Genomic DNA, 115,024 nt, shown 5'->3' on the forward strand with positions numbered 1-115,024 from the left:
TGTGAAATATACAGGGGGCTGTCCAGAGAATGTCTAAAAGAAGTTCCGCTGCTAAAAGGTGATGCCCATACGCACACAATTTAAGAATTCTAAATTTTTTTTTTCTTTAAAGTCTAGGCACCATTTGATTACTATTCGAATCTGTACAAGTGACCCTCTTCCCTTATTTTATTTACTGTGTAATATCCAGAGCAGCGGGACAAATTTTTAAGAGCCTTGTCAAGACAGACGCTGTAGTCTTTCAAAATGTAATTCAATTTCTTTCTAACAAAATCCTGGTAGGGATAAATCTCTTCATCAGCCAAGGCAGGTTTTTTCAACACATTCCTCCTGAGGAATGTGAAGCCCTAAGACAGCAGAGCTGCCAAATGTTTTACATTCAGCCCTCTCCCGCTGCCGCTGTACAAGCTTGAGACTTTCCGTCCTGTTGTTGTAGAGCAAAAACTTTCTTCCTCAGAACTAGCCTTAACTTTTTTCCTTTTTAAAGATTAAGGGCCTACATAAGCTCAACTATTGCCAATTATTTTAACATTATCCGAGTTGGCCAAAATTCCCAGCTGGAGACACAGCTCAAAACTAGCATGGCAAAGTCTCTCTCCCACAGGGAGTGCATTTTATCTCTGGTGGAGCAAAGAAATTACACCAGTTCATGCATTTAAATAGAACAGCGTTAGAGCATGTAAGTGCCATTTCACATTAAACGTGCAAATGCCAGAGAAGCCACTCCAGTGTTAATCTCTAGGACTCAGAACAGATTCTCACAAGTCCTAATACACTCTCAAGTACTCTAAACCACTTCTGTTCAACCTAGATCCATTTGCAGACCTCTTAGGGACAGCTACTCAGCTGTCACCTCCTTACCTCGTATTTTTTTTCATATATATTCAGAGCGAACCACTACGGCAAGCACGTTATGGTGTAAAGCAGCATGGCAGCAGCTGGGAGATAATCCCCTTTTCTTCATCAGTCTCATGTGCTTGGAGTTACAACAGAGGCCAGAGCCCAGGCAGTGCACACCTTGTGGGTGAACTCAGTGAGGCAAATCCATTGCCAGATATGAGAAACTGGAAATGGTGTTTAGTCTATGGTCACAGGATTATTTTTAAAAGGTAGTATAGTCAGGAAAGGCAAGGCAGAGCTAAAGAAGTTTGCTTTCCTTTCAGTCTGTTCTAGCTAGCAACAAAAAGAGCCAGCCCTTGTATATGAACTTTGGAAGATCCCTGAAAACCCCTACTCCCTGTAGAAAGCCAATACTGTTACACAAACTTAAGTGGCATGCCCAGGACCACCAACAATTTGGTGGTGCATTCAGACTTGGAAAGGAGGGACCTGGTCTTTCTTAGCTGGGGCTGTTGAAAGAGCTACAGTAGTGCTAATTGTTGGTCCGCAATAGCAATGACAGCCGGCATCACCTGTCTTTGAAAGCGAACCCAGTAATTCTCCAAGGGTTGTGGCTCAGGTTGGATCAAGAACTCCGTGGACCAACAAGCTGTTTAAAATTGCAAGCTGCGTAAGCCATGACCTCTTTCAGATGATAGAGAAGACAGAAAATATGACTTGCAGGTACTGGCTAATCAGTCCACCCAGATAGATAATTACAAGTGATCTGAGACTTTCCTAAGCAGTTATTCTACCTGGCTAAAGGAATGCACTGGTGTTAGAGAAGAAATTTGTACTTGCCATCCAAGCATTCAAGCAGCATCCTAGGATGACTAACATAGTGCTATATGTTTAGTGATATTACTACTGAAACCTTAAGCTACATGAAAACCTTAGTCACATCAAAACCACGGCACAGTGTTAGAGCACAGCTGGCTACCCGCAGTTAGAAGTGAGAGAGGTTGGTACTCACCCTGGAGAGCACACAGAAAGTGTCACGACGCCGTCTGGTCCACACTTTATATGTCCCTATCTCAAGGTCACTGGTGATAAGTGTTCAAAGGCACGGGCAGTTTTCCTCCATGCCTATATTTGTCCGCCGAATCCGGGATGAGGAGACAATGGCTGAGGAGGGGACACATGTGGCTGCGCCCTGGCGAAGGGGGGGCAGGAATGTCAGCAGGGAGCGGTGCACTCCTCTCCCGCCGCCCCTCGCCACACCATTCTTGCTCCATGACTTCATGGAAGAAGCTTTTCCTGCCTCTGTGTTTTCACAGGGGCAAGTATTGCTTTTCCAAGTGCCTCAGAACTTAATTACCATGGCCTTGTGGGAGGGTGGGGAGGAGTGGTGGAAATTAGGTCTGTTGAGATGTAAGACCCCTGGAAAATAAAAATCAAACCTATTGCATGAGGTGCATGTGATTTTAAAGGGAATTTGGTTATGTGAACCAAACTGCCTTCAAGGAACAAAGCAAGGATGAGAGTTCTCACATCCCAGTCAAGTACCTTAAATCCCTTTCTTGGGCCACAGAGTATAAAAGCCAAGCCTACAAGCCTATAGGCTTAGGTTTGGGATACACAGGTATTCCCCAGTTTACGAGCAAGGCAAGGCAGTAAAGAAACTTAAGAATATATTGACTCTGTCTGGAAAGTGAATCACAGATAACGAACAAAGTAGGCATCAATTCTAGTGAGTATTTTGCTTCAGGAAACTCATTTATAAGACTGAGCTTAGGCAATGCCTGGTCTTCTTATTGTAAACTAATTTTTCCTATAAAACAAGCACCGTAAGTAACTCAGGTCTCATTTCACTTCAGTCCATAAATAGCAAAACAACTGACACATCCAGATTGATTTGCTTTTACCAGCATGGGTTGATATATATAAGTTTCCTTTGCTTTTAGCACAAACTGAATATAAAAGTACAAAGTAAAATAAATATTGTGGATAATGCCTGTTGGCCACAAGGGAAGACAATATATTACGGCTTTAGAGAACTCAGTTCCAAGGAAACAAGGGGGAGCCAGGAGGGAGCTTATCCACAGCTTCATCAAATTCTTAGATAGCCGCAGGAGCAAGTGGTTTGGTTTATGACCAGGCAAAAAGAAAAATATATACTGCATCTGCTATTTTTAAAGCTGTTGTGCTGATGACTGGACAGTGACAGGTTGCACAGACATAGTAGGTTTTTAAGAAACAGAGGGCTTTATGGAAGCTCAAAGACGGGAGATTGATGTGGCAGGTCTGACGATCCAAGTGCTTTAGTGACCTGGTATTTTTAGCTTTTGGGAAATGCAACCAAGAGACAGAGAATCACTGCTGCTTTGCTAAGAGATATGCCCATCTCCAGACAGGCTTAAGGAGAGGGCCCTCTGCTAAATCTAAGGGTGAGGATTTGAGTCCTAGTCTGGATACATCTCTGAAAGAAACCTGCTCTCCAGCTGAAAACCAGTGGTGCGTGTCATGCTCCAGTGCTCAGCTGACTGTCTTGCTCTTCTCATTCATTTCCTTAAACCAGAATCGCTTCCCACCCACCCCAGCCTGCTGCTTTGGAGGTGCTCAGTGCCCCACAGCATGGACATATGCTGACGTCTGATCTAACTCATCATCTTTTTGCTTTCCATCTGACTAAAAAGAAAATAGAGCTAGTGATCTCAGCTGCTTAGATGAACAGTGAGTGAGTGTGTAAAGCTCCAGCAGATGCTCCGGATCACATAATTTGAAAGAAGGTAAATTACATCCATCACCCAGATTTATGGATGCTGTTAATCTGCTGTGAAGACCGAGAATGTGATTATTTAATCCCATGAGGGTATAATGCACTGATACTCTCTCCCTCCTGCTCTTTGCCTACATTGCCAGTAGCTTTACTTCTAAACACAATATTTCTATTACCACCTACTTTGCTTAGAAGGCATCTTTTTACAAATATTCTGTTTTCACTTACATTTTTTTTTCTGCTCTGCAAATATTCAGCTTTCATCAGTCCTACAGGAACACTACAATCTCACTCCCACACCTCCCTTTTCTTTTTTAGGGGCTGTAAACAACCATTTCCATAGCTGATACCAATGCAATTTCACCACTTGTGTCCCTTAGAAAGGGACACAGCCAGCACTGCTTCTAACATCATTTTTTTTTGCTTGCTAGCCTGATGTGAATTGGTATTGCACATGTTATTCTTGCCTTTCTAGAGTTTACTTGCTTAGTCTTGATATGAACTAGGGTTTGCAGCACATTTCCCCCAGATTAAACTTGTAACAGTGACAACCAAAGACATTTGTCTCTTCCAGGGGCTACTTTTAGAAAGGTTAATGCTGGTCACTGTTTCTAGGGAAACAAGGGACTTTGATAAGAAGCCCTTGTGACTAAGCTATTTTTAACAACATTACACTTTGGAAAGGAATGCAATAACATTTATCAGTTCTAGACACAGATAGTGTCAATATTGTAGTCTTATATAGAAAAGTTGGCATCTGGGATATCTAAAAACCCTGTTATGAACCCTCTCTATTTTCTTAGAAAAAAGGTCAGCCAGCTGTGTTTTGACAAAAGCTGGCCTTTAAACTTAATAAAATATGCACCGTAATAACCTGGCACTCCTGAAAAGTAAGATCAATGAGATAGGATGCTAGTCCAAATTATAGATGCTTGTAGCAAGCATCTTCTGAGTAGGGATCCTCTGAACTGCTCCATAAGCAAGCAGAAGGACTATCCTGCCAGATGCATATGACTGTATCTAAAGAGATTGAGAACCTATTATTTACCTCGGGGGTTTTTTTGGTCACTGGTCCCTGCTGCTATTGCAGTCTCCGTTTAAAGGACAAATGGGAAAGAGCCAAAATTATCTAGTTGGATGGTCTTTGAAATAAAAAGGTCACCCACATGGGAATAGTTTCAGCAGGAGAAAAATGTGGATGTTGTACCCAGCAGCAAATGCTGGACCATTCTGTACCAGTGGATGTATTTTCTCTTGTGAGGAATTATGGTTTAATTCTTCAAGTCGCTGATGCCCCAAAGAGAAATTGGAGGAGGAGAGAAGCTCAGCTTTAAAAAGAGTTGCACTGTGCTACATCTCTAAAGGATAAGAAAATCTGCACTGAACAGTACATTTAAATTGTGTTTGTGACAGCTGATTTGCATTATTAGAACTAGAGATTTTGGGGTTTCTGCAAGCCTTTGCACTCCCCTTGCTGCAGTTTACATGCCAGGCAGTGGACACGAGCGTCTGCAGCCTGAGGAGGTATCAGGAGTTTGTTCGTGCTCCTTTAAAAATCATCATTTTAAATAGTTTCTTCCACTTAAGTCTTTGCTGATAGCTGCTGTGTGGTGTGATAGCATGGAGGAAATTTAAATTTCTCTATGGAAAGCATCTGCCTTCATGCAAACGTGCCTGGGGAAGTAATTTCTAAGCCACCAAAAATGTTTCAAGTGCCTTTTAAGCCACCGAAATCCATGATCTATTGCCATCAGTATGCAGACCCTTGAAACAGAAACACCTCTTCCCGCTTCGAACAGCTCAAAATCGCCAGTGACCGCGGAGAATTAAGGCAGGAAACCGCAAGAGGAGACCAGCCCCGTGTGATGAGGCACCGGCACCCTCCCCTCCCCTCCTCACCCGGGCTGGGATAATGAACATTTCAGAGCTGTCACTGCTGCCTCTCCCTTGCTGACATTCGATCATTATGGTATCTTAAGAACGCTCGAATAGGTCGGGGTTTTAATGGGAGGGCTCGGCTTCTGGGAGCGAAGACTGACAGCGCTTTGAGAGGAGATTAACAGCGCTGATAAATCAATCGCAAACTGACTCACAGCCCTCAGGAAAATAGGAAGGTGAAAGCGGTATAAAGTGGGCGCCTAATTAAATACATAGTCTCAGCTCTTTGGCTTTGTGGATGTACCCGGGAAGGGAAAGAAGGTTTTTTGTCATGTGCCTTCTCACTCTTGTCTCTCTTTTCTCTCCAAAAACTGACATTCCCCTATCCCCTTTGTGAAAAGTTTTCAGTCTCCAATAATCTTGAGTATCCCACCCTGCCTGTCAGATCAGAGGGTATGTAATGGCATGTTTCCAAAATTGCTGCACATCCTCGTTGCCATTGCAAGTTTTGGGTTCCCCTCCCACCCCCCCATTAAACTGCTCCGCATTATCCATAAGCACTGGGCGAAGGCAGGGAGTTAAAAGCCCTAATAATGCATGTAAGTAGTTCAGGTTAATCTTTTCACTATTCATCAACTAAGCATTTATTTGCACGGCACGTCATTAGAAGTACATAGCCCATTCACCAATTCGACTATGCCCTTCTGAAGCTAATCGTCAGAAGTATTTTAGCCTTGATCAATGCAGAAAAGAAAAAGCCATAAACATCTCTCTAGGGTTCCTATTACACAATCTGGCTTCAAAGACAGAGTACTTCATTACCCCTACTTCAGTCTGTGGCTGTAATGCACTCCCTCTGCCCAAGCAGCCTGAAAACCACATTTCCATTTCAATAAGCAGCACTGCCCTAAAATACTCCTCGGCCTTCAGACACAACATATTCTAGCTCCCAGTGCAAGGTAATTTGCCTTTCTTTGCATCTTTTGCATTTCAGCTTCGAGGATTCAGAGCCTACCTTTCAGGTGTGGGCAGAGGTGGGTACAGCCCACGCTGATCACCTGGTTTTACTGCTGTAGAGGTTCCTTTTTCCGAGGAAATGGGGCAGGGGGAAGGAAAATATTTACACCTTTTTAAACCAAGAAATTTTTCAAGTTTTTGCTTCTGTAACTCTCTAAGTTGTAACTCAACTTTCTGTCAAGGATTGTTTGCTGTCTTGTGTTTACCTTATGCCAAATGCAAACTATGCTAAAAATGCAGCGACGGTTTAACTGGTGAAATAATTTCCACATGGGGATACTATATTAACATTGCAAGCACCAACAGAATAAACTCGATGTGATTGGCACGACACTAAATAGCAAGAAGGCACTGCAAGAACCAAACTCTGTGAGTTTTTCAGCATTTATGTTCTGTAGGCAAAACCAAGACACTTTCTTTGCAAGCACAATACTATGAGCTGGTCACCTCTGCCAGGAGACTCAGTCAGCAAAGCTCCTTGAAAAAATAATCCCAGGGCTTTTTTGTTTTGTTTGGGTTGTTTGTTTTAATTTTGGTTTGGTCTTGTTTTTAAATCTGTTTCCAGAGGTATTACTTTCTACTATGAGCCTGAAAAAGCTTATTTTTTCTCACATGTTCTAATGATTTGATGCTTCTTCTCAGTCAAATTTAGACATCTCCAAAAATGGACATGGCATCCTTCTCTCTAGCAGAAGTGTTCTGGAGCAACTGGCTGGTGTGTATATTTAAGTGTGTATATATATACATATATAAAACACACACACATACATTTACATGTCTGAGTGCACATCTAAACATATATAGATACATACAAATATATAGATTTATATATGTGAAAACAAGTTTATTTTCTAACCTCTCCCCTCCGCTGTGATCTTCCATGCTTACAGCTTCGCACTAGGTAAAATACACTTTTTCCCTTGGAGACCTCCTGAAGTGATCGTGTGAACAGGCACTGTACCGCAGCCGAACCGTGGTGGACTCCACCACCACTGCTGCACTCCCCCACTTCCCTACACCCAGCTCCTGCTCCCCAGGCTCAGCAGCAGCGAGACACAGAGGCTGATGGCAGCCTCACATTTTGGCAGCCGAAATCCTGCCACCAGCAAAATCCCTGCAGCACTTCAGGATCAGCCGCTTTTCTGCACAGGGTATTTCTGTTTTGCTGGATGAGCTCATCATGTCTAACCCCAAATTAGTTTCTGATAAGGCATGGCAGGGTGATATTAGAAAGGGGCGAGCTGCAGCATGCCAGGCTGCTGCAGAGTCCCTCTGCTTCAGCGTTGTTTGGGGAGAGGTACAGGAGAGAGGGTTGGGGAGACCACGGTGAGTAACAGCCATGCTAGACCAACCGGAGGAACTCACAGAGCTCTTTGAAGAAAGGCTGTCCACTGAGAGAACATTGCCGAGATTGGCCAGGCATTGCTGTTGCAGAGGAGGCCGCCTTTGCCACAACAACCAGCAGCAGCTGAGATTTCCAGTGAGGTTACAGGCACAACTCCCTTTAGAGTCACACTAACTCATCCAGCAGCAGCTAATCCTGTTGTAAAAAAAAGAGATTCTTAAATTTTTTGGTAATTGAAATACCTATTGTCTTTACAGGTAAAAAAAAAAATGAAGGAGATGGGGAGGGGGAAAAAAAAAAAAATCAGATTATATGCCTGAAGCTTATTGCGCAAAGCCAAAGTATCTGCCACATACACAGTTTTAGGCACTTGCAAAGCTATGCTGCTGCAAAAACACTGAACAAGAATGGGAAATCTACCCTGCCTTAGTGGGGGCCTCTGAAGCTTCACTTTAAATACTGGTAGCTCAACAGCATGGAAACACCAAATAATTCATTTGACAGGACCACCGGCCCAGTTGAGTAACTTGTTAAATTTTCATCAAAACTCACTCAACAGAAAACCTTAGGTTTTGATCTATCCAGCCTGGCCCACAGAAACTTCTCACCCGCAGCTCCATTTATTCAAACCTATTCAGCAAAAGAACATTTGGGAACAGCCTCAATTGAAGAGCTGTTGCTGTGCTGCCCTGTGCATGCAGGTGGTTATTCATCTCACCTCTCTAGATGCTGTTCTGCAGGTCTGGTGCCTCTGCCTTGCTGCTGCGAAGGGAGAGAATGGAATCCTAACAATAACTCCTGCAGGGCTACAAAACAACGTTTTTATTTACATAGCTATAGAAAGATATATATAATATTTTTTAAAGTCATCACTGATGTTTTTCAGAGGACCCAAATTTATAGCAGAAGGCTTAGGGGCAAAATTTAATGCAGAACTTTGACAAAATCATGGGTTATTTGGGGGTATGAAAATATGCTATGGAAAAAAAGAAAAATAAGCTTTATTTCTAAAGTTGGATTATGATGCCTGTTGGCTTTCAGGATATCCTGGTCCTGGCGGAAACTCTGGCCCTCCTTGTTGTACTGCAGTTTACGAATAGGGATTTTCCAGAGCAGAAGAATCTCTCCGCCCATCCTCACCCAAATGTGCACTAGAACCGCAGAGAAAGAGCTGCAGAGATTAAGTGCAGATGGTTTCCCTTGCAGTGCCAGCATGGTCTGGATACCTACATTTACCATTACTGACACATCTTCCTACTTCAAGATCTGCAATGTACACATACTCAGGGGAAAGGAGAAGAAAAAAAAAAAGAAAATAATAATAAAAAAATCACTGATACAGAAATTACTGGCACCTTTCTAGGAAAGGGAAGCTGATTGAGGCGAAGGTAGGGGCTACATCCATATAAACAATGAGGCTTTTAATTCCCACTGCTTTCTCTGCGTGGACTTACAGAGCTGATTACCTTCAAAGAGGGTCTAAGCAGTCTGTTCATGACCACGCTGTTGGACCAGGAAAAACCACCAGGCAATAGGGCTGTAATAATTTGACAGCAATCTGGGAGTCAGAATCCTGCTCTTCTCCACAGGGAGAGGGGCTTCTCACCAGATGAGTTGTCTCTTTCACACTTACTTGGTTTAAAAAGTAGGAAGTTTACCTGCGTAAAAACTAGTGGCAAGTTGTTCTTGCCCGACCAGTTTCTGAATCAAGAACGAGAGGGGCAGATTTTAGATACTGAAAGTATAACGAGCAATAGCATTAAGAGGTACTATTGTTCAAAACAGAACAGGTAGATACATTCAGAGATAATAGCAATGCCCATTATGTTTCAAGTTATATCTCATGGAAATTTGGCTCACTCTTCATTGGACATTTTAGCTCCTTGCAGCAATCAGAAAACTATCCTGAATATACCTGAACTACTTGCAGTTTTCTGTTGCTGCACAGCGTGCCTGTGCTTTGGCATGAAAAAAAGCATGTGAACTGGAGTACAAGACCAATCAGTAGAATTTATCTCAATGAGGAAGAGAATCAGAAACCAGACATATAGATCCAATCCCCAGAAATAATAAACCAAACACTGTTTAAGACTGAATCCAACAGCAGTCACCAATTCTGTCCCATATCCATGCAATGCAGACAGGTCTTACTGATTTGATCAGAGTATATGCATAAAGCTCAAAGAAAAAAACCAACCAACCAACCCGAAATACTCCCTCTTAACCAGAAAGGACATAGACTTTCAAGATTACAGCTTCAAGATATGTTTTAGCAAGCATTGAAAAAAACAAGTATGAATGAGCACTTTTGTACAGCTTATGGAAAGGAGGTTGCAAAAGGACTGAAATGAAATCTTCCATTCTTTTTCTATTCCTTGTTCCACAGCCTGTTTATTAGCAGTAACAACATGTGACATGTCACACAGGGCTCTGCTGAGCTCCAGACCTCTGACACTAAATCACTGATAAAGCCGTAACATGGAAAAAAGGCCTGTCCAAGTCCCTTCACCACAGCCAAGCTCTGGGAGTCAGCAATGCCTGCCATAATCCAGCTATCTCCATTAAGTGTCTCCTACCACTGTTATCAGAACCAGAAGTGAAAAGGTACCAAGCAAAGGGAAGATATTTTTGCACAGGGCTCTTTGACTGGACAGGGTTCGTGTCTGCCTTCCACTGTCCCGCTCAGCAGTGATGGGCTGGGCGAGGACATGGAGGCTGCTCACAAGGGTGTGCAAAGAGCAAGCCAAATGACAGTCATTCAACCATGCCTTAACATATTGATGCCATTTAGTTTTCCTTAGCACCACCTCCTTTCTCTCCCCGCCCTCAAATAAGGACAAGATGACTCTAGGAGCCAGCCTGTAATCTTGCACCACACCATTCTTTTTTTGGACTTGGGGGAAGCGCACGGCAGAAGGAGAGCACCAGGAAAGCTCGCCACTTGTGGCTGTGCATTTGCAAAACAAAATACAACCCTACATGGACAAGAAAGAATAATTAGCCGATACTGTTTCAATCTTACTCCCCCTTTATTCATTGCTGTCTTCAAAGACACCACCTTCCTCTCCCAAAATAAACCCCCCTATTGAAACAACAGGATGGACACATCACCTTGGATGTTTTAACAACCTGACAAAATGTATTAAGCACTGACATCCAATTCATCATTCTCCAGATTCAGCACTTGTCACATCTATCAGAATTTCTTTATAGACACCTGAAATACCAAAAAACAGAATCCAGCACTTGCTAAGAGAGTATTTTCCTAGCCATAAAGGATTAGGGCTCTCAAACGAAAGCAAAGCTGAAAATTCTGCCTGAACTAACGATAGGAACAGATCATTAGTATTAAAAAAGTAAATACACAGAGGATATACTATCCTCCCACACCAATGGCATTTCCCATCAGCCAGTCTAAGTAAATCCAGCCCTGTATTTACACGTGCAACTTGAAGACAAATACTTACTAAGGACAGAATTACAGTTAGGAATATGATAACCGTGTCATTAGCCTCAAACTAAGTATCACTGATCCAGGAGAGTAAGAGATTACACAAAAAGAAAATCAACTAAATTGAAATACGAAACAGTTAAGGAGTTCAAAAAGTCTTAATGTTGCTGTATAGGGAGGACAGACTGTGACTAAGGCATCCGAGTGTTTGTATTCCTAAGAGCTTTTTAAAAGCTGATTCCACCTTTCTGAAGTCATTGAATGAGTAATCACTAGCATCCATTCATTTTAACAGGCTTTTTTTTTTTTTCTTTTTTCTCTTCTCACCTTCAGGAAGTTCTCATTTCCAAATTAGTACATGGAGACCGAGGGAGAAGCACCAGCTGGGGCTCCTGCACAAGATTTCTGGTCTTCTGTAGGAGCAAGGGGCTAAACAGCAGAGCACCAGTTGAAAGGCAGAGCTACCGGAGAAGCACAAGACAAGCAGTAGTTGCCAGTGCTCGAGAGGCTTGCACCTATTTTGCATGACTGCAGCCTCACAAAGCAGCCCATTCCTCTCACGGGTTTGCCTTTAATCTGCTGTAGAAAAGATGTATTAGGGCTTTATTCATTATTTTTAAACATCCAAAGGAATGGCGTGAAGATCCTACTTTCTGAATCCTGCCAGCTCCAGACTTCTGGTGTTCTCTGTGGTTCTGCCTCAGCCCCACCAGCCGGCAAGGTTTCAGTGTTATGAGGGACATTTCAAGCAGAAACATGCAATCCACTCAACCACTAAGCCATTTAAAGTTTAAAGCCTAGAGCTAAGTGACACAGTTAATCCACCAATGAAAGTCTATGTGTGCCCTGTCTCCTCCATAAGATTGGCATTTCAGCCATGGCAGAAGACTGGTAATGAGTTGCATTATCTCTGGTATCATGGTGGACTTATTTAAGAATTTTTAGCCTGGCTGTACTCTGTATGTAAAACTAAATACAGCCATTGCTAATAACTTGGATAATTATCAGCTGATTTCTTCGTATACATGTGGACAGAAGATTTCCATTATTTTTAATTATATGGAAAGTTCCAAGTGTCTGTTTTATTCCATTAAGATTGTTCAGAGCTCAGTAAAACCCACAAAAGCTTAATTATTTAAATGACAGCTTTTAATTACTTCAAACTCAGGCTAATTAAAAGATCTGCAGATTGCAACAATCTAGTCCATTTTCACAAAAATCAAGCCTTCTGCAGCAAATACGCTCCATTTTCCGAATAAAGGACTGAATAAAGATTCAGTCCTACTTCAAGAGCAAAAAACTCTTCAGCCTTAACAGCAGAATTACAGCTGACAGCAGGTAAAAGAAGTTCTCCATCAGTTTGGGCTCTAAGCTACAAACAGTCTGTCGAGAATACCCGAGGCCAGTGCTCCGACTTGCATGAAAATCTGGGCCCTGGTGACAGGAACAAGAACTTCAGCTGGAGCCTTTGGTGGTAACAAACAGCCTTGGCATAATCCCTGTCACCTGCCACGTGTTTACCTGTTTGTTCAGCGCTGTGTAAGGGGGGAAGCCGACACCCAGCTCTGACAGCCCCCCTGCAACAAAATAAGGGAAACTATTTGCTGGGTACCCCACAGAAATGCCAGCTTCCGTGGATAACTTCAAAAAGGGAAGATAAAATATTTTACTTTAAGATTGTAGCCAATGAAAACAAGGCTTGTGGTTTTGCTATAGCTCTCCCCCCACCCACAGCTACTTCTATTCTCACCCATCAATTCCAATGACATTTGATAGAGGGAAAGTGACTCTGGTGACAGTCCTACAAGTCAGTATCTGGCTAGAAGCTGGACTCTGACACCAACATGGGCAGAAGTTGTTTCTCTCATATTCTGTACACCAGAGCCAGGGCAAACAAGCACCTCCATAATTTCTGAGGCAGCATCACGATGTGCTGGTTCCACTCCAGTGGAACAATCTCCCCAGGGACAGGGTAGAGCACCCATCAGTGCACATTTTAAAAATGTGATTGAACAGGATGCTAGATAGCCTCATCTAGGCTCCCTCACTCATGAAAGGTTGGACCAGGTGATCTTTCAAGGTCCCTTCCAACCCGGGCCATTCTACCATTACTAGGGGCACAGAGGTGAGGAAAACTGAGGGCATCTTTGCATAAACAAAGCAAGGGCTTAAGCGGGACGAAAGATCCAATCCCACAGTGCATAAGCTTTGCTGCTTTCAGTACGCACTGCTTTAAGTACACGAAAATCACCAAGTCTTTGACTGGCAAGAACGAAGTTGGATTTTCAGCACCACACCTTCACACAGCTGCTGGCAATGAGCTTCCTTCATATACAAATACAGTTAATGTATACAGCGATTGTTGGCTTGATTTCTCCATTTAGAGTGAGTCATGCATATAGCCATAGTAACCAGCTTCTGTTACTGAGTCTTCCTTCTCTTCTGAAGTAAACTTATTTATGCAGGGATCTGGGAAGAGGCATTTACATTTCTCCTGGTTGGAAGAGTGAGGGAGACCTGGCTCCGCAGTTCTGCAACACACCGCAGAAATGACATGGAGTGACCTTGGCTATTGTTCTGTCAGTGGTTTTCCAGCACGTCACATGCATCTGTTACCCACTTATCGACCCACTTGAGTCTATATAAACCAGGCAATATTCTCTTTGCTAAACAGGGTTATTAAAAATGCAACATTGCATGCAGTAATAACTCCAAACAAATTTAGCAGTCAAGGTATTAATAGTTTTAGGGTGCTGGAAAACCATTTTCAATGAGTTCACGGAGTTTCACAGCAAAACAGGTTTGTAGCTAGCATTCACATTAGTATTTTGCCTGCCTAAAGGAGCTTGAATGTGAGGACATTCAGCTTTTGATGTTTTAAAGATACAAACACATCAGAGCCTTTAACACAAGATAACAAAATCCAATTTCACTGCCTAGATCAGGCTTTTTAAGTGCTGCTACCCAAGTGCTCAACACAAGTCCTAGATCTGATTTAAGCTTTATCCCTTTCTAGCTGGGTAAAAATAAACACATCCTTTCTTACCCTTTATGGAGACAAAAACATTGCAAAGAAGGAAGTACATGTGTACTGTGAAGAAGAGAGCCAAGCAGCAAAGATTACCCCAAAAGGACACGCAGCAAGTACTACTTTAGTTGTTGAGCTGTTTATAGTAAATAGTGGTGTTTATATATAAAATGAATGATTCAGGTGGTAGCTTGGACTACAGACCTGTGCCTGGAAGAAGGAGCAATCCTGTCTCCTTCCCCAGAAAGGAGATTGCAGAGACCTTGGCATAGAAGAATATGTAGAGATTAAGAAGAAGCACAAAGCTATTGTGATTTTTTTCTTCTACTGTTACACAGTGCCTTACTGAAGGAAAGTGAAGATAGCCATGTGCATGAACTGTGGAAAGCAACTTATTTTAGGCAGCAGTAAAACAGGTTTGACCTAAATTGCTGAGCTTAACTTTACCTTGGGCTATGCACGAGTGCGAAAGTTACCAGAGCCCAGCTGGCATCACGTAACCCACTGAATCCCTTACCTTATGCCTAAACTGTGAGGCATCATCGTAATTATCTAACAAAAAACACCCCCAGTTCTTATCAGTAGCATGAATGGACAACGTTTAATATTTCAGTCCAACAAAGTTGTCATCCAAGCACACATCCTTGTTAGATTTGCCTAGGACTGGCCATGTTTAATGAGTCTGGGAGAAATCCAGGAAAATGTTATCACTGGACAACAGACAGAAACTAATGCTAGACCTCAGCTACCTGATTTAAAATTTTTATCACGCTTCAACACTGCAGTGAATGGAAAATACTTCTCAAAGATTATCACCACTCCTCCTATCTCTCCTCTAATCACTTTCTACCTTAAGTTCTGAGAAATTGAAGAATTTTGGAGAGGTGATGTTGGAGGGGACACTCCAGTTTCTGTAACACATGCCATCCCAGGCTTACTAGCATGTGGGGCAGAAGACACTACTATGTTCTACTTATCCTTGGCTGTAGTGTAGTAGTTTTTTTAAAATTGCACATATCACACATGATGGTAACATTCTTACCGAATTTAAACACATATTTTAAACACTTTCCCTTCTAACCTGAGACTTATTGACATAAAACGTCAGTCTTATCTCAACAGGATAGTAAGAAAGGATAGAGGAGACTTAACAGGTATCACCCTCCTATCAAACAGTGAAGTCATCTCCTGGAGAACCTCTGTACCTCAGAACTTGCACTTGCTTGGCATCAGCCAAAAGGCTTTTCGTCCTCCAGCGATGGTTGTTTGCAATCCTCCTTGTGTGCAGATGTGGTAAGCTAATAAAATTGTATCTGCGGTTTAGGTCTAGCTTCTCTCCTTTCTTCTCACCAGCTCATGAATAAACATGACAGTTTATCATCAGGCCTTGAGTAGCTAGATTTATAATAAACATGACTGGGGAGCAGGAGGGAAAGGGGGAAGCAAGAAGTGTCACTTGAGTACTCCAGGCTTCAGAAATAGAACTAAAATTGGAGGCTGTGTGACCTCGCTCCAGCACCTGTGTGCCTAAGCGCTCTGCTTCCAGTGAATGTGATTAGATGCTATTTTATCCCCGGGGGCTCTGCCTCATTCTGCATATGAGATAGGCGTGCGTGGGGGGAAGGCAAAGTCAGGTGGTGAAGACACTGCAGTCTGCATGTCCCTTTTCACTCTGCAGAAGCTGCCTTCTGGGAGTCAGAACTGGGAAAAGAAAGATGAGTTTAAGATTCGAGTAATTGCTTGCTGCATTAGTATGCCAGGAAGCTTCATCACAAAGTACCTGGTAAGCAAAGTAAACGGTAACCAAGCCAATTACATCAACCTTTAGACTGGAAACCACTACAACTGGGGGGTTTTTTGTGTGGTGGTTTTTTTTTTTTTTTTTTCTCCTGTGCAACTGGGTTGAAATCCTCCGATTTGTACAGAAATGCTGAGTGGAAGCACACGAAAGTACTGACTGCCAGGGCTGCAGCCAAAGCCACCAAAAATCATTCTTTGGAGCTATAGAATACAGGTATGTTCAGGTGTGCATACAGTGTTATGGAGTAATGTCCTGGTTTTGTTAAAACCAAGTTTCTCTTTTAGTGAATTTTCCCTGTCAGCTAAAGTCTTCTTACTAACTGCAGTTTTCCTGAAAGTTAGATACATGTTTTGGTAGACATAGCAATGGAATGCAAGGTCATTGACAATGATGCATCCCACGAGATGTCCAGGCAGGAGGTGAACTGAAAATTACCAACTAAAGTATTCCATCCCATTCACGTGATACTTCATATAAAAGTGGGAGATCACGAGGATCTTGTCCATTTTTCCTTATGGCTGACATTGGGAGAGGACCTTGCGAGTTGTCCCTGCAAACTGAGGCCCAGTGACAGACTGAATCCAGCTCCAGTTGGCTGCAGAATCCAGTCCAGGACTTCGGGTGCCAGCCCTACATCTGCTGGAGCAGTTGCCGGGACTTTCAAGACTGGTTTTGTATATTTTGTATTATTTTCTCTATTTTTATTAGTAGCATTAGTAAAACATTTTTAATTTTTTCCAACTCTCTTCTCTCTGTCCTTCTTTCCCTCTCAATCGCCTGTCCTTAGTGGGAAGGGGGGAGAGGGAGGGGCTGAAGGGGAAAGGGGGGTGAGAAGAGGTTAACAATACATCTGCCACGGTTTTATTGTCACCCCGCAATCAAACCACAGCAAGTAACAAAGAGGCTTTCAAGTTTTCACATAAGGACCCCCAAAATTAGCAGTTGACCCCAATTTGCATCTTGATTCTGTGTTGGTAACATAGAATCATAGAATCCTTTTGGTTAGAAAAGACCTTTAAGATAATCGAGTCCAACCGTTAACCTGGCACTGCCAAGTCCACCTTTAAACTGTCCCTAAGAACCTCATCTTCGCTAATACACCTCCAGGGATGGTGACTCCACCACTTCCCTGGGCAGCCTGTTCCAATGCCTGACAACCCTTTCCATGAAGAAGCTTTTCCTAATATCAAATCTATTCTTATTTGAATAATAAATACTGTAGAATTTGGATATGCACGGTAATCGTACGTAGATACCATAATGATAAGTACCACACAGAAGTGAATGGGTGAGAAAGGGCCTAAATGTTAGATATTTTGCCTTCATCTGTTTCATATCTACATATTGGCAAAGGTGCTTCCCACGTACAGAAGCGTTCGAGCACAGTCTGAGCAGCAACACGTGTCTGAGCAGTCACGAGCTGCAGCCGTGTTCTGCTCAGGCAGGGAGAGGCAGGACAACCTCTGTCCTGGCACCCACAGAGCTGAGTAGCCTGTTCCCTCTCGGAGGGAAAAACAGCCACCTTGCAGGGCGGCGTGCCACGGCCAGCCCAAAGACTGTGCTCTCTAAGCGCACCGTGCTTAAAATATGCAGCACTTTAGCCACAGACGGTGAACAGGTAAAGGAATGACAACGGCCTCACGCAGACACGATGGTGCTGTTCCCCAGCGTATTAACACCCCCACGCCCCCAATAGAAACAAATTCTGCTCTTGCCAGTGAAAGGCGTTAAAGGTATTTACTCAGTCTTTGCAGAACACAAGCAAGGCAACAGCACAATACCTTGAAGCATAATCTAGAGAGCTTTTCAGTGTTGAAGCAAACCATAAAACTGATACTGAAACAAACACAATAGCTCTCCAAGATTTCCCTTTGCCTTAGAAAGCCGCAACAAAAGAAGTTGTATTGATTCACTTCATCCTGAATATAAGCAAGAAAAATCAAAGCTTCTTTTAAAACCTAGATTCACTTGCAATTGCTAGATACATGATAAAAATAACCCAAAGATATTTTTCTATGCTTTACCCTCAAGAGATAAAAAGAGAAACAATTAAGGTACTTGATATGACACATAAGCAAGCAGAAATGGCTCCTGATCGTGGCCCCCACTCTCCAACCAAGATTAAACAAAATATATTGTAACTGAGCAGCACTGGATTTTTTTTCCCCTGAGGCTTATCATAAGCCTCTGGATTTTTAAATTACAATAGCCTTATATTTTCTTCAAAGGTCATAGGACTTTTTGGCAGTACTGAAAAAACACAACTGAAATGCAACACTTGAGTATCGATATAAACAAATAATATACCCAGATAGTTTATTCTGAAGTAAAACTGAGCCAGAACGACAACTGCTTGCTTAGAAAATTAATTTTTAATAACTTAATACAGTGCAAAACCCTAAAACACATTGATAGCTCAGTTACTTCACTATTACAGTATTCGCTCTCTCATGTAAAGGCTTAGCTATGTATGGGTAAATCAAGGACTAGCTGTCTCCACTGCGTGGGAGATCCCAGCAGAATGAGGCGCTTGTTCTCCATGCAGAGATAACCTTTTCAAAGATGTACTTTAACCTAAAGGAACAGGATCCTACAGGATTTAATCAGTGCCTATTAAGTGACAACCCACAGGCTGGAGTTAGAACAGACTCCGTATCTCAAGCCAGTCACATTAAAAGAATACCACAGTTAGCTATTACACTACAGTAGCTTAGCCAAGGAAATCTGGGATTTTTCCACTCCTACCAACTTCTTTAGGATCTGGTGACACAATCCTCCCCTTTCCCTGCATTCTCCTTTCCTTATCCCAGAGCATAAGGAGTGCTTGGAACTTCCCACAAGAGAAAAAAAAAAAATTGCACTACCCATCTCCCTAGGCTCCCCATGTTGGAATGAGGAATGCGTAAGCCACATTCATCACACTTCTCAGACACCGAAGAGTTCATTTCTGATGCAGAGCTTTTGAAAGACATGACTTCTTAAAGCCCTGCAAGCAAGCAGCACTTTCAGAATCCATCTCAGCAACAAGAGGTACAGTGCCCACTCCCAAGTAATATATGTCACCCTAGGTTTTGTCTCTCCTCTAAGAGCCCCAGAAGTTTGCATCACACACACGTAGTGTGTTGTATTCAGGACTGGGATTGCATGCTGCCTGAAAAGATACTTCATATCATTCCCAAATATACTTCGAGGTCTTTTGTGCCTTCTTCCTTCCTGACCCCATACACTAAAGGTCTTTCATCACCTGCTTTCCCCAAGACTGGGCAAAGGCTCAGCTATCAGTATAACAATTTCAGATTCAGTTTTACAAGTGTAACACTACGTGTGTTTGATACAACCAAGCTGAACGCTTCCTATTGCCATTAAAACTCCTTGCCTAGCCTGTGGTAAATTTTGCCCATGCAGTCCATCTTTCAAGCAGGGCCAGAGCCTGCACTGCAAGATAGAAGTTCTGCAGCAGGTGAACCCAGATTTCATTCACCCCAGTTGGGTGCCTTACCCCCAAACACTATCTTCTTTGTTTGTTTCCCCAGTCAACATGAAGAATACACAAGGCTAAAGGAGAAAGTTGCTGCCCCACCAGCCTTGTTACATTGTTTTTTTCCCTTTTTGGTGGTTTTTTCTTCCCTTCTAAACAGAAGGCTTGGATACTGGCAGAAGGAAAACACAGCATGCAGTGATGCCCTTACGCATTCCTCCTGGAAAGATGGGGTAGCGGGGCAAACGCCACAGAAGTTTTAATAGAGATACCCCAGTAGAGTCGTGTATTTCCATTTCCAAAGACATCCTCAGTTAAAAAAAAAAAAGAACAAAAAACCCCACTATTGTTATGAGCAAAACGGCTGCAACGTTTGCTTGAAACCCAACATAGCCCAACAATAATGGGTTTGAAAAACAGACTGTAAACACATCAATGGTATCAACATATCATGTAAGGGCTCCCATAATTTCCAATCTTCCATTTTCAGACAAAAGCTAAAAGCCATTAGAAAATCCCAACCAAAAAAAAGTAATCCAACCCAATCCAAACCCCACTTTCTAGATTCAAATGTGCACTGATAGTTCAGGTGGAAAGCCACACAGGCATAAAAGGAGACATGGAGAGTTTCTAATCCCATGCACATGACACTAATGCCGAGTGTGAAACGCAAGCATGGCTCTAGCTGGCTGCTCCTCCTGCTTCCCCTCTACAAGAATCATCATCTTAAGACAGGATATTCCAGCTGACCACTGGCTCTTCAGCCAAGACCATCACTTAACCCCTGGTGAAAGTGCAACACGTCAGAAGGGACACACATTGCAGCTATGAGAACCTCAGGCATAGCAGATTCAAACAGAAGCTGGACATAAAAACAAGGATCATATTATTTCTGTTCTGAAATGGTGCTTTGGCAGAGGTACCTAATTTTTCCAGTAGTGACAAGAACAATCCAGACTGCCATTCAGGAGATGGGGAAGCACGTCACCCTGGTTGTCAGGCACAGTCTGGGACTCCCAGGATATTTACATCAACAGCTATACGGTTTTCATTGTGGCATAACTCAGCCTTAACTAGTTCTCTCTCATTTCTGTGTACTCCTAGGAAAGCAGCCAATTTAGATTGGGCTGGGGTAGAGAGATACGAGTGTGTCACTGGGGATATAACGCTAGCAGACTGTTCCCAATTTCATCACGCTGCAGAAGGGAAATTGGTGAGAAGGAGCTGGGAAGAAGGCCTGTTTCAGACAGTGAACAAATCTGAAGATTTCAAAAGTAACCAGATGGGAATGCATGGAGAAGTTTATTTATATATAAACCAACTTTGCAAGGTTGAAAGCATTTTTTGTGAAATAAGTACTTGCTTAAAAATACTTGATCTCTGGCTGCTAACAATAAACTAAAAAAAAGCAGCAGAAAATTTCTCGCATCTTCACAAGAACACTTAAACTGAACCTACAAGGCTGGGTGTCACAGGTTCAGTGGAGTTTGTCCCATTTTTGACCTGCCCTTATTCCAGAAAATTGCACTGCTAGAGCATTCCTGAAGAACTAGATACCTCTGAATCAAGAAAATTGTAAGCATAAATAGGACATAAATCCTTGCAAGCAGTTAACACTTTTGGCACTGCAGAATCTATAGCATAAGTGGGTTTTAGACTTATTTACTCAGAAATTTATATTTTGTTTATGCCATCTCTAAATAAATCCTATTACACACAATCAGTATTAAATGCTTCCTGAAAAATCTATCAACAATCGTATCAGCTGTTTGTTATATTGCCTGTTTTAAACAGGCTTACTTACCAGCACTTACATTTAGCATCATTTCCTCCAGCAGGGCCATGCTTTGAGTTTGTAAAGCTCACAAGTCCTAGAACTTGTGCAGAGTGTTAAATTCATCCTGAAATTAAGAAAATTCCAGCCAAAGTTTCATAAGCCTGGGAGGAAAGGGATTTTTGCCTACATTAAGTTGCACATGCTAGCACAAGTACCACAGCATAGATATTTTAGCCGTACCAGTAAAAAACAAAGAAAACCCAAAAATAACAACAACAACAAAAGTTGTGTCTTGTTTATAACACGGATAAGCATAGGGGGAAGACAATGACAGCATGGGAATTGGTTCAGGAAAAGCTTCGTTTTCCGTCTTCTGTGTAGGCAAAGATGATAAATTGCACCTAATTCAAAAGTTAGAGTTCAGTTCCAGAGACTGTTTTACCCAGGGGTGGGAAAGACTCCACTACTAGACCCAAAGAGCATACAAGAAAAGCTTCCTAATTTGACTTTGACAGAGACTCCACCAGGCAAGAACAAGCACTAGGCACTGTCACTTGGAATCAGTAGTGAAAGAGAGGTGGAGAGATGCAGAAGTAGGGGAAAATGAAAGCCTAAAATAAACCACTAGCAGGGAAGTAGAAAAAAAAAAAAATTAAAGAACACAGAACTGAGACCAAAGAGACAGGGAGTGGTAAAATGAAGACAATATACAATAGATGATGAATTGAAGAGTATTAACTCCAAACTGTTTACCATCTCATTATTGCCCCAAAAATACACAAAAATTAACTAGAGAGCACAGAAAACACACACTACAGAAAAAGAAACACTGTTTTTACAGCATGATTTAAATAACGTACAAAGCTATGTAGAACCACATGCTGAATGGAAAACTTTCTCCAGATTATGCAGAATAAAAGGCAGCTACTTTCAGATAAGAAGGACTGGAGTACCCAATATCAAGACACGAGGTTGCTCTGAACTGACAGCTCAAGAGGATCTGCAGTTGTAAAACAGGCCATTAACAACCTGACATAATACACAGATAATTAAAAATCGACTCTATTGAAGAGCAATTGGTTGTGCTGGTGCCAGCTACTCTCTGCACTAAATGAGGGAGCCTGTAGGGAAAGAAAAAAAGTCCAATATCATATTGGATACAGTGTGTAGCAAGAATATTAAAACTGCACAGGGAACCTTTTTACAGGACTATTTTCAACACTGATAACATCAAGACACCTAAAAGCAAAACCCCAGAACACAGTTATTTCTCTGCATGAAGTAAGTGTAAAAGTCCACAGGGTTTTCCACAGTGAAAAGAGCTATATGTTTTGAACAAAATTTAAACAGACATCAATTTATTTGCTAGTTCCATTAGCCGCTATTCATTACCAACTGGAAAAGCACGCAGAAATGCTGTCAAAGTAGCTTGATGTGTCCATGCATTCATTTGCTGTGCAACCCAGCAGAGTTCAGCAGCTCTTGGCTTAGAACACCATACTGAAGCAGCACATTTTTCCAGGAAAGAAAAAACAACCAACCAACCAACATTTATACACCATGCTTATTACTGTGGATTTTCTCACATAAACTCCAAAGATTTGTTTACCATTTTCTGGTGACATGAACCTTATTACTGCATAACCTTACTCTGGCGAGCAACTTGATGTTTTTACCCTCATTTCACCATTTGGAAACAAAGTCAGACCAGCCATTAACAGTTTAATTAGTAACATGCTTGACATTTCATACTTGGATTTCTTTACATGAGCAGTTTCTGGCAGAAAGGGAGTAAACCACATTTACTTACCCTTTCCTCATGACAAGGAGACTTGAACAGAAATCAAGCCACACCTGCAAATTTACTTTGACACTAAAATTTCTTAACCCCTTAGACTGAAGTAAAAAAAGTCTATGGTTAATGAAGCTTTCTTTCCCACTGAGTTTGCAAAACGCTAACAAAACCCCTCACCATGGCACTTCTGATAAAACTTTTTTACCCTCCTAAACAGTGACTGTATTTTATGCCAAAAGACAACCAAACCGCATGTATTTTGCGCAAAGTTGGCAGTCATCCCTATAATTTACCTCACCTAAGAGAATACATAAACCACCAGAAACAGAGCAATTATTATGGGTTTTTTTTATTGCCCCTATCTTCAGAGACCAGAACAATGTCTATAAATCTTACCTATGATTAACTTATAAAAAATATCTCTCAGGAACAGGTTAAAATAGATACAATTCATCTGATGTTGTATAATTGCAATAGAATGTACGAGCTGTACTTAGACACAAGTTGAACAGATTCGGTAAGAAACATCTATTACACGACTGAAAAAACAAAGAATCTCAGTATTTAAAATCTAGCCATTATGAATTATATACAAATAAAGGCAGTAATGCTCCAGAAAAAGATATTAGATCACTCAGAACTCTGGTAGTCCTATCAAAATACAGGTAGTAATGAAATAATTCTGCCAACTGCTGGAAGACACGTTATTCATGTTCCCTGTAAATTAAGGACAGTGTTCTGCCACTCAAAAACATGCATCAAATTCTAGTACTAATCTTTCAAATGAAAGTACTTTTTTTTTTTTTAAACAAACCAAAATTATCTAAGTAGTTATACTATGAACAATATTTGTTATCCTGTTCATGTACAGCAGAAAATGACAATGCTGACAACAGCTAGCATGCACCAGATAGGACTGTGGAAAAAAAGTGCAGATATTTTTCAAAGAATGAAAGGAAGTGTTGTAGGATTAGGAAAGTATTATCTAGTTTTTAAGAAATATTTGTACATTCATGTATTTCATTTTAGCGCACTTTCCCCAATTGATGCTATTTGCTGAGAAGTCATTCAGTTGTGGTGTTCTACTTGCTCAGATTCACATATCCTCATAATTAGAAACACCTCCACATATTTACTACATGAAGTGCTTGCACCAATACACAGATAAATACAGCTTTCAATATAACGTGTTCTAATTGATATAATCCATTTTATTTTGATGTTTGTACCTTAGACATCAGGAAGTAAGACTACGCAAATAATAACGGTATTCAGAAGAGTCAAAATTAACAAGATTAAACTATAAAAGTGCTTAACCTATTAAGCACACTGCTTGCCAGACAGCCAATAGAAGAATACACAGACAGGAAAGTTGACAGTGCTATTTTGCTTTGTTTCCCTACATATACACTTAGAAAGGTTAGACACCAAAAAAGTTGCATTTAGCTCCCAATACAGATGATAATAGTTCTACCAAGACCATCAGAAGATCTATTTGTTATACAGCAGTGTTTTTTTAGACCAAATCTCCCACAATTACTACTTCTTCTTCTCAATTGATAGTTAAGCTACTTTAATTTTCTTTTTTTTTAAGCCAGATAATATGCTAGCTTCAAGTTTAAAAATCTTTAAATATATTCATATACACATATAAAATACTAAAACCTCAACAACAGAGCCCTATAAGGAGAGGTTCACTGTTTCTGTGCTTAACTTGCCACCACTTAGACTGTGAATCATTGCAATCATATTGGCATGTCTGTTCAGTTCTTCCTTCTGTAGTTTTACAAGCGCTTCTTTTTCTTCCAAGCGTCCTTCTAACTGGGATTTTTGAACTTCCAGAGAAGACGCCTGCAGAAACACACCAAATGTTATCATTTCTTTCATTATCAACTGAAAAACATATACAATACAGTGAAAGCTGAGTGGCCTGTTGGTGAATTTAAGGAAGAAATTAAACAGCACAGTTTCAAAATTAAAAGCTTGTTTCAGAAATATCTTTCTCAGCTATACATTTGTTGCAAATGAATGATTAAAGCTACTGTCACATTTCAAAACGTTAGATACCATGGGAAAGCACCAACTCCCATGTTACCATTGTCCTACTTAAACAGAAGTGTTCACAGTTAAGCCATCCACATTTCATTTCAAGCCCCACACTGGTAAATATTTACCGAGAACAAGGGAAATATTTGCTATATGGCAGATAATATTGCCTGGAGAGATTAGCCTTTGCTTCCAGGGAATGGAAATACAGCAAGTGCTTTGCCAGTCTGCACAGTTTGTGACTGCTGATCAGTTTGCATGTACAATGAATTTCTCCCTTGGGACTTTACCAGCAAGGACATACAGGCTGCACTGAAGTTTTCAGGATTTTGTTTTGGTTTTTTTTTTTTAGACATTGCCTGGTTAACTCTGTTTTGAAAAAAGACACCATTCTTCTTAGAGATAGAAATAGATATTTTATTAGAATTTCTAAGATCAAAAAGAAAATCAGATGCATTTTGGTACGTACATATGTAGCATTGGCACCTTAATTCAGGACGCAAGAAAGGGGAGAAAGTAAGCCAATCCACATCTTACAGTAGTCAAAGCTACTGAAAAGGGGTGTACTATGTTCTCTTATTTAATATTGCACTACAATTGTGTTCTGGCTTTTTGTTGTTGTTGTTTTTCCCCCAAACATTATGTACTCACTCATATGCCTCATGTAGCCTCATTAGAGCCTGACTCTGACTTCTTTTCTCCAAAATCCAAGCTCAGCTACTCAAAACTCAAAAGGTATACAATTAAGGCTGAGAGAATTTGTTCTTGTTTACTGCATAGACTGCTCTAGTTTCTTTAGCCACTTTATTACTGAAATATTGATTTACTAGCTTGAGCAGTTCTATAGATATCTACAATTCTGGTCTCTAGAATGCAGGTGCAAATAATATCTTACCTTGATACTCAGTTCTTTCCTTGCTTGTTCTGTTTTACTTAATTCCTTTCTAAGAATATCTATTGTTTGTTCCATATCTGTTTTTTCTTTCTGTTGAGTTTTCAGTTTTTCTTCCAGAACTTTTATTTTCTGTTGCAAGGCTTAAGAAAACAAATACATCGAAAGATGGGTTGCCAAACTTAGAAAAGAGATACTGCATTGCCTAAGAAACAAGCGGTTTTTTTAGACTCTGCATGGCTGCTCATAATTGAATTACTGAGTAGTGCCACCTAGTGCTAAATTTTAGTGGTTGCATCCAGTAATTTGCAGAAGAGTTAAACTCTTAATTTGCAGTTCCGACAGAAAATAGTTCTAACGGGCATGCTGACTAACACATGATGCTGTGCAGAGATTAAGTGGAGTCCATATAGTTTGGGAAATCACGTTTATGTATCCTTTCAAAAAAAAAAAATCTATATTTGTTTCGTTCAGCTGTTAAATTATGTATCCCTGGCTAACTTTAAGATTTACAAGTTACTTAGTAAGATATAGCTGCTTATCCAGAGCACATAACAACATCTAGTTGATCCAGTTAGTTCTCTACGTTCAGTGATCTTTAGGTAAGTGACTTACTTGCTATTTTGTCATCTCTCTCCTGTAGCTGTTGCTGTAATTCTTTTACGTGATCTTCAGCTTCTGCCAACTGTGCAGCAGTCCTAAAATTACAGAGAAATAAATTTTAATTATCAAAGTGAGATATGCCACCGTTTTTTTGTCCTAAGAAACTAGCATGATTTTTGTATCATTTCCAATTGCTGTCAGGAGCTTCATATCAACAGACTTACGAATTTGTGGGCTGTGAGTACAGACAGATTTTTTCCCCGTTTTCCTCCCATGAAACAGTAATTTCCATTCTCTGATCACAGACATACAGTAAAAAGGTCCATACGTGGAGATTAGACACCAGAAACTGTTGCTTTTGATTACAGCCACAAAGCATTCAGAATACCACGATAGAACTTGAAATTGTCATTCAACCCAAGTCAAAATTCACTGTCATTAGTGACTGAGAAGGCTGAGGTTTTAACTTTTAGTATGCTCCTGAAGTGACAATACCATTAGGAAAACCTGTTTAGGTTATCGTCCATGCAAGCACATCTATGCATAAAGGTTTTCCAAATACCATTCTGAACATCTTCCGGATTGTCACACAACACTCAGAGGAAAAAAACCAAACAAACCAACCCAAAACATCAACCAACCAACAACCACCACCACCACATTTTATAAGATATTGCCATAGCTCATAATAGGTCTGCCACAATCCTCACTAATTAGGATAATATTTAGTTTCCAGCATCATTTAATATGTAGGTACTGTCACCTACTAGTATTACAGCTGTAACCTGAGCACTTCATACTCCGTGAAGCTAATTTACTTTTTCTATTACTAGTTAGCCTAATTTCTAAGGCATATTCTCTCTGCCACTTGCCTTAAGTAGTGGCATCTACTGTCACTCTTGTTTACCTGTTTATCCACTCAGTATCTACCAGTTTCTAAGCTGCAGCCTCTAGCAAGAGATGAGGGGAGTATATTTGCGTGGTCTCCATTTTATTCATGGCAGTTCAAGAATATCTATATAATAACTGCTCCTCTGACCTGCCTTTAAAAAGGGGCAGCTTTCATCAGAATACCTCCCCAATTACACCGAGCTGCATGTTGCACCATTGCAAGGAAGTGTCTGAATTTATTCAGTAGCAAACTAATGTATTGGTAGGAAAATTTTTCCAGTTGAATCAAAACTCAAGGCAGTGACTTGGATTGCTCTGATTACTGACAAGGCAAGAGCCTGGAAGGATGAAGTGAACTTTGCAAGTAAAACCAAGAATAGCATTTTATTTCTAAACTGAATACAAGGGCTGGCTATGAGAATATTTTAAAGATATCTTCTGCAAAATTAGGTATTAAATAACATTTTTCAAATAGGAACTCTATTCCCTTAGTTATATTGGTGAAAAGTACATTGGACCTCTATTTCAATCCATCAAAAAGGAAAAAAATATAGTTGGTCCTCAAGAAGACGTAAGTAATAATAGTTTTATGGTTGAGAAATGACGTTTTATACCACAGACTGAATAGCAACTATCACTATTTCTAATATAATTTTAAAACATATTAATTCAGTGGGGTTGTTTGTTTTTTCTTTTTTTCCTTTTCTGATCTGACAACATTACAAGGAAACCTTGCAGGTTAAAAGGAAATATGTGAAAATACTTGGGTGAAAACAGCATTTAAGAACTGAACAATGTAACAGGCACCTCCCTCCTCCCCCACATACACCCAAGAACTGGGTCACCTTCATGACTTTAATTCCTACTGTCATTGAAGTCTGTGGGTATTCCTCCCCACCCCCAATCAATACAGGAGCAAACCACTGAAGTCACTACCATGAATTTTAGTCTAACATACACATATAAAGCAACCCTGAAGCATCTTTTGTTTCCTCTAATTCCATTTCTTAGATGTTACTTAAAGCACAATTGAAAATTTGAGACTGAAGTGTTATTTAGGCTTACTGTTCATCTTTAATTTGTTTAAAAAGACTGAATTGAACTTACCTGTCATTCTGCTGCTTGAGTGATTCATTTAGTTTCTTCATTGCTTCCATTTGTTTATTTAGTGAATTGTATGTAATCTGTAGATCTTTATATTGTCTTTCAGTTGTTTCATACCTACAAATGAATTAGGGGGTTATGGTTGAAGAGTATAAGTGCTTTTGAGAAGCTTTTACTTTAACAGTTTGTCAAATAAACATACTTGGCTTTATCGGTGCAATCATCCCACTCCAGCTAAAACATGCTTTGGAGGGGAAGACAGAGGGAGTTGGTTAAGGATTTTTTGGTGGTAGTTTGTTTGGGTACTTTGTTTTAAATGAACATGCCTGGGGGGAGGGAGAACACCAATACACAACCAAAATCAAACCAAGCTTTGGTGGATCCCTTACATATCCTTATTTATTACCAGTCAGAAGCAACCTTCCTCCACTAGAAATCTCTTATGAACTGCTAAAACATATACATGCCTTTAGAAATTTGACATATACGAACTGTTATAAATTAGCTATTTACAGTCATCTTTTAAGAGACCCTTTGAGTCAGTCTATGACCTCCAGTTGTCTGGTGAAACTAAAAACTGAACATACTGAAGGCAATGCAATGTGCAATTAATACAAGTTTATGAGGTACATCTCATGCTCTAAGAAAATGTTTTCCTACCAAAAGGAAAATTCTCTCCCCTGCTGTCAGTTATATGATTGTTTTTTAAGAAACCCTATATTTAAAGCATGCACATTGTTTAGAAAGCAAATTTTTGCTTTATAAAGGCATTGTAAGAATCAGACAGCTATTTTATTCCTACTTTGGAGAATTTATAACCGTTATATACTAGATTGAAGCTGGTTTGTTGCACATAAATTAGTCAAGTACATGTTCAGAGTGTATGGCTGCATACAATTCAAGCAAAAAAGGAGGCACTTCCACAGTGACCATACTAGCTACTTATTCAAGAAATTTGATAATGGACAAAAGTCTTAAATGTTTTTCCTCCCTCAATGAATCCCTTATTGGCAGCAGTATGCCTTAATTGTCTAATATAATGCCTGCTCCCATTACTAAGCAAGAAAGCTGCTCTCAAGTTTTATCAGCTGCTTTGCCTTGCTGACACCTAGTGACGAGACCAATCCATGTGAGTGGAAAAGCCAAAGCTGTTTTAAGCCTTTATTCTTGCAAAGCATATTCTATTTCCATAGTTTCAATCCTTATGTACTTTTTAAGTCTCACATGTCCTTTTTAAGCTTAAGATCCCAAAGAAATAATGCTTATAAATAAATCAGGACACACAGTCCCTACTTACTTTTACCTAGTTGCAGTCAAATTTGCTACAGAAGTTACCAAAGATGGAAGCTCCTACCTTATACAGACATACTGTACTGACTGTTTCTCCAGACTATTTATAGCATGTTGTCAAGACAGCACATAAGATCAAAGAAAAAAAGCCAAGAGTATGGTATAATACTAATAGAAACTAAGTGTTGTTGTTTCCTTTTCTTAGAGAACAATGTTAGCATGAACTTTGTAGAAAAGGTATTTCCTGAACTGGATCTTCAACACCTAGAAGTTTATAGTTTTCACTCCATTTAACATATTAACTTCTAGAATGGCTTAAGTTAATTTCACTGACAAGTATATAGCAAAAAAAAAAAAATTTCACTTAAAAACATTAAGTAGCATGTAATGTTGCCCTTATAATGTGTTTAGGCCAGGAAAGGGCTTTATCACGCTTTGAATATGAAGTATTTTGCTTAGAGATCTTACCTCTGAAGAAGATCAACAGAGGATTTTTTCAGTATTTCATGTTCTTCAGCAACTGTTTGCAGTTTCCTGTTGTGTTGAAAGAGCTGTTCAATATCAGTCTGTGCTCTTTCAGATTCTACCTGCTGAGCTTTCAGCAAATCATTAAGTTCTTCATTTCTTCGTTCTGCATCCTTCAACATTGCAGCAAGAGTTCTTGCCTTTGAGTGGAAAGATACACCCCATTAAAAAAAAAATTTCACAATTACAAGCAATTCTGTTTCGCAAGTCACTTTGAAATAGGCATATTTGAAGCCATAGATCTAAGAGTAAAATGCCATCAGCTACATTAAGAAATTGATTTCTCTCACCTAATATTAACTACAAATTAATTTGTTTACTCTAAATTCCTTTAGCTGCCTTTATAGACAGTGTGATGGTGAAGGGAAGAAAAAAGTAAAAGATGATGCATTTTAGCTATGGATTTAGTAATCTGCAGCCCAGTCTTCATTACAGCCTTAGAACGCAAAGTAAAATAGGTGATTTACGATGAAAATCAAGACCGCTTTAAAGTGCAAGCATAGCTTACAGCTAAGCAGTATGAAGTTTCCACACATGCAATCACAGTTGAATCTCCCCAGACAATTTTTTACTCAGCCCCACCCCAAGTCCCAGAACGAAGCTTCTGCTACTTACCTCAGACTCAGCCTGGGCTCTCTGACATCGGTACTGAGCCATCAGCCTGTCAGCCTGGGCCAGAGCCAGCGTCTTTGCTTCCAAAAGGTCTTGCAGCCTGGTTTCTTTAGACTGTACATAAGAAGTACATTCAGAAAATGTTAATGAAAAATGTTCAGGCAACAACGTACCCATTCACATTAGGTCATACTCACTGCTAATGCCGACAGCTTCTGCTCATAGACATCCATTATGTCAGATATCCTCATATCAGTGATTGGCTCCTTCATCTGTGGAAATATTTTCCAATTACTGCTACTGTAAATTGGTATTTACTTAAGTAACATGTGCCTAAAGAGCTCAGTAGTTTTGTGAACTCCACCTGTCTACTAGCTTTTCAAGTTCTTATTTTTATATCTGAGATTATCTGCTCAAAGGCATCCACCTGACTCTTGCAGAAAGTTTGCAAATAATTGAACCATTTAGGCTGAATAGGATTCAACTGCATAAGCACTATGAAAAGATAACATCACCACTCTAAAGTGGTTCCCCTTGGTCTCATCTTTGCTGGAGAATTAGCAATCCCCTCACAGGACACCTAAAGTAATTTGCCCTAATATTAACAGCATGAAAAACACATAGCTAAAAATTATTCTTCATACTCTGTGGCCTTCTCACGACACACAGATTATGAGAAAAGGCCCAGGAAAGTTGTTCTGAAAGGGTACTATCCAGAATAGAACTTGCTATGTTAAGCCACTGACTTAGCAGAGGAAATTTATTTACCATATATGGCACAACAAGTCCTAGGTGTTTATTTGCAGATGACACCAAGCTGCGTGGTACAGCTGACAGACCTGATGGACAGGATGTCATCCAGAAGGACCTGGACAAGCTCAAGAAGTAGGCCCATGTGAACCTCATGAGGTTCAAAGCCAAGTGCAAGGTCCTCACCCGGGTCAGGGCAACCTCCAATATCAATACAGGCTGGGAGACGAAGGGATTGAGAGCAGCCCTGCAGACAAGGACTTGGGGGTGCTGGTGGATGAAAAGCTGGACATGAGCCAGCAATGTGCACTTGCAGTCCAGAAAACCAACTGTATCCTGAGCTGCATCAAAAGGAGTGTGGCCAGCAGGTCAAGGGAGGTGATTCTGCCCCTCTGCTCTGCTCAGACCCCACGCGGAGTCCTGTGTCCAGCTCTGGAGCCCTCAGCACAGGAAAGACACGGAGCTGTTGGAGAGGGGCCAGAGGAGGCCACAAAAATGATCAGAGGGCTGGAACAGCTCTGCTGTGAGGACAGGCTGACAGAGTTGGGGTTGTTCAGCCTGGAGAAAAGAAGGCTCCAGGGAGACCTTGTTGCAACCTTTCAATAAGTGAAGGGGGCTTCTAAGAAAGATGGAGACAGACATTTTAGCAGGGCCTGTTATGATAGGACAAGGGGTAATAGTTTTAAACTTAAAAGAGGGGAGATGTAGACCAGCTGTAAGGAAGAACCTTCTTACAATGGTGGTGAAACACCAGCACTGGCACAGGTTGCCCAGGGAGGTGGTCGATGCCCCGTCCCTGGAGACATTCCAGGCCAGGTTGGACGGGGCTCTGAGCAACCTGATCTAGTTGCAGATGTCGCTGCTCATTGCAAGGGGGTTGGACTAGATGGCCTTTGAAGGTCCCTTCCAACCCAAACTATTCTATGATTAAAACATATGCCCAAGTGACAGAGCTACTTGGTGATTTCAGGATATTTTTTCTTAGGCAATGTTACTGTAATACCTGTTTTGAGCAGCTGTTCACATATGCTGATGTGCAACCAAGTAATTGCTATCCCAGCTGTTGATACAATGAACACCTACTGAAAAGCTACCATCTCTGCATCATTTTGAACCATCATGTAAGTTCTGGGTTTTTTTTGCGTATTAACAGTAGCCCCCACATAGCTCCAGTTTATTTTCCTGTCTGCAAACACTTCAACTCTACATTCTTTTTAGATATTAGTACTACAGGAAAAGCTGCTACAAGTTCCCTTCACTCTCTCTGCACAGTAATACTGCTAGAAGCATTTTCTCAATTACGTTTTTACACACATTTGAGCTTCACACAACATAAGGAACACACATAGAGATGAAGTACTGGACTTTAAGTGAATGTGAATATTGATTTTTAAAGGAAAGTTCTACTAATTAGAAGGTCTAAGAAAAGATTCAGTCAACAATTCATCAACAACTTTCTCCCCTCAAAAATCAAAGCAGCTTTACAATCTGTCACATTACTGGAAGCTGCTGCACCAGTGCTGTTGGGCACCTGCCTACATTAATACATACACAGCAGTGCACCTACAGATTCTCACATGCAGTCCTGAAAAGGATGATCAGTAGGACCATCCAGTAGCAGAGCACAAAGTAAGACAATGAGGATTCATTTGACCTTTTTTCAGTATTATTCTAGCAGCTGACTGGAACTGGTAGCTCACTGAGATTCATTCTTATCATTTACAACAAAGAGAGGAGGGTTGCTGTAAGAGTCGGTCTGAAGAACAGTATTTGCCCAAACATCGCCATCAGGGACTTGGAGAACAGATGGCCTGATAGAAAGAATTGGACAATGACTTGGAGAGAGGCCTGAGGAAAAGAACTGTGTTGTACAGGTCTCTCCGACCCAGGGGCTACAAGTAACAATGGCTGCTGTATGGACTCCACCTGCTGCCTCAGCCAAACTTGCCCCCACCTCCCCCCTGCTACTAAGGCCAACGAAGAAAAGCACGCGCAGAGGCTTGCCAAAAGTCTTGAGGTCACCCAACGGACCAGAAAGGGACCCCTGAACTGAGGCGATGCAGGCGCAGACAGGTTCTGGCAAGCGAAGTGGGGACTCTTCAGGCCTGTGTAGTTAAGCCTGGATTGCGAAAAAAGGCCTCAATCTATGGGAGTGAGGAAGGGTGAAGAAGCATAAAAGACGATTCCCGACTGGACATCGTTGAGATCTCCCCACTAAAGGATCCCGGATCATGACGGAGGACTGGCAGGAATGTAAACTGAATTCAACTGATCCATGTGCTATAGCCTGACACTTTGATTTTAATTTCCACACCCCTCCCCAGTAACAAAATGTCAAATATTTAGTAACAGTATATAAATTCTACTAACCTCTAGTCCAGAATGAAGTTTTTGTATTAATTCCTGAATATTCGAAGTTGTGGATGCATCACTTGAAGGACAGGATGAAGAGCATCTCACTGAAGTAACATTGGTCACAGTTGATTGCATTTGGATTCTTTTTGATGCATGCTCCATTTCTTGTTGTCTGTAAGCATTATTTGCTGCAATGCTTTCACCAAGCCTGCATAAAACATAAAGGCTGTTAAGGAAACCATCTGCTACAAACATTCTTGCAAGGACTGAGGATGAGAATAATTTCATAACACTAATTTCTCTTTTGTTGAAAACAGACTACTGGGAACAGTCACATTCACATTATCACATAACGTTAAGACATAGTATCAGATATGCCCAAACTGTCCAGAGATATAGGAAGCAGAAAAAAAAAATTAAAGGCTGTCATGGCTGCCATGGTTAGCCTTGAGAAACAAATGCTTTACCTCACCAGAAAGGGCATGGTGTTCAGCTCTTCTTGAGCAGAAGAGATCACATCTGTCTCTTGTTAGCTGGAGAAACAGGTTATTTCACTTGTCATTACTCAATTTAATTAGGCCACTGTTTATAAGTAGGAAGACTCAGAAGGTATTTAGAAAGGATTATAATTAGGCATAAAAATAAGATTGAATCATGAAAAGGCAGAGTGCTACCAATAAACCTTTGTTTTCCTTGTCTGCAGGGCTGTTTTACAATACTATGTTGAGTACAGGACGTTTAACTTTGTAAGTTTTAACTGAATTTTAAGTATATGGATAAAAGTGCAATTGGTTAAAATTTGTATAGAGAAGAAAACACAAAAGCTTAGACATAAGTAATTACAGCACCTATATTCCAGTGTCTGTATGTAACTTGTGGTTGGTATTTTCAAGTCAGCTACTAATGACATGCTCCAAATCAGAGAGAATGAGGTCAAGAGCTGATTTTTGAGGCACCAGCCAAAAAATCATTTCCTCTCAATGAATTCCTTAATTACTAATTTATCCCAACCATTTCACTGAAGTGCTGTCTCAATTGCTTCCTAAGTGAACAGAGTATTTTTAACTTGCATTTATAGACATGTTATTTGGCTATTCCATTGCACAATTCCAGACATATTAGATTATACAGATCCTTCATTCTTCCAGCCTGAGTATTTGTTACTGGCCATTATAAAAGCATTTCCTATATCCACAAAATCATGTGATCATAGAATAGCCAAGGTTGAAAGAAGCCTCTAAACATCATCCAGTTCAACTCTCCTGCTCTAAGCATGTTGCCCAGCACTACATCCAGTAGTTTTGACTGTCTCAAAGGATGAAGACTCCACAGCTTCCCTAGGCAGCCTTTTCCAGCATTTGACTTCCCTTACAGTAAAAAGTTTTTCTCTCTCTCTCTATTTTTTTCTCTCTCTATTTTTATATATATATAAAGAAATTAAAAAGGTATTTTTCTTATAGTTCAAGTTTGTGCCTACCTCTTGTCCTGTCAATGGATACCACTGAGAAGATTCTGGCTCCATCTTCTTTGTTCCTTTCCATCACACATTTATACAGATTGATAAGATCCCTCCCAGGTCTTCTCAAGACTACACAATCCCACCTCTCCGAGTCTTACCTTGTATGACACACGCTTGTCCCTCAAACATCTCAATGCCCCTTCACTAGACTCACTCTAGTATGTATGTATCTCTTGTATTGGGGAGCCCAGACCTGTACACACCACTCCAGATGTGGTCTCACCAGGGCTGAGCAGTGAGGAATGGTCACCTCCTTCAACCTGCCAGCAATACTCTTCCTAATGCAATCCAGGGTGCTATTTATCATCTTTGCGATTCTTGAGAATAGAAGTTACATTTGCTTTCTTCTAGTCCTCAGGAACTCCTCCCAGTCACCATTATTGTCAAAGATAATCTGGGGTGGCCTTGCAATGACATCAAACTCCCTAAACACTCATAGATGCATCTGTCAGATCTCATGGACTTTTGCATGTGTTCAGTTTGCTTAAGTGTTCCACACCCTGATCCTCTGCTACCCTTCCTTCCTCTAGACTTTCCCATTGCTCTCAGGGACCTATGATTCCCAAAGGCAAATCATACCAGTGAAGGCCAAGGTGAAAAGGCATTGAGTACATCAAGCTTTTTCATGTCTTTTGTCATCAGGTCCCCTGGCCCATTCAGCAGAGAGGCAAACGTTTTTCATAGTCTATTTTTTGCTGCTGATGTACTGCTAGAAGTCTTCCTTTTTGACCTTCACACGTGTCAGCAGGTTCAACTCCAAGTGAGTTCTGGCTTTTCTAACCTCATTCCTGTGTACTTGGACACACTCTCTCTCTCTCTCAATTTCTTCCAGCTAATCTGTCTCTGCTTCTGCCTCTTGCATGCTTCCTTTTTATATCTGAATTTTGTCAGGAGCTCCTTCCAGGTCTCCTGCCGCATTTGATGGATTTTCTGCTCATTGGGATGGGATGGACAATTAAGGCCTTGAAGAAAATGATCCTTTGGAGAGGAGGGGTGAATAGGGTGGGACAGGAGGGGAAAAAAAAACAAAACAAAGAAACAACAAAACCACAAAACAAACAAAACAACACAAAACACACCAAAAAAATAACAGCCCTCCTTGACTCATCTCCCCAGGGCTGTATCCCATGGGATTCTTCCAAGCCAACCACGAAAAAGAGGTCAAGATCTACTCTCCTGAAGTCCAGGGTTCTGATTCTACTTTTTTCCCTGTTCTCTCCTCTCAGGAACTTCAGCATCACCATCTCATGGTCACTGCAACCAAGGATGTCAGTGACCTTCACAACCCCAAACAGTCCTTTCTGGTTTGTGAGAAATCAGGTCCAGTAGAATGTCTCCTGTCATCAGCTCCTCAATTCTCTCTATTAGGAACTGGTCAATGGTGTGCTCCAGAAACCTCATGGATTGCTTGTGCCCTACTGTTATCTCTCCAGCAGATATCAATCAAGGTTGTTAAAGTCTCCTACAAAGACCAGAGCCTGTGAACGTGAGGCTTCTTCCAGTTGTCCGAAAGGCTTCATCTACAACTTTTTTCTGATCTTGCAATCTGCAGCAGAAAACCACAACATTGTCCGTTTTGGTCTGCCCCTAGTCCTAATCAAACTCTCAGCTGGCTTATCTGTCCCAAGACAGAGTTCCATGCATTCCCTCTGCTCTCTCATAAAAAGGGCAACTCTCCTTTCTGGCCCATTCTTCCTAAAGATCCTGTAACCATCCATTGTAGTGCTCCAGTCATGTGAGCCATCCCACCACAAGTTTGTGATTCCATAGCCCTATAACAGCATGCAGACTTCCTTCCAGTTCCTCCTGTTTCTTCCCAATGCTGTGTGTATTATTTTGCAGGCATTTCAGAGAGGCACGCCACCTCAGTGATTTCCAAGGAAGAGTACGAGGGCTTTTCCCCCATAATATCGTCCTGTAGGCAATCTCTTATTTATGAGCATATTGGAGTCACCCAGTTTTAACCCTACTGTGATGATTGCAACATTCCTCCTGTTCACATAAACCCAAACCCTTTGTTTTCCAACCCAGTTTACTACTTGCTCACTTGATTGTTGGTCATCTTTTCCCCTCCCTTGTTGCTTTTAGTTTAAAGGTCTCCTCATCAGGTTGGCCAGTCCTTGATCCTCAGTCTCATGGTCATAGAAACCAAACAAAAACTGTTTCTGACACTTGTTGCACAACCAATTGTTGGCCTACAGAATCTGTCCACTCCTCCTCAAAAACTTGCCCCCTTCCTGGCAGAATCACGGGAAACATCATCTGTACCCCTATGACTTCCAGCCATTGCTATCATGAGTCTCCGTTTCCCACCCCAACCGGCATGAACTCTGACTGCCCTGCCTTTAGCACATCTGGGGTCTCAGGCACTTGAAACTGCAAGGTCTTGAAGAAAGATGTGGTTAATCTCTTCCTCATCATCTCTGATACTGACAGGCTGCTGACCTCCTGCAGCTCCTTCACTTGACACCACAGATCCTCAGCAACTCTACACCTCCTGCAGGCTAGAAGACCATCTCCTACTGCTCCAGCCCTAGTAAGAAGTTCTAAACAGTCCCTGCAGCCCAAGACTTCTGGAGCTGCATACCTCTTCTGAAACTCTATTTGGGTTGGGGCTTCAGCTTGCAAGATTTATTTTATACCTGTTTTGGTGGTTTTACAGACATTCCTCTACTTAAACAACATGCTCCCCTGCCCTGCACCCATATTTCTCTCCTGAAGTTTACAGCTAAGTAGTTATACTGACATTGTTGATACACAGTACTACTTGGTAATCATAAATCCAGCATTGATGTTTCCAAGATGAACACAGGTTTAGACTTATGACTGTGTTCTTATCACTGGCCTGGTTTTGGGTTATGATCAAAAGGAGTACGATTCCCTAAGGTGTAGAGGATTTTTTGTTTTTTAAAGTTCTTGTATGTGCCAATATGTTCAACAACCAAAGAACCACTATGAGGCAAATTACCATGATTCGGTTAATGTCATCTTCCTTTACTTTTTCGTCCCATATAATTAGTAATTCAGTCACTGTTCCCAGATAAGCTAGTTATGTCACAAGCCTTTCACTTGAGAAAACCAGCTCAAATGCCAAAAAGACATCCGATCTGAAAGTCCTTTTAAACAATTCCCATTTTTGTTTTTAAAAAGCTCTGCTAGCAAAATGGGAAGAAGTTTCAAATTGGTTTTCTAGGTTGCAAACACTGTCATACAATTTAAGATAGTCTTGCCTGTTCTATTACATCTACAGCATAAGGACCCCATCAAACAGAGCTTCTCAATATTTTTCCCCTACCTAGACCACCTGAAATATTATACTACCTGAATTGCCATCTGCCTGTGTCTTATCCTATTCTGTTCTTTCTTGGAAGTTACTGCAAAAGGGTAAGAAAGAATTTAGGAACTGTGTGACAATTCCTAAGAATTTAGGAGTGACATGTGTGACAAAATTCAGTAGAGAGAGAAATCTGACAGTATTAGACATACTCCATGTAGGAATTTTCAAGAACAGACTTCAGACAAATGAACGCTGAGGGACAGAAGTCAATCATCACTATGTTCTCTGGGATCCAATGTTAATTGAATACCATCAGCATTTGAACTACTTCCTCTGGCCTCCAAATCACTACTGTCTGTTAACTGCAGATAAAGAAGAACATGGCAATTTTTCTGAAGCTTCTGTCTCTGATGAACTGAAAGGAATACATCAAGAAACATCAATATCACTAAGTCCATAAAAATGTCAAATCCTACCAGACTACCACGAAAATAAACTTACACTATGGCAGGAAAATCCGGTAAGGGTGCAGCCTCAAACAGTATTCCAAGCCCCGCTCGGACTTGCTCTCTATGGTCTGATGTTAAAGCAAATGCCAAAGGTGTGATCAAGCGTTGATCCTAAAAGAGAAACTACTTCAGTCAAAACAAGATATAACAGTCAACAATAAAAAAACCCCACCCAGATATCACAATATCAAAGTCTATGAGCAGAGCTTAAGTTTTGAATAAAACACTTCTACCTTCTTAAAGTTTGCCCTTCTAAGTTTCTCAGCCTGAAGTCAAGGGAAGAGAAGTGATTTTAAAAATAGTTTACACTTCAGAGTATTTAGAAACATGTTCTCCTATTAAAGCCAAATGCAACAGGTAAAAAAAACTACTTTAATTCCTTCAAGTTTTCAATTGCTTGATTTCCATTATCAAGAGTCATAAGCTTAAGTCTTATAAAGATTTTCTGAGGACCACTAAACTCTCATTGCTACCCATTAAATTACACAATTCCCATTCTTGAAAGAAAACCTTCCAAAGGAGCATGAAGTGTTTGACTATCTGGATTAATTTTCCAGCCACAAAGAAAATTGTTAAGGTATCAACTGACTGATTACACAAAGTCACAAATTAGATGTATATATTTAATAGTAACCAACTCCACAAATAATTATACGGTTGTGACAACTTTTTCTGTTTTGCTACATTTAAACTGCAGTCCTAATAGAGTCTTAAAAGGACAATTGTTACCAGGCAGCTGAAATATGATTTCACATGCATTACTGAAATAAATGGACTAAAAGCAACTTGCTTTTATTTTAGAATTAACAATGAAATAACCTTTAAGAAGTGTGCCCAGGGGACTATATTGTCATAGAAGTTTTACCACTTCAGAGATAAGCACATAAAACCTTCAGAACTAAAATTACTGTAGTGCAATGACACCTTCCTCACAGGTATGCTTCATAAGACATTTTAAAAATCATACCTGTAAAATTTTGTAGAAGCTGACCTCCATACCAGGTACATCCTGCTTCAGTCTGCTCATCAGATCAAGTGTTTTCAAAATAATATCAGCAGCAAGTTTGCTTTTAAACATACAAATAGAAAAGCCAAGTGGAAGACAAAAAAGGCAGAACAAGATTTGTCAGACCAGCACTGATAAATAAATTCAATCGATTTAAAAAAAAAATTTAATAAATACCTTCACAACGAAGTTAAATATGTCTAGCAAGGCAACAATGCCAACACAGAGAGATCACCAAATTCCTTGGACATGCTGATGAGCTTCTCCAGCATGCCAAAGATGGCAACAGTGAAGATTAAAAAAACAAACAAACAAACAAAGGCACTTTCAAGTTGAAAGTGAGGAGGGTTTAATCATAGGTCCAATTATATTTCCCTGGGTTCTGGCCATATAACTCTTAGTTATATCAACATTCAAGTTAATGACAGCGAGTTGAAAGAATGTGTATTCCATTTGTAGTGCAATAATTCCCTCTTCCTCCCAATATGTGATATTTTTGAACTCTGGTTGCATAAAATCAAAATGAAAAAGTAGGTGCCATGAGCGGTTCTGGGAAGCTTCAACTTGGATAAGCTTGAGCTATGGCATGAGGTTTAAGTGCATTGTTCCACATAAGTGGATTTCCAGCTTATGCCAAAACCAATATTCAAATGGTTAACCTAGGTTTTACTTACTAAGTTTGTTTTAAAAACAGTATTGATTTACATGCATTTAAATGGCACTTTCAACTACAATTTACTTTCCATTGAAACAACATCACAATGGTCATACAGGTCTCACAAAATTGGATTTTAGATAAATTTGTGTGCTTACCACATTTTAGAGTCCACTACTTTTGTCCCAAAACCAGTATCAATCCCACTACAGGTAAATTGGTGTTCTATTAGAGACACGCACTGGCTGGCAGTCAGGACCTTCGAGGCACGCATTTTCAGTATGTCATCTCTACAGAGCAGTAGACCGAGTTAAGAATAAACTTCATATACCTATGCTTAGGTACTGGCACCAAAAGGCAATGTCTGCTAATACTAAGAGACACAAAAGTTAGTATACCAAAGGACAAGAGCTTCCAAAAATGCTCTTAAAACACAACTACATAAACCACTGAAGTCATGCTTAACTCACAAGCCAAGTAACCCTCACTTTTTAATTAAAACTCACACTTACGCAGAAACCAAGAGCTAAGGGAAATCACAATAAAATGAGTGGCATAAAGAAAGGTGATGAACAAAAGGCAGTGAGCAATCACTTCCTCATACAAGAACTAGTTCTCTAGGAGTGAATTAGTAAAGAGACTTTTTCCAGAGAAATCAGCTTAGATGCAGGACTATGTCCTGCAGTCATGTCCTTCTTACTACGTGACACTGTGGACAACAGGAATCCAAAAGGAGTGCAAAACCCTATCATTCCACGTTATTTTTCCGTGTTTCACTGATGTAAGTTTATATCATATTTGGCTGGGAGCTGCATGTGACTTAGCTAGATGAAAATATTATACTGATCAAGAAGATGACCACCCAAACTCTCCTTGCAAATACAAAAGAAAGCACTCATCTTCATTTTTGATCTGCAAAGTATTTCTACACTGTTGAATAGCCACCACATTTTATCCTGCACCACTGTATTACACAATAATTTCAAAGCAATTAGAAAGCTACTTAGGTCTGTCATCTTCAAAGACCTTAAGTAAAATAAGGGCAGCTATTGTCATTAAAAGCTACCAAAGTGACCCAAGATGGATATTTCTTTTAACATCTTACAGCAGATCATGTTGGAGGAATAATAAATTGCCAATAGGCACACGAAAAGGATATTTGTCAGGACGTTAATAGCCTTGACCATTCTTTCACACTTTTTCTTCACTAATAGCTCATCCACAATCTGTTCTGGCATCTGAAGATGATCAATAAGAACAGGCAGCAGAAGATCCACAAAGTGTTCAGCTGAGGTGCTGTTCCCAGTATTAATAACATCCTGTAATAAACACATTTTCATTTATGTCAATATTTAAAACTAAAGAACAAAGAAGCCAAGCCTACTCTACCCCTTCCTCCACCAGCCTGTCGTCTAACTTTCCCAGCCTCTTGCTATTTCAGGTTTAAGACCGCTGATGAGTATCATACTGAATGAGGAAGTTTAACAAAGAGCACAGAAACAACAGAAACTTCCTCACTTCTACAAGTCCTAGAAAGCAATTCTTTGATAGCTTTGTATCTGCCTCATGACTTCATGAACTGCCATATCTTCCACTTAGCTTTCAAGGCAGACTTGTTTCTAAAATGCAGCGTGACTTTAAAAGAAACATTTGTTTACAAAGTATGGAATTCTAGAACAGGGAGAATTTTATTTCTGGTATATTTCTACATGAATTTTTCAAGGCAAATGCTAACAGTTGTTTGAAAATCAATTAAAAATATCTAGCTGCTAAGAAGCTCTTTAAATTCAATTATCAGTCTTGGTACCTCAAAAATCTCTTTGAATAATTGCAATGCTAGAACTGAACAGTCTTCAGAGCCTTCCAATGGTTGGTTTGACAAGTGCACCAATGCAACAGATGGTTCAAAAGTCTTTGAGCGAGTCGTAAGTCTGGTATTTCCAGAGACCGGCAAGCCAGATGGTTCCAGTATTGCCTGCCGCAGGGTATGACGCAGTTCTATCACAGAACAGAAGGCAAGCAGCAGTTCTAAGATCTGTGTGAAGTGAATGAGAGTTCAAACGCTTTTAAATCAAGTACTTGTACAGAAATTGCAACTCCCATAGTACAAGTCTAAAAAGATACGTAAGTTCTATGCAACTCCTTTTAGCACTTTAAAGGTTTCTGAAGAATAGTTTTCTTTCCTTAAAGCCAAGTCAGCAGCAGAAAGATGGTTCATTAGAGTGGTGAAGGCTTGGGACAGCTGGCATTCAGTGTATTGCTCTCCTTTATTTAAAACAAAACAAAACCAACAATAACAACAAAAAAAACCCCACACATGACTGCTGGTTAGCAATCTAATAAGCAGTAGAAATGCACATACACTCAGAAAGAAGAAAGCTATAGAAGGGAAAATATTCTGACACACCAATGAATGCAGATGTGCAAACTCGGAGACAAAGGAAAGCACCCTGGAAAGCTCCTTGTCAATATGTATTTCTAAATAAAACCAACAAACAACAACATCATCACATACACAGAAACATCAGCATTTATCACTTACTATTATGTGAAATGCATCCATAAAAAAAAAAGCTTAAGATTCTTTTCACAGATGTGTTTAGCCCAAATATTTTCACAACATTTCATATTTTAGCCTCTAGCAACAGAGAGCCCACGTTTCATTTATTTAAGGCAGCAGTGAGACAAAGCTGAATGCGACAGTTAACTGCTTAACTGAACATGGCATTAAGTTGTTTGACTAATATAAAGAACTTCTTCCTAAATCTTTGAAATTAGCATCATCATTCCCTGATCATCATTTCAAAGTCTGAGTATTATTTCAAGTTTTAGCCAACGAAGTGGAACACACACTGCATTTTTGGTAGATCCCCAAATTTCTTATTAGCTAAAGCACAAAAAGTGTTTATGTTGGCTTTTTGCCTTTATGTCTTGTTGCCTGAAAGCAGACACACATAATCTGGAAAAAAACCAAAACAAACCAAAAAAACACCCCCAAAAAAACCCCACCAGCTATTACAAATTCAACCTGTCAGCCATTTGAAGAACTAGAAAATACAAACTTGGTGAACACCGTAGGTCACTTAAGAGTCATGAAGTATGTATTTCATTATTAACCCTCGTATACAAGGAACCTACTTATGACTACAGAAGTGGAACTAGATTAGTAGTTGTATGCTCTTACACTTAAACTGAAAAAGTATAAATACCTTAGACGACGAATCAGGATCCCTTCCATGAAGAAGATCCAACACTTGACCAAGGCATGAGGTAAAGTGTTCATATCTGCAGCATACATAGAGGAGGAAAAAAAAAAAAAAAAAAAAAAAGAGACAAAAAAAAAAGGAATTTCAACACTCAAACATTTATATGGAGTGATGAATGCAAGTGTCCTATTCTCCTCCTTACCCCCAAACACTTCAAGTATAGTGATAGTTTTGATGTCATTCCTATTTAACACAGACCAAACTTTAAAAATGTTATAAGAATTAAAGCAAATTCATTAACATAAGCTAAGATTTACCAGCTGTTTTTACTGCTAGATTTAGATTCCAATTCTGCAACTAAATTCTGCTCACTCAATTTGCAGAATGACTAGTTAAGCCCTCCACAGAACTACTCTGTAATGGCCTCCAGTGAAATTACTACAACTTCAACCATACTATTCCACTAGAAGAACATATAGGCCTGTAAAAGGCAAGATAGCTATTGCTCATGTTTTCTGACCACTGATACTTGTCCAGACAAAGAATTACTGAACATAACTATTCAATATTGCTTGAGTGACAATGAAAAAACAGATTTTGATCCACACTTCTGTGTGACACTAGTAACGCAAGAATCCTTTAGTTTTAAGTACAGCAGTTGTAATCAACTAGTTACATTCAAAAAGCATCTAGGGAATTTTTTCCAATGTTTGGTTCAGAATACAAAGAGCATACAGCAAAGGAACTGAACAAGAGCTTAGGAAAAACTCCCTGCACTTTTAGGAAGTGAAGCCATACCTGGTAAGATAATCTGCAACTTTGGGGTTCTTCAGAAGGTCCATGAGTAGATCAACAGAGTATTTTCTTGTTAGAGTACCGTCTCCATTTACAACAATATTGAATATTAACTGAAATGTCTGATGGATATTTCGAGCATGAAAGAGCTGAAAGGAAGAAGAAAGTTACGTACAGGCACGCACATACTTTGCTGGGTCTCTTACTTTGCTTATTAAAACTATCTGGCATTAGAATTTTATTTGGCAGTGTGACTATCAGTTTTATCTACAACTTAAGAATAGAACAGACTTCAAAATATCACTTACTTTTTCTCCTACTTCTTCATTTAAAGTGAGGCTTGATAAAACTGAAAGCGCAAACACAACCATAGTCAAACTACTATGGGCCAGGAAATTTATTAAGGTGCGATAGAAACTCTTCACATTATTCTAAAGCAAAAAGGAGAAACATAGGCATTACAAATTTTATTCTGTTCTATAAAAACATAAACCTTACATATTTTAGATATGTATAAATAAGCCATACAACTCATGAATAACAATATTAGAAACAGATTAGAATTGTAACTGTTCTCTAGGAAATCTATTTGGATCTATTTGGTTATCAGTCCCGCAAAAAAGACCATAAGAAATACAAAGGTGATTCACTAGAGTCCAGTAACTCTGTTTTGTCCTCAAGCCAGAGAATTGTGTCAAAAACAAAACTCTTACCAAAGATTTTATCTTAGTTTGAACAGGTAAGTTGTGACGACAGAGATTTGCCAGGAGTCCTAAACACGGTATTGTTACCTCATCTTCTGTGGATTGACTTAAAAGAAAAGTCCAGAAAGTCAAACAAAGACTTTTTATTAAAGCATCCAAAATTAGTTACAAGTATTTGGGGGCTGGAGGTGGGGTGGTTGGGGGACCCTCTATTTTGTTTTTGTGGGGGGGGGTTGTTTTGTTTTTTAACTAGACACCATTCTGCCAAGCCAAGCAAAATTCAGATTGCAATCCCCATAGTGTGGGCAGTTTTTAACTGAGCACATCTGTAAAAAAAACAGTATCAGAGACCAGTACTATCAAAGGTCCTTTATTGCAGGTGCTTTTAATAGTCACTAGATCTCTTAAAAGGACACTTGCACAAAATTCATTTAAGTCTAACATAAGTCTGTTCCTAATGACAAGCATGAATTTTACCCTGGTTCTTCTCTATGACAGCTCCCTGGGGTATGGGGATGGGCTAAGAGACAATTAATATCCAGTCACTGAAAGTACCACAACCACTGCATTTGACAGGCTGTAACATGGTTTTCAAAGAAAAAGAATCGGTTTACTTCAGAGCAAAAATGCCACAGCTCACTTTGGAGACCAGGTTAGTGCAACACGCGAATGGCCTTCAGAAAGTTTAGAAACTTAGCAGGTATTTCCCATAAGACAAGACAACTGAGTACACACTTACACATGATGCATTAGAAATGAAATTAATTCGTCGATGTTGGAACCAGCACAAAAGACAGGAACATTGTAGGTTAGCCTCTGCAGCAGCTGAATACTCTGAGGAAATAAAAAGCTGTTCACATGTGTCTTTCCTATAGCATCTCACTGAAGAATGTTACAAATTACAAAAGCTGGAACTGAAAGGACAAATAAGGCACCACAACTGAATTCACTGTCAGACGCTGTGGTGTTAACATAACAATTACACAAGCTGCTGCAAGCACATTGGGTCATGTCCTGCCACACTGATGTACTTATTAAAAGCCCAAAAGGATGAATAAGGTTTTATTTTGACAGAGGCATTACCTTTTTAGCCCATGCAATTCCCCCTTTGCCTCATCAGCACGTCCTCCATTCTGTCAGGGAGGAAGGGGCTTTGTCCTACTGAAAGATCTACAAGTTTCACTAAAATGCAAAAAGCGCTTTGCAACCTCTTGCAGAAATCATGCTTAGAGCAGGGGTATCAAACTCATTTTCACCAGGGGCCACATCAGCCTCACAGTTGCCTTCAAAGGGCCAAACGTAATTTTAGGACTGTATAAATCTGACTACTCCTACATTTATACAGTCCTAAAATTACATTCGGTCCTTTGAAGGCAACCATGAGGCTGATGGGGTCGACAGTGAAAACGGGTTTGACACCCCTGGCTTAGAGGAAAACAAGTTTGCTGTGAAGACTGCCAGCAGATCTAATTGTAGTTAAGTCCTTCATACAGCACCCTTTCAGTACATAACTGAATTAATATGAAGTTGATGTACACGAATATGACAAAAATCACAGCATAGGATAGCAGCTGAAACAAAATCTCATCATATAACTTACAGGTCTTATAATTGGGTCTACTTGGTGACTACAAAAATCTCTCCCACTGACTGGCTAGCCACCTGAATCCCTTTATCTTCTCCTACTCCAAGTGCTTTGACAAATAGACAAACTGTAAGAAAAGTGTCCTTTACTGGATGCTTGACTCATTTTGCACAGATCAAGGGCAACAGAACTGCTGGCAAATTCATCTTCTGTTTTCCCTCTCAGAAAAGAGGTGTGACCACAGGTAGCCAGCAAGTACTTGCTGAAAGCTCAGAGCCTCATGTGAGAAAACCTGTGCGTATTAAAAAAAAACCAACAAGTTTTGCCTAACCTTACTGTTCAATGCACAGAAAGGACATGTTAACATTGGTGAAGTCAGGCTGTGAGATATTAAGTGTTCACAAAGAATAATTTAAACCCACAACAATAATGTCTGCACTGGGCTCCTACAAGTCAGCTTCCACTGGCACAGCCCCTTGCACTCACTGGCAGACAACACCGAGCAGAGGGCAGGAGGCGCACGTGCCCTGCAGACCTTCCGTGAGAACTGGCAGCCACAGCTCTCATTTCACTCCTTCACAACGGTCCGTCAAAGAATTGATTAGACAAAACCATCTCCAAGCTTTTATGATGAACAGCAGGAGAAATAGCAAAATACCTCAGCTGGAAAATAACTTTACAAGGTCTAAAGCAGCGGTTTCTTGAAGTAACTTCAAAACGAGGGGGTTTTGTTTGTTTGGGGTTTTTGTTTGGTTGGTTTTGTTACATTCAGTTTTTTGCTTTGTTTCAATTAGAGCAGGCAAGAAGCACAAGCAAGATTAAAGAGAGAATACAAAGAACTCTATGCAGGTTAAAATCCTGTCATACAAGCCTCATACAGCAAACAACGTACACAGATAAGACCAACACCTCATATCAGATCAAGCTTTAAAAGAATTACATGCATGCACAGAATCACAGAATGTTAGGGATTGGAAGGGACCTCAAAAGATCATCTAGTCCAATCCCCCTGCCAGAGCAGGAACACCTAAGTGAGGTTACACAGGAAGGCGTCCAGGCGGGTTTTGAATGTCTCCAGAGAAGGAGAATCCACAACCTCCCTGGGCAGCCTGTTCCAGTGTTCCGTCACCCTCACTGAGAAGAAGTTTCTTCTCAAATTTAAGTGGAACCTCTTGTGTTCCAGCTTGAACCCATTACCCCTTGTCTTACTGTTGGTTGTCACCGAGAAGAGCCTGGCTCCATCCTCCTGACACCCACCCTTTATATATTTATAAACATTTATGAGGTCACCCCTCAGTCTCCTCTTCTCCAAGCTAAAGAGACCCAGCTCCCTCAGCCTTTCCTCATAAGGGAGATGCTCCACTCCCTTAATCATCGTTGTGGCCCTGCGCTGGACTCTCTCCAGCAGTTCCCTGTCCTTCCTGAACTGAGGGGCCCAGAACTGGACACAATATTCCAGATGAGGTCTCACCAGGGCAGAGTAGAGGGGCAGGAGAACCTCTCTTGACCTACTAACCACCCCCCTTCTAATACACCCCAGGATGCCATTGGCCTTCTTGGCCACAAGGGCACAGTGCTGGCTCATGGTCATCCTGCTGTCCACCAGGAGCCCCAGGTCCCTTTCCCCTACACTGCTCTCTAATAGGTCATTCCCCAACCTGTACTGGAACCTGGGGTTGTTCCTGCCCAGATGCAAGACTCTACATTTTCCCTTGTTATATTTCATTAAATTTTTCCCCACCCAACTCTCTAGCCTGTCCAGATCTCACTGGATGCAGTATAATAGATACTATATAAGAGCAGACAAATATAATTGTTAGCTCCTCTTACCTGTAATACGACTGGGTCACTGGGATTAGTAGAGCTTCGATGAACCACTCCTGCCAACACGCTGGTCAAATTGTAGGTATCCTGAAGAGCTTCTCTAGTCTCACTGTCTAAAGCTGGCATTTAAGAATTATTAACAAAATAACCTTATCTAATAGCGACCAATCTAAGCAGAAGCCAAAATCTTTGAGCAGCTTTTCATGTATATTTTAAGGTTTAAAAGCTTAAAATCAATTATCTCCATTTCTTGCTTCACACTGTGGTGGGCAAGTAGACTAAAACTGATACCTCAAGAGGGCTACTTAACAAGAGTTAAATTAAAAAGCCAGTTCTGCTTAGGCAGTCCTGGAAAAAATGTAGCAAACAAGGATGACAGGTAAAGCAACAGATCAATTGGAGAGGGAGTAATTCTTAAAATTTTCCAGACCCAACAGGTTGGAAAAGGTAGTTACAAACCCCAGCAACCAATATAATTTTACAGCAACTGTTTCAAAAACCTAAAAGGAAGCTCAAAGAGGCTAAAAACTCCAGGAACCAGAGGAGATAAACATGAGATCATCATGAAGGACTCAAATCTTGAATAATTACACATACATGACAAGAAACTAAGTAGGGAAGGGATAAGTTTTTTCCTTGTATAGGTAACCTACATACCTAGGTTATGGTGAGCACAGAGCTCCCTGAACAATGAAGTCCCAATTCTGTGAAAAGCGGAAATAATGCATCTCAAGAAACAAGTTAGAAGCAGTAGAACATATTTTGTAGTTGGGAAACTTGATGCACACAGGACCAGGCCACTGGAGAGCCCAAACTGCCACCCAGCAAACACTCCAATGGGAGAGGTAACTGAAGTGATGACAGTTGTTGATGTGACGTGGCTTCTCCCTCTCTTTGCATCCCCTATGCAGGTTTATCCACTTCATTAAAAAAGGTCGCCCCTTCAAGCTCCAAAAATCAAGGAAAAGAGAATAATTCCTCACCCTACCCAGCAAGGAAGCAAATTCTGACAAGCATGATCATCGCCATTTCACAGAGATGACTTCAAATCTGCTTCTCACGGTGACTCAACATCTTATCTGGCCTTGTACGTACTGCCAGTTGGCTCAGAACAAGCATTCCACTACCAACACTTCCTCTGTCTCGCCTTGTGCTTTTTCCGAGAGGTTCATCACCCATGCCACAGAATCAGCATCTGTCTCGTCTTCCCCTTCCCAGACCAAAGATAAAAAGTTCAGATGCAAACCTTACCCAGCTGCGATAGCAAAGTAACCACAGACAAGGTGAGAGATGGGTTTGTATTGGCATCCTCAAGGAGTTCTACCAGGCAACTGAGACATTCACTTGGTAGAATCTGGTTTGAAGCAAATAGTCGTGTAAGCTTCAGTCCAGAGATAACCTGGAGATGAAGGGAGAAAAATAACCTTAATTACTCAACTGCAACAAAGCATTTAACAAAAACATCAAAGCACAGATTTTGCCCTATTTGACAAATTGAAGATGTTAAGTGCCACTCTAAAAGGACATTCACTGGAAAAAAAAAAAAAAAAGAAAAAATCTGGTTTTAATTTCCCTTTCTCTTGGAGAGTACTAAGTTTACACTGTGATAATTTATAACATATTGGAGCTGCCTTTGCTTGCTTGCTGACAGCATCCATAGTAACAGCATTCTTCTTAATCTCACAGCTCTAGCAGAGGAATGCTTTGTATTTCTTCACACACTGAACAGAATTAATATCAGGTTACTCTTCATACGTTTAGCATAGATAAATGATAGGGTTTGTTTATATTGAAAGCACAACCAAACGGATTTCTCCACACAAACATTTAATAATCAGCCTTCAGCTCAGCCCAACAGCCTGCTTTCCACAGACATGGACAGGAACTCAAAGGCGCAGGAAGGACAGGCTGTAACAGGAGCTTTCAGAGCACTCTGTGCTTGAGACAAAAAAACAGAACCCGAGTTCAGGGAAGCCTCTACAAGAAGATGCTGAAAATGATACACTTGCCCATCAGTACAGGCAGGCACGAATTATACTTGGATAACAGAGGAACATAATGTTGGTTTTGCATATCCCTGTATATCTCTTTACAATAGATACATGAGAAAGTTCAACTGAACGCTAACTCTTATATTAATGTTTGAGCAATTAACAAGTAAATCTGTATTTGAACAAGGTACCTGGCAGATTAAGCAATTCAGTCAATGCTTCAATCTCTCACCACACCATGGTGCCCAGGCCAAGGCTGTACACAAGGCTCTACCTGGAGCTCAGACCCCCCTCAGCAGCAAACGCCTTTCATTACGTGTGGCATGAAACTGGCAAACACCTGATACAACACCAGCTCATCGGTCAAACTGCATTTTTAAAGTTGTGGAAGTAAACGATCCTTGAAGCTCAGAATTTCCGGGAATATGAAGAAAGCCCCGCAAAGGGCACACTATGTGCTTCACCTAAGTCCACGTAAGCATGTTGCACACCTCCATGAGCACACACAAACATCGTAAACCGCTATAGCAAAGTACACGGTCGTACTCCAGGGATGTGGCTGAACACTGAAGCGACCACCAGCTCCCCTGCCAGCCGGGCAGCGGGCGAGTGTCCCCGTCTGCAGGCGCTGGGCCCCGGGGGAGGCCGCGGGCCAGGCCGGGCGCCTGCAGCCAGCGGCGGGGCGGAGCGGGCCGGGACCCCGGCGGCTCCAGAGCCCGCGCCGCGGTCACCCAGGGCTGAGACGGCGGAGAGCAGCCAGCCGAGGCCGGGGCCCGAAAAAAGCCACCCGTGCGCACAGGCCCGAGGGGACACCACGGCCACCCGCACAAGCCCGGCCGCCCCGCCCCGCTCCCGCTGCGGCCCGGGAACCCCGACCCGACCCGGCGCCGCTCGCACCTCCAGGCCGCGCTGCAGCAGCGCCGCGTTGGGGGGGGTCTTGGCCGCCCGGTACTGCGTGGCTGCCAGGAGCAGGGACTTCATGCAGCCCGAGGCATCCATGGCGCCTCGGCCCCGCCCTCAGACTGTGCAACCACAAACTCCACTCGGATTTCCCGCCGCCGCCATTTTGAAGGGAGCGTCCACTGAGAGGCAGCGGCCGGACCCCGCGGGGCCTGACGGGAGAGGCCGCGGCCGCCGCGTTGCTGCAGGGGGAGGAGCCCGGCGGACGTCGCTCGGCAACCGGTACCGCGCGCCTGGGCTGCGGAAGAGGAGGAGCTGCTGCTTTACCACGTGAAAAAAAATCCGGGATGTGCATCCACTTCGGTCGGTGCCTGCGGCTTCAGGGCCCGCGTGGGGCCGAGGTAATGCATGCGGTTCGGAAACGAGACCTTCTTCCAGCCCCCACCTCGGGCAGGCAGCTCCCGGAGTGAAGATGCTGCGGGATTCCGCATGCGCCCAGGGCCCTGCTCTTCCTTGCCGCTGCCTTCCAGCTCCAGGTCAGCCTTTCCTAGCGCATGCATGATTTGGGGTGGGCGGGCGGGCAGCAGGCGGGCTCCCCTGTGCGGTTCGGTTCTGCCTGGGCGTCCCTGGCTGTGTGTCTGCCGGGGGCCGCGGAGGCAAGAGCAAGAGGGCCAAGCGGTGGGCAGCGCAGGCTCCTGAGCGGCAAGGAGGAGAGGCGAAGGGCTTTGGGCGTGCGGTGCCGGGCCAGGTGGGGCTGAGGCGAGGGAGGTGCGCGGGGCCGGCGGGCGGGCGGTGGGAACACCGGGGATCGAACCGGGCATCCTCCAGACCTCGGGGCCGGCGAACCGGCCGCTCATCCAGCGAGATCCCACGGCCGGAGAAGGCGCGGCGCCCCCTACGGGCCTCGCACCGCCCTGCGCGCCCGCCCGGCCCGGGGGGCTCCCACCGCCACGCCACGGTGACACCGCCCGCCTCGCAGCCCCAAATGCTCCTCCCACACACAAACAGCCTCTCGCCCCCCTTATTCCCCCAGTCCTCCCCCTCTGCACACCACCTCCAGCCCCGCTACAACCCCACCTGCCCCCCCGCCAAAACACACACGTGTAGGAAACAATTACTTCACCAATATAATAGGCTCAGGTAGGATCTCTCAGTAAAGTATATTTTATTAAAGATTTTGCAAAACCGGGTGTCCTACCTAACGATCAGCACACGGAAAAGGGCAAAAATCCCCTGCTTACATTACCCTAGTCGCAGCCGCAAATTCCCTCCCCTGTTCCCCATTGGTTGGGTACTGCAGGGTTTACAGACTGCCCAACGCCTGCCTCCGTTTACATGATTCTTTCATCCATCCTTTCATTTCATTTTTTTGAAAATAGAGGTATCTGTTTGCATTCCAGGAGTAGTTCGAAGAGACTTTGTTTTACATTAAGGATTACAGGCCCTAGTTGTCGTGGGGGATTTTAACTACCCTGATGTTTGCTGGAACTCAGCCAGCCATCCACAGTCCAGGAGGTTCCTCCAGTGCATTGATGACAACTTTCTGATGCAAATGGTGGAGGAGCTGACTAGGAGAGGTGCGCTGCTGGATCTCGTCCTCACTAACAAGGAGGGTCTGGTTGAAACGGTAAAGGTGGGGGGCTGCCTTGGCTGCAGCGACCATGAGATGGTGGAGTTCAGGATCTCCTGTGGCGGGAGCAGAATACCAAGCAGAATCGCAACCCTGGACTTCAGTAGGGCCAACTTTGGCTATTTCAAGCAATTGCTAGGGAAAATTCCGTGGGAAAGGCTGCTTGAAGGTAAAGGGGCCCAAGATAGTTGGTTAGCATTCAGGGACTGCTTCTTCCAAGCTCAAGATCAGAGCATCCCGACACGTAGGAAGTCAAGGAAGGGAGCCAGGAGACCTGCTTGGTTAAACAGGGAACTGCTGGGCAAGCTCAAGTGGAAGAGGAGAGTTTAGATCATGGAAGGAGGGGCTGGCCACCTGGGAAGAATATAAGGCTGTTGTCAGAGGATGTAGGGAGTCAACTAGGAAAGCTAAGGCCTCCTTAGAACTAAACCTGGCGAGAGGGGTCAAGGACAACAGAAAGAGTTTCTTCAAATACATGGCAGATAAAACTAACACCAGAGGCAATATAGACCCACTGATGAATGAGGTGGGTGCCCTGGTGACAGAAGATACAGAGAAGGCAGAGTTACTGAGTGCCTTCTTTGTCTCTGTCTACTCTGCCGGAGGCTGTCCTGAGGAGCCCCGTACCCCTGAGGCCCCAGAGGAAGGCAGGGCATGGAGGAGTTTGCCTTGGTTGATGAGGACTGGGTTAAGGACCAGTTAAGCAATCTGGATATCCATAAATCCATGAGTCCCAATGGGATACACCCGTGGGTGCTGAGGGAGCTGGCTGAGGTCATTGCTAGGCCACTCTCCATCATCTTTGCCAAGTCCTGGGAAACAGGAGAGGTGCCTGAGGACTGGAGGAAAGCAAATGTCACTCCAGTCTTCAAAAAGGGCAAGAAGGAGGACCTGGATAACTATAGATGGGTCAGCCTCACCTCCATCCCTGGAAAGGTGATGGAACAACTTATCCTTGGCGCCATCTCAAGGCATATCAAGGATAAAAGGGTCATTAGGGGCAGTCAACATGGCTTCACCAAGGGGAAGTCGTGCTTGACCAACCTCATAGCCTTTTAAGAGGACATAACCAGGTGGATAGATGATGGCAAAGCAGTGGATGTGGTCTCTCTTGACTTCACTAAAGCATTTGACACAGTCCCCCACAGCATCCTTGCTGCTAAACTGAGGAAGTGTGGTCTGGATGATCGGCTAGTGAGGTGGTCTGGGAACTGGCTGAAGGAAAGAGGCCAGAGAGTCATGGTCAATGGGGCAGAGTCTAGTTGGAGGCCTGTATGTAGTGGAGTGCCTCAAGGGTCAGTACTGGGACCAGTACTATTCAATATATTCATCAGAGACTTGGATGAGGGAACAGAGTGCACTGTCAGCAAGTTTGCTGCTGAAACCAAACTGGGAGGATGGCTGACATGCCAGAAGGCCGTGCTGCCATCCAGCGAGACCTGGACAGGCTGGAGAGCTGGGCGGGGAAAAATTTAATGAAATATAACAAGGGCAAGTGTAGAGTCTTGCATCTGGGCAGGAACAACCCCAGGTTCCAGTATAAGTTGAGGAACAACCTGTTGGAGAGCAGTGTAGGGGAAAGTCCTGGTGGACAGCAGGATGACCATGAGCCAGCATTGCGCCCTTGTGGCCAGGAAGGCCAATGGCATCCTGGGGTGTATTAGAAGGGGGGTGGTTAGTAGGTCAAGAGAGGTTCTCCTGCCCCTCTACTCTGCCCTGGTGAAACCGCATCTGGAATATTGTGTCCAGCTCTGGGCCCCTCAGTTCAGGAAGGACAGAGAACTGCTGGAGAGAGTCCAGTGCAGGGCAACAAAGATGATGAAGGGAGTGGAGCATCTCCCTTATGAGGAAAGGCTGAGGGAGCTGGGGCTCTTTAGCTTGGAGAAGAGGAGACTGAGGGGTGACCTCTTTAATGTTTATAAATATGTAAAGGGTGAGTGTCAGGAGGATGGAGCCAGGCTGTTCTCGGTGACAACTAATGATAGGAGAAGGGGCAGTGGGTACAAACTGGAACACAGGAGGTTCCACTTAAGAAACTTCTTCTCAGTGAGGGTGACAGAGCACTGGAACAGGCTGCCCAAGGAGGTTGTGGAGTCTCCTTCTCTGGAGACATTCAAAACCCTCCTGGACACCTTCCTGTGTAACCTCATCTAGGTGTTCCTGCTCCAGCAGGGGGATTGGACTAGCTGATCTTTCAAGGTCCCTTCCAATCCCTAACATTCTGTGATTCTGTGACATAAGGTGCAGAATTTCTGAGCAAGTTTAAGTGCCAATACCTATCTACTCACACTACTCTCTCATATTAAAGAACTGTTAAGTAGAAACCTCGTGCAGTTTTAATAAAATTCTTAGAAGTTGAACACACCTCCAGTATGTATGGAAACACATAAAAATACACATCTTCATAGATGGATGACAAAACACTGGTATCTGCTGGCATTACTGTCTTATTTATCCAAATTAATAAGTCAGTCAGGTTTGAAGGGAGTGAAAAAACCCCAAACTCTTCCTGTCTTGAGATGGCATAGCATTCTCTCAAGTATAATATTCACGTAGTTCAGCAAAAATACATCGAATATAGATACTTTTCCCCCAATAAAGTTTCACGTTTTTCTTTCCTTTTTTTCAATTATATAAAAAAACTTTTAAAATTATGCACACTTTTAAAATAAAAGCACACTGTCAGTAAAGTTGATGGAACTTGCATTTGATTCTTTTGGCTTTTTTCCTGTTTACTGAGATGGGCCATCTCACACAATAATACAAGAGCTGGGAGAGGGGTGAGAGAAGAAGTGATCTAAACTGATTTCTTCCCACTGAACAACATTAAGAGTGAGAAAAAGCTGTGCAAGCATTTGTGAAATAGATTTAATGAAATCTAGCATTCAGCAGGGAAAAATGATAATTAAATAAGCATTAAACTTTAACTCTCCAGATGTTGTGCGGAGTCTTCACAGCCCATTGTCCTTGAAATTCCTAGAAAGAAAAATAAATCTAATTTGTTTCATGTTCAGTGAACAGAAGTACATTCTGATGTTTCCATGTGCAAGACTTTAAGGTTTTGATTCTTAAAGCACTTTGAGCCGGCTTCCTAGTTTCTTCACCAGTCAATCCAGATCATTTGAAGGATTAGATTTTATTGTTCAAAAGTGTTCTAATGCTCCTTGAAATGAAAGGCAAGCTTTGGACTCCTATCACTTAAAAAAATCAGACAGAAAAGCTCCTTCCCACTAAGTCTGCAAGGCAAAGTACAAGGCACACCCTTTTCACTGTGTTGAAACAAGGAGTCTGGTGCAATAAAGATGGAGAGAAAGATGGAAGAATAAGAAAAAGTTACTGTCTAATTTACTTCTGATATCACGTTCTCAATAAAATAAGGTGGCTGTCCGCCTCATCTCCCACCACAGTCTGTCAGCTAAAATAGCACCAAGATACCGGGGAGCAGGAAGACTGTTCATGGTGATTCCAGCACTGCTCTCTCATTAACGCTTCACATACTGCAGAGTCGGACATCAGCTGTGCCAGAAGCCTCTCTAACAAAGAGTTGTTGCTTCTACAGTATATTTTTCAATCCTTTGTAACCTGTCTTCAAGCAATGCAAAAACGAAATGTCACCTCCTGGAGGAGTATTTCTGGTGGTATTCTGCTTGAAATCCATCAGGAACATACAAATAGATCGTGTTTCATCAGTTCCCCATATATCTATTTTTTAAGTCTGAATTCTGTGATTCTGCTGATGATTACGCTCAAATATGTGCATTAATATTCTTGCTTTTACACTCAGGCCATATTTTACATTGTTTTTTCTTTCGTTCTGGTCTCAGTTAATTTTTCTGAATCTTTCTAGAGTTAGCTGGGAGGGAAATGATTTAATCATTCATAAATATTTCAGACATTTCTACTAGTCTGTCTTTTTCTCGATACAGACTCAGAGTTCTTGATATAAAATTTATCAAGAACTTTAGTATTCTGGACCTTGCAGCACTCACCCAGACATAGGTAAATCAAACACAAATCACTTATACAAAGCAGACAGACCCAGATTCAGATCTCTGCTTTGTCTCAGGAGAGCCTTATCAAACAGGCTATGATGTTCATCACTGTATCACTGCACTACATAAACCTTATAAATTCTTTCCAGTTAAACTTTTAAAACATAGCACAGACTGCCAAAGGTTCAGTTTTTATTGCACAAGCTTTTTAATGAAAACAATTCCAAACCATGTAGTATAAATAAATAACTCAGTAAGTCAGTCTGAAGCAACCCTAGTTCTTACCACGTAGCCAAAAAAGTATAACAAAGAGCTGGATGAGGAAAAAAGTTACGAATTATATTAGTATCTTGAGCAGTCAAAAACGGAAAATAATTAAGCAGAAAAAAACCTGAGTTCACTTGCACACAAAAGCTACATTGATTTAATTGAGAAAGATTTAGCTTAAACCAGCTGATAATTTTAAGCAAAGTATTTATATCTGGCTCACACATTTCATTTTTAGTCCTTACTTGAACTCGTTGTTCCCTAGTAATGCATGAATGCAGATTATGCCACATAAGGCCAGCCATGACAAAACAAAAACAAACAAACAAAAAGGCAAACAAGAACAGAGTTGAATTCATAATTTAGTTTGTAGAAAATTAGTCTTGATTTGGTATTTAGTCAGACATTTACTAATTAGAAACGAATTCTATAGCCTTGAGAAGGGAGTGATGTAACTAGAAAAAGCACCATGATCATTAGTATCAGTGCAGTGACTACATGGATTGATACCACCTTTTATACGGTATCAAAAATAGAAGAATGCATTATGGTAATTAAAAGTAAATTAAACCATGCAAAATGATACAATGCTTATTTGAAAAAATGTTAAGAACTACTCTGTTCTCAGACTAAGGAGGAGTAGATGCGGTTCTATGGGAGGAATGAAGACTCCCTGTACTTGCTATCAAGGACAGGCAATAGCTACCAAATCAGTCTTGCACAGCTATGTTTTCCTACTAAGGGTACCAGAACCAGCTCACTAACCCGAGGAAACTTGTCTCGTATTCTTAGGACCTGTGTATTTATAGGAGCCTTTGATAACAAAGATTAATCAACTGTCAAAGGTAATAATCTCAGTTAACAAAGTATTAACAAAATTCATCTTGGAAGTACATAACCATTTCAAAAGCAGAAATTATTTCCTGCATGAATTGAAACTTTTTCTCCTCAACTGGCAATATTTTTTAATGCATGCTGCCATCAATCTACCAAAAAAGTGTGATGCAACAAGCATACAGCTACCAAATATGAACCTGAGCTGACACTGAACTGACAGGAGAGCAGCTGTGTATTTTGGAGGCTCCATTTCACTGATGGTTAAAAGGAAAGCTGGGCTCGTCCCTCCTCAGAGTTACAAGTATTTGAAGACTTGCAGAATGCATTTGTATCTTGTAAAAAAATGCACATATAAAGAGTAAAAGCTATTCTGAAAAATACTAGAAGAAGAAAGGCTGGGTAGTTAAGAGATTTTATGTAGAAAAGATGAAAATGTTTACATCTACACCTGCACAAAATGGTGGCAAGTCAGGTAGAGATTTTCTGTAGCATTATTTCTATTACTGTTTTAAGAATTTATGACTATAGCATCCTGGTGCAAGTAGTTGCTCTTAACCACATAGTTTTGCTGCAGCTCAATAAAACAAAATAAAAGGAGTATCATCAAAAGATTGTTGTCCTGAATCTTTTTGTAACTTTTCTTGGAGCAATGTAATTCCATAGAATTCAGTAAATATTTCAACAAGAAATATCAGAGTTCATTATTTTTTATTACCCCTCTTCAGTGTTTGGAACTTAAGTGTTGTTGAAGCGCTTACCCTTCCTGGGACGAGTCCAGAGACCAATCAGGAGGTCGATAATGGGAATGATCAGGTGATGATGTTCTTAATGTAGAGCCTAACTGGTACGAAGAGCCTAACTGATACGAGACTGCATGATTCTGGCGTCGAAGCTCCTGTATGGCACGTTCCCTAAATAAACATTATTTTACAGTGAGACAAATAACTTTTCAAAAATCATCAACATTATCTCACAGTCATAACTTTTTTTCTATTTGAGATTGTCAGCTTTTAAATTTTATTTCACTTTAGAAGGAGATGTGTTCATCATATACTCTCTGAAAGAGATTTATGACTCTCTCTGTATTACTCCCTTACTCAAGTTTAGTTCTACATATTCATTGTCTCTCTTTTCCGTAAAAGACAGAAGCTAGTCATGGTTGCTGCTGGTTAAGCTCTATAAATTATGAAAATCTCCAGCAAGAGCCTAATTTTAAGGTTATTCATAAGGACAATCACTAAAATCAGCAATGATATTAACGTAAGAACAGTGTTGCTTGCAGTATTCTTGTGCTGCTAGAGTCTACCTAAAGTGCTCTGGAGCTGGTGGATATTCAAGAGATGCTGGACACCCCAGTAGGAAGGTTGTAAAAAAAATGATAGTCTAGTCATTTTGACTGCTGGAGGTGGGGGCTGGATACCAGATCAATCTGTGACTCCTGCATCTGGGTGTACAGGGAGGAATACATGGAATTGGATAATACACTGGAATATTTTGGAGGTACGTACTCATCTGGGATCCTGGTTTCAGGCTGCCAATTGTTTACATATGGAGAATCTAGTCTGGGTTGGATTGGGAAACTACTAGGAAGAGTGGCTACAACAACCCCTGGGTTTCAGTGTAGAACCCCAGTAAAACCTGGACTAGGGTTCATTATAAATGAATGGGTATATTGGGAGGATAGCATTGACCCAGGCTGGAAAAAGGGACTCCATGTTGTCCAAAACCTTGCAAATAAGGGTATAACCAGGACTGCCCGTATGGTATTGAACCGAAACTGACCCCAGTGTGGCTTTGCCATTACCACAGACTTCCCTATGGAGTGGCCCCCTGGAGCAGATCACCCAAACTTGCAGGAGAGGGATCAGATCCAGCACCAGCTCATGGAGCTGAATCTACAGGCAAGAAAAGGGCTCACTCTAGCAGCAGGAGCTCTGTGAGACAGGAACAGTCTTCCACCCAGCTACCAACATCCCACAGCCTTGTGCCTGGGGAGGCACCAGATGCTCTATAAAGACTATGGAACCAGACTTGTCTACATTGACTGCCAGTCTTACTAGCATTATTGCTTTTAAGGGCTTTACTACGCACATGCTGGGAACAGACGTTTTAGCAGGGCCTGTTACAATAGGACAAGGGGTAATGGTTTTAAACTAAAGAAGGGGAGATTCAGGTCAGACATGAGGAAGAAATTTTTTACAATGAGGGTGGTGAAACACTGGCCCAGGTTGCCCAGAGAGGTGGTCGATGCCCCATTCCTGGAGACATTCCAGGCCAGGCTGGACAGGGCTCTGAGCAACCTGATCTAGTTGAAGATGTCCCTGCTTACTGCAGGGGCTTGGACTAGATGACCTTTGAAGTTCCCTTCCAACCCAAACTACTCTGACTCTACGATTCTATGCTGTACTGGCTTTAATGGTCAAGATGGTGCTGACAATGATAGGAAGTCAGAGTACAGATGCTTGCAGCTCTCACAGGTAATATCCTGCTGTACAATACTAAGTTTGGGTACAAATGTAGCAAAACTGTGATCAGTGGGGAAAAGCAACCATGGGCAAGTTTTTTATCTGGGAGGAGACTTGGGCAGAGAGAGGTACAAGGGCAGCAAAAAGGAGGGTCAAGAAACAAAAAGGGATAAAAAGATATGCAAGTCATGGGCTTGGGGTTGTCCAGGGGTATCTGACAGTCAGTTCCTGTGCTTGGTCACCAGAGCCACAACAGGGCAGTAAATGAAACCTGTTGTTCCACAGGAGTCCAAACTGCTTTTGCTGTCAGGAGGACAGGGGACATGGGGAGGTGCTTTTCCTGACTGGTAAAGAAAAACCCGGACAGATGGATTAAGCCTCCTGGTATGTTGGTGCTTAGTAAAGGCCTGACAGTGTTAGCACTTCACCTCCTAATTTCAGGCATTATTTCATTCTGCACCAAGGCAGTAAATCAATACAACTAGCTAAGTCAGTGTTACAAGGATATAATCTACCCACTTGTTTAAACTGACAACAAGAAAAAACAGCCAATATTGACATCTGCTACTTCCATTATATACTATCACGACACTGAGTTTAATTATAGTATTTTTCTTCTCTGGCCAATTTTCTTGTTTTCACTTGCCAGTACTGAAAAATAGATTGGCTGTAAGAAGCCAACTTGGAGTTTGAATCCCTTTCCCTGCAAGCAAGACAGAGAGATGTCTGCTCTTGTAAAGCATGAATTTCTGAGGAAAAACAGAAAAGTAAATTCTTGTAACCTGTGTGGGACATTGAAGGGACACTGTTTTGATTTTATTAAATGCCAAAAAAACAAAACAAAACAAAACAAAAACGTCTAGCCTTTCAGACAGCTAAATCCAATATCAGCCTCAGATTTTTATGAGAACATTTCAGTCTTTGCTATCTAATATTTCTGGATACTGTTTTTGCAACTGACTTACAGACTGCATGCTGCTTTGCAAAACAATTTAGATAATTATGTTTGTAATTCTCTTGAAGCAAAAGAGAAATTCTCCTCAAGAATGAAAACTGGCAATCTTTGCCTCAGCATAGGTTCACTCAAATATTTGTTTTGCTAACCAACTGTAAACTAAGTGTTGATATTGTTGCAACTATAAACAACCACACGAGTAACAAATTATCCTTAACTAGGAGAAGAGATTAAGTATGGAGGCTGATTCAACCTTCTGCCAATGAACACTTCAAGAACACTTGCAGTCCCTACCAGGGAGCACACATAGACCATGAAATGGATGCACTCACACAGTGGGAGCAGAGAAACAACAGTCTAAAGAAGACAGTTTCTTTTAAAATAAAGGTAATCCCATATTAGCACGCAGTCTAGCTCTTTCTGTGCAGCAGAAGAAGCACAAATGATGGCACCTTTTGAACAAACACAAAAGTTTAGCAGTTTTTGCCATGACTTAAGAGTAAAGGATAATCGAATTTGAAATTGTAACAAACACTGAGACATTTAAGAAATCCATCTTTAAAAGACCTAACACCAGGTATAAAGATGCCCCCTCCAAAACCTATGAGAGCACAGAGTATCAACAAAGTAATTTGCTACAATTAAACAAGACATCTGATTCTCAAACCTGTGCTATGGTTGCATCACTCTGCTTCTTTTAGCCATCTCTTTTACATACCCAAAATAATGCCCAGCACAGTAATGTTTTATCCTTAGTACATCCACAAAATAGAGAAGTACCATTGTTTCACAGATTAAAAAAACATCCAAAACACTGAGACTACGTAAAGTAACTCAGGAAGCAGGCCAGGGGCCGCTCTCTGGTACTGCGGCCAAATCATATGAAACAGTTTGTACATATTGTTAAACTCTCTTCCCACACACACACACAAAAAAAAAAAAATTACTCTGGCCACACTGACATTTGGGAGCCATCCCTAGCACCTTCTGTGCCCCAAGCAGTACCTGGGAGAAGGCAGGTTGGTATGGGCTAAAATAATTCCAGAGTGTGTACTGACATTTAAACTGTACAGACAAGTACACAGGTGTGTGCACCCCTCAAGTCAATGCTCTGACCTGCTTTAGTTCACTAGTACCGGGGTAGCCAAAAGGTGGTCTTTCACATCACAGAACTTAGCAGTCTATAGATCACTTGTCTAGCCAACTAGTCACCTGGACTCTCACTATACATCAAGACAGGTATCCCCATAAATAAGCAAAGATGGACGAGCATCTTCAGGAAGGTGATCCATCTCATCCTAAAACAGGCAATTCCAGAGGGCAGTTCATCTCACTGTCTTGTTCCACGGGGTATAAAGGGAACCTGGATAGCTAATTTAGACAGCATGTCTAACAGCTACACGGACTGAATTCAGTGACATGAATAGCCCTTGAACACACAGGGCATGTACAGTGGAGCAAAGCAAAACTTTGCTGTTTATCCTACTAATGAGTCTAAGCCTTAGTACTGTTTTGCATTTCACACCAACTAGATGCAGGAAGCACAATACAAAAACATATACTTGCCTTTCAAAGCGCTCGGTCTCCAGCTGTCTTTTGGTGATAGCCAGTTCCGACTCTAGCTGAGCTGCTCTATTTCTGAGCTGAGTAAAATCTTGACTCTGCACAGCACTGTAAAGTCCATACACTTTATTTAGATAGCAACGAAATACAATTATCCAAAATTAAAAGGGCAGCTATACCATGCAACTGAGATTAAGAACGTTTTTTGGAGTAAAATATAACACTACACAGAAAAGTCTATTAAGGTATAGCTGAGGAATCAGAAGCAAGTTTTTAGTATCTTCTGCTATTAAAGTAACCAAGGTACCTCAGCCATTTGAAAATGCAGCTAGATATAAAACCATCTGTATGTATGTACACTTGGGAAGAATGAAAAAACCTGCAATATTTTCCTGGTCATTTACTCACAGTTTATCTTCTGCTAAAGAAAGCTGTTCCTTGAGAAACTGAATTTCAGAGTCTTTTTCTTGCTTTGCTCTTTGTGACTGAAATTCTTTCTCACGATTGGACACAAGCAAAGACTCCAGGTGTTTCAAAGTTGCTCTTTCATTCCCCAGTTGTTTTCTCAGCAGCTCTGTTTCAGAATGGGATGACTCACACTTGCTCTGCAGCTAAACAAAGATTTTAAAGTTTTATCTATCTATTATGGCAACCTCTTTTTTAAAAAAGAGTCTGGGATTAATGACCAAAATTCTGTCTCACTCTAAAATGGATGATTAGTGTTATATTTGCCCTAAGTCAAAATCCTGTGTCAGATTTATAAATTCACCCAATGTATATATCAGAATATAAATGTACTTGATAGAAATAACAAAATGCTTTGAAATATACGGATCAATGGATACAGACTGTAAACAGAATCATTAAAGAAGAGGAGGGAAGTTCTACATTTTGTTAAGGCAAGAAACTACTGCTAAATCGTTTGCATGCAGGAAATGACACCTGGTATAACAAACCAATATCTGCACCTCCAGCAGTGTGAAATTACACTTATTTTACTTAAAGGAGCATCAAGAATAAATCCAGGGGGAAAAGGGAAATGAATAAAATCCAAACCAAGAGATTAAGAGCCTATATATATTGGGGGAACCTAAAAAAGAAGAGTACCCATAAAACCTAATATGTTCCACTGAAAAGAGAACAATGGACGTACCTGAGACAGAACTACACAAAATGAAAAAAAAATCCCAGAGATGGTGAGTCAGGAAAATCTGTATTGGGTCAGCTACAGAGACACACAAATCTGCTTGTTTTAATCTCAGCATAAATAAGATAGATGCTGTTTTCCCTTCATATTTTCACGTATGCATTTTAGTTTGTCTAACTGAGTCCATTTTGGGTACTGCAAACACTTTTATCTGTATTTTACTCAAACCTAGTTTACATTAAGCACAATAATGCTCACCCAAAGGTCACGGTACATCTGTGAACTGAGACATCTTAAAAATACCCTACCTCTCCAGCATATTCCTCAGAATTTGCAGAGGACAACCATTTGTGTGTTCAAACCAGGGAGATACTAAGAGAACTCGGGTCACAGGCCAACACGGAAAAAACCACCACCACCACCAACCACTCCACAAATACGTTTTTCACTTTCCAAAGCAAAACTCAAATTATTTGGTTTTACCAAACTAAACCAAAAGGTTTCTTCAGTCTGAAAGAAATAATTTTCCACTGTCAATCAAAAATCTAGTTCCCTTGCTTATAAACAGTTTTGATATTCTACTTTTGTATTTCAGAACAAACCTATACTGAAAACTGTAGACAGCATAAATTATAGGAAAATAAACAGTATTAGAAACACTGAAAGAACAATATTATTCAGCATCACATGTAGCCTCCACTTCTGAATATACATATGTTGCAATCTAGGAATGCAGATTTCTGCACTGGAATGCTATGTAAAATCAGAGCCCTATGTGAAGGTTATAGAATACATGGCTGATGAAAGAATACTGCTTGAAAGGTAAGAAAAAACTAGTGAAAAATTCCCAACTTCAGACTTTTCTCCAGCTCGCCAACTGCATTTCTATACTTTTCTCTCCTGAAACTTTTGCTGCTCTCCAGAATCCCAGCAAGTCTCTTGACTGACAATCTCACAGAAGGATCCAGGAAGGCTTAGTCATATTAGATCTCACAAAAGCTTCAGACAAATGTCATATGCTGGAAATCTTCCCTGTTGAAGGCATCATAGAGAATTCCACAAACATACAGAAGACATCTCACATACATTTGGCTGGAACAAATAACCAACTGTCAAACAGCAGCTTTACCCATGGTGCATGGAAAAGTTAAAGAGAATGCTGGATGCCTGTAAAGAACAAGAAATTATCTCAACTGGAGCAGAGGACAGACAGGACAGTGATAGAATCATACTGAAAAAAATGGAATAATCTCAGTATATATGAACAATTTTTCAGAGTTTACTCAAGCTGAGGTTTTAAAAAATTGCCTATCAAATGTTAATTTTGTGGATTTTGTAAAAATCAAGGTCAACAGAAATTGATCTTCATGGAAATTAAGGAAAGATTGTTAAAGAGATATTGATAATTCTTAAAACAGTCAAGCATTTTAAAGTCCATGTCAAGTTTCTTTGCTAATAAACCACCACTCCAGCTATTCTGCTTAGTTAGTGACTAGATGTAAAATCCAAGACATGTTTCAAGAAAACGACCAGTAATTTTAAGTCCTGACTTTTGAGTATTCATTGTAAAACCTTGCAAGTGTACAGCATCCACTCTCTGAGGAGTAAGCCCCTGAGGAATGTCAAATTAAACATTCGGAATATTGAAACACTGATCAGTAGGGATTTCTTTGATCATTCTAAATCCCAAAGTATATTTAGATCCCTTAAGTATAACATTAACATAAACTTATTTTTCTAATAAGTTGCACATACCCTGTCTACCTTCTCTACTGTGTAAGTTAACTGCTGATTTAATCATTCTTTGACTGCATCTAGTTTAATGCAAAGTTCTTGTGTAGATGTGAGATCTGCAAGTATAGGGACTCTCTCCTCATGTATGTTTTGAAGTGCTCCTTCCATTTCCACAAGAGACTTGCTTAAGGCAGAAATCTGAGACTCCTATGCTGCTTCTGTTGTTAAATGCTACAGTAAAGCAATATCAGATAATCAAAATGCTACTGCAAAGAAAATTTAAAACTGCTTCCAAAATCCTACAAAAATATCTCTGTAATTGTGGTGAATTTTATGAGGCAGCAGTCATTTATTCTGAAATAAAATTTAAAATTATTCTTTTAAATAACTCCCATATATAAAAACTAGAAGAGTTCTTGCATCTGACAGCAGTCAGCTACTGACATTTTAAACTCTATTCCTAGAATTCTGCTCCTTCTGCAGAGCTAATAAGGTTCAAAATTCTGCTATAGGACCCATTTCATTTTCAGATCTGACCCTCTTATTTTAGCAATAAAATGTATTCTTGCATGTAGACGATCGGTGAATGCTGAGACGCTGTCAGTCATATTTATACTACTGTCACCTGTAAACTCAGGCACAACTAAGAGATGACAGAAGTCACACTAAAGTCAAGTCCACAGCAGCAGTGGTTCTGAGTAAAGGCATTCAGAATTTTGTATATTTTCAATCAATATAACCTAGCTTTTTGCTTTTTGAAAAATGCCTGTACTTTGCCCAGTGACACTTGACTTGTATTTCTGGTCACTTTTAACTACTTAATTTTCAGTGGGTGGCAGAATGAGTCTGGGAGTCGATAAAAGCAAACAGAGAGCTGAAGCGCTGTGACTTCCTTGAAGAACTTCTTAGGAATAATGCCAAAATAGATGATTGTAGGGGGAACACATCACATTAATTCTAGCTCTGTCTTGCCTAAAAAAAAGCACAATGAACACAGGGCACTGCTAAGCATGTTAAGAGTTTTGAATAGAAAGTTCTGTGTTTTAGATAGGTACCTTACATGTAACTGCTATGAACCTAATAATGACCTCTGGAATTCTAATTCAATTTGTTGACACAGTTTTCATGAAGAGGCCTGTTTATTCCTATACTTAATAGCAGGCATGTGGGAAGGAATCAGAAGGACGAAGTCTCTACCCATTTGGGGCTCACTGGACAAACTAGCATGATGTACCAGTTTTATTACATTAAAAGAATGTCAAAATCTGCCACACGGTCTTCGTGTGCTGTTTTGCTACTGTTAAGTTTTCTCCCACTTTCTGAACAGCGGCAGCCCAGTTCCTCTTGAGTATGTGACATGCACAGGTAGCCCTCAGTAGCCTATGGGATATTTGGGAAGCAGAGATGATCTGCAACAAATATAATAACAACCCAAAACCAGAAGATAGTTTATATGTTCATAACATATTTCCAAAGCCATGCTGTGCATTTCCCTTTAAGTTCCTCAGATTTTGAAGTGGGAAGAAGGTCTTTGGGACACCTAAAGCAGTGGAAAAAAGGTTGTAAAGCTGGAAGCAAGAAAAGCAGAAACAAGAACGTAACAGGTGACAAAGCCCTAGGTATGTTTCAGGTATGCTGTGGAGTTGCGTGTGACATTATGACTTCAGTCATTCCAAACATGAGAGCATTTTGTAACTTTTTTCCCTTGAAATATGCTATTATTTTAAAATCTTTTTTTCCAAATGTGACCAGTGGAATTCTAGTCATGTTATTAAACAAACTCAAACTCCATACCGTTCATTGTAGCAAATATCTCTAAAATATGAGGAGTGGCATTAAGCATAATTTTAAACAGCTACATGCTTGGTCTCTTCTCCCAAGTAGCAAGTGATAGGACAAGAGGAAATGGCCTCAAGTTGTGCCAGGGGAGGTTTAGATTGGATATTAGGAAAAAATTCTTCACGGAAAGGGTTGTCAGGCTGGTTGCCTGTCAGGCTGTCATTGGAACAGGCTGTGCAGGGAAGTGGTGGAATCACCATCCCTGGAGGTGTTTAAAAGGTGTTTAGATGAGGTTCTTAGGGACATGGTTTAGTGCTAGAGTTAGGTTATGCCTGGACTCGATGATCCTGAGGGTCTCTTGATTCTATAATACTACCAGACTATTTCAAGGTTGAACTATGGAAAGAACTATTTCAACTTACTTGCTCCATCTCTGTTTCAAGGGTCTCCATTTTCTCTTTCAACCAGTGGTTCTCAGACTCCACACTGATCAGTGCCATTCTAACAGAGCTACAATCTGCTTCTGCTTGATGCCATTTTGCTTCCCAACTTTCTCCTTGTTCACAGGCTTTGTGATAGTTCTCCAAAAGCTCACAGTTCTCTCTCTCCTAAGACATAAAGCTTGTTTGTTTAATAATTTACAGTAAGCTTCACAAAATAGGGATGTCTATACATTTATACGTATGACATGGCATTGAATGTTCTCTTTCCATTGAAAACTTTGCCTTTTAGCCAAACTATTGAGAGACTTCTCAGGAACCAGTGTTTTCTTCAAGATGGGCACATTTTAATGCTCAAGAGACATCTGTTAAAAATGGCTAAATTAACATTTCAAATATTAGGTATAGCAATATATTGCAGAAATATTTTTTTTTACTATTAATCCCATATGGTAATAAAGTCAAAAGAGTCCCAAGTCTCTGTATTATTCACTGTCTGAATCCTTAAGTTTAATAAACACACAGTGTAATATACTTCCTTACTTGTGTACCGCAAAAACAGTTAAGAAAATGTGTTCAAACTATTAAAAACATGTTAGTAGAATGCAAATACGTTTTAGCCACAAGGCAAATTCTTCCATGGAAATATAGTTGAAATTTAATCTTTTATTAAAACAACAGCTTTTTTAAAAACAGGTTTAATCCATATACTCACTTTAGACTTCAGTATACCCTTCAGCCTGACAATATCTGTGTTTGAATCCTGGGCTTTCAACTTCACATCATCAAGCTCATTCTGGTACTTTGTTAGTTTTTTATATAGTACCTACGAAGAAATATTTGTTCCATAAGGTTAAAGCATACTGTTTGTTCCTTTACCAAAAAAAATAGAATTAGTGTGTATTTAGCACCTATGGCTTTGCTAAGTAATTACTTAAAGGCTATATAAAATCTAAACCATCTATATTTCTATAAATGAAATTTTGCATATGTCAAAAATATTTACATTCTTTGACTTACAAATAATGCTAAATCTAAAAAAAGAAGAAAAGCGTTAATAAAAGAACACAGCAGTTAAGAAAAAGACTTTTAGCAGACTTTGTTTAGCAGTTAGGTGGCCATAACAAAATAGCCTGCCTCATTTAAGGAGCAGGGCTCAGAGTCCGTTCCCTCATTTTTGCATGTCACAGTCTCTTAAAAGCTCACATTTGAAAAAGCAGAAGACAGATAAAAATAGAATTAACTAATTAAGTGGTTATCTCCTAATCAGAAGAAATAAAGCCACAAGTATTAGGAGAATGCACACAGTTCTGACAAGTATTGCTTGAGAAACAGAACAGAGTGAAGAAGTGAAGAAAAAGTCTTGAACTGCCCTGTTCAGAAACTCTTCCTTTCTTACAAAATTACTGTGAGAACTCCTATTGCGAAAAGGCTGTGAAGTGCTGAGAAAGGTTCAATCACAGAATCATAGAATACCAGGTTGGAAGGGACCACTCGGATCATCTGGTCCAACCTTTCTTGGCAAAAGCACTGTCTGTGAACTTTTTCAGTAGACCCAACTGAAGAAAAAGGAATGCTGCTTAAAATACTTTGGATATCACCTAAATTAATGGAAGAACCTAGAGGAAACATTACATATTACAGAAGCAAGCCCATAAAAAAGTAGTTGATCCTGTGAGGCTAAGACCTTTTGTTTCTAACTGGTTCTACAAGCATCCAGGCATTGCAAAGGAAACCATGAAGCTTTCCAAGGTAGCCAGAAGCAACAGGAGGCTGCCTTGCACCAGCTGACATCAGTATCAACCGTGATTCTGAGAGAAGATAAAGAACAGGGATTCCCTGGAATAATCTCTTTGAGCAATCCATGTTTCTAGTGACACTCACTACCTACCTTTGGTGGTTAAAGCTACTAGGACCTCAACTTTTCTAGTATGCTCAAGGAGGGTGCTAAAGAGAAAGATTAATGTGTGTGAGGGAACAGTTATTTAGCATGAGAGTTGTCTCACCTAATTTTTGCAGCACAGGATTAGGCATCTGATCTGAACTAGTTAGCTATACTTTATAATGAAGAGAGAGACATGTAAAATGAGTCACTTCAAAAACTGAGATGGGACGAATCTCCTTCTGAAGGGCTTTTCTTCACTTAAAAAGGAGCTTTAATAACTTAAAACTTTTATATAGCTAAAATCAGGTTAAGTTAATCTCCTTCAAAACTGGGTAGCACTTTTAGAGAAAAAGAAAGCAAGGCGAGCAGCAAGTATTTTCAAAGACAAAGATATCCTAAGCAGTAGAATAAGTACAGAGAAGAAAGAGCAAGTATCAGAATTCTAAATTGTGGCAAGAAGTGGAACAAAACAAAGGAAAATCCGAACGTTACAAAGTGGTGAACTACTACAGATATTAAGCTTAATTTCTAACTGCTTAGAAAATACATTGATGCATGAACGTCATGTATGCATAAGACAAGACTTAAGTTTTAAGTATTTTAACTACTTTCATTAGTAACTGCACACAGATAAATAACACAGTAGAGGATGTAATCCTGTATTAAAACCAAATATTGCCACCATTTTTATCCAAAAGCCACTTTAAAGGAATGTAAATAAATACAATACTATTAATAAAGTTTTGAACCTTATTAAAATGTGTACTGTGTTAAATTATTAGCAAGTCAAATTAATAAGCTTCTAAGTGCTCTGGGCCAGTCACAGTACAATGTAAGAAATACTCACTGCCTCCTTTATAGCACTTTTCCATATAAGCAATAGTTATAACTGCTACAGGGTTTTTACAAGAAGATCAGAAAAAAAGAAAAAACATTAATTAGCTTTTCTTCAAGATAAACATGCAAAGCATTACATATGAATAGCTGGTCCTTTTTATAAAAGCCAGCTCAGCAATAGGGAAGAAATCAGAGTTTGAAAAATGAGCTTAAAAACTAGTTTGCAGATTTACTTCAGATGAGGACCCAACAATTCTATGCACTACTTGAAAAATACACAATTTTCCTTTTTATTCAAGGGTTCTCTGTACAAATATACCTGATTTTCTTGCTTAATATTAGAAAGATGCTCTTGTAACCTGTCATTCTCCTGAGCTAATGATTCTCTGTTCTTGTTAGTCTGTGCAAGTTCTTTGTTGGTTTCTTGTAGCTGTTGATGCAAACTGGTGATATCTTTCTCACAGATACAGAGTGCTTCAGCAGATTTTCTACGCAGCAAACAATAAATACTTCAGGTATGAAAATATCGCCCAACCTAAGACAAATTATAGCTTTTCTAGTGGTTAAGTTTGCAAGTCATGAAACAAATCTGTAATATTTCAATATTTAATAAAGTTTTTTAAAAAATTATACATTAGCATATCCTATGATTCAATTTTTTAGTTAATGTTATAATCAAAACTGAATAATTATCTTCTTATCCTTACTTTGTAGAATGCTCCAACTCAGTAATCAGAATCTTCAAATCTGAAATTATTTTCTCCTTAAAAAAATTAGAAAATTAAAATAAACCTCTCACCATTCCTCAGTATAAATGAAAAAAAAAAAAAAATTCCTTTTATTCAGCTAGCTGGTTAATTTAACTATTTAATGAAAAATAGATTGTGATTTTCCAAATTTCATCATGTACTGTTCAGAGCTGAAAATTCTGATAATCTAATTTGGCAAATAAAGGAACAAATATTGTTATCTTCTGCAGAATATAATAGCTTCAATTAAACTTTGTAATCCTTTGTGGTTCTAAAGGTAGCATTTGGCTCACATTCCCAAAACTAAATGATGTCTTCTATCTATTAGATAAGTTATCGCAGCTTTTCTACAATGAATAAAGTACCAGAGTCTGGTAGTTTGTAATTGATAAAACAAGAATTCCATCACTACAATTCAAAAAGAAGGTAGTGCAAAGTATATTACTTGACTCCCTTGTCTTTGGATCCAGATATTAAATGAAGCAAAGATAGGCTAAGGAAATGTGTTCCACTGGAGACTCTAAACTGGATACCATTTTACAGTTTACAGTTTTTAAAATGCAAAGCCAGTGCTTATGGCAAGATGATTATAGCCAGTCCTGCAACATCTTTTCTTTAAGATTTTGTTAAAATGAGTTCAACTTCTTGAGGTAACAATCGCAACATTTTAAAAGTACCTTCTTCAGTTTATCCTAAATCAATATCCAGATGACTTAAGCTGAAGTGAAAAACAATGGTTCAGAACTAAGAACTAAGCAGCTTCATTATATAGTTTGAAATCATACTGTGCAATAAACTGATGTCATTTTCATAGGTAAACTAGTACCTTAAGGTGAAAAGAATATATTTCAGATGCTTCTTCAATGACAACAAAGGCAATATTTTTGGCACCCTGCATCTCTAACATCAGTGGACCCCAAGGAAGAATTTAGGCAAAATTTTACTACAAAAAAAATATTTTATTGGCTAATTTACTCTTCTCCGCATCAGGAAAGTACTTGAAGTCTCCTCTCTTGATAAGTATAAACCATACAAAACATCAAACATGAGACGCTCAACACTTCTCAAACCTGCTGCTGTTGAAGTCAACATGAGTTTTATTGTTGCCTTGAAAATGGAGCAGAACTAGGTCAGCACTGAGCACTGTTGCAAATGAAATATAAGTGTGATGACCCAAGAGATCCTTTCCCTATTTGTCTTTTGTGACTATTTACATGTCAGAACATACTTTAATTGCCAAGCTTTCCTCAAAAGTAGCAATCTTCTCTCTTCCTTCTTCCACAGAGTCTTGCAAAGTTGCCTTCTCTTTATCAAGTTGTGCAATTGTTTCTTTCAAAGCACAGATCTCCTCTTTTTGTAGAAGACTTTGTCTTGAAAAGTTATCTGGACACAAGCAGAAAGGTCTCATTTTTATTAATTCGACCTATTTGAAATAAAAATTCTTTTGATACACTTCTAAAGCATAAAAGAACATGACAAAGGCTTCCCTTCAAGACCACACTGAAGCATGTACCTTTTCAAGACATATAAGTAATCCAACTAATACTTATAGAACCGCATTCTTCCTTAGATCGAGGCATTAAATTACTTGGCTCAAAACAAATCTATCTTTAAACAGCAAATGTTAGGCCATTAAAAAATAACTTTCTCAGGTATGATAACAATAAAGGCTTAAACAGAAATGCAATACACAGAAGTAATATGTAGACTACAGTGGGTAATGACTGATGAAATAAGAGATGGATATCCTGATATTATCCAGTTTTTCTGAAATCCTTTTAAAATTTATTTAAATGAACTTTATGCAAAAGTAAGACTAAGGCATTTATAGAAGTCAACACCACTTAAAAATTGCAAAGGTAATAATGAAAAAAACAACCTACTCACTACAAAATCAAATTCTAAAAGATGTCTGTCCCTACTGTCATTCAGCTAGCAAGGTGTTACACACTACATTTACCTTTAAATGGTCAGAGAATTAATCCTTTTATGATCTGCTGACATTGAATTCACAGAGGAGAAACACAGAAACCCTTGTTACAGTGAACTTTAGATCTCATAAAAACCATGCAGGCTGCAAATTACTCCTTAAATATCAGTGTAATTTGGCTAATTGAATGATACCTATTAACCACTTCCAGGAGATAAAACATCCACAGTAAAATGATCTGTAGCTCAGTCTTTCAGGGACATCATAGCATATATTCACATTCTATTTTTTCCACAGAACTTCTCCCTATTTCAAAACACAAGATGAGAGGCGCTTAAATTTCCACTCCATAGTTTTGCATGCATGGTTCTGGAACCTGCTAAAAGAGTGTTCAAACCTGGCTCTAAAGAAAACTCTGATGGAGCAACTAATCCTGGAAACCATTTCCAGGCACATTAAGGACAAGGAAGTAATCAGTTGCAGTCAGCGTGGCTTCACCCATGGGAAGTCATGCTTGACCAACGTGACAAACTTCTATGATGAAATGAGTGGCCTGGTAGATGAGGGGAGAGCAGTGGATGTTGTCTATCTTGAGTTCAATAAGGCCTTTGGCACTCCCACAAGATACTCACAGATGAACTGTTGACATAAGGGCTGGATGAGCAGTGAGGTGGATTGAAAACTGGCTGACCAGCCAGGCCCACAGAGTGGTGATCAGTGGAACAAAGTTGGAGGCTGGTAACTGGTGGCATGCCCAGGGGTTAATAGGAAGTCCAGTCCTGGTTTACGTCTTCATTGATGATCTGGATGATGGGGCAGACTGTACCACCATGAATTTTCCTGATAATGCAAACCTGGAAAGAGTAGCTGATACACCAGAGGGCTGTGCTGCCATCCAGAGGGACCTTGACAGGCTGGAGAAAGGGGCAGACAGGAACCTCACAAAGTTCAACAAAGGGAAGCGCAAAGTCCTGCACCTGGGGACAAACAATTCCAGGCACCATTACACAAGCTGGAAAGCAGCTTGGCAGAAAAGCTGAAGTCCTGGTGGACATCACATTGAACACAAGCCACTAATGTGCCCTTGCTGTGTAGAAGGCTGGGCTGCATTAAGGAAAGTACTGATAGCTGGTCAAGGGAGGTGATCCTTCCCTTCTACTGAGCTCTGGTGAGACACACCTGGAGTGCTGGGCCCAGTGCTGGGCCCAGTTCTGGGCTCCTCAGTACAAGAGACATGCACATACTGGAGAAAGTCCAGCAAAGGTCCATGAAGATGACTGAGGGACTGGAGCACCTCTCCTATCAAGAAAAGCTGAGAGCTGGGATTGTTCAGCTGTGAGAAGGCTCAGAGGGGTATAGAAATACCCGAAGGGAGGGTGTGAAAAGGACAGAGCCAGGCTCATTTCAGTAGTGCCACAGGACCAGAGACAACGGGCACAAACTAAAGCACAGAAGGTTTCCTCTGAAGATCAGGAAGCACTTTTTTTTTTCACTGTGAGGGTGACCCAGCACTGGCACAGGTTACCCAGGGAGGTTACAGAGTCTCCGTTGTTGGAGATATTCAAAAGCCATCTAGACACTGTCACGGATGACCAGCTACAGGTGGCACTGCTTCAGAAAGGAGGTTGGACAAGATGGCCTTCAGAGATGCCTTCCAACCTCAACTATTCTGCGATTCTAAGCAAGGGTGTGTTTTCACCATTTTGCAGAGAAGGAATGGAGGCACAAAGATCAATTGAAAATGCTATCTGATTATTTTGGATATACAAACTGTGACCTAAATTTTCCGATAGAAAGTATTAAATGATCAAAAAACCATGATGGATTGCTGCCACAGCTATGAGTGCTCAACATTTCTGAAAATTAATAACTAAAGTCTCAAATCAGGCACTCTGTAAATAGATAAAATAGTGAGCAATTCTGAAAAGTTTGTTTGTGCATCACCCCAAAATTCTAATGTGCAGACAGCAACAGTATAAAATACTGCATAATAATATTTAACAGTTTAAATAGTGCAAGATTTCTCTTTCTGCAATTACCTGCTTTATTCACTGTATTTTCGGCTAAGGAGTTCTGACAGACAAGCTCCTTCACTAGACAACAGTGATTTACTCCCTACAATACTCTGCAAAAGTTGCAGCAAGGATCCTACAGAAAAACAACCACATGATAGTGTAATTAAAAACAATCCCGTAAGTTAAAAAAACCCAACACTGGGGTTTATTCATTAAGTAGTACAGACACCTTAACACTGGCATTCCCAGCTTCTTAGTGTCTGTCTTGAAATAAGTTACTTTTGTGAAAAACAAAAAGCACAATTTAGATTCCCATCATGTGTCACATGACATAGAAGACAAACCATCGGGGCACTAAACAGCTGTTCTCTCTGCAGACAAGCACTGGAAAGAGACACTTGGCCAAGTTTACATTATTTTGCTGACAAAAGAAGGTAATTCAAGACTTTGAAAGCCCAAGTTCCATTCCAGACTCCAAAAGTGAAAAGGTTCTCTAGTGGGCATACACACTTTCTATCTTCTGGAATTCTACCTCTCCAAGAAGAAAGATATCATTAGCTGCTCTTCCTTTCTCTTCACTTTGGTCAGTCCCAAGTCTTATGGTTTCCCAAATTCCTAAATCCGCATTTTCCACCTCAATCTCCTTTTACTTCCAATCTTTCTCCTGCTTTCAACTTCATTGTCCAAGTCCTAAATATTCTATGTGTAGCTGCTCATAGGTTCTAGACATTCTGCATGCCCAATAGCTCCAAGTCCTACCTACAACCTCTGAACTAGTTATCCAGTTTTAAGAATCTTTCCAGTCTCTTTAACCACTTTATATGAGCTATCCTCACTGGATATCTCTGATCCTTCTTCACTCCCTCCCCTCACTCTATTAATTTTGTGTCTCTGATTTCTTGTGTTGCCCCAGCTTTCCCTGCTGCCACATCCACACTCTGTTTCTTCATTCACTGACTCCCAGTCTCACTGTTTCACACTTAGTGAATCATAACTGATACACTCAGATACTGCACATTGGTACCAACACACATTGTTCAGTTGACAGTATGCAATATCACTAAAACTTACTTTCAAGAGCTTTATTGCATAATTCTAAAATGCAAAAACCTTCTAATAACAAAAGAAAACAGATGTTTTGCACTTGAAATGTTAAAACTGGCAATAGTATATTTATTTGCATTCAACATTTTTTCCTTCAACCCATAAGGAAAAAAAAATTTAAAAAGTGGTAATATAACAATTAACCTATTGAATTTTATTACAAATCTGTATCTGTCACTCACCAAGTTTTTCTTCCAAAAGCACAACTTTCTCTTGGGTAAGTTGCATTTCATATTCTGTCTTAATAAGGTTTCGCTGAGTCTCTGAAAGACTTTGTTCTGTCTTTTCATTCAATAAACTGGAAAAGCAGAAGCATTAACAAGAGAATTCAGAAGTTTATATATTTTTTTTTTCCTTTTTGAAATGCCACTAAAATCGCAGAAGTTAAAAAAAGCACGATTCTTCTGTATATTTTAGATTATTTGGGATATTTTATTAATGTTAATCTTAATCTCTAGATTTTAAAGTCTGAATACTCCTGTAAAGAATCACAGAAAAGTAAGAAGAATTCTTTACAGCAAGTGGACGTAAGAACTTATCAAAAATTATTAAAATAAAAATAATCACTTAGAGTACACATTGGAATGCTTGACCTATTTCAAGTTATACCAAGTCATACGTTCAAATCATGTAGCAATATTAATGAGTCTCAAACTGAAACTGAAGAGAACTATCAGCCTGGCTGGGGGGAGGCAGGGAGAAAAAGGTATTTTAGTAGCAGCAACTAATCTTCAACAACTCATTTTTTACAGCATTCATAAATCTGACAACTTATTATAAAGCAGAAATAACTTGGGACTGGATTTGCAGAGGAGTTTGTTATTTTAGAAATCACAATGTCCTTAGAAAGGTATTGTGGGCCAGCACAATATTGCACACTAGCACCCAGCACTCACACCAGTCAAAATCTAACAAAAAAACCCTACAACACTCATGCATTGACTACACCAGCCACTTGTAAGGACACATAGGTTTAGGGGAATATTTGCCTAACTCATATTTAAGGAAATACAAAAGGAAAAAGCCCCTGTATCTTCTCTTGTTCACTCTGTAGCCTAGTTCAGTCTGTGATCTAGTCTGTCTTCTCTCTCTGCACAAACTTCACGCATGCTTGATCATTCCCTCTAGTCAGTAAATCATCTTTTTTTATCTTGCACTCACTGACCTATGCTTTTTTCCCTAAAGGCTCCAATTCAGTCTAGTCCCACTACATGCTTCTGAACATGGTTAGGAACCCCAGTTGAGCAGCAGGCCACAAAGTCTATGCAAGGCTTCAGTTTTATTTCTTCTCATGAAAAGGCTCCAAGAGTTAGAAAAGGATGTTTGAAACTAACTACATGTGACACTCATCAGTTTATGCATTTGCTTGTCTCTATAAAAACAACAATTAAAAAATGAAAAAAAAAATTAATTCATACACGATTCACCAAACAATATAAATCCCTGCTGTTTCTAATAGAAAGCCTCTAACTCTAGGTCAGAGTGAATTTCACTTTTTCACTAAAGACGGTTTTCAGCATACCTTAATATCAACAAGCCAAGAATTTACATATAAATAAGCAATTTACATATAAATAAACAATTTAATTCCAAAAAGAAGCATGGTTCATAAGAACAACTATCATAAATTCTTTTCCCTTTGAGCTATATAACAGTTATGAAAACAAATGAACATAGGCTGATGCTACTCATCAAACTAATGCAATTATATACTTTTACTTACCTAAGTGAAACATATTCAGCTTCCCGTTGGTTCAGCTCAGTTTCAGAGTCCAGTGCTCTTCTTGCCAATCTTTTTATCTCAGTTTCCAGAGAATTAATGGTGTCTTTCATTAGCGCCACTTTGGACATCTGTTCCAACTGTTCACTATCTAACTACAAATATAATTAAACATTAAATGCCAAAAAGCAGCTTATTTACACATAGAATTTCTCCTATTAATTCAAATTCTACTCTGGGTTTAGCATGAATATTTTACTGAAGAGAAATATCCAAGTATTTCATTTGCCTGACTCCAAGTCTACCGAAGGTAGTTGTCAAAGAGCTGAAATGTGATTTTTGCTTCCATTGAAGGTCATCCTGGATGCATTCCTGTGTAACGTCATCTAGGTGTTCCTGTTCCGGTGGGGGGATTGGACTAGATGATCTTTCGAGGTCCCTTCCAATCCCCAACATTCTGTGATTCTGTGACAACCAATTTCCTGTGTTTCAGATCTCTGGGAATATTTTAATTTATTAATGTAAATTTTAGGCTGGTAATTATGCCCAAGGGCAAAAATGTTCAGCATTGATCAGCATTAACAGTTTTCAGTGCAAAGTAACATAACTGAAAACATTATTATGAGTGTAGGAAGGGAGAAATCACAGTTCGGGTTACAACACTACCAATGATGGATTTAGGCCTCTACTAAGTTTTATAGCTGAGCCAACAACTGGCTAGAGAATTCACTGTAAAGTATTTGCATAAAGCACTATATGACAAAGTTACCACAATGAGACCTTTAGATCAGGACCTAGAACAAAGAACAGGTCCAGAAACTCTTGCACAGTCTCCAGCAAAGCTAGTTTGAAATATCCAGTTCAAAGAAAGCTGCCTTTCATTATTAAAATCTTTACACTTAACATTTAAAGAACTCTCCTTTCTAAATTGTTTGAAACAGCTCTTTTAAGGTAAAAAATTCTCACCTCATCCCACTCCTTCTTTACCAACTCTTTCACTACTAGCTTCTGTGCTACTATAATCAAGATCAGACTGCTGAAGAGCAAGTCAGTAAGCCTTTGGTATGCAGTAGCTTTTTCAATACTAGTGCCATAAATTGAATATTGATGTATAGCCCTCAAAGGGTATCAAATGAACTGAAGAAATAAGATGATGTACCTAAACCAGGACTATTCCCAATATTCACTACACATCACAAGTGTGTGATTAAAGCTAATCCACTGCTCAGAGTACTCTGTGCTACTTGAGCCTAAAGTGTTATTCTTCATCAGACGCAGTCAGTTTAATATTCTAATACTTGGAACTATACTTTTAAGCATGGTAGGTTTTAAAAGGCTGAAGGAGAAAAAGAAAATGAACCAGAATTTATAAACACAAGATCTAGAAGAAAAATACACTACAGAAATCAATGTTAATCTATTTAAAAATCAAGTCCTACCAAGACTGTAAATATATTTAAAATTTATATTCATTTTATTAATGTTTTCACTTTCTATTTTAGGGTCATATGTTCACAAACAACTGCACACACAAGTAACATAAACCATATTAAATAAGAATTGCCAAAACAGTACAATTACATTTGGTTTTGGAGCATCAGGTTTTAACAATATGCAATCATAAGATAATTCACATTGGAATGGACTCCAGGCCTCTAGTCTAAACTCCTCCTCAAACCAGGGCCGGCTCTGAGGTCAAGTTCCTCAGGGCTTTGTCCAGTCCAGTCTTGAAAATCTCCGAAGCTGAAGACTGCTGACTGTCCTCATGGGACATAAGTATTTCCTTGTATTCAGCTTGAACCCTTCTCATTTCAACTGATGTCCATTGTTGTTCATCCTTCCACCATGCGCTGCTGTGAAAAGCCTGTTTATGACTTCTTGGTGACTACTGGCAAGTAAGACTTAGGTCCCCCTTAAGCCACCTCTACTCCAGATGAAACAAGCCCAATTCCACCAGCCTCTTCTCATACAGAAAATGTTCCAGCCCCAAGTATCCTTGGCGCCCTCCATTAAACTTGCTCCAGTTTGGCAATGTCTTTCTTCTACCATGGTGGCAAAACTGGATGTGGAATTCCAGATGTGGTCTAATAAGTCCTCAGTAAAAGGAGACAATCACTTCCCTTGAGCTACTGCCTGTGTCCTGTTCACACAGCCTAGTACACTTGGCCTTCTTTGCCACCATGGCTTATGTACAGCTTGCTGTACAGCAGGGACCTCCAGGGCCTTTTCAGCAGAGCTGCTCCCAAAGCCATTGGTTCCCAACTTGTATTGGTGCCTAAAATCAGACCTAATCAATCCTAAATTCAGACCTTGGCGTTTATCCTTGTTGGACTTCATAAGGTTCCCATTGTCCATTCTTCCTACCTGTCTTGGTCCCTGTGGCTGACAGCCCTGCTCTTGAGTATATCAACAGTTTTCTCTAATTTGGTGTCATCTGCAAAATTTATGAGCACACATTCTGTTTCCTCCTTCAGGCAACTAATAAAGATGTTAAAAAGGACAGGCCTCAGAACAAATCCTTTGGTGCTCCATGTTAACACTTTCCAGGCCACATACAACCCATTAATTGCTACCTGAGAAGACTGACCATCCAATCACATTGTTCCCCATCCAGCTGCCCACCCATCCGGACCATAACATCTGAACCTGGATACAAGGACACTGTGAGTAACAGTGTCAAAAGCCTTGCTACAGTCTTGGTAAATGCTCTCAGCCTGTTCCACAATAGAAAGCAGACAGGTTGGTCCTGCAGCATAAACCATGAACATCACCTGTATTACATTCACAATTCCATAAATAATTATTTACCCTTACATTTTTAATAGTAGTTTCTAGTTCTTCAATCCTCTGTTCCAAATGAGCCTTTTCATTAAGTGCGGTCTCTTGAGAAATCTGTATCAAATATCAACAACAAAACCACAGATAGAACAAGTCCAACCTCACCACAGACCTGCAATGCGATTAACTCTCAAGATTAGAGTAGAAATCTTCAGCAACTTTAATTACAATACTAAATAGTTTTCATGTTAAAATAACCTCGGTGGGGTGGAGGGAAAAATCAAACCTTTAACTGCTCCCTGAGGCTGTCACGTTCTGTAGTCATCCTTCGGAAATCTGACAGTGCTATATCCCTTTCTATCTCCACATGTCTTAACATAGCTTGAGCTGTCATGGTGTTTTTAGGACTCCTAGGGCATTTGATCACTTCCTGACGAAGTCGGGAAATCTCTTCCTGTGCCTGTTTTTAAAAACAGCAGTATAACAAAAAGATGGAATAGATAATGTAATATATTACTGTGACACATAGCTGGTAATGCAGAGCATCCCAGAAACCGTGCAGTATCGAAGATGAAGTAATGATTTGTGCATATACTCTTTGATTCAGGAAAACATTCTTAACTCTGGACAGCACTTACAAGTTTGTATTTAACTAACAGATTCAAATAACTGAATTTCCATGACTTTTTTCTAATTTTTAAATAAATGCTTTGCATTTTTTTCTTTTTTACACAAAAGTAGGATTTCTTTCTTGCACAACACCTTATTTTAATTAATCATACAAATATAAATAAAATTACCCGTTCATAAAGATTGACAATTTTGTCTCTCTCAGCTGTTAAAACTTTGACGTTACCCTGAATTTCTGCCACATGGCGCTCATATTTTTTCAGCGTTGACTTAAGCTCTTCACGTTCTCGTAATATTTTCAAAACTTCTGCATCAGAACACACTCTCTTAAAGAATAAGGTGATATAAGGTTAAAGTAGAGAAACAAAACTTGATATGCTTTCTCATTATATCTGGTTAGGAAATTTCTATAGAAGATCTAATAAGCCTTCAACCTATTAACTTCTAGATAGTCACGACTGTACATACATATTTCTTAGTAGTAGAGACCAGATATACATACCATTTTCTAAAATACACTGAATACACTAAAATACATTATTTTGAGCAGCAAATGTCTATTACAAATGGTACTGACAGTCATGTTAATAATTACTTAAAATGTAAGCACTTGTCAGTAACCATTTACAGTGTTATACACACACAGAGTGTAATGTGGCAGCTAAGTTCACATTACTGGCCCATTCCCATCATATGCATCCTTCTGTTTACAATCAATTAATTTTTCTTCCTGGTAATTACGGCTTTGGTAGTTCAGCATAATATAAACCACCATCTAAAAAAATGCATTTCTCCTCCTGCAAAATGTTTTCCCAAGCTCACCTGGATGGATGAAGGTTTTTGTGACATGCTGCCACAAGTAGAGGTTTGCTCAGGACTTGAAAATGTTTTTCTAAGTACCTTCAGCAAATTCTCAGTCTGATGCTTATAATAGTCTCTGTCCTCTTCCAATGTCTTAATAAAGGCATCAAGCCTTGACGGTGACTTCCCTTCATTTATTTCAGCTTCTGTTTGTATAATAACCTGCATTTGCAAAAACGAGAGAATTCATTCACTGAAATAGAATTTTTGTAATGAAAGATACTTCAATCGAAAATGGATAAATGTACTCTTCAAAATGAAGATGAAGCAGATATCTGACAAAAATAAATATTCATTTAATGCTTTAAAGTAACTTCTGAATGCCTATATTTTCTTTTTTGTTATATTGCAGAATATGTTTGAATGTCCTTCTAAAATGCATCTAACAGGACAGAAAAGGACATAAAAGCTAAATGTTAATTAACTTGAAATATATCTGTTCAAAAAGTAGGTTTGTATTGGCATATCTAATTAATTTTTAAATAAGAAAGAAATTAGGCCAATATGTTTGCTTAAAATCCATGAAAGGTTAATTTTTGAAATGGAAATAATGTGCAAATAAATATATTTGAAATCCAGGAAGTCACATAGGGGCCAATTCCAAAGCTCAAAATGGCATCTGGACTCATAAAAGTTTAAGCACCTAGGGAATACTAAACTCTGTAAATTTATTATTTTTGTTAGGATGCACGCAGAAGTAGGTCTTTAGATCCCTGAAAAGTTATAAATTAATCACCTCAATTTCTAAGTGAATCTAGCACTCAAATCCCAAACTTTCTGGCTGAAGGACTGAAGTCTTTGCAGGGTAATTAAGCAGTAAGCTCTACATGGTCAGTGTTTTTTTTTTCCAGAGAGGGTTCTTTGTGGGATTGTGGTGTAAGTTCAAACATTTTATAATATGCAGGAAAGAAAAAAACAACCCCTCCCATCTCCCTGAAATTAGAGGCAAATCTTTAAATTACAGTAAGAAATTATTATCTTGGACACATTAAAAATTGCCTATCAATTTATATGGGAAGCAAGTGAATGAGTCCACTTAATAAATTCAAATGTTAATTTAAGTTAAATTAACCACTGGCAAATATTTCTACAATTACATCATTGTATACATTTCAAAATATTCCAACGGTATCATTACACCTTAAGGAAAACAGAATATTAAGACAAAATTTTTAAAGAAACACTCTTGCTTCTTTCTGGTTTGCAAGTGACTTATAATGTATTCAAAACAGTTACATGCAATTTTGTAGGAAAAAAAAAAAAGATTCTCAAACCAAAATCATTACAGGCTAGCTGCAAAACAGAAACAAATTCCTATCCATCTAGAGACAACGAACCACAAATGAAAACAGATATGTTTATCCATTCTATATCTTGTCTGTTATCAGTAAAAATAAAGCATATGAAATTCACTTGTACAAGTATTAATTTCATGTGGAAATGATCTGATTTCATAACTGCATATATATTAAGGACGCATGTTTAACTCACAGATTTTAGTGTTTTCACCGTGTATTCCAGCTTCTTTATCTCTTTCTGCTGGTGTCGAATTTGAATCTACCATAAAAAAATTGAAAGCAAGAGATGCATTAATTTTGTATTATAATTACTGCAAATCCAGCATTTTAGCTCTACTGTTCTAGTCCAAAGGAGAATATTGTATGTTTTCTAGTTCAACTTGGCTGAAAACATACTATTTAGTAACAATAAACTTAATCTAGAAGAGAATCAGTTAAAAGTTTTATTTCAGATGCAGTCCAGGATTAGAAAAAACAGTAACAGTTGAGTTACTCAGGTGAGTGAATGAAAAAGGAAGCGTGGGATACCTTTTCCCAGAACTGTCTTACCAAGGAACTTCTGAAAACAGGGATAGTTTGACTGTAACTATGAAATAAATATGCAGTTACACTAACGGCAAAGAAAGAATATGCTTTCTCCCATCTGACTACTACTAAATAACGTAATTGCATGTGCACAGAATGCAATTTTCCATTCTCCTGTGAAATGAAAAACAGTTTTCACTGAATTACATTCTTTCCAACCGCAAGAGTGATTTTAATCCTTGAACCATTCTACACTTTAAAATTACCACCCTGGCCTGAACCTACTCCTTCATCCCACCAAATATTCTTCAAAGTAGAGATGAAAGCTACAAATTCAGCCCAAAATGTAAAAACGAACAACAAAAAGGGTCCCCATAATATTAGCAATCAACATTAAAATATTAATTCTAATAAGTAGATACCTTTGCTTCCTCAAGGTCCTTATCAGCAGTATTCAACAGCAATTCTTTTTCCAGCTGCTCAGATAGTTCGCCAATTACAGCCAGTTCTTTACACAGATGATCATTTTCACAAGTGAACCTATCCACTTGACTTTCCACCACTTGCTTCTTAGCAAGCAGTTGTATGACATGTTGCCTTAGCTCATAGTTTATGTTCTTCAGGTCTTCAATCTGTGAGGACAAGATGGAAGAAAGTATTTTACTTCCCCTTCAAGGATTTGCAGGGAGTATTTAATAATAAGAAGTAATTTATACCTAACAAAACAAAAATCAGTATACGTTATTCACAAATGAAGAATATGAACACTACTAGCACCATTTTGAACAGATTAATTTTGGAGGGTTCTGGACAATGGAATCCGATCCTTAATGTTTATGCTAAAAACTGTCTCTAGCTGGGCTGCCACTACAGTTATTCTCCAATAGTACTGTGAGAGGAAATGTCTCTCCAGGCCTAGTCTCAAGTTTCCAACATACTTAACTCACTCACTGTGGTTCCGTTAGATCTTAGGAATGCCCTTCAATCATCCTCTTTGAGTTGGGCCCGTATCCTTCACACATACTTCACAAAGGCCAGCAGAAATGTAACGGATCATTTATTAATACTAATTCATCAATTAATAAAATATTAATAATTTCCCTGAAACAATGTTGTCTTCAAAAAAATATTATACAGCCTTTTTGTAAGAATCCAGAAGTTGCTAACTATCTTGGTGCTATCGACATATTGTAACGTCTTAGTCCATAGGAGCATTACAGCCTCATACAGCTTTTCCGTTTTCTGAGTTTCAGATTTCTAAAATCCCAGCATAATCACTGTATGGATACAGTACAATGCAGAAACTCCATTGCTTGCAGAGGCTGATCCTGTAATACATGAGAAATCAGTATCACTGAATACTGAATTCTGCGAGATTCACTTCATTCTAATAGAGAGTTTTCTTCAGGCACTCCTAGCAGTGCGCATCTTGACTTATTTAGAAAGACCTGAAAGATGCTTTGTAAAATAGAGCTTTCTGGGTGGCCTCTGTCCTGTAACATTCTGTTGTAGTTAATTCTGCCACTTTTTTCTGTTGAATGGCTATACAAATATATTAGGAGAGTCACTGAAAAAATTATGAAGTTATTTTCATTGTCTTTTTATGTTTTGATCAAGTCTGATACAGCTAACGCTACTGAATTAATAACAAGGCACAGTTATAAACCTGAAAACATGATAATTGTGGATTGGTTGAGTGAAAATTAAAAAACAAACAAACAACCTAACCAAAAAACACACCCAAGACCAACCAACAATGATGATGGCAACAACAAAAATACACCACAGAAAGTATCCACAAAGGGAAGCAGAGACAGCATCTGTACGTCTGTGTTTTGGGATCCCTGTATTTTTATTAAATTATAAAATCTGGGAAGAATACAGCTCTGCTATTACTGGAGGAAGTTCACAATGATGCCTGCTTTACATGGTAGGAAGAAGAGTGCTAATGAAGGGCAGGGAGGCTAAATCCTACTGTGCATCTGAATGTACAAACAACACTTAAAATGACAAAATTGAAGTCCAAGTCACATCTACACCCTCATGCCTGAAGTAACTGACTATACACAAAGTGGTTTTCTTGCTTCATACAGCCAATCTGTATCATATCTTAAGAGTCTTTTCCAAGCTAAATGATTCTATGAGTCTATGATTTTCCCACCTCGTCTTCTTTTGGATAACCAAGAAAGTTCTGGCAAGCACTTAGAGATACCATCTTAAGACTACAAAATTAAGCATTCGTCATAGAAGATACCATTTTAGCAATTTATTCCACTTTATACCAACAGCAATTATAATTTGAGCACCTTAACTAATTACAATTGTGCTAACAAAGCAATACAATTAAAGTGGTCTGTAAGCAGACAAAATTACTGATCACTTAAGGCTTTATAGACTCAAACCCCAATACCCCACTACCAAAAAATACTTAGAGCTGTAAAAAAAATCATAAAGTACAAACAACTTTGACTCCTGTCATGTTACTACATTCTGCTCTAGCTCATGACAGCTTGTTCCAGCAATATAAACTGGGGAGGAGAATGCTACCATTTAACTACCTAGGCATAACAGGATGCAGAAAAGCATCTTTTTGTATTTCAGCTATATAATGAAGGACATGATAATAAGAAACATGGATATATTATAACTTATGAATCATCTCTGTCAATCAGCACCCTCTCAAACATAGAGCAAGGCCAGAAATATTTTAAGTGTTCAAATTCTGTTCAATTGAGCTGAACATAAGGATACGGAGCTAGTTATCATCAACTCACAGCACTGCTGCTTATGTTTCCTTACAAAGCCACAAACACTTTGAAATATAAGATAGGAAGGAAAAGATGGAGTGATCTCTGGCAACTTTCTTCAGAACAACTATGATAAAGAAGGGTCGCCAGAATGAGTCCCTCAGTGAAAGATGAATGAGACACAGTAAGGCAGGGTGAGTGTCAAGTAGACCAGTGCCTCACAGTGTAGAGTGTGCTCTTGTTATATAGGAAGTAGCCCACAGGTCTAATAACAGAATATGAACATTCAGTTACCCACGAGCAGGAAGTTATTACCATCAGCATGACCACAACAGTTTCTCTCCATGCTCAGATTCAAGAGTCTCAAGGAAATTTAGGGCAGCTGGTTCAATGAGTTATATATTCACAACCATAAAGTTGTGTATGTATCTCCTTTCATCATCTGCTTAATTGCCCAAAGGAACAAAACCAAGGTGCTGGAGGCTTTTCATCACTACCACAGAACTCTGCTCTCTCTACATATAGGCCTCAAGTTGCGCCAGGGGAGGTTTAGACTGGATATTAGGAAAAAATTCTTCACCGAAAGGGTTGTCAGGCATTGGAACAGGCTGCCCAGGGAAGTGGTGGAGTCACCATCCCTGGAGGTGTCTAGAAGACATATAGATGAGGTTCTTAGGGACACGGTTTAGTGCCAGAGTTAGGTTGGGTTATGGTTGAACTCGATGATCCTGAGGGTCTCTTCCAACCAAAATGATTCTATGATTCTGTTCTATGATTCCCTACCACATTCACCTTCATCTGAATCGAATCTTTGTCACCAAGTATCAGTATGACCATCAGTCTCCAGGTGTTTTTAAGCACCAATATAATTGATAGTTTTGTTTAGGAGTAAGCTGACTTAATTTCGGGTATCTACAAAGACACATTTCTAGAAAATGATTCCCATGATCAATTTTAGGCACTTCCTAAAATTAATCATGCCCCAGGAGTACCTCTGATAATAAAGACAGCCTAAATGTCTATTACCGTCACCATCACCATTGACAGATGAGGTGAATCCCATCCTAATATTTGGTTCTCTCTGAAAGAGGCACTCGCAACTTTCTCCAGTTATACACACTGCGCTAGTCCTTCCAGAAAGGGAAGAGAACAGACCAGAGTATTTTACAAGCCATCGGTACCTTCAGTACCTCGATGAGCATCGGAGACTCAAATTTACAGACAGAATACATAGTATTTGCTCACTCCGAATACTACTTTTACTTAATTTGTGGAAGAGAACTTTTTGAAAGACGTGATAATATTTCCTAAAATAACTATTATTTATGCTTGCCATGAAGCGGTGAGATTTAACTGCAGCTGTTGGCACATTTCACTATCATCCTCCGAACTGCGATCACGCAAACCCCTTTGCGACTGTGACAAAACTTTGCACTAAGGCCACTCCGAGCTTCACGCAGCACTGAAGACCCTTGCGGTACGACCGAAAGAATTCAGGGTTTGGAAACTTTTTGGACCGATTAAGTCCCCAACAATGCTTCTGAGTTCCAAGTATTTCAGTGATTAAATATACTCAGATGCTGCTTTCCTCCTTGCTCTCCACAGCGCACACAGCACCCGCACCTGAAACTCCCGCCGCCCACCGCACCGCTCGGCCCACACCCCCTCCGCGCCGACCCCCCGGGGCAGCCGGTCGGGGCGCCCAGGCGAGTCCCCGCCCGTCTCTACCTTGGGGCGACCCTCCGCTCTCCCCCCGCGGCGCCCTGGGGAGCGCCGGGCGCTCATGGCCGCTGCCCGGGCCAGCTGAGGCCCCCGCCGCCCGCCCGCCCCGCGCACTCACCCGCCGCCGCGCCCGCTCCCCGCCCCAACCGCCGCCTCCCTCCGCGCTCCCTGGGCGCCCGGCAACGGCCCGCTCCAACCGCCGCTCTCGGCCGGCCGCGACGGCGGGAAGAGACAGCCCAGCGCGGGCCGTCGCCCGCCCGGGACGCGCCCGCGCGTCTGCTCAGCTGTGGGAACAGCCCGCCGGGCCCTGCGCTAGCGGCGGCCCCGCGGCGGGGCCGAGCTTTCCAAAGGCGGGGGGCGGTTCGCCTTCCCCAAAGCTTTCCATGCGGTTTCCCATGGACTCCTTGGGGAAACTGAGGCGTTAGGGGCTGGGCAAGTGGTCCCTGCGGTGAGTGGGGAACCGGCTGGCAGGCCACATCCACACGGTGGTGGCAAACGGCTTATTTTCAAACTGGGTTGCCACTCGTTTCAGATGAGTGCTTTGAATACAACTATTGTGTTTCTTTCTAGTTAACAGGTCCAAAAGTTACGCGATTTAAGAGGCTGAAGACATTCTGAACAGCAAGGGATACAGGATGATTTAGAAGTGCAGGTCTTCAAAATGAAGAGTTAACATGTCAGGAGTTAAGCTGAACCAAAGAACTGTTTTGAACCTTAATTCTTCTTGAATGTACACTGAAAAAGAAAAGTATGTTTCTGGCCATAGATGCTGAGTAACAGTGGGGGGAAAAAGCCTAATCCAGAGAGACTATTGGAGGACCTTCCAGTAAATAAGATGGATTATTAATCTAGTACTAGGAGAAATAATCCTAAAGTCACGGGAAAGAGTGAAATGAGTGGCAACCTGTCACGAGCAAAGTCCCCCAGAACTCAATATTGGGCCCAATACTGTTTAAATCTTCATAAATCATCTGGATGATGAGATCAGGTGTACCCTGATGAAGACATGAGGGAAATTTTTCATGATGAGAGCGATCATTCGCTGGAATAATCCCCCTAGGGAACTGGTGGATTCCTCAACATTTGGACACTTTCACAATTCAGCTGGACAGGGTCCTGGGCCATCTCGTCTAGACGATGCTTTTGCCAAGAAAGGTTTGACCAGATGATCCTTGTGGTCCCTTTCAACCTGATATTCTCTGATACTTCCAGGTAGCTGAGTGAAAGCCTTGGCTAATCAGGATGGTTGTGAGAAACCCGGACTCCAGCTCTGCCCCCTAAGGAAAAGCTATCCATAACCATTACCTTCTCACAATATTGCACTTCCTCCTGAGGCTGTTCCACTTCCTTGGGCTGGGAGCCATGCAGGAAAGAAGCCAAGCAGCTGTGATGGATGTACCAGCTTCTGGCTCAGTACCAGCACAACAGCCTAGCTGAGTAGCTCTGTGTAGTGAGCATGCAGTCTCTGTGCTTTTATTCTCTTTAATCTTGCTTTCAAAGATGATCATAATACCTGTTGTCCTTACAGGTGTGTATGACTGAAATGCTAGAGGCAAAACCAAATGAGAGGTTAGAAATAATCCAAAAAAATCATTTAAAAACAGATGCACTGTAAAATCTTGTACAAAATCATGAGTAAAACCCTTTTTCCATTAATTCTGATATAAATATTTATGAGCACTGCCTTCATAGAAATGTTCATTATTTCTCTACATGGTTTCATCTTAGGAGGTTTTCGAGTAACTCTTCTCTATGAAAATTAAACTTTCAGATATCAGGTTTATGACTTATAGCATAGCTCCTCATTAAACGTTACTAAAGTCAAGAAAAGGTGCTCATATTTCTTTTTAGTTATAAATACAAATGGATATTGTGTGACTGGTTGCTGCTATATCTTTTTGAATGGCTTTTTTGTTGGGCGGGGGGAGCTAAGCCAAGCCTCTCCTCAAGTGACGTAATGTTCTCTCCAGATCTCAACAGATAAAAAGATGACTTCCTCAAATAACAATTCGATTCTTCATAGTTACTTGGGGATGAAAACAGCGATGTGGGTGCATATCACAGATTGGCATAGTCTGGCATATGCAATAATACCTCCTATTGTTGGTTTGAGTTGAGTTTGGTATTAAAGCACCCTTAGCCACCTTCAATTCAAACCTCCCTATGCCCATTTGCACACATACATCATAGGCCTCACCCCTGATTAATCTGAAAGCCTCAGAGAAAGGCAGCACAAGCAATGCTTCCAGGTCAGAAGATTTCACAAAGCCAAGCAGCCACACCTTGTCACTCCAGCCCCAGGAGAGAAGAGACGCATTCTAAAATTGCCACAGCTCATCAGCCAAGACAGACAGTGAGATCAGGGAGCTCAGCTGAACACCTGTACTTTAATTACGTTCATCTCTTTCAGAAACTAATATCCAAGGAGACACTTCTACCAAGTGTTGGGAAACGGGAGAGGTGCCTGAGGACTGGAGGAAAGCAAATGTCACTCCAGTCTTCAAAAAGGGCAAGAAGGAGGACCCAGGTAACTATAGAACGGTCAGCCTCACCTCCATCCCTGGGAAAGTGATGGAACACCTTATCCTTGGTGCCATCTCAAGGCATATCAAGGATAAGAGGGTCATTAGGGGCAGTCAATACGTCTTCACCAACGGGAAGTCGTGCTTGACCAACCTCATAGCATTTTATAAGGACATAACCAGGTGGATAGATGATGGCGAAGCAGTGGATGTGGTCTACCTTGACTTCAGTAAAGCATTTGACACAGTCTCCCACAGCCTTCTCACAGCTAAACTGAGGAAGTGTGGTCTGAATGATCGGGTAGTGAGGTGGTCTGGGAACTGGATGAAGCAAAGAGGCCAGAGAGTCATGGTCAATGGGGCGGAGTCTGTTTGGAGGCCTGTATCTAGTAGAGTGCCTCAAGAGTCAGTACTGGAGCCAGTATTGTTCAATATATTCATCAATGACTTGGACGAGGGAATTGAGTGTACTATCAGCAAGTTTGCTGATGACACCAAGCTGGGAGGGGTGGCTGACACGCCAGAAGGCCGTGTTGCCATCCAGCGAGACCTGGACAGGCTGGAGAGTTGGGCGGGGAAAAATTTAATGAAATATAACAAGGGCAAGTGTAGAGTCTTGCATCTGGGCAGGAACAACCCCAGGTTCCAGTATAGGTTGGGGAATGACCTGTTAGAGAGCAGTGTAGGGGAAAGGGACCTGGGTGTCCTGGTGGACAGCAGGATGACCATGAGCCAGCACTGTGCCCTTGCAGCCAAGAAGGCCAATGGCATCCTGGGGTGTATTAGAAGGGGGGTGGTTAGTAGGTCAACAGAGGTTCTCCTCCCCCTCTACTCTGCCCTAGTGAGACCGCATCTGGAATATTGTGTCCAGTTCTGGGCCCCTCAGTTCAGGAAGGACAGGGAACTGCTGGAGAGAGTCCAGCGCAGGGCAATGAATATGATGAAGGGAGTGGAGCATCTCCCTTATGAGGAAAGGCTGAGGGAGCTGGGTCTCTTTAGCTTGGAGAAGAGGAGACTGAGTGGTGAGCTCATTAATGTTTATTAATATGTAAAGGGTGAGTGTCGGGAGGATGAAGCCAGGCTCTTCTCGGTGACAACCAATGGTAGGACAAGGGGCAATGGGTACAAACCGGAACACAGGAGGTTCCACTTAAATATGAGAAGAAACTTCTTCTCAGTGAGGGTAACAGAACACTGGAACAGGCTGCCCAGGAGGGTTGTGGAGTCTCCTCTGGAGACATTCATAACCCGCCTGGACGTCTTCCTGTGTAACCTCATCTCCAGCAGAGGGATTGGACTATATGATCTTTCGAGGTCCATTCCAATCCCTAACATTCTGTGATTCTGTGATTCTGTGATTCTACAGATGAAAACTCCAGAAATTACCAAACTGGCTTGACAAGAACAAAACAAGTGTTAGGTAAGAAAGACTTAATCTTGTGAAAATACCCTTCCTTTAATTAAACCTTGCCTTCTACCCAAAACCCATCTAATTTACTTATGTATTTGTAAGATATATGTGCCAGTTGTATTGTCCAGAATAAATATTACCTTTAACATCACACTTGTTTCTTGACAATGTCAAGCATTACCTTCACACATATAATAAACCCCAGTCTGAACTCATTCCCACTTTTTAAGCCTAGGACTTACATATTAACTTGTTTACAAACATTGTAAAGTTAAAATGTCAAGGTATTACAAGGATAATTACACTTTTCTTCATTCCAGTAACAAAATCGTATGAAAGAAATTACTTAATATGTTTTCTTATACCCCAAAAGAGTTCTTATTTACAGCACCTCTAGCTGCACATCTCTTCTTGGAATAGCACAGACAGTGATAAGAAGACTGGTGCCTTTGAAGAAAATGACATGAAAAGGGTAAGGAGGCTATGTGAATCCCGTGACTCCTATTGCTTGCTCATGTCTGGCATGGATATAAACGGTCTTTGAAAGAGGCTGCTTTAGGTAGTCCCGAAGTCAAGCTGACACATCAGACAAAATGTACTTAGTCTCTTCCCTGTTAGGCATTAACACAGATTTTATATTCTGGAGACAGTGCTGAGTGAATGACAAGTTTTTTTTGGCAAGCTGCCACTATTAAGCATTCATGGATAGAGGTCACCTTTTTGGAAATTAGGAGTAATACCACTGAAATGTGATTCCCACCCAAAGACACAAGAAACTGGAAGATTTTTAACTTCCAGAAAATGGGCAAGAGAAACAGTCTTTTTCTTTTCCTCTCCTCATCCTGCATTTGGTATGGTGGAAATAACCACAGAAGATTCTGCATTATCATGTTTGCCTCAAAAAGAGATGTGAAAAGACAGCATTTCAGGTTTTCATAACTTTATCAAAATTATTCTTCATGAATATTCATTTTAGGAGTAAATTTATATATTTTTAGTTGGCATTGTTCCGGTATGTCTGTGGATTTCTCTAAGTGATGTATGGTGAGTTCTCTCTTATATGTTAATGCTGGTTAATGTTTTGCAGAACAGTTGCTTTGCTTTTTCTGTACCAAACAAAAATTTGTTGATCAAAGAAAGAATGAAACTCAGACAGAATCGTTTTCAAAAGCAAAACTAATAATTGCTGTATTTTGCAGGCATGTGATTTATAGTTAAGATGTAAGAAATTTTAAAAGTCCAATCCAGAAAGGTTTTTATTTAGGTCCACAGAGAAGATGGCTTTAGTACAGCTTTGCACTACCTCTGTTACATTAACCTCACCCTCCAAAACTCACAGTTTCCTACATAATGCAGTCCTCACTAGATTGAGTGAAGAGAGAAATAAATCATGGTGTGTACACTTTATTCATTGGGAATGTATCAGATACCACATCCAGAAATTTGGGACAAATCAGGCCAGATATTGAAACATCATAGTTTGTTCCAAGTTACCTTGATTGTTGGGGCAAGGGTGGGCATCAAGGATGTGTTTCTGTAACAGAACGCGCAGCCTGCTTAAGGAGTCAAAAGGACACTAGTCCTGTTAGCCAACATAACATGGTAGAGATGTTTTCTTGTGTTGATGTTAATTTGATAGACTTGCCCCTTTCCTGTGTTTCCAGCAGCAAAAAAACAAACAAACAAACAAAAACCCCAAACAACTCATTATAAGAGTAGTAACTGAGGTGGGTGGTGGGAAGTTCAAGCAGTCTGCATTGCTAGCGATGTGAATGCGGTAAAACATGAATGCAGAATTGCTTATCGGGTAGCTGGGCTATGAGACTTGAACCAAAGCAACAGTATAAGTCTGGCTTATTTACTGGCCCATGAAGAACGAAGACCTCCAATTGTTACAGGGAGGTTTGTGTTCTAAGGTGGTTATAAGGACTGACAGAAAATGAGGAAAATCTCTCTAAAATTAGTTGGGACATTGTTAGGTTCCTAAAAAACATTTAAAAATTTGAGATTTATGATGAGAACAGCAGAGCTAAGGTGACAGAGTACCTCTTACTGCAGAAGTTCAGTTGGCAAGCTGGATATTTGAAGTCATGTCTAGGAAGGTGTTAGTTGGGTCTACCAGGAAAATGATGGCGGCTTTATTAAGACTTGGTTCAACCTCTCTTCTCCTAAGATGAGCCTTCTTCCCTCCTCTTGCCCCACTCACATCTTCATGCATAATTCAGCTTCTGCTAGAGCAAATGATGAAAGTAATAAATCTTCCATAGGCTGCTGCCCGAGGCTCTGTGAAAGTTAACATCGGCTATGCAGATGGATGTTTGCCTCAGACTTCCACCACAGGGAAGTAGCCCAATGGCTTTGGAATTCCTGCACACAGAGACTGAACCCAGAGTTGCATTCCTAAAGTACCAGAATAAGTGTCTGTCCTGGTTTTGTTAAAAACAAGACCAGTTTCTCTTTTAGTGAATTTTCCTTTCAGCTAAGTTCTTCTAAGTAACTGCACTTTTTTGAAGTTGGATACATGTTTTTCCAGACATAGCAATGGTATGCAAGGTCGCTGATAAGAATGCACGTCCCGTCCCGTAAGTGAGAGGGGCGCATTTGCAAGGAGGAGCGAACTGAACAGGTGACTAAAACTAAGTATTCCAACCCATCCACATCATACATCATATAAAGGTAGGAGATCACGAGGGTCTTGCTCTCTTCGACTATGGCTGGCATCAGGGGAGGACCCTGCCTGCCATCCCTGCGATCTGAGGCCTAGTGACAGATCCTGCATCCCTGAATCCAGTTCCGGTTTGCTGCATAGTCCAGCCCAGGACTTCTGGGTGCCCGCCCTGCAGCTGCTGGAGCAGTGCTGAGCTGTGCCAGGAGATTCAAGATTGGTTTTGTATATTTTGTATTATTTTCTCTATTTTATTAGTAACATTAGTAAAACATTTTTAACTTTTTCCAACTTGGAAGTCCTCTCTCTCTTTTCCTCTTTGCCCTCCTATTGCCTTTCCTTAGTGGGGTGGGGGGGGCTGCGGGGGGGGGGAATGGGGAGGGGATTGACAGAGAGCATCTGCCATGGTTTATTGTCGCCCTGCAATTAAACGGTGACAGTGTCATTAACGTAGATTTTGCTGGATTGTACCATGGGATAACTCTATATCCTGAAATTTTATGTGTCTCAGGATCTTGTGCTGGCTTATAATGTAATACAATCCTCTTTATAAATTCATAATTCTTGCTTACTGCCAGAATATCTCTAATTATCTTGCTGGATTTGTCTTCAACAATAGCCATTTTTCAAGAGAGGTATTTGCTGTTGCATGTCTATTTTATCCTTCAGTGCAACAGAAACACACCCATGACATTTTTACCTGTCCACCTAGTATTCTGCACACTTTACATTTTTAGCAAATTCTAGTTCTAATTAAAAGAACAGAATTGCCTTGGTTAGGCCCACAGTTTTCAACTTGAAAAAGAAGAGTGTCACAGCGCACAGTATGTTTTTAGTGACACCCCATGGCAAAAATGAAGGAACAAGCTACAAAGTTCAGAGTTAAGTGCCAAAACAGAAACAAATGGTCTCGTATTTTGTTTGCTTTTTAATAACCTCAGAAGTCCCACAAGATGCATTTCACTTTCTCTGACCAGTGTTACAGTGCCCAGGTTCACTTTTGCATTCTGCCAACTGCCTCAAAAGCTGATCTTCCAATATTTGGAACACTACATCAACACATTTTTATGGACAAATTCTATATGCTTTTTACCCTATGCATTACAGAGTAGTTCACCCCACTGAAAAGTTATCGCCAGTCTAGTTTAGCAACAAGCTATGCCCATTTCAAACTGCTTAATTACCAACCTTTTTTTTTTTTTTAATGTGATAATACAACCTGCCAAGTGCAGGGGCATGGTGACATTTTTGTTACTTTTTCCTCACCGTACTACACCCACACATTTCTTTTAAGAGTTGGGTAAGGAATTGTCACGCTCTTCAGGATCCAGTTCTTCAGTAGGAAACAACCCTAAGCTCACATCTTTAATCTCTGAAGCCTTTCACCCTTTATCCACCTTGTGTTCTCCTTCACCTTTCAGGGAATATAGCTGTTCTAGTACTGTTTCTTCAATCAGAAGGTAAAGGCAATTCAGGCCCCATCATAAACAGTTTTCTTTATTGGTAAAGCAAACATATGAACACCTCACACTCAAAGCCAAATCACTCCTCAACTAATTTCACTGTTTCACCCAAATAAGGATATCGACTCGGTGTTTCTTCCTAAGCTACCTAGAACTGGAAAGAAGAAAAATTACCTGTAACTGTTCCTCTTCAAGAGTCTATGTGAACTATCACAACCCGCTGTCCTTCCCTTTTTCTCTGCAATTCTTTCACATCTTGGGACTCCAATATTGAGGAGGAATGAGAAATAAAGGCATGCAATGTATCATTTATGAATGCATGCACACCACCAAGAGGTATATAGCACATATTTGCCCATATAGATATTACTGTGCATAAAAATTTCAACTAGTAGCGCTGTTGGCCCACAATGTAAATACAGGCAACAGTTCCTGAAGAAGAGTTACGGCTAAGGTCTGGAAGATTTTAGGAATGGCTTCAATCAACGCAAATCCGAAGACAATCTGCTGTAGGCGATTCACCTTTGTCTAGTCTGTCCATTTCCAGTTTGTTAATGAATTATGCTATCAACATTTAGTTTCTGTATGTTCACAAATGCTGTGGACAGTTTCCATTTATTTGACAACCCTCTGTGCATCTGTGTTAACTTGCTCAGTCTCCCTTTGAACTCATGGAAGCTTCCAGCACCCAGAACACCTTGTGGAGAGGAACTGCACAGCTGGGTCCTGCACAAAGAACCATCCATTTTATCCATTACACATCTGCCTCTTTGCGATGCTCTGCAGGTAGTGTTGGGACAGGTCGCAGAGATCTTTCTTTAATATCACTTACTATTTTACAATCTCTTACCATAGGAGGTGTGTTTTTTCTTTTGTTTTTACCAGGCTGAAGAGCTTTACCTCAGCAGCACGTAGCGGAGCAGCTGACCCTTCCCACCCCTCCTCACCTCCCCCCGCCGCACCCCGGCCCGGCCGCGCTGGCAGAAGCGCTGCCCGCCGGCGCCGCTCGCCGCGGTGCCACCCGCTGCCCTCAGCTCCCCCCGAGCAGCTGACGGCCCCTCCACCAACCGCGGGCCGCCGCAGTTCCCCGCTCCTCTCTCCCTCTCCGCCTTCCCCCGGGCGGCAGAGCCACGAACCGCCGGCCCGGATGCCCGCCCCGGCACCTCTAACCCCGGGAAGCGGAAGACGTTCCGCAGCGCGCTGAGGGGCCGCCGACGGGCCTGTCCGCGCCGTGAGTAGCGCCCGGCGCGCAGGGCCGGCCGTTGAGGGGAGCGGAGCGGGGGGCAGGGGGCGCGCCGCCTCCGTGCAGCCCCGCGGGGGGACCCGCTGCCGCTCAGGGGTGGCCTTGGCTCTCGGGAAGAGCCGCCGTGGGTAGCGAGACACCCGCGCCCAGAGCAAAGCGGCGCCCGGGACGGCAGCGGGTGGTAGCGGCTCCGGTAGCCCCGCGGGGCTCGCCTCGGCTTTCGGTCGGGCGCTGCTGGCTCCAGGACAAGAAGCCGTATAGATACTACTACTACCTCATTAATGTTTATAAATATGTAAAGGGTGAGTGTCAGGAAGGTGGAGCCAGGCTCTTCTCGGTGACAACCAATGACAGGACAAGGGGCAACGGATGCAAACTGGAGCAGGGGAGGTTCCACTTAAATATGAGAAGAAACTTCTTTTCAGTGAGGGTGACAGAACACTGGAACAGGCTGCCCAGGGAGGTTGTGGATTCTCCTTCTCTGGAGACATTCAAAACCCGCCTGGACGCCTTCCTGTGTAACCTCATCTGGGTGTTCCTGCTCCGGCAGGGGGATTGGACTAGATGATCTTCCGAGGTCTCTTCCAGTCCCTGACATTCTGTGAAGCCTTGGCCTGGCCGGCTCGGCACTGACCCAACCAGCTCGTGAACTTGTTGCACCTGCTTTTTCCGATCAGATCAATGAAAGAAAAAAACCAAAACCGAACAGAAAACCCAATACACCCCGGCCAAACAAACAAACAAAAAAACCATAACAAACCTGGACTGCTAATACTAACTTTAGCAAAATACACAAAGTAAAATTATATTAGCAAGACTGTGTTGAGTGAGGGGAAAATACACAGTTTGATTCAATTTCTTCCTTTGTTCTTTTAGGCACCAGGCTGCTCTGACAACCCCAGCTTTTACATTAAGCGCACGTCGGGGTTGGAACGGCATCGCAAGCTTCAAGAGGAGAAACATGCCTTGTAACTCACATCAGCTGGGGAGCGTTGCTGCTTTGGGAACAGTGGGACTGCATCATGACAGCCACTAGCATTTCATTTCTGTCACAACAGCAGGTTGTGCACTTGCCATGTTCAGCTTTACCAGACCAAGTATTCCTCCCGTCTGCTGTCCAGTTATTAAAAACATGGTACTCCGGTCATCACTAAAGAGCTGCCTTCAGCTATCCTGCATCCTCAAGACTCCAAAAGCTGATTTCAGAAGCACAACGAGTGGAGGCCTCATTATCCAGTCTATTTCTAATGATATTTACCAAAATCTAGCTGTGGAAGACTGGATCCATGACCATATGAATTTAGAGAACCGACAGGTCCTTTTCCTTTGGAGAAATTCACCTGCTGTGGTAATAGGGAGACATCAGAATCCCTGGCAGGAATGCAACCTCAGGCTAATGAGGCAAAAAAATATAAAACTGGCCAGAAGGAGAAGTGGAGGAGGGACAGTTTACCATGACTTAGGCAATATCAATTTGACTTTCTTTACAGCCAGAAAAAAATATGAAAGAATGGAAAACCTGAAACTAATTGTGAAGGCACTGAAAGCCTTGTGCCCCCAGTTAGACGTACATGTCACTGATAGATATGACATCTTGCTAGATAGGCAATTCAAAATCTCAGGTACTGCTGCAAAGCTGGGAAGGACAACTGCTTATCACCACTGTACCTTACTCTGTAATGCAGATAAGTTTGTTTTATCTTCTGTGCTAAAAACTCCTTGTAAAGGGATAAAAAGCAATGCCACTCCTAGTGTTCCTGCCTCAGTGAAAAATCTCTTTGAAGAGGATCCTAGTTTAACTTGTGAGATGCTCCTGGATGCCATTGCTGAAGAATATGCCACACAACACCAAATAGATCATCATATCACCTTAGTAAATCCAGCTGATGAGACTGTGCTTCCTGGAATTAGTAATAAAACTAAAGAACTACAAGCCTGGGAATGGGTGTATGGAAAGACACCCAAGTTCAGCGTTAGCACGTGTTTGAACATGGTCTATAAAGATTCTGTTATTGACGTTAAAGTAGATCTGGATGTAAAGCACGGAAGGATTGAAGTCTGTAACATTGATCTGCCAGAGCAGTGGCTGCCACCAGCACTGTGCAGTGAACTGGTGAACAGCTTTACTGGCAGTAAGTTTTGCCCAAATGAAATCACTACACTAGCGACAACATTACTAAGAGTGTGTCCACAAGATGATGAGATGCACAGCAGGTGGAATCTGCTGTGTGAGAATATGACAAGGTTAATGTGACTTGCATTTTGAAAGTGTAAGTTAAACTTCTGCTGCTTTTTAATTTATTGAAAATAAAATTAAAACATGAATTTCTACAAGCTGAATTTTTCTCTTATTAGGCATTAGAGCTGTTTAGCCTTGTGCTTTTGCTTAACATTACCTACTAGCAATTAGATTTCACACTGCCCATACCCGAGGTTCCCAAACTGCAGGATGCAGCCCTGTATGGCTCCACGCTGAGAGACATCACTGCTGCTTAAACCAGGGAAACTGGCGGAGGCATCCAAAACTGACACTGTGGCAGAGAAGGTACAAAAGGCTGACACAGATGGCCTGGGGCAGAGGGACAGCTGCTGCTCTGCTGCTGCGCTGGGCCCCCAGCCTGCATCCTGCTCCTTGCGGATAGTGGCTCCAACTCCATGTCTCAGTCCCCGAGCTGTGTGGAGATGGATGTGCCCCTGGTTTCTGGTTGAAAGTCCTTTCTTGGGTGGTGCTGGTGACCCTCTCCCTCCCTACAAGCATGGTAGTAAGCTAAGCTCACCACTGTGTAGTGCATCAGTGTAGCAGCTGACCCTAGGTTTCCGGTAGCATACTCTGAGATGTCTGTGCTTAAAAAAAAAAAATTAAAAGATAAAATAAAAAACAAATTGAAAGGTACAGCAAAGAAATTGTCCACACTGGGTACCTCTCAAGGGGAGGGACCCTGAGACAAAAGAGGCTTGGGCTTTTAAGCCCTAACAATCTTTGCACCTGGTCTTCATGTGTCCTTCACACACTGTCCGTGTGCCTTTTGCTCCAATGGTAATTCTGGGTCTGGGATTTTTGGTTTCTTTTTTGGATTCTCTGTCCTTCAGGCAGCTTTTTAACTGTTCTTATCTGATTTTTTTGCAGCCTCTGCTGACAGTTTCCTCTCTATCTCGTGGTACTGGTCTTCAAGGCCCCCCATAGCCAAGCAACAAGGTTAGGATAAGTTCACAAGATGCAACCTGGAATTCCAGCAAGCCTGGCCACTCATGCTAAGTTTGGCTATTCATACTAAAATAGGTTATTCAAACAAAAGAATACAGCTAAAATAATAAAATATGATTAAAATGTTAGTTTGATTAAACGCATTCTGCAGCAAGTTCCAGCCTGGTTTAGGGCTTCTGTCTGTGCATATGCAAAAGCAAGGGAAGGGTTAGGAAATTCACTGTGGGGGTTTATGTGATGAGGGCAGGAGAGGCTAAGTGAGACGGAGGCTGCATGTGCCTCCTTTGTACCTGCACTGCCTGGCACGAAGCCGGGAGTCCCTGCTGCCATATGTACTGCTGTCTAACCTAAAAGTGGGACTACTACATCAGGAAATAACTTGCAAATACAGATCAAGGAGAAAAGGGTTCCTTACGTTACCACCTAGGAAAAAAATTGCTACTGAAGGGCAATAGTGAACTGAAAATGACAGTTTCCATGTGAAATAAAAATAATAGCTTGGTATAAATAACATCATGAAAGAAAGGCTCAAGATGTATTTCGCTGTTGTTGCCAAATAAGCAGAATGCAATTTTGATCAGGTTGGAACAGAAGCAGTTTATTGCTATAGCTGTAGGAGAGAACCCAGTGCAGCAGTGACAGACTCTGCTGATATGAACTCTGCCCAAATGAGGTAGTTACAGAGTTTATATACCTTTATGTTACACAACTCTTTCTCCACCAAACTGCCCTTGAATAGTGGTGTTAGTTAAATATGAAGTGGAAGGTTCATCTAGCAAAAAAGGCATAAATTCACCCTGTCGAGGTGTAAGCATATCAAGGTAAATTCCATTCATGGCACAATAAATAGTAGAACCCATTTTACATAGAAGTCTTTTCCCAGGTGGTTAACTGGGGTGGTAGGACTTAAAGCATGGTATCCAGAAATGAGGCAGATGATTACAAAGGGCTTGTTACCAGATAACATATGGGTTGTCCTGAAATACCAACGGTGTTTACTACTTGTGAAGATAAGGGAACTGCAGGAAAATCAGAGGCACATAAAGTGGATTGAGAAACACCAATATCAATTAGGCAAGTATATACTTAGGCAAGATAAATAAGGACCAGTCTGGCCTAAAGAAGGTAAAGGAGCAATGATGTTTATGTCCTTTGGGTTGTCATAATCACATTCCTGAGGCTGTGGCATGAGGGAAGAGTTGGGTGGAAAATTAGGGTGACTGAATCCTGCTGGACTTCAAAGTCTTATGATTGGGTCTCTAAGGACATTCTGATTTCCAGTGTCCTTGTTGTCCATACAGACAACCCTCGGCTGAAGCTCCAGTAGGGATTTCAAAAGGTCTCTCACCTTTCCAAGCTGCACCAAGGGGGTTTTGGCAGGGATCAGTCTGTGATCTTCCCAGGTGAAGCAGTATGTATGAAACCAAGTCACAGCACCAAATTCTGTCATGGAATAACTGGAATGCAGTATCAATCAGGTCAAAACAGTAGTGGCTTATTGCTATGGGAGAGAACACAGAACAGCAGAGGGACAGCCTCTGCTGATATGACCTCTGCCCAAGTGAGGCCATTGCAAAGTTGATATACTGCTGGGTTATACAACTCATTCTTCATGAAACCATCAGATAAGAACCATGATGTGGTAACTAACAGCGGCCACTGAAATTTTTCAAATAAGGAGGCTCTACACAGATTAGGAAGCCCTAAACAGTCTCTCCTTTTATGAATACTTGCCTCCTTGGCTAATTCAATTGTGCTGACCACAGGAGACCCTTACCTGCAAATATTTAACAAGTGGGGCCTGCAAATGGCTGTGAGGTGTTACTATGTCCCTTCCACACTGTCCCCTTTACAAGATGGCTGGTCAATCAGCATTCAGCAGGAGGAATTTGCATCGCTGAAGTGACCTGCCTTTAGCTAGGCAGAGCAGTCAGTGGGGGTGAATCCAGCCCTCTGCTGGGACTGGCAGTCATGCTGCAGGACTGAATGACAGACTCTGGTGGGGAAGGTGGCTTAAGGCCATCTCCACTGATTGTGCCAGGAGGGACAGTCCTGGCTGCACAACCTGGGGGATGACCTGACATACTAAGCGTGAGTGGCAGCACAGAACATGGCCTGGAGTCAGTAAATTGATTGCAAAACTGCACTCTCAGATTTCTCTGATAATTTTTTCCCCACTCATCAATGCCTATTCCTCTTCACACCTGGTGTTCCTACTGGCAGGGAAAGGAACTATTCAGAAACAAAGGGCTTATAGGTAAAAATTGCAGTGCAGCACCAACTGGGACGTCACTAAAGGCTTAGTTGGACATACATACAGACACCACATATCCATGAGATCTGTAAAAGAAAGCCATGGTCTTAGCTACTGATTTATAGTCTCATTATAAACCAGAAAATGTTCTGGCAATGAACAGGCAGGAGAGGGAAGACCATGCTTGCCTCGTGTGGTATTTGTAGAGGACCACATCATAGGAGCTTACTACTAGAACAGACAGGCATATTGTATTACAAGAAATAAAGATTTTTATTTCCAATTGAGTATAAAGATTTAAAGTTGATCTAAAATATTTAAGGTGGCCTTTTATTTTGCCTCTGTGTGTTTGAAATTGCTGGACTAGGTTAAAACATACAAAGCTTGACATTTGGGAAGCTTAGTGTATTTACAGTGACCCTTCTCCCAAACATGGTTGATCTATAAGGCATTGCCCAGCTTCCTGGAATTACCCTGTGTAGTGCAGAGAAGAATTCAAACAGAGGACTAGAACTACAAATAATAAAAAATAACCTTTATTCCTATTTAAAATAGGCATATATTATACACAACTGAAGAAATCTGATGACAGCCACCAAAAACCTAGTATCACAGCAGCAAGCCAGGGAGCTTCTATGGAATGTTTCCGGGGACCAACTGGTCGCATACAGCTTCTGTGGCATGTATATTATTCTTTTTGCTGATGTTAACACTGAAAAGCTGAGACATTATTATGCAAAAGGATAAAGAAGGCAAACCACTGGCAAACTGTGACCCAAAGAACAAGGCAAAGACCAGCTCTGTTTCTTCTTGATAGCTATGGAGTAGATTTGTTGCATTAGAAGCAAGAGTAAAAGAATAGCAGCATTAGATGATAGAAGGTGAAAGAACAATAAAGCAAATAATTAAAAAGTTATAATGAAATAGACCAGCCATCCAGAAAAAGAAACATAGGACAGAGAAAAATTCTAGCACTGAACATGCTACTAGAATATGGAGGCTTACTGTATTACAAAATACAGAAAATGTAAGGCACCTATCAGTCCCTGAGGCTGAAAAGATTTTGATGTGATCTGTAAGAGAGGCTACTGCCTGTTCTTCATGTCAGAATATGGGACTTTGATGGATTCGTGCTGACAATGATCAAGAACTCATGTATTAGGAGAAAAAGCAGCAGCAGCTCAGGTGCTACCTTCTGCTTTCCAGAGGATTAAGGAAAGACAAGAAAAGACTTTGTCTTTCTTCCAATTAGCATATTCCTTAGAATCATTATTAATAAGAAAGTTTCAGGGTATCCAACTTGTGGCAGAATTTTAAAATATTATTTTTCAGGGGCTATCTTAGTAGCCGGGAAACAGATTACTGCAGTTCAGACTGGCATGACTAGCTGGAAGGACAATAAACTTGCAAGTCAGGGAAAAGTTTGGCAGAGGATAATACAACCTCTCCACACCTAATACAAAGGATGGAAATCAGGCATATGACCATATATCACAGAATAAAAGAACATATAGGAGTGACAGGGAAAAAATACAGCTGTTTGCATCCTTTCCAGCCCAACATCCATCATGCAGAGACAAATAAGATGACCCTAAAAATGTCTCTATACTGAACACTACAATGTTTGTATGAAGTAGTTTGGAAAATTGAATGGTATGTTTGAGGTTACTAGTAAAGTTTGCAAAATCAGGTATTACGGGTATGACCAAAACATGCCAGAACAGTAGTCATGACTAGAATACAGGAATTAAAGGAAATAAATAAGGCTGCTTATAAAAGAGGACATGTGGCAGCCCAGCTTCAAATGTTTGTGAGGCAGTCAAATAAAGATTAAAAAAACCCAAAATTTGCCTCAAGACAAAATTAATAGTAAAAATAGCAATAACAAAAAAAGGCCGAGAGACAGTGTTGAGGGTCTGTTATGAAACCAAGATCAAATTTAGACACTGATTGTGTTAATTAAGATTATGGGAGAACTACAGTGGAGGAACTGTACAGTTGTGCTCTCTCACACTGAAAAACCTCAAATATTCTTAAACCTATAGATTATAAAAGCTGCGCTGGACTAAGCGCTTAGAAGAGTTGCTGCTAAGGGTGGACAGCTGGATTCAAGCAGCATGTTCCAGCCCTACATTTTCATGCTTATAAAAACACTCATTAAAAGCAGTCATATCTGATCACATTTTCTTTGTATGTTTGGTATGAAAGACATCCACTGTTGTTTCATGACAAGGTCGCAAGTCAAAGTCACAGTATCCAATGCTGAAACGACCCTGCAGAAATTAACAGAATTGACATGGTGAAAATAGTATCAGCTCTTCTACAGAATAAGTTAAGAGGTCAACGCATTCTTACCAGTGGTTTCTTAAAATAATCAAGACCCCTTCCAATCTTAATCATCCATCCATTGTTGAATCTGTTGTAAAAATTCACAAATTTGAATACTATGAGTATGCTGAATAAAAAAAGTTATATCGACATGATCCACAAGCTCCTTGTTTCAATCACAATTATCTCCTAGTGTAGCTGATACCTGTATGAACACTGTTCTGTATAAAGAGACATCTATTATGTTCACAGTTAGAACACATGAAACTATGGAGGGCTGATTTTATCCAGTGAGGGCCACTGCCTTTCACTTTTGTTAACCACAGCTGTAATTAGAAGTTGTCTCAAAAGTAGTTTGACTTAAGTAGTTTGACTTCAAATAACTGGCATTCACTGATGTTTTTTATATCACCCACCTAATTTCTCGATCATGTATTGAAGAAGAAAATGCAATATTCAGTGTTACTCCATAATTTCTCAATGATTGTTGTATTTCTTCCAAGCCACTTATCTGCTGACTCCTCCCACTACCCTGTTAAAAGTAAAAATAATGTGGTGTTTTTCTTTTTTTAATCATGTATTCTACTTCCGGCCACCTATTCCTAAATTCACCAACAAAACCTTCTTAGTAATAACTTAAACCAAAAGGAAGTAACTTGGATGAAGGCAGATTTGCAGTTTCAGAGACAGGATAAAAAGCAGACATTACAGGTACACTTGCTAAGGAATGCTGAGGAGACACTCACTCTCAGCCATTTGAAACTAGATACCTAATACTATTTGAGCCAAAATAAATGCAGTGATAGTTTGAGAGGTTTTAACTCATCAAAGCCTCTAAAATGACAACTACATAAAGTTCTTGGAAGAGAAAAAGCCATGTCTAAATAGATGCTTTGGCTCTGATGACATTTTCCATAACAAAATTTTCACAAAAATATCTTTTCCATTTAAGATTCTGCTCACCAAGAATTTGTTAGAGCTATCAGAAAACTCTTAACTCATAAATTGCTTATGTTTGACTCCCACTTTTTATTTTTCTCTTAATCTGTGTCTTCTGATGAAGGCATCAGAACGTCAGTCTAACACGTACTGGTAAGTAAGCACAAATCTATATTTAAAGACATTGTATATACATATTTGCATGTGGTATCACCTGACTATGGGGAAATAGAAACCAAAGTCTAGACACTTACTTCATCATAGGAAGTGAGGAGGTGGATTGTTTTCACCTTGCACGGCCCCTTAACTAGCATCTCACAGAATCGTAGGAAGTTATACAACTGCAAAAGTGTTATTTTATTTAGTAACTTGGAACTTTTTTAATAGTTACATCTGTATTAGTTACACCGAATATCTACTTGCCTGATGAACATTCCTAATGTACGGGTCCTCCACCCAAACTTCAGAAAGAATCTCAGTGAGGTACTCTTGGAAAACCTTTTCGTAGCTGAAACCCGTCGCATTGTCCTCTATCCTGATTTGCTTATGGTATCTGCCATCTGAAAAGAAGTCTCTCTTTCAGTAAATATCACGACACAACCCCTGCCTTAACCGCGATGTTCAGTAACAACAGGTATTTAAATGCAAACAGATACACCCCAGCTCCCTACCTTGTTTCTCTTTTTCAATGTGTTTCTTAATGTCTTCAGCTCTGGTCATGTACTCGGATATTCTCCCTCGGTAACGGTGCTTTTTGGCCTCATCCTTCGTGGCTGTGAATCAAAGGCGCCCAGGCCAGCTCTCCTCAAGGCGGGGGGCGCTGAGCCCTGCCTGCCTCCCGGGCACACACCGCCAGCGTCCCCGCCAGCCAACGGGGCCGCCAAACGCGGCTCGCGTCTCCTCAACGGCTGCAGCAAACGGCTGCCAAACCGCCCCTCGCCCGCCCGCCGCCGCCGCCGCCGCCGCCGCCGCCCCGACCGGTACCTTTCACCACCTGCAGCAGGAGGTCGATGCCCTCCTGGTAACACACCAGCGACTCTTGGAAGCGAGACGCCAGGTCCAGCTCCACCGCCCGCTTCACCGTCTCCGCCCCGGCCCGCTCCAGCGCGGCGGTGCCATCGCCCCCCGCCCGCGACATGGGCGCCGCGGCGGGGACGGGGACCGGGACGGGGACCGGGACCAGGCGGCCACGGCCCCGGCACTGCCGGGGGGCCGCAGTGCGCATGCGCTCCGCTTCACCCGCCGCCCGGGGAATACACGCGGAGGCGGACTGCGTTGTGTCTCACCGTTGTCCTTCCGCCAGCGCGGGACTGAAGCGCCGCGGCGCCGGTGCCCGGCCGGAACGTTGCGCACCGAGATGGCGGCCGCGGCGGGCCGGGCCGGCCTGGGGCACGCAGCCGCTTGGAAGGTGCTGGCCCGGGCTGGGGGTTGGTTGGGGAGCAATGTATCGCTGGCGGCGCGCCTCTGGCCGTGCGCGACCGCTCTGCGGCGGCGGCGGGGCCTCGCCGTGCGGCGGCGAGGGGCGGCGCGGAGCGGCCGTGTCGAGGCGGGGCGGTTACGGGTGGCGCGAGGAGCCGAGCGTCGCGGTGCTGGGAGCTTCACCCCCCCGCCCCGGGGCGCCCCCGCCGCGGGGCCCGGTCGGTGTCTCCCCTGAGGAGAGAGCGCGGCCGGTGGAGAGGCCGAGGAGCCTGTGGGCGCCCGGTGTCAGCACAGGCCGTTCTTCAGCCACCCGGAGGTGTGATTGACACGAGATCTGCGCCCTGCCGGCCTGAATTTGGCTGTGTAATCTGTTTGCACGTATGAAGAGCCGTAAGGGAACTGCAGACGAGTTGTGTCCTGCTCTCTTTGCAGGTGCTGGGGAAGAGGATGGAGGGGATGGCGCCCACAGCGTGGGTTCGTTGTCTCTTTACCAGGTCAAGGATTCCAGACTCGGTACGTGCTTCGGTAGCCGAGAAACTGAAAAACTGGGATTAGACTGCTTAATTCTGTGCTTTCTGTGGTGTGACAGACTGCTAGAGGCTCTGAGATGCGCAGGTACGCAGTGCGCCGGGTGAAGGGCAGAGCCCAAAGGGTCGTAGTGAATGGGGCTACGTCTGGCTGGTGACTGGTCACCAGTGGTGTTCCTCGGGGCTCAGTTCTAGGGGAACAGTTCCGTTTAGTGTTTTTATAAATTATCTGGATGCAGGAGTTGAATGCACCATTGGCAAGTTTGCTGATGATACCAAACTGGGAGATGCTGTTCAGTCTCTCGAGGGACAAGAGGCTTTGCAGAGGGATCTAGATAGATTGGAGCATTGGGCTATGATTAATGGCATGAGATTTAACAAGAACAAGTGCCAGATTCTGCTGCTAGGGTGGAGTAAGGCCAGGCACCAAGTATAAATTGGGAGAGGAGTGGCTGGAGAGCAGCCCTGCAGAAAGGGATGTGGGAGTGCTGGTCAACAGCAGCTCTGTGGGAGTCAGCAGTGTGTCCTGGCAGCCAGGAGAGCAAACCACATCCTGGGATGCATCAAACACAGCGTAACCAGCTGGTCAATAGCGGTGATTGTCCCGCTGTGTTCAGTGTTGGTGCGGCCTCACCTCAAGCACTGTGCACAGTTCTGAGCCCCACCATTTAAGAAGGATATGAAGGTCCTTGAATGCCTCCAGAGGAAGCAGCAAAGCTGGTGAAAGGGGTGGAAGGCCTGTCCTGTGAGGAGCAGTTGAGGACTTTGGGCTTGTATAGTTTGGAGAGAAGGAGGCTGAGGGGTGACCTCATGGCTCTGCAGGTTCTGAGGAGGGGAAGGGGAGAGGGAGGTGCTGAGCTCTGCTCCCTGGGATCCAGTGATGGGACATGTGGGAATGGCTCAAAGCTGCGCCAGGGGAGGTTTAGACTGGACATGAGGAAGCATCTATTTACCGAAAGGGTGGTGAAACACTGGAACAGGCTTCCCAGAGTCAATGCCCCAAGCCTGTCAGTGGACAATTTGGACAATGCCCTTAACAGCATCCTTTAACTTTTGGTCAACCCTGAAGTGGTCAGGCAGTTGGACTAGGTGATCATTGTAGGTCCCTTCCAACTGAAATATTAAATTCAATAAATAAATAAACCAAACTGATGGGAAGTTTGACTTACATTTTAAATTTTTACATTTTCATTTTTAGCTTATCTTTTTGCAAGATACCATCTAGTGTCAGTTGGCTCTTTTCCTTAAAATTATCCTTAAAGCCTATGAAAAAATTTAACATTCAGAGGCTCTTCAATGAGATGCGTGTGGATTAAGTACTGTGCTGGTACAGTGTGTTGTCCCTGTATTTCTCTACAGTTATACGGACAAACTCAATGAATTCATCAGCAAACCAGTATAAAAATATGTTTGACTTAATGTTACAAAAGCTAAATTTGAGGTAACTTGTTGGTGCTCTGACCTTTTGAAAAGAAGGGTAGTTAAACATGTAAGAATGTTTACCAAGCTTGAGGTATGTTTTAGAGAGTTATTTTGTTAACAATAATAATAATTCACATATTTAGGGAAAAACCCTCTGCTTTTGTGGACTTCTTATTCTAGGTATTTCAGCCGCGGCCTGGAGATCATGAAAAGTATGGAGGCGACCCTGAGCAGCCCCACAAAATCCATGTTATTACTAGAATAAAAAGTGTAATTGGTCGCCCGTATTGGGAAAAGAAGATAATACATGATCTTGGACTGGATAAAGTATGATTGCTGTTCTTTATACTTATTGTGTGCATCAGAAATGTAGAAATATAGGGTAGAATTAAGGTGGTGGGTTCTTTTTTGAGGACCTCAATTTTGCAGTCACCAAACTTGGATTGCTTTACAGCTGCTATAAATTTATTGAGAAAGTGATGATGCGTTTAAGAACTGAGAGGAATGTTAATGGCAAGTGCCCTTTTAGTGGGAATTCAGAATATCATTGTGTGGTATCACTCTGGATGCCTGAGAACTTCACTTTGAGAATTCTGCTAAAATAATAAAAATAGATTTGTAAATACTTTGAATTCAGTTTTTTCTGTGGGTCATATTGTCCACATGTTGAAGGTAGGTAAATAAGACTAGTTTGTTAATGAAAAGGCTTCCAAATCCAAGACTGTAAGAATTTGTGTCAAAGGTGTTTTTATCAAAATTATTTAGACCAACAACACATTGTGTAAAGATTCATCTAGTCAGTGTTATATTGCAGAGAAAAAAATGTGTGGTTGATCAATTTAACTGATTGATTCAATCTAACTGAAGCAAGCAGTCTTTCTCCTAAACTTTATAGTATTTTTAAAAGTTGGAAGAAATTTGAATATATTGATAATGTAATGGGAATAAAGCTGAATTTGTCATTTTACCGGAATAGAGTTTGATCAAGTTTTGATTTCATATTTTTATATGTGTTCTTGATGCATGAGATTTCTCTAAATCTTACATTTGCAAATGTGGTTTATATTTTTACTGACAGCGTGAAAAGTTTAGTGAATGGAGATTTGGGGTTTGGCGATGCATTTGTAAAACCTGTCCTATCCTTTCTACAGGCACATCAGCCAAGACTGCACAAAAATATCCCTTCTGTGAATTCCAAACTGAAGGTTGTTAAACATCTGATAAGGTTTGTTAACTATTTGTTTAATTTGGAACACAATGTAACTCTCTTCTAGTCATAGGACTTCACTAAGCAAACTCTTCTGCCTGTAGAATACAACCACTGAAACTACCTTATGGGTTGCCAACAGAAGAGGAAATGTCGGACACCTTTCTTACAAGCAAGGGAGAGCTCGTCATTAAACGGCATCTGAAACCTGTGGAGCAGAAAGAAATTAAGCCGTAAGATGCGCTTGTTGGATTTATATTTTATAAAATAAATAATTTAACTCCTGAGTTAAGAGTTTGTGTATTAAATGTAAGCTTAATTCTTACCCTGTCTGGTATGAGTGATGGAGGTGACACTGCTTAAAGAAGGATTACATGTGTACAAATATAAAATTCAAGATTGATAATGTTTGCCGGAAATATTAAATGAATGATAGGCTTTCTTTCCTTGTGTTTTAACTTCGTGGCTAGATTACTGCAGTTTATGGCTAGCTATGAGAGAACTTCATAAAGTCAGATAAGCCGAGAAGTAAGTAGAATAGATCTAGCTATTGATGGTGAGGGCACTTCCGACTAATAGTAAAGGTTTGCAATGACAGTGCATGACTTCATCTTTATTGTGTGAAGGAGGGAACTGGAATTGAAAAGCCCTCTGTTTGCCAGTTACACAGGAGCTGACTAGCTGTCCACCAAGAGTGTCATTTGTTTGAAGCAGGCATTTGGGGGACTTATCTTGTCATCCAGCTCTCACGCTTGTTCTTAAGCAAACAGTCTGTCACCTGGCCTCCTCTGTAGCTTAAAAAGTACCTGAACTCCCTGCTTGGGAGTAACAGGAGGAGTGATTCACATTTTGGTAGGTTGTATAATTTGTCTTTCAGGAAATGTGCCATCTGACGTCATACATATTTCTTGATCCTAAATGTTTAATAGTACTAGCCTAAGAGCTGCAATCTGTGTGAAAGTTGATGCTTGTCCTTTTCTAAAATTGCAGACTTTAGAAATCTGGAGACCCTAAAGCATGCCTCTTTGATGCAAGTTAGTAATGATTGGCTGCAAGCTTGTAAAATAGCACTTTTTACTGAAGGATCTCAAATAGTACTGTATGCATATTTTTATTTACAGTTTTAAGAATTGTGGCCAAAGTTAGCAAGCTGCTGCTATATCTAACGATAAAGTAGTTTTCATTCCAGCAAGCATAAATTCCGTAGTTTAACACACTGTGAGCCTCTCCCACACTACGCACGCTGCGGAGTTAATCTTAATGACTGTGTTGTGAGAAGATCAGAGGGATACAGTTGCTGGAAATGAATGTTTATCCTTTCTGCATGCTTGCAGAGAAGAGTAAACACTAGTAGGAGTTCAAAGGTACAGACAGAGGAACATAAAAGCTGGAGACACTGTGTGCAGAAGAAAAAGAAGGAAAAGCCATGGTAGTGGCATTGAAGTGTAATGGCTTCTGTGGGCCTGCTGAAGGCAGAAATGTGAAATTGAGCTGAAAAATATCAGTTTCTCAACAAGCTACAGGCTGTGTTTGGACAGATGCAGAAAATAACTGGTGTCAGTCTGAAGTATATAGAATAGCAAGGCAAAAGTGAAGCAGAGAAATGAATGTTGCTTTTCTTCCCTCCCTGTTTACTTCCAGCGTCTGCATAGCATCTTGTGCTGCAGTGTGTTACAACTGCAGCCTCTGTGGGATGGTGACCATGTTCCCACAGGGAGGTACTCAGTAAAGCTGAAATTTCAGCCATTTTGAAGGACTATGTGTAGTGCATTGAAGGTACAGGGCATGATTAAAAGAGATGGCACAGGTACCAGGGCCCAGAAAATTAGGCAAATGGGTCTCGTTGCTGAGGGACAGCAAATACAAGTCTTGTAGCAAGCTTGGTGGCCCAAAGTGCCCAAGCCAAGGATTGCTCAGCCTTTCCAAGCACATTCAGGATTTGTGTCCACAGCACTGCAGCCTGGTGAGTCTCCAACAGAGGGAGTGCTGCCAGTTCTATCATACACAGAATGTGTATGGATATGGATCTCCTGTTCATTATACTATACAGATGCTACAACCTTCAAAAGTACTGCAGTGTAAACCAGAAAGAATGTGCTAATGAAGAAACTTGCTTGGTACTGTGCACAACATAAAAAGTGTGTGATAAACTACCTTAGTTAAAGCAGAGCTAATAACTGCTTCCCAAGTACAGAAAAAGGAAAATGCTTTGGATAGTACCTGTTATTTCTGGGTAAGATGTAGCTACTTACAGCTCTCTTTAATTGACAAGACAGCAATTTTCATGAGAAAGGAAATTGTGTTTTCTTATGATTTTTAATATATGTGTAGGTTTTGACGTTTCTGAAATAATATTTCCTCCAAGGTCACAACTGTCATACAGTCAGTCTCCTATCCCACACCTCTGTATAAGCATACTTCCTCTAAAGATTTGCTGTCAGGTCTAAACCCTGAACCAACAGGGTGCACAAGCAGCGTGTGTCCACAACTTTCCATTAATGGAGCATTGTAAATGCTTCATGTAAATGGTTATGAAGCACAGGTAAGAGATACAGGCTGACTTCAGATGATGGCAAAATACCTGTTGGAAGGTACGTCGCAG

At 41.0% G+C, this 115,024-nt stretch overlaps 5 protein-coding genes across 5 annotated transcripts; 2 read left to right on the forward strand and 3 right to left on the reverse strand.

The window, feature by feature from the left end:
• Positions 1 to 24,848: 24,848 nt before the first annotated feature.
• CIP2A (cellular inhibitor of PP2A) lies at positions 24,849 to 52,309 on the reverse strand. Its single transcript, XM_065652845.1, has 21 exons — positions 52,205 to 52,309; positions 50,568 to 50,715; positions 49,323 to 49,435; positions 46,647 to 46,741; positions 45,917 to 46,013; positions 45,512 to 45,634; positions 45,207 to 45,352; positions 44,412 to 44,487; positions 43,010 to 43,237; positions 42,362 to 42,521; positions 41,361 to 41,502; positions 40,509 to 40,608; positions 39,534 to 39,652; positions 34,252 to 34,444; positions 31,329 to 31,403; positions 31,135 to 31,245; positions 30,463 to 30,659; positions 28,708 to 28,821; positions 26,722 to 26,804; positions 26,110 to 26,249; positions 24,849 to 25,019 (listed from the first exon to the last, which is right to left on the reverse strand). Exons 1-21 carry the CDS (start codon positions 52,304 to 52,306, stop codon positions 24,849 to 24,851), a joined length of 2,733 nt encoding a protein of 910 aa, XP_065508917.1. The 5' UTR covers positions 52,307 to 52,309.
• A 4,421-nt stretch (positions 52,310 to 56,730) lies between these two features.
• Positions 56,731 to 90,295, reverse strand: TSGA10 (testis specific 10). The gene is given in 21 exon segments (XM_065652103.1): positions 56,731 to 56,813; positions 59,692 to 59,844; positions 63,920 to 64,024; positions 64,325 to 64,527; positions 68,999 to 69,184; positions 69,732 to 69,842; positions 72,058 to 72,226; positions 72,446 to 72,501; positions 73,716 to 73,870; positions 77,719 to 77,834; positions 79,260 to 79,411; positions 82,071 to 82,148; positions 82,321 to 82,494; positions 82,835 to 82,990; positions 83,487 to 83,687; positions 85,017 to 85,082; positions 85,771 to 85,980; positions 89,824 to 89,913; positions 89,916 to 90,023; positions 90,025 to 90,225; positions 90,227 to 90,295. Coding segments are annotated over 21 exon segments (2,784 nt in total). The 3' UTR covers positions 56,731 to 56,788.
• Positions 90,296 to 99,026: 8,731 nt separating this feature from the next.
• LIPT1 (lipoyltransferase 1) lies at positions 99,027 to 101,455 on the forward strand. Its single transcript, XM_065655091.1, is given in 3 exon segments — positions 99,027 to 99,109; positions 99,998 to 100,195; positions 100,198 to 101,455. Coding segments are annotated over 2 exon segments (1,230 nt in total). The 5' UTR covers positions 99,027 to 99,109; positions 99,998 to 100,143; the 3' UTR covers positions 101,376 to 101,455.
• Positions 101,456 to 105,094: 3,639 nt separating this feature from the next.
• Positions 105,095 to 109,072, reverse strand: MITD1 (microtubule interacting and trafficking domain containing 1). The gene is made up of 7 exons (XM_065643541.1): positions 108,832 to 109,072; positions 108,519 to 108,620; positions 108,271 to 108,407; positions 108,102 to 108,188; positions 107,325 to 107,440; positions 106,936 to 106,996; positions 105,095 to 106,853 (listed from the first exon to the last, which is right to left on the reverse strand). The coding sequence occupies exons 1-7, from the start codon at positions 109,070 to 109,072 to the stop codon at positions 106,758 to 106,760; spliced, it is 840 nt and encodes a 279-aa protein (XP_065499613.1). The 3' UTR covers positions 105,095 to 106,757.
• Positions 109,073 to 109,100: 28 nt separating this feature from the next.
• Positions 109,101 to 112,709, forward strand: MRPL30 (mitochondrial ribosomal protein L30). The gene is made up of 5 exons (XM_065657634.1): positions 109,101 to 109,255; positions 109,699 to 109,779; positions 111,396 to 111,542; positions 112,367 to 112,440; positions 112,527 to 112,709. Exons 1-5 carry the CDS (start codon positions 109,205 to 109,207, stop codon positions 112,657 to 112,659), a joined length of 486 nt encoding a protein of 161 aa, XP_065513706.1. The 5' UTR covers positions 109,101 to 109,204; the 3' UTR covers positions 112,660 to 112,709.
• The last annotated feature ends 2,315 nt before the right edge of the window (positions 112,710 to 115,024 follow it).

This window comes from Caloenas nicobarica, chromosome 1 (assembly GCF_036013445.1).
Source record: "Caloenas nicobarica isolate bCalNic1 chromosome 1, bCalNic1.hap1, whole genome shotgun sequence".
NCBI classification, from domain to species: Eukaryota; Metazoa; Chordata; class Aves; order Columbiformes; family Columbidae; genus Caloenas; species Caloenas nicobarica.

Bases quoted from the DNA above. Each gene is read 5' to 3' on its own strand.
- MITD1 (XM_065643541.1), bottom strand. From the start codon at position 109,072: ATGCGCACTGCGGCCCCCCGGCAGTGCCGGGGCCGTGGCCGCCTGGTC. The intron at 108,189-108,270 runs GCAAGTAGATAT...ACACTTTTGCAG, and splicing joins ACATTAGGAATGTTCATCAG to TTGTATAACTTCCTACGATT. The intron at 106,854-106,935 runs GTAAGAATGCGT...TAATTTCTGCAG, and splicing joins ATTATTTTAAGAAACCACTG to GGTCGTTTCAGCATTGGATA.
- CIP2A (XM_065652845.1), bottom strand. From the start codon at position 52,306: ATGGATGCCTCGGGCTGCATGAAGTCCCTGCTCCTGGCAGCCACGCAG. The intron at 40,609-41,360 runs GTAAGCACACAA...TATGTTTAAAAG, and splicing joins GTAGTGGACTCTAAAATGTG to CAAACTTGCTGCTGATATTA. The intron at 34,445-39,533 runs GTAAGTTTATTT...TGTTTTATGCAG, and splicing joins CCGGATTTTCCTGCCATAGT to GCTTGGTGAAAGCATTGCAG.
- MRPL30 (XM_065657634.1), top strand. From the start codon at position 109,205: ATGGCGGCCGCGGCGGGCCGGGCCGGCCTGGGGCACGCAGCCGCTTGG. The intron at 109,780-111,395 runs GTACGTGCTTCG...TTCTTATTCTAG, and splicing joins GGTCAAGGATTCCAGACTCG to GTATTTCAGCCGCGGCCTGG. The intron at 111,543-112,366 runs GTATGATTGCTG...TCCTTTCTACAG, and splicing joins ATGATCTTGGACTGGATAAA to GCACATCAGCCAAGACTGCA.